Genomic DNA, 144,179 nt, shown 5'->3' with positions numbered 1-144,179 from the left:
CTTACCCATGTCTGTTTTACTTTGTTTTGTCTTATCTACTTCTAAGCTAAATACTGAAGCTGAGTGGAAGGCAAACCTGTAAAAAGTTGTAAAACGGGCCTTACCAATCCATAAATGCTGCTTTAATAGCTCTCTATTAGTATGCTTGCAAATTGTTGGTGCTAAATACTTTCATTCTTGGCAATAATTTGCAGAAACTGATATGGACATAGACAGGTAAAGGTTTGTTTTCAGTATGTATTGGAAAACTCGTGCCATGCTAGTGGAAAACTGTACCAATAGGAAGTTCCCAGATGAGGAGCAGGAAACAGTTTGCTGGTAGGAAGTCCTCAGATGAGGAGCATTGCAGGACATGGATGAGCATGGTGAAGAGTATCATAGTCCTCCAGCAAATCCTGAAGAGTGAGTCTTGAACTGCTATAACCTATAAATCACTTCCTTGTTTCTTCCGTGTCTCAGCAGCTGAGCAGGTCACAGCTGATAAGACATTCTGGTCCCTGCATGATTCACTCTTCCTCCTGTTTCCTCAATTAACCCTTCATTTCTTTGATCTCTCAAGCAGGCAAAAAACAGTGAGCACTGCTCATCTACACAAACATCTGGTCAGTGCTAATTTTGGCATATCTGGTGTACCATATGTAGTGTTATTAAATGAAGATGTGTCTGAAAAAGGAAAATGCACCAGTTTGTTTTAAATCCAATTTAAATCTAATTTATACTGTCATGAGGCACTGTATAAACACTATTTCAATTTGACAGTGGTGATGGGTTAGCTTCAGTATAAACTGACCCTAATCTTTGGAGACTAACTGATATAAAGCAGCACCAGCATAGTTATTTGTATCAATTAAGAAACAATTAAAGGTAAACAGGGGAAAAATTCTCTTACAATTGGTACCTATCAGTTTGAACTTCCTATCTGACTGAGTCTTGGCAATAAAAAAATTGCCAGTGAATAAAATCAGACAAAATAACTGGAGTTATGGAGTCTATAGATAGTTCACTGCTCAGAGGACAAGACTGCTCACCACTACTTTGGCCATAACAATAAAATTTTTAATAACAGAAAGAGTGATCTGACAATGGATGCATCTGAGGAGATGTGCACTTATTGGCATGGAGATGAGGTCCTTGGCAGTTTTATTTGTCTTTATTTCCTCTGTACAGAAATTACCAGCAGGTTGTGGATCAGCAATCTCATTATTGCAAAGTCATGAATGTTCCTTCTTTCCTCATCCGTTGTTAGGGGGGATATATCACAGGTGCAATGTACCACAACATTCCTTTGCAGCAAAACAAACCTGGGTGTCCAAGAATAGAAACAAAGATGAGCAAAGGTTTCTTGTTACTTCTCTTAAATCTGGTAAAAAAAGTAATAATTTAGAACTTTTTATACATTGATGATTTTTTTCCTAGGAATGCCACCCCCGAGGGAAAAAAAAAAAAAAATTAGTCGTTATCTCTCCCAAATACCAAAATATCCATTCTACAGCACTGACTTAATATTACATTCTTGAAACCACATAAATTTGCCATTTTAGGGCCTGTACTTTATTGGTAGTTTTAAAGGATTTGTAATATTTTATCCAGGTGAAAATACTGAATTATATACAGTATGTATACTATGCATATTTTATTCTTTTGCATGTAACACTGCCTTTAGTGAAGGAAACAAACTCTTCTGTGCACCTTTCTGCCATCATTTTTCCTGGAAACATCAGTGTTAATGTGCTGGCTGAACACTCACATCTCTGTTAATACTCCTGTTTCCTTGCCTCACCCCAATCAGTAAACAGATTTCTTTAGGAATACCGTATTCATGCAGGTGGTGTCTGGTAGAGCAAAGCATTTGAAGGGCAGGATGAAACATGTTTCTTGTCACTGGAGGGATTAGGGAGCAAGCTAAAATAATAAAGGAGAAAGTCATTGTTAAATATGTATTCCCCATTAAATTGCCCATGGCATTTTATTTGCTTTTAATCAGTTTTGGCTCATGATATATGCAATATCAGGGTTAAGTAACAGACATCTTGGAAGGCAGTCTGACAGCTGGCATTGCCACAATCTATCTTACTTGACCTTACAACCCTTTTATATTTCCAGGTTTGAGTGTACACCCCAAAAGCAGACTATCTGAATCAAGAAAAGGGTCTACTTAATGCACCATCGTGTTCTCTTCAGTCTGTTCCTGGGTTTCTGTGCAGGTCTGTGTGTCTCTAGACACATCTATCAGAAGGCCATTGATTGTCTGATCAGGTGTGTGGGAAGTGCTTCAGTGCTTGACCAGCGAAAGACTGTTGGGACCAATGTTCTCTAAAGAGAAGAGCTACGTGGTGAGTCACACCTGCTGAGTACTCATAGGATATTACAGTAATAGTCAATGTCCATTAGGCTACAGCTAAGAAAAAGAGAAAGAGTAAGTATAATGGCATAAGACTAATAGAAGTGTTGCCCTCTAAAATGATCAAGAGTGACAACAGATCGGTGTGCTTTAGCAAGATCATAGCTCAGATGTTTTGACTAGCTGTGTTTTACATGTAGCCAGATTCTAAATCTCACCTGATTCTTTCATATCTCCAGCCCCAAGTGTGGTCTCTCACTCTGTCCAGTGTCACAAATTCCAAAGCCTCCTAATAGGCAGCCATGTCTGTATTTTAGGTTTTCCTGCCTGAGGAGAGAAGGCAAATCAAAAAAATGCATTGAGCTGATGAGAGAGGCAGAGGGAGAAAGCTAGTTCAGGGCCTAGGTATGACTTCTTTAATTCTAAGATTTAGATGGCTTCTATCAAATGTCTTTTTTCTTCTTTTCTTCAATCGGTGGTTAACTTAAACCCAACCCAACAGCTGGCTTAGCACCTCAGCTAAGCCATACCAGCTGAAGATATGGAAAAGCAACATTCCAAATGATTCCCGAACAACTTAGTTTCACTGCAGTTTACTTAAATAGTCAAACCTATTTTGAGAGCACTGAGTAGTTATTTCTGCTACTGTATTTATGTCAAAAGTTTTAACAGTTCCAAATATATCTTGAGTTTCTCAAGAGACCTAGACTTTAATAGCAAAATATAGTTGAAACCAAAGACTTTAGTTCCAACATAAAGAGAAAATAACAGAATTAAATCTCATATATTTTTTCAGCTCAAGCACTTAATGCTCTGTCATGGACAAGATGAGAACTTGAGGTTACTCTGTCATACATAACCTGATAGTCTAGTTCTCCACTACTTTATTCTTCATGGACTTCCTAAATTAAAGCAGGATTTAAGACAGTTTATGAAGTGTCCCTTGATTCAGCTTTTTAGGTGGCAATGATTAAATATAATAAGATGTTAGTGTGCAGCATTCACAATATTGTGAACTGCATTTTTGTACCATAAGATGGACACATGAAGCTACATCTGCCTACCTTCTGTTCCAGGTGTGAGAAAGAAGTAGCTGCAGATTTCTTTTACAAAAAGCTAAGGAGACAAATGTTTCCAGATTTAGCACTTGAAAAGAAGAAATAATAACTTTTCCATTAGTAGAATCCACCCAATGAAGTTGCTGCATTTTGGACAACTGACAGAGTCTCTACACTGTCTTAAGTTCAAGAAGTTTGCGAAGATCAATAAAGACTTATACCAAAACAGGACATTTTTCAAGAGATCAGAAACACATTGAGTCATGTTTCTTGGTGCTTTATTAGAAGAAAAATATTGTATTGCATTGCATCTGAAGACAAGGCCAATATAATTTTAAGGTGTTACTTGTTATTACTCTTTTTGAAGTCTGTTACAGAGTTCAGTGTGCATACAGTACCTCTGTCCCTGATGACTCTTGAAGCAGTACGGACAGCCAGCTGACAACAATCTCTCAAAAAATAAGAACATTGGAATGGGTTTCCCAGGGAGATGGTAGAGTCACCGTGTCTAGAAATGTTTAAGAAATGACTGGACGTGGCACTTAGTGCTATGGTTTATGTGGCATGGTGGTGTTTGGTCAAAGGTTGGACTCAATGATCTTGGAGGTCTTTTCCAACCTTAATGATTATATTATTCTGTGCTTTCCAGGGATGATGATTCTACCACTTCCCTGAGCAGCCCATTCCAATGCCTCCCTATCTTTTCAGTGAAGAATTTTTTGCTAATATCCAATCCAAACATCCCCTAATGCAACTTAAAACCATTTCCCCTAGCTATATCACTTGCTACCTGAGAGAAGAGACTGACCCTGTCTTGCTGCAACTTCCTTTTAGGGGGATGATCACTGCCCTGTTTTCTGTCTATTTAATGCCATAGCACCATGACAGATAAAATGCTGACACATATGGATTACTTTGCTAGATTGCTTCTGGGATATGTTCAAATGTGAGGATTATAGGCCATAAAAACTTGGTTTTATCCATGATGTAACACCAAGGGATGATACTGAACACTTAATTTAGGAGTAGGGAACAACCTACGGAGCATCCTGAGAGAGGAACTTTATCAGTGTGTCTGCAAATGCTTTCCTCAGCCCTATTTTCTTTTATCATGCATGTTCAGTGGCCCCTTTCTTCAATGCCACCCCATCATGGCAACATTCCATCACCCAATCTCAATGCATCCATCAATATCTTCTAGCATGTACACTGATATGATAGGATATATGATGTCCCCACATAGCTTTCCAAAAGTTAGGCATTTTGTCTGGAAGCCATTTTAAGAGAACCTCTTCAGAGCTGTATTCATCACATCTCTCCTGCCTAACACAGTTCCTTGGTTTATGTAATGTCCTTGGAGTAGGAAGGAAAAGCTGTGAAAGAAGCTGTTGCAAAGAGAGTCTTTGAAGTGCACTTCTAGCAGTACTTTTCCCATTAATAGATATGTAAAATAAAAGCAAAGAACTTTTATTTGTGTTTCATACAAATCATGGGGTTGCAAATTAATTGGATTCCTAGTTTTTCTGAGAGAAAGAAGTAGAAAATACCCCCAAATTAAAAAAAAATCCAAAATAAACAACCAAGCAAAACAAACAAACAAAAAAAAACCTCCCAGCTTTGGTATTTTTTCTTCCATCCATAACAATAGTTGCAAAGTATTTGCTTCCACAAATCTGCTTGAGGGGATTTGTCCTTATGTGAGAAGTAACTATGTTAGTAATTAGGAGCATTTGCTATTTATAATATAAAAACCTCTTTTCATAAAAAAAAATTATTTCTCCAGACCCAGTGCTGTCATATGATCAGATGATGATGACATATGCATGATCTCATGAATATGTATGCCAGCCTCCAAATTAATGTTGAGGTTCCTGAACCTAGTCCTCCTTCTGACCTTCATGTGTTCTTGATTCAACCTCAGATTGCAAAGGCAGAATATCATTGGTAAGTATTTTAAAGCTTTTTCCAGCCTGGGGTTTGGAGAAATTTGATGGTATATTGCAGTCATTCCTCTTCTGTCTCTGATAAGAAGTGGTAGAAGGATGTTGACATTCAAAACATTATCAATGGGTAGCTAAGTTGGTGCTCACTGAGAAGGATAAGGAAAATTGTTCCTCAGAACATTTTTAGTTAAGGTTCCAAAAGTACCAGCAGATGACACTACATCTGTTATATCTTCTTCCCATGTTTGAGAGCATCTCCCACCACATTAGCTGGAAGTTTCATTCTGAGGCAAATAACAACAAATATAGATATTTTCCCTCACCTCCCAAGTCTTTATGAACTGGAGAATAAAGAAATAACATTTAAAAGATACCAATATATTTTACAGCTTATATTTGCCAAATCTAAACTGTGCATATGTTTACTATTAATATTCATGTATATGATGCAGAAGAAAATTATTTTTATAAATTTTGGGTAAATAGCTAAAAATGTGTGTGCTGAAAACAATGTGAGACTAGAATCTAATGAAATACATTTCTCTGATGGGAGAAACATATAGGACAAAATGCATTACATGGCCTATATGGCCATTTTCACAAAGAGCATAACAAAGGAAACAAGCTGTAAATGACTAAGTAGGAAGCAGCATATTTTCATGATGCTGCTTGCAATTATGGAATACTTATAGGTCATTCATAACAAAGAAATGTCATGTGTGCTTTGTTAGTCCTTTTATAAAAGTAATTCAATCATTTGCATATATGTATATTTAACATGTTGAATTAGTTTTCCTGGCTTTGAAATATTTCTATATATATATTAATAGCATTGTTCTCAACATCACATGCTTAAAACATATAGAATTAGGGTCTAAGGGCTGTGAATCATAATTAAAAATAATATTTAAGTCCTATTGCAGATTTTGGTTTATCAAGGCAATCATTTTCAATGGCTGCATTTTGGCCAAAAATTGTCACTTTTTTTACTTTTGTAGCATTTATACTAAAGTAAATTCCAATGAATTTATCTCTGTGTTGAAGCTGATGGAATTGAACGAGCACAATGTTCAGACATTCATTTTAGAGTCAAATATCAGGGAATCTGTTGTGAAAGTCCCCAAGAAGCTCTGTTAGGAGTCAGTAGCCACATTAAGGGAGAACCTGAGGAAAGGAACACTTAGTTCATAGTTACACACTGAAAAATTTACCAGTTAAACTACCATATAGATGTGGAAAGGCAGCTCGAGACATGCCTTAAAGGAAGCGTTCAAGAGAAACTAGTCAGCACCAGCTTTCAGGAGAAGGCTGTGGTTTCAACCAGACAGAGCACCCATCTTGGAGCTTCTTCTGAGCTTTTATATTAGCTGGCTATAGGTGGCTTTCCATCAAACTGGGTTCCTGCAGACAGCTCCCATGTATCATGCAACCTGATATGTACCAAAAAGTCACTGAAGAGTGTGGCTGTCTCAAATCCTGAGACATAAAAGATTTCCTTAGCAAGACAGTTATAGATGTTCCAGAAACGCCACCAGATCCATGAGTCAGAATTGAGTATGATTATGGATCTTTTCCAATAGGCAATTTGGATGTGGCCATCCAGTTTGGAAGGCTAAGGTAATTTTATGTTATGAACATGTACTGTACTCTTCCAGTTGATTTCAATGCCACAGAGCTGTCCTGAGCTTTATTAAATTGCTAGCAGAGACATAAAAACCAATATATTGTATTTAGGGCTTACTGTGTTAATGTTCAATGTTTAGTATTAGTTCTTATTTTAGACAGAATCAAGCCTAAATAAAGGTGCCTTGTGCATAAAGTCTCTCTTTGCAGGTTTTGCTTCAGAAAAGCCATACTAAGTTTATTATGTTGCTTCCCCATCCATTACAAGGGACATTTTTAATTGACTTGGCAACACAATTGAGAAAAATTTCATGCCAGTGGGGCACACAATGATGTATTTTGTTTGGCTGGGGTATTTTTTAAAGCAATTCAAAGCAGAAAGTACTAAAATTCTCCTTTCTTTTTCATTAGGGGGAAGGAACATTTTTTTTAATTCTCTTTGTTGTCATTAGTGACAATTCCGACCTTGAAGTCAATGTCTTCCATAAGATTCTGATAGTGATTTCTTTTCCCTAGACCATGCAACCACTTCTTTAGACTGTACTTTTTTAATTGACTTGCTAAGCTTTTCTCCAAAAGCTTTTTTTCTCTTTTCTTCTCCATTTCTTTTGAAATTTAGAGAAGGCAATTTTGACTTAGTTCAGTCTGTTATAGATTTTGGAAATATTCCAGAGGCAAAGATAGGGCTAAAGCAAACTGGCAAAATCAATTATTTTAAAGTTTTAGCTTTTAGTTTAGACCATTTTGACAATAATGTTGAAAGGATGCTGCAAAATGTCACAGTCTGGTCAGGAAACTGCAGTATAATGTGTGGTGAATAAATAACACACCAAGTGACACTGATAAAAGAGTTCTGGGAAAAATAACACCCTCAAAATGTTTTCAAATTATTATACCCCAATTTCTGGTCCCACTTACATCAAACTAAGTCTGCTGCAATTTCACTGACAACATCAAGACTGGATTTTTTATTGCCACAAACAATTTTTTCGTGAAAGGTGAGCCTCATTGGAGTTATTCCAGCAAGAAATAGAGATAGCTCAAGCTTTTAGTGAAGGAAAGTAGCACAAGTATCATTATGTCTGCATTTCACCTAAACAGTGGGTGCATGGAACAATGTACTGGCTCATTTTCCCTTGAAGCAACCAGCAGCATTTCCTGGTCTAGGTGTCTGGGCTTCTTGCATGTGACAACCAGACAAAGAGGAATGAGGCCAAGGAAGTGGGCTGAGACATTTTGACATCCTCTGATACTGATATATATGCTAGTGCATATATTTACCTTTAAAATTCATAAAAAATGTATTTAAAATACATAAAAGTGCTTTAAAATACATAAAAATAATTCATCAGCTCAGACTAAGCACTATTTGTACATCATGCATGAAAAGAAAAGGATTGGTGGATGAGAAGCTCAACACAACCTGGCAATGTGCACTTGCAGCCCAGAAAGCCAGCAGTGTCCTGGGCTGCATCAAAAGAAATGTGGCCAACAGGGTGAGGGAGGGGATTATCCCCCTCTATTCTGCTCTCTTGGAGTGCTGCATCCAGCTCTGAAGCCCCCAGCATAGGGATATGGAACTGCTGGAGCAGGTGCAAAAGGCCATAAAGATGATCAGAGGGCTGGAGCACCTCTTCAATGAAGGCAGGCTGTGAGAGCTGGGATTGTTCAGCCTGGAGAAAACTCCAGGGAGACCTTATAACATCATTCCAGTACTTAAAGGAAGCCTACAAAGAGAGCTGGAGATGGACTTTTTACCAGGGCATGTAGTGATAAGACAAGGGTGAAAGACTTCAAGCTGAAAGACATTAGGTTTAGATTAGTCATTGGAAAAAAATTCTTTACTACAAGGGTGGTGAGGCACTGTAACAGGTTGCCCAAAGAAATGGTGGATGCTTCATCCCTGGAAGTGTCAGAACCAGGCTGGATGACGGGGCTTTGAGCAGCGTGGTCTAGTGGAAGGTGTTACTGCCCATGCAGGGAGCTTGGAACGAAATCTTTAATATCCCTTCCAACCCCAAATTTTCTGTGATTCTATGACTCTGCAATTCAATCCTTAATTTTGAGCATGCAGCACTGATCACTACGTTTTCTGCAACTTACATCACTGCTAATACCTTTCAGCTTCATGAGCTGATGTTTTGCAGCTGTAAAGCAGGTGCAATATTCTCCATCATTCAGCTGTTCACTGACACAACAGGGATATGCAGATAGTCCCATGTTTGTCCTCCTGGACGGGAGACAACTACCCTTCAAAGATGATGTTCAAAGACCATCCTATTGAGTAGTATTTGCAATAATTACATAAAATTACATTTTAACAGACTTTCTATAGAAGTTAGGGTAGAATTCCAGTTTACCTACCTTTCCCAAAAGATATTTTTCTCCTTACCTGTGACTTTTCTAAAAATTTCTTCAAACACCACCTTCCAATGAAAGGAGCCCTTCTTAAGAGTTCTCTGTTCCTTAATGCATGAATGTGCTCAGATATATACCGGACATTTGTAAAGCCAGGAATATAGAAACAAACTTGTTTGAGCTAATCCCAGGTGGAATGTTGTTTGTCATGAGAATAGAGTTTTGTCAAAGGTAAAACTTGAACCCACAAGATAAATTACTGAATATCCTTAATAACAAAATTCCATTTTGTTGAAGTTTAGGTTTACTTATCCTAGTCATGGCACCATTTATGTGGTGGTTTTACAATTGCTGAATTTGTTTGCTAACTAAGAGATAGGATTTTGGAATAAAAAGGCAAAAGCAGGCTCAACTTAGAAGCAAAACCAGATAGATTTTATTAACATATACTAAGAGAAGAAAATAAAGAAAGAAAAAAACACACAAAATAATTTCTAAACCCAACCCTTTCTTTCACTATGAACTGTTCATTTTCCACAAACAATTGTAAAAAGCCAAAACTCAGAACTCCAGGTCAGTAGTACTTATAAAACAGTCTTTCATTCAGTCTTTGAGAGAGAGAAGTCACTCCTGTGATTTGGTAACTTTCACACAAAAGCAGCCTGCCCAGAGAATTTGCATCTGTGGGACTTCCCATATCACGTAGCCTTTCCCATGACTACCTATGGACCACAGATTTTACAAATTGGGGTTTTACCTTTTAAAAATGAGCTGTTTCAAAAAAAAAAAAAAAAAAAACCCAAAAAAAAACAAAACAAAACAAAACAAAAAAACAGGGGAAAAAAAACAAAACAAAAAAAAAAAAAAAAAACAAAAAAAAAAAAACAAACCAAAAAAAAACAAACCCCCCAAAAAAAAAAAAAAAAAAAACACAAAACAAAACAAAAACCAAACAAACAAACAAAAAACACCCCAAAGGATCTTTTTCAACAGGGAACAGAGACGGTCTTCTCATCTTCACTGGCAGAGGGGCTTCTTCTCATACCTCTCATGGGGGCACAAAAATATTCACTCAGTTCATCACAGCTATCTTTGTTCAAATCCACAAATCATCTCCCCAATTTATATTGTCCACGATTTAAAAGATTACCCTGTTACTAAAACCCAGAGGAGATTTTCAGCCTAGAACCAAGGGAACTCGTCATCTCTATCACTTTCAAAAAGTCACTCTTCCTTTACTGACTTTGAGATCTCCATATTGTCCCTTTACGTGTCTCCAATTTGGCCTTTTCTCATCTCCGAGAAGGGTTAGAGTTTAAAGTCTCAGTCTGTGTCAGGAAGGAGTTCAAGCTTGCCCAGTTAAAGCTGGCGGTGGCCGGGTGATCTCTGCGGTGGTGGAGGAAAACGTTCCAAAGCCACGCTGGTGGGAGGGAGGCTGATGGACACCTTGTCTTCCATCCCTCGGTCTGATGGCTCCAGCCGCTCGCAGCTGCTCTGAAGGGCCCAGAGTAGAGTGGGGGAGAGGAATCCCATCCTTCTCCCGGGCCCCGATCCCGCCGCAGCCCCGAACAAGCCGGGCTCTCCTCAGCTGCCCACGTTACCTGCTCGCTGGACGGGGGAGAAAGACAAAGTCTCTAACCCAGCTTCAGCTTTTATATGGGTATTACCAAAAGTCGCCTTCTTTTTTTTCTGAATGGTCAGAACTGCATGTGAAATCTAAAACCTGGCGCTCCCATAGGTGCCTGTCCTTTCTATAGAATCCCAAGGTCTTAGCAGGGAGATACTGTTTCAACCCATGACACATTTATTACTTTGTAATAAACCTAATGTGATCATACTTTAATCCCTTTCTTAAGGTGTACATAAAACACTCAGTCTGTGCTGATGAGTTGCTTACTTATGTCTTGCAATAATAATAAATGCAGCTTCATTTTTGTGTGTTTGCCTCCTAAAAGGTTCCCTATCACTATACAGTTTCCTTCATTCTCAGAAGATGAAGCAAGCCTTTGATTTAAACTAGCTGAGGAAGCAATCCTAAGCCTAACACTTTTCGACATATAGGATAAACTTGCCTTTATATTACTAAGGAACAAAAAACTCCAATACTATAAAGTGCAGATGGCCAAAAATGGTAAAGGCGACAATTTCTGGCTCTGAAGAAGGCAGCAAATGCTGTTTTCTTGCCTTGTCTCCTCATTGTTCACAATCTCTGAGTTTGTTGTCTGTCGTCTTTCACAGGGCATGAGCTTGGCAGAGTCCAAATGCCACACATCACTATTTCTGCCAGGAGGAGAACTCTTGGGTCTCTGGGTGGACTCTAGAAAAATTGCTTTTTATTGTATTTTGATTCAACTGGCTCTGTGATGGAGTTCTGCTGCAATTGTTTGAACAGTTTTCTATGAAGATGGCATAAGGAATAAATGTTCACTGATTCCCTTGGGAATGAAAAGAATGCACCTGCCTGTTAAATGTCCCAGAGTTTAATTCAAAAGAGTCAAATTACTTGCCCAAGAGTACGTACCTTATCCTCAGAATTTAAAATACATAGTTCCTTAGATTGCCCAGGTTATGTATTTACTTTTGCTTGTTGTTCACTCTTTATTCTCACCGTCCAAATGAACTCCTGAAATAGGTTCAATATAGTAGCTCATTTTCTCTTCCTGGTAAGTGGTTTGGACAGCCTGTGCATAGATTAGCCTTCCAACACAATTGGGACTCAGCTTAAGATGACTGAACTCAGCTACATGGGGCTAAGGGAGCCTGTTGGATTATTTTGGGTGACTTCAGCCTTCACATGGCCATTTGATTAGCTCAAGCAGCACCAATATTTTCCTATTTAGTTTGTGGCTTGGCATTTTAATAGAACGATGAGCCAAATCCTTGACTAATCCTTAACTGGCACAGCCCCTTTGATTTTAGTAAAGTAATTGTAAAGTGAAACTTTTTCCAACATTTACCCTACCTTGAAACTGCCTGTGTAGCTCCAGATTGCATTTTCTCAGTCTAACAGTATTCCAGTCTAATAGATTTGAAAAAAGTAAGTGTTATTCTAGTGCTAAGCATGGAACTAATTTTTCAAGATGTTGTTTTGGTTTTGGTTGGTATTTTTTTTTTAATGAATGGCTATTTGGTTGTTAAGTGTTACAACTACATCTCTTCAACTTCTTGCTAGAATGGGCACAATTAATAGGCTTGCCAGACATTTAGACCTAGAAAAGAATAGCATTCTGTATTCAAAATAAAACACTGTTACCAGTGGCAACCTCATTGGCTGTTTTAGTAGACAGTCCAACTGCTACAAATCCACTCTCCTTCACACAGGAAAGGACTCCTCTTTGTCAGAACTATATAGGAGGGATGCTCAAGCTATACTTGCTTTGTGTAAAATTTCAGAGCCACAGCTTCTAACACAGGTTATTCTATAGTAAATTACTTTTAGAGCAAACCAGAAATAATCAGAACAAAGCAGGATAATAGCTGCTGTCATCTGCTTTCATGTCTCCAATGGGAACTAAATTCACTAAAATGAGCTGTAAGAAATAGCGGGGGTGGCTTTGTTCCTTTTCACCTGAGCCTGAATATCTGGCTGCATCCTTCAGCTGGGTTTAGGCAAATTAGCTCATTGAGGGCAACAGCCATCTTAACTCCAGGCTACTAAGAAAAAAATTAAATCTTTTTGTTTAGTGAAAATTGCAGAGGCCATTCACTGCCAGAACAATTCTGTGGGGACTAAAGGACTGGGAAATAGCTAAGAATTACTAAGAGGTAGGCATTGTCCAGTAGAGATCTCTTTATCCCCAAAATGACTCTGACATCAATTCTGAAGAATGGAATGCAGGATATCCTGAGTACAGCCCTGTGGGTTCACCCAGATGTTAACACAGGGGACAAAATACACTGGATGCCTGTGTCCATCCCACGTTTGTTAGTGCAAGCAGTGGAAACATGGAAAACAGCCACACTGTGAGCTGAGAGCCAGACTGAGACATCCAAAGGGTTGGGATAACACTAGGCCAGGAGTGCACAGCACCAGCAGCACCCTCTGAACTGGCCAGTAGCCAAACACTTGAGCAGGAGGCTGTAGGTATCAGGTCCTGAGCATCACCTGAAGCCAAGAAGACAGGCACTGCAGCTACACAGGGATCATAGGGACAGAAGCTGGAACAGCAGAATAATGAGCCCTGGGAAGTCAGAGAGTCACCATGTCATCACACATCTGCCCAGCCCTGTCTGTCATGGACTTGTACTTTGCTGCCAGCAGAGACTGTGGTGGGAAATTGTCCTTGGGCTCAAGAGACCAGTGGCTCCTGGAGACCTGAAACTGCTGGAGTTGCTTCTCCCTCAACACCCACCTCAGGTGCAGTAACCCTGAGGAGCCCCTGGTGTACACAGGACTTCAATACCTGCCCATGCTACATGCATCAGGCAGAATTGCTTGATGATTGTTGCCATTATGCTCCTTCCATCTTGGTTTGACTTGTGAGCCAAACTCTAGGACCACTTCCTGCAGTACATCATTCCATATTTTTTTTTTTCCTTTGTTCTTTGCCACTGGAAAGAATAGCTAGTTTCTCTTCAACAGAATTTTGCATTATTGTTGCACTCTACTTACAATTGTCTGTATTTATTGTTTGTGTTTAATCTTTCCTCTCCTTTGTCTTAGAAACACATGCCTGAGAGGTCATCATTTACTCCAGACAATGACAAAATATTTTATTAGGTTTTATTTTAGAATTATAGTGGGAAAATGGTGCTTCAGTCCACAGGGTTTAGAAACTCATAAACCAAGGATTATTTAGAGCAGTAGTTGACATGGCAAATTATTTACCTCTGAAAACTCCAGAATGGATGAGGGATTGTTTTTATCAGTTTATAGTAGGATAGCATCAATCAATGGGAAAAACTCACTTCATTGATGAGCAATTACTTAGCAGGTCTTCTACTAAAAGACAAAATGTTACAGAGTGAATGAGAAAAAATAATAGGAAATTTCTTCTCAGGGAGAAGCTTATTCATACTGTAAACATTTCAAGAAAAATAAAGCATAGGTAGGATGTTGATGTTGACTCATCTGCCATGGGAATAGCTGCCTTTGTTCGAGACAGCTGACCATCAAATATTGAACCACATAATAACCAGATTCAAAGTATTTTTTAAGTGTTCTGTACTTTTCCAACCACAGGTTGTTCACAATTTATACGAAAGAAGGACATTCACAGAAAGGGTGTGCTAGTGTTACATACTCCTGTGCTTGCAGATGTTGCTCAACCTGCAAACTTGATTTTGAATAAATTATTTTGAAGTAATCGGTTGCGTCCAATCAAGAATAAATCACTGGTTACATATTTAATTTTCCTGTCATAGTTCATCTTGGATTATAGATAATCCAAAGATTGATATACAGTCACATTTACACCTCAACAGAAGCAAAGACCACTTCACTGCATTTAACACAAGGGAGAAAAATCCAGTTGCTTTTGTGGAAATTTCACTTATAGTGTAAAAAAGACTCATGACACTTCTCACCCTAAGCCTCTACTACAGGGGAAAATTTTTGAATCTAGGAGGAGATTATTTTAAAAAAAATAAAAGTAGTTTTTATGCAGTGGATAGAAAAAAAATATAAATGAAAGATTGACAAAATGAAATGAGGAAATGGAAGCAAGAGAAATTCCAATTAGGAAAATATTTTTTGCAAAGAGCATGGTTAAATACAGGAACATATTGCCCAGAGATGTTGTAGAATCTCCATCCTTGGGGATTTCCAAAGCTGAGGTGGACAAGGGCCTGAGAATCCAGGTCTAACATTGAAGTTAACCATAAAATGAACAGGAAGTTGGACTAGGTGACCTCTAGAAATCCAACCAACCTGCAATAATTGATGGATGTTGTTGCTGAAAGGGGCTGAGGAATACAGACCATATCAGGAAATTCAAACAGGGATTGGGCAATTCCATTGCTACCCATAAGCAGGGAAGAAAGAGGATGTGCCCTCCAACATCCCCAATGATCATGGATGCTAGAGATGAACAAAACACAGTGGATAACACTATGTTTTAGTTACTAGATAACATGATTTCTCTCTAAGCAGCATCTCCTGTTGACATAGCCAAGGAAAAAATACTTGGCAATTGAACAGTTGGTCTGATCTACAGGACATATCATTTTATCATTTATTCATCTCACTTATTGGTCGGATACAGCACTACTGCTTCCCGCCTCCATTACATTTCCTGGATCCAGGATTTGAATTACAAATGATGTTCAGTGCCGAAGATGTGAAAATGGAGATACAGACCTTGGCATTCTGGAATTTACTGGAAGACAACTGAGCTCTGTATTTTGGGATTAAGCTAGTTTCTAATTTGCCAAGAGAATAGTTTTTGATCACACTTCAGAAAAGTCTGGGCTATACCACAGAAAAGAGGATAAAATCCAGTGTGTGTTTTAAACTTTAAAAAGGATTTTTTGTTCTTTGATAGATTGAGAAAAAAAAAATCAAATTAAAATCTCAGGTAGCAAAGAAATATCTAAAAGCATATCTCAGCATATATTTACTAAGAGAAGCCTGTAATCAAATGCTTGTACTTAAACTGGCAGTGGTAGTCAAGCTGACTGAAATATTCAGTAAGCCTGAAGTGCTCTCCCTAAGAAGCATTCTTAATTGAGTTGGGATCTAAAGCCTTTACTCTCTAAAAAGTTTGGTCATACCCAGGTTCCTCCTGGCCTGCTGGAGACATAGTGGTTATGCAAGCTATGAATGCCCCCTGAAACTTCTGTAGCATGCAATCTCAGTCTCTCTGGAGCAGTTCCATCTGTCTATAGCATAATGATTCACACATTACCCCTTAGTAAAGGGTAGAGAAAGTCAACACTCTGGGAATCTGCAATCCCCTTTCGTCGTCCACTATGCCAGAACCTTGACAACAGCTTTCATTATTGTGTTATAGTTTTAATGGATTATCCTTTTTATTGCTGGCTACAGTAGCAGCTCACAGAAATAAACCAAAATTATTCATTATATTAAAAATTTCTCTAATCTTCATTAATGTTGATCTCTTTAGTGTTATTTATTGAATGATAAAATTACCATTAGCAGATGGCAACTGAAGTATATAAAATGCAAATGCCTACAATATCAAGCAGGCATATTTTACAGACAAAATTTAATATAAGTGCACATCATGATTGGTCTTCTTTTGTGCAGAGAATGGAAGATAATGGGGATGCCTCTCTTAGATTAATTAATCTATTTATTCAACAAAACAAGCTGATGCCACTAGTTAGGTTAACAATATGGAAAGACACATGACATTGGAGCATATGGACTCCTGTTAAAATGAACTTTGTTGCTCTATTAATGGAACTTTTTCCTTGTGATTCTAAATTTTAATGGTTCAACACCGAAAGCATAAGGTATGTTAGAGAATAAGGTTGTAAATTGTTTCTCAGCCTTACTCAGAACCCTCAATAGTCCTTTTTTGCAGATGAGACTCAGAGCACTGAGACACAGACTCTAAATACCTGAATAATATAGAAAATGTTCTTTTCCTGGTTGCCAGGGTTCTCCACATTCCCCATGCAGTTTGTTTGAACTCGTACACCAAATTCCCATTGATTTCAGTTGGACTTAGACGAATATCAGATATTCAAACCTGTAGCCTTTGCAGACTGTAATATAAAGTTAATGGGAATCATACAGAGTATCCCCATTGTCTCATTTCCTGATTCAGCAGGATTAGTTCTTCCTTTATGCATCTAATTCAGCAGAAGCCATCTGAAAAGTCCTGAAAACATCAGGGTAACTGCACAGTGGGGACCCCCCCATGCACACATTCTTTCTTAATGTACCTGTGAGTGGAAAGGCTCCCTCATTATAGAGACAAATGAAAAGTGCCTTCTTCGGTGGGAGTAGCAGTAGCAAAACCAATTGCATTTGCTGCATTCTTTGTTTCCTTTCTAATCAGCCCATGATATGACAGCCTTTGCAAACCACAAAGCCAGCTGACACAGGGCACAAAATTATTCCTTCTTGCATGAATAGAAATTTCTGACGCAGCCTAGATGTTACAAGCTTGCATTTGCCTATTTTTACGTTGTTTGTGACAAATGAGAGACCAGCAGTAATGAGGAGATGCGGTATAAATGTAATGATAGAGTAACTGAACTCTTTGCAATGTCTGCATGTTACATGTTCATGAAAATGAACGTGTAGGTGAGGAAGGAAAGGGTTTAGTCAACTAACAGGACAGTAAGAAGAATCAAAACAAGTGTTCCCTAGGAGAAAAAAATATAAAGTGTTGCTGCGTATGGGGGATTTCTACAGTTTCAATGTCAGAGAGTTTTAATGTCACACATGGATCCCTTTACTTGAAGGATTTAATTTACATTTAAAAATAAAAAATCCTACTGTAATTGAACTTCTTTCAAAGTATAAACTATGGCTTCATGTGCCTGTGTGTGGAGACATGCCTGGCTGCTGACCATTTCCCTCCAGCTCTCCTTGTGTGGACTGAAACATTTGGAGTTCCAGGTCATAGCCCAGAGGCCACAGCATATAGAAAAGACAGGCAACATTGATTTTTTTTTTTTTTTCTCTGTAAATGTGTATGGGCAGGAAAGGACTATCAACTGTGGAGCAGTATAATTTCTGCTTTCCCCTCAAAGTCATAAATTTGTGACTTGAGCTGCTGGAAAACCAGGGAAGAGTTTTTTGTGCTAGTTGATTATAGAAAAGAGGTGCCATTACAGCTGAAAACTAGACTGAGGCTTGGTTCTGATGGAGAGTTGTATTAACATTAAGGTAACTCTTGAGAGAGTAAGGAATTATATTTATTTACTTACAGTTCTACAGATTTTGTTGTATAGCATAGAAGAGTAGCTTTATTTGTACCAGCTGAACAATAATTAACTAAATTTGACAAAATTGATTCAATTAAATCCCTTCTGTCCATTTAGCTGCAACTTATTTCACTTTCAAACAGTGGCTACTTTTTTTTTTTTTTTTTTTTTTTTTTTTTTTTTTTTTTTTTTTTTTTTTTTATTGAGCAAAACCCACCCTTGTCTCAGCAGATTCTACAGCTGTACCATACTTACAGGTAGGTAGGTACAGTAGGTTCCAGGAAACTCTGATTTCACTGGTTTCACTGTCTGTGTCTGCCTTGCTTGTCTCTGCCTTGCAGTTATTTCTGTTGAATAAATATGCATAATTTAAAAATATTTCCTATTAGATCTCTGGCAAACAGGCTCCTGAATGACTGAGCATTCACTCCAGCTGCTTAAGAGGAATAAAGGGCAGTACCTGAGTCCAAAGTTTCAGGATTGATCAACAAGTGCAGGGCAAGGCTGTATGTGCACAGTCTACTGCAAAACTGTGAGGGCCTACAAAATACAAAATCTAAATACTGTGCCAAGGAAAAAAGCATGAAACTGAAGCTTTTAAGGGCTTTGGTGGAGTGGCAATATTGGAGCCAATAATGTGTGTCACTTTGCTCTCTATCAACTGTACCACACTAAAAAGAAAACTGAGTGATAAATACTGTGTCAGGTAAAGCTTTGTGAGTTCATTCACTTCCTGAAAGAAGTGAAATTAAAACCAGATTCTAACAGCTAATCATACCATGCTGAACTGTACCATGAAGTCCTAAGAGTGGGACTGGGTCCCTGGAGAACTTTAAAAATGGTATTTCTAAAGTTGCTATCATAGATCTAGGGTACTGTAATAATGCACTGTGGTAAGATAGTGCTAAAGGCAATCCTGCCTCCAATATATTGCAGCTGTGTTAATTACCAAAGAGTGCAAGAGCCTTGCCCTCACAGCTGGGTGTGATAAAAGAGTGAGTTAGTTGGTAGAGAGTTAGTTAGAGTCTGCTGGCCATGCTATGAGGAGGAAGGATGTGAGGTTGTGTGAGGGATAGCTAAGGTAAGGCACTGTATGAGGGACAGACAGGTTTAGGTGGCTGTGTCAGGGACAGGAAGCAGTGAGCTGGGACTGCAGAAGGAAGAGAGAAGAAAGACAGAAAGAGCTGTGTGTAGCTGCCCATAGGAATGCTACATAGAAAAGGTATGAAAGACTTCTAGACATGGTGCTGATAGTTGAAGACCCCCGAGGTTTTTATTGAAGCACTCTGAGCGCATTGACCATCTTGACTACGGCAATGTGCAGGTCAGACATAAGCTTTATTAACTATGATCATAGTGAGCAAACATCTCCCCCTCTGTTCCCCTCTTCTCTGCAAAGTGATTATAGAGGCACAGCCCATGTACTGTCAAGGAAAAAATAAAAAAACTATAAATTAAAAGAAATAAGAAGGCAAGGAAAACCAATAATTTTAATATTAATTGAACTGGGCACCCATCCCTGGGAGAGTTTGACTCATTAAATATCTTACTAACTGCCACAAATCAAAAAAGAAATCAAAGCGTAAATAATGTGAAAATATGGAAAGCGGAGCCTATAGGACTGGCATAGCCTCTCAGTTTGTTTTTTATTGTCTTTACTCAGTATGAGGGGGTGGAAATAGTCACAAGCTGCTAGTATTTAGTCAACAGGAATGCTCTTTTATTTAGAATAAACTTCTTAGCCAGGTCAAATTTTTATTTAATAATAATTGCTCCATTTCTGTGTCACTGAATGTGGACAGGCAGAGAAAGCTCTAATGCCACTGAAAGTATTGCAGAGGACATCTTGGTCAAATCCTAAGAGTCCCAGATATCTTTTCCTGTTTAGGATAGTTTTATAGCTGTGTGACTTGTCCTGTGGCAAGTCAAGGTGAAGGAACACTGGGGAGGCACTGAGAAGGGAACAAAGTCAAGTCCCATTCCTGGTGATGATGTTGTCACTCATGCTCACCTACTTAGTGACAACTGTTTGGTACTGGGTATTCACTCCTTTTTCTCAGCCCTCTCTGTCTGGATATCATCATACTGGTAAGGATGCTGCAAACCCAATTCAGGCAGGTGACTGACATTTGTCATATATGATTCATTCTTCTCCATCCCAAAATAGTGATGTGCTGTGTTTGTGTGATATATAGTGCTATTTTGATTGGATTTGAGTTTATTTATTTATACAGAGAAGTAAGGCTGAGGAAATGAAAAATTTAAGGCTAAGAGTCGCCATGACTTGGAAGGGATCCTTCCACAGTTTTTGTACACCATGGCCTAGACCTCCATGACACAACGTGGGCAACTTGTCCTTCTGTGACCCTTGTTTTGATACTGGGTATTTTCTGGCCCATCATGTCTTCTGAATATAGTGCTTGACTGACAGTGAGAGTGGGGCTACTGCAGAGGTGCTCTGCTAAGAGCTCCCTGCAATGACCCATCTAGCAGGTATCATTTAAGTTGTGATGAAGGGTGATGGACAGGGCTGTGCCAAAGCAAAAGCTTTTTGTACTACTGCAGAGTGTGGGCATCAGATAATTTATGGTACAAGAATTAGAGATGGAATAAAATCATACTTAAATCCCCAAAGTCATTAAAATCCATTTTCTAGTCATGTTTATTTAAGGAAAGTCTCACTTCTACTTGAAATTGCTTTGCAAACTATATATCAGCAGTAAGTGAGGGAATATTCTGAGTAAAGTCTCTAAGATTTTGAAGGCTAGGATATCACAATTCTTCTAGTCAAAATGAGAAATCTGTATCTTGTATTGCAGAAATATTTTCCCATTGTGCTCCTTGAGGGGGAGCTCCAGTTGAATGAAAATGATGCAAGGTGAAATCCACTGAAAAAACCTCCCAGCCCTTCGAAGTAAAGGAATATTTTCTAAAGATGTTAATAAGCCAGTTGAAGGAATGAATCTCTCACTCATTTGTAACAGGCTTAAATTTTTAGGTGATAACACTGCTTTTCCAGATTTACCCCTTCAATTAGCACATAGTAAAGATTTGTAACCAAGATTTCTGTGGCATCTTTAGGGGAACACAACATTCTCCTGTACTCACAGCTCATGCTCCTTGTACACACAGAATTTCTCAGCCTTTCCCAGCCCAGAGTGCATGCACTACTATCCAGTGAGCCCCTAGATACTCTCTGGGGAATAAAAGTTTTCAGTAAGTTAAATATTTTTTAAAAATGTTTTATGACACACAAAGAAATGAATAAAATCTTTTATATTTTAGGATGAGTTCTTCATCCCAATCCTTCAGAAACAGGTAAAAAAGTGCCACAAATTCTGTATGTAGTACTAACCCCAGTTGTTTCCAATGTAGAATGAACTGCATTTTAAACTGCAGGTTTGGATGTTATCACAGTAAGGTGGAGTCTTCCAGCTGTAATTTTTGTTCCTGGAAGATGTTTCTCTTTTACTGAAACAGATTGTCTCCTTCCCCCTCTGTGCCACCCCTCCCACCTCCACCCCCTTGGGTTTGTTTTGTTTTTCTACTTAGAGATTCATTCTAAAATGGAATTATAATTGCAGTCTATGAGTGAACAGCTACATGATTAAAAACTTACTGCCTTTGAAATGCAAATAGATTGCCCTTGCAAGTGTGCCTGGGCATCAATTTTGCCTATTATGCTTAGGAACAGGCTAAGTTGCTAAACACTGAGACCTCAAGGATCTCTGTTGTTGTTATCCTGTATTTCAAAGTACCAAAAAATCCTAGTATTTGGATAAGAAAGCCATGAGCCAACATACCTTTGACTTGCCTCTATATCTTCTGCAATACAACAAAATCAGCAACCAAAATTAAATAATTTTATGGCTTTTGTTAGTCACATTATTTCTGTCATGTTGTTTTAGGCAGGCCTTAGGCATCAATGATCTTCAATACAGCTGGAAAAAAAAGAATGATTTATTTCTGTAAGATATAACTATTTCTAAAGAAGATTGACTAGTATGCTGTATTTTATCTGTTTTCATTTGCTTTCCATATACAAACATAAAGAAGTTGTGCAGTGATAAGGCAGTCATTAGTCTAAATATGAACTTTACCACAATTCTTCCATTGTGCAGCACGTAGACAATGCAGGCCCAGTTCCCTGTGATTGAGGGAAGTTTTCTCTCAAAGGGCAGAGATAGGTTATAGGGCTGAAATGGGCCAGGCTTGCAGGATGGCTTGGCATTGTAAATGTTGCCTCTTAGGCAAGTGTGCAAAAAATGAGGAGCCAAAGAAAAGGAAGATGCATATTGGCCCACTCACTGATCGAAAGTTACTCACCTGTAGCTGGGATGGTAGTTCACTCCAAGGCATCACCTCCTGCCAACTACTGCTCAGCAGGAGCAGAAGCTACTGACTGGGGCAGAGTTTATCATCTACTGTTGTAGAGGTGGCAATGGTTGATATTGAGGTCCTGCGAGTGCTTTGAATGCAGCCATTTCCTTTCAGAAAGTGACTCCTGGTGACAGTCAATGTTGTCAGCTGTACCTCTGCATACGCTCTGAGTGTGGTGGATATTGGCAGTGTTAACAAGAAGAGGGGCAGAGCAACATTAATTGAAATTAAGACCTTGGAGACAAATTTTCATAGATTTTATAGGTCCATCCTGTTCTGTAACTGTCTCAGCTCGTTGTTTTGTGTTGAGTAAGAACAGAACAAGGTTTCTAGGCCTTTCTTGTGACTCAGTAAAGTGTTGATGCTCACAATCTGGTACAAATGTGAATGACTTGTGCTGAATGAAGGTAGCCTTATTGCTGCTTATCGCAGCTTTCAGTACAGGATGCCTCCCCCAAGGGATTCTTGGTTTTTCATCTCCAAAACATCTCCTTTCATAAGCTCTGCCATCTGTTTTATATTAAGCTACCCTTAATTATGATGATGCCTATGGTATTACCTGTGATCATGGTCAACAGACATTCTCATTCCTGGAATGTGAGAGAAGACTGAGACCTCTCTGCTTCATCTTTCAGGGAACATAAAGTGGCCAAGTTACAGCTAGCAATAAAGGCTGAGTGTTTTTATTTGTATATAGGACATATGTCTTATCTTAAGCATATTGTAGCTTTTCTGTATGCTTCATACCCTGGTATTAGATGTGTACCAATATATACCGGTAAAGAAGGTGTCTGGAGACTGCTTGTTGCTTCCTTGCTGTAAGGAGTTCTAGCAACATGGACCATGATGAGGCAGTTCTCCAGACAAAGACCTGCCCCTGATTAGATTATTGATAGAGTAATATAATTAGATAGAGTAGCCATGGTGCTAAGCAGGTTTCTTTTCTTGTAACAAATTCTTGATACACCTATTATTATATCAATACCCTTATTTAAATAAAGTATTGTGGAACCCCAGTCTTGCTCTTTAGACTTCTAGAATTGGAATAAAAAACAATATAAATATATAATGGTTTAGCATTTCCTTAAACTGCATTTAAGAAGTACTTAGTCTGTATTGGCTGTTTTTCACCTTTTTCTGATACATCTTTTTCTGTTTTCTGCCCTTTATGTCCCACAAGGATGGGATGTTGTAAAGATGCTTGTAAAGAATATATTCTGCTGAGGCTACTGCTCTTCTGCATTCATCAGTACTTCCTGGCATCAGTTGTTTCCCTGACAAACAACTAAGAAATGATGAATTGCATGGCCAGCTTCCTTGGTAACTAATGTCTTAAGTGGATGCATGATGCATCTCTTGAAGACTTCATTATCAGATGCCTAAACTTATTGTGTTCCTCATCCATGAACCAATGAGACTCCTCAGTTGACTACTGGGCTGTAAAAAATGCCAAGTTAGTCTCCAGCCTCAAATTCCTGTATGTATTTTGTGCAGATTATTGGAAAATTAACATGAGCTCTATTGGAAGCATTCAGTTTTGATGAAAGGTCTTGACAACCATGCCCTTGGGAGCAGTTATACTGGGCCTGCTTGGGGCATTTATTTCCACAACTGTATCAGAATGAAAAAGTTTCCTTACAACTCTCCCTAAGTAAAAACATGAAATGATTCTGTGATGACAGCATTACATACAGTTCTTGCAATGTGAAGTTGGATCTAGTCTGGTCCTGCTGGCCTTCAGGGAAGGCTGGAGGATAGAATAGCATATTAATGCTAAGCACTCACACTGGTAGGTCTGGCTGCAGCATTCAGAAGTCTCTGAGCTTGTATAGTCTTTGTCCTACAGTATATATGTAACATGGACAAGATTTTCACTTCATTTCCTTGGTTCTGTATAATTACACCTTTATAACCCCACCAGTGAGACCTTTGTGCACCTTCAGTCCCAAAGTGCTAGACGTACTTGGGATCTGGCCCTGCCTCCTTGCATTTCACCAACTATGATGCAAAATGTCCCTGTGAACAGTTCCCACTTCGCAGTTAGTAAAAATCTCTGGACTGAATTCTGGTATGTATAATACAATAATAGTAAAAATTGAGAAACAATAAACCCAGAAACTGGGGAATCTAGAATCATTTGCAAACAAGCATAAGTTAAACAGAAACAAAAGGCAGTAAACACAGCTGAATTTTTCCTTATCCCTGTAGATGTACGATTCATTAGGCATACTGTCCAAATAAATTTTAAGCATGTAAATAGGAAAAATGTAAATATATCTTTTTATTTTGAACATGAATCTATATTGCTTCTGTGGATCAGTAGTTTCTTCATGAAAGTATGCACTGGTAACATTGCAAAAGACTTCTTAAAAGATTTGAAACATTTTTCTTTGTCTTATGACCACTGCCAATCTTCAGATTTAGCTATTAGCAGGATGCTCGAAGATCAGAGAATCATATAATCACTTAGGTTGGAAAACACTCAGATAATTGAGTCCAATTTATGATTGAATACAACCACATCAACTAGACCATGGCACCAAGTGCCACATCCAGTCTTTCCTTAAACACCTCTAGGGACAGTGACTCTGCTCGCTGGCAGCCCATTCCAAAGTCTACTCACCTTTTCTATGAAGAAAGTCTTCATAGAAATGTCCAGCTTTTCCTGATGCAGCTTGAGGCAATGTCCTCTTGCCCTGTCACTTGCTACCTGGGAGAAGATACCCACCTCCAACTGGCTACAGCCTTCTTTCAGATAGTTTTAGAGAGTGATAAGTTCACCCCTGAGCCTACTTTTCTCCAGGCTAAAAAGCCACATCTCCTTCAGCTGCTTCTCACAGGACTTGTGCTCCAGACCTTTCACCAGCTCATTGCCCTTCTCTGGATTCACTTCAGCACCTCCATATCCTTCTTGTAGTGAGGCCCCCAGAGCTGAACACAAGATTCAAGGTGTGGCCTCACTAGTGTCGAGTAGAGGGGGAAAATCACTTCCCTAGTCCTGCTGATGACATTTCTTGACACAGATGCCATTGGCTTTCTTGGCCATGTGAGCCAACACTGTTGGCTCATGTTCAGCCACCATTCCCAAGTTTTTTTCTACAGAGCAGCTTTCCAGCCACTCTTCCCTCAGCCTGTAGAACTGCCTGGGGTTGTGTAGGACCCAGAAATTTGTCTTGTGGAACCTCATGCTATCGGTCTCAACCTATCAATCCAGTCTGTCAATGTCTCTCTGCGCAGCCTTCCCACCATCCAGCATCCCAGCCCAAGTTGGTGTCATCTGAGAATTTGCTAATGGTAGACTCAATTGCCTCATCCAGATCATCAATAAACATTTTGAAGAGGACTGGCCTGATCCCTAGGAGATACCACTGGCATGGATGTGACTGGATACCAACTGGATGCAGCACTCTTTATTATCCACATCGGTGATGGATCATTATCTCTTCCCTTTTTGTAAAATATAAATTCTCCTGTGTATTTCTTTTTGCGCTGACACTTTCTGGCCTAATGTGACATTTTGCCATTCCAGCCACATGTCTGTTTGACCTTCTGAACTTCTCAGTTTATATTTCACCAGCTGGTGAAATTCATTTACACAAACAAGCTTTCTGATACTGCTTTATCAGCCAGTTTCTTGAAGAAAAAGAAAAATTATCTATAGATTCACACAGAAATGAATACATGCAAACACACACACAATTTAATTGAGGAGGCAAGGCATACTTCACTGTGAGTTCATTTAACACACTCTCACTGCTTCTATGAGTAGCTCAAGATTTTGATACAGGCAGTGGTTTGAATTTCAGGGACTGCACATCTAAGTTGTTTTGCACATAATTACCTAATGCAGCAAGGGTGCAGAACAGGTGCCTTCTCTCATTTGGCATCTGCTATCTTATCAGACTGAAGCTCAGCTACTGAAGCTGGAAGACATTTTGGATTTTGGTAAAAGTCCAGCAACTCTAAATGTCAAGGGGAAAAAAAGCAAACAAAAATATTTATGAAATTGTTTTTCTGTAACATTAACACAGATTTTTGTAGCCGTCAAGTTCTCTAATTACATGTACAAACATTTATTTGCTCCTTCCTGCTGTACGTTGTCAGGCTAAGATGTTAATGAATTCACCTGGTATAACCTCTACACAGCACAGAAACTTGATTCCCACTTTGTTGAGAGGAAACTGACACATAAGTGACCTGCCAAAGGTCGTACAGGGAGAGTGAAGCAGATCCAGAAATTCAACCCATAGTGCCTGAATTTTCAGAGAGCTTTAGTAGTAGGATGAGCTTTTCTTTTTTTCAGATCATGTATGTTTTTTAAAAGTCAGTAATTTCTAGTTGGAATGCCTAGGGTTTGAAACATAAATCTGTATTTGTGAGTTCTTTCATAAATATTTGCTTTTCAGCTAGAAAAAGCAAATCTGCTGACTTGCTCCTTCTTTTGAGATTTTTGTTGACGTTTTCTCTACATTTTAAAATACATTCTTGAAAGTGGCAATGCCACTTGTAAAAATAATCTTCCTATGTTTTAATTTGCAATTGATAAGCTGGCATGAATATCAGTTTCTTGGAACAGTTAGTTTTTTAACCTTAAATAAGTGAACACATATTGATATTGATATTCATAGAAGTATTATTGTTGTCAAAATCTTATAGTATATAAATACCAGAAAAATTTCTTCCACTTTTCTTACAACTCATTACTCTTTACAACCATTGTGAAACTGCGTTATGCAGTCACTGAAGTTTTATTATGCTATCTGTATCCTTTTGATCTACTGAAGATTAATGGAAGTCAGCTGCCTTATTACCTTTCTAAGTGAGACATGATTATGCTTCATTCAGGAAGGTTGACTACCTTTTAATCAAGACATTTTCCTTTTTTTAAAAGTGTTCCCATCTGATCTTTAAAAAATGGTATCTAATGTTTTACTGAAAAAGAAGATAGGCTAATTGTTCTATAATGTCTGTAATACTCATAGGATTTTGTCTTAATTATGACATCAAACTGGTCCATTCTCAGTCATCAGAAGTCTCAGCTGAATGTTGATTCAGTGATCTCTTTTTGAAAACTACCACTAAAATTTTCACTGGGTAGTGACTACTGTTACCCTTAGAAACCTTGGCTGTGAAAGAACACACCCTTATTCCTGGCTCATTTTACTGTAATAGAATGTTTGAGGTTCTGAAGTGCTATTCTGTATGAACAGGAGACCTTGTCACATGAATCAGCTGAAAAGCAAAGGATTTGAAAGTGGTACAAAGACTAGATCAGCCTCTCTCCTCTTGTCCTGCTTTGTCCTGCAGTTATTGTAACTTATTGTAGCAAAATTCACCCTACTCTCTGCTATTTGGTGCTATTCACAGCTGCCAACAGAGCTGTCAATCAAACCATTTTGTTGTGCACTCTGGGATAATTTTGGAGGCTTCTTCATGAAACAGGTGAGCTTGTTCTCCTAGAGCACGTGCACTTTTATTTTTTTCCTAGAAATTTCAATCCAGTACAAACAATTTTGACTCATCCATGATATAAGGATCTTGGCTGTTGGGTTGGAGGTTCCAGATATTCAGTGTCTCAAGTGAAGCTGTTGAGCCTAAGCCAGCTGAGCTGCCAGAAGTTTGGAAATCCTAGCCTTGTCAGCCTAACTGCTGTGCATAATGGAATAGCTCATATGCTGAAGACATTTGCAAAAGAACAGAAATATAGTAACCCCCAGACAGCTATGAAACCTATCCTGCATCCTTATAATTCATCCTGCAGATGATACAGAAGGGACTTGCTCAGTATCATATAACAAAGTTGGAAGGAGGGATGGTGAAACTGAAGGAGACATAATCTAAATGATCTTGACACTGATGGAGCAATTCTGCATAGAAGCTGATCCTGATCTCTTTTTTTGTGTCAAGTTCAATAAACCAGTGATGTGTTTTTGGTCAAAGTGACAACAAAATACAATCACTGGGTAGCAGTAGCTGACTTTCTGATTATTTATTCTCTCACCAATTTTTATGTTTTCTGGAAATGGCTGGGGAAAGACTTTATGATCATCAGAGTTGATAAAATATTAAATATCTTTGAGCCATTGAAATTTCTCTTTTAAAAATGAATTTAATTATTAAATATTTGTGTATTTAAGATACTGTATTAAAAAAATGCGCCACAGAACTTATGTGCAATTTGATGAGCTTTACAGTAGAAATGCCCTTGGAGAAAATGATGAGCTGTGGTGCGACTCATAATATATACGTATAGATTGTCATTTTAGTTGTGACTCTGGCCCTTGAGTGGAAAATGGACACCTCTGCTTCTAAGTGATGTGCAAAGAGGTCTCTCCACCAGCTCGGTTGGATAAACGAGCTCTTACAGTCTCATTATTATCACTCTTATTGTTTTTGTTGTTTTTATTCTTAGAATTGCAGTTGCATTAGCTCTTCAGAATTAGGACTGCATGCCTTTGTAACAGCTTAAAGTGACCTAGATATGAACCCACCTTAGCAGCACTGTCAAAGCAGAGAAGCAAGAGACAAAGGCTGTTCCAGAGAGACCTGTGTTCAGCTTGGCCATGATTACCTTTTCTATGGAACTCTGACCGTGGAGACCAAGAGTCCGGATTCCAAACAGGAAATTCAAGCCTAAGTATCCAGCTGCTGTGGAAGGTGCTTTTTTGGTCTCTCTGTTGGAGGTAGGCTGAGGCAGGATTGTTTGGAAATTGCTTGGAACAGGGTACAAAACCCAGCTCTTACAGCAGATCAAAGGAGCAGATCCTTTGAAATGATCCTCTATGACTTAGAGAGGGAAAATTGAAAAAAAAGTCCAGTATTAAACCAAACAAGCCCACTTCAGGTAAGTTATTTTTATTTACTTATCATGTTATTTTCTCTGTTGTTTCATTTCTCCCATATACCTGTAAAAGCCTTTTTTGATTCCTCTTAAATGCTTTGTCTGCCATTAATTAGTTTTGCTTATTTCCAGTTCATGCATTATACTGTCACATATGAAAATTGATTTATTTTATTGTCTCTTCCTATATTTAATATATTTTTTTCATCTTTACAGCCATAGGCTTTTATTCCTATTTCTTGCCAAATACATCCGTGCTTACTTCTATGTATTCTTTCCTCTCAAAAAAACTAGTGTCTTTTTTTCTATTACTTTTATTTTTCTCCAATTTTCCTCTTTTTTTTTTATTTTAAAGTGGCTTTTATTCTGAGAGACAGAAGTTGTTATTCCTTACAAAAGATGAGCTACAGGATTATAGCAATGATTCATTTGGAGAATTCAAGTTGGTTAGCTCTGCACATAAAATTTCTCACCCACAACTTTTGCAGCCTCCCTTGCCTCCTGCAGTCTGACAAGTTCCCTGTGTTGGAGAAATAACATAATCCTTGCCTGAAAGGCATGCATTAACTGTACCTGAGTAAAATTCATATAGGTCAGAAATCACAGCTTGGCCATCCCTGCTTTATAGTAGCTCAAAATGAGTGGGGACATCTTCCTTCACTTGAAACTTTGAGCTGACAACCGGAATAAGCTCCTTTTTAAGTGGTTAATTTCTCCTATGCTTTGATTAGGAAGGTGATAAACTTTGTCAGTCATGCTCATAGCACCTTTGGCTTGACGTACAGAGCTGCCTTTTCTACTCCTCTGGAAATTTGGTAACTCATCCAGCAAGAAACCGAGCAAAAGGGCAAGATTTCTCCCATGTGAGCAGTCTTAGCAAGTCCATAACTACTGCTTTACCCAGTGCACGAAAGTCACAGAGTCCCTTCTGTAATGCAAAGCCACAAAAATATATGTGAACAAACTCTTATCAAAGCAAGGGATTTTTTTAAACAGCCTTAATTTGAGACAGAAAAGACCCATGCCAGTGTCCGTCTCCCAGATGTATATGAAAGACTTAGAATAAGGCTTGCTCTGCATGTACATATACAGAAATGTTATGTAGTAAATGAGCAATGTGCCTTATATCCCTGAGAGCAGTCCCTCAGTGTGGTAAGACACATAGAGATAGTGCTAAAGGCAATCCTGCCTCCAATATATTGCAGCTGTGTTAATTACCAAAGAGTGGGAACAACCTTGCCCTCACAGCTGGGTGTGATAAAACAGTGAGTTAGTTGATAGAGAGTTAGTTGGAGTCTGCTGGCCATGCTGTGAGGAGGAAGGGACAGGAGGTTGTGTGAGGGACAGACAGGGTTAGGTGGCTGTGCTAGAGACAGGAAGAAGTGAGCTGGGACTGCAGAAGGAAGAGAGAAGGAGAGAAAGAGCCAGAGCTGTGGAGAGCTGCCCATAGGATTGCTACATGGAAAAGGTACAAAAGACTTCTAGGTAATATGGTGCTGATACTTGAGGACTTCTGAAGTTTTTATTGAAGTACTCTGGGTGCATGGTCATCTTGACTATGATGCCCCAGGAATCACAGTTCTTTTGGTGCAAGTCAGTACCATCTACAATCATCTACACAGAGACACTGGATTAGTCGTTATTCTGGATTTGTCTTTCCTTTCTGTAGAGATTACGGGGAGCCTAATGGTTTGGGACCAACAGTGGAAAGGTGATGGGATAGATTAGGTAGAGGAGGAGAATGGTTGCACATGTGCTCCCACAGGTGCTGTCAGTCCCCCAGGGAGGTTTCTATAGATTACTGTCAATATTCAGGGTGTGGCAGCTCAACACCAAAGGACTTTTCCCAATCTGGGTGCAAGGAGAAAATTTGCTGAGATACACTGGATATGCTAGGACCCAAATCAGTACAGAAAAATTATATTTGCTACACAGCCTTGGCCTGCTGTTCAGGATAAGTTATTTTGAACAATGGCTTCAGCTGCTGTCATGGTTCCCTCTTTTCCACACCTGAAGCTTTTCTCAGGAAATAGGATCACAAAATTTGCTTTAATGGAGCTATTTCCCACTGATTTGGCTATACATGTGGCAGATGTGGTCTCTTAAATTAAAGGCAGTGGAGTTATATATTTGTGAGGTCTGATTCTGCCCTGGGTTTGACTTTCATTCATGTGGGAGAAAATTAGCTCCTTCTAGGTTCTCAGAATGTGCTTACAAAAAGCTGCAGCAGAAAACTGGAATTAATTGAATACTGAGTGCTACTAACCTTCAGCTTGATTACACACAAAGCTGTACAAGTTAAAAGGACATCAGAGCTGTTGAATTGTAACTATTAAAGTAACATAAAGGAAATTATATGAGATCACCAGTGTTACTCAAATGAAATCTAATGCTGTTTTCATAACGTATTATTAGATGTGACGATTGCTTGGTGGCTAATAGAGCAATTCCAGCACCCAAGCTCTTGACCAAACTAGTTAGAGTGCTAAGTTTCTTTATTCCCTGTGAATACCTACAATGCAATTACACCCTGTAATTCACTATTCAGGGATGAAATATTTCAGAGGACCTGGTCTCATCTCTGTACAAGAAACAGCGGCAGTGTTGGTTTCCCTGTGCAGGCTTAGATGGGTTTAAGTTGGCTGGTAACTTGCAGACCTAGAGCATGGTTTCACATTGAAAGTGAAACAAAGAAATTTGTTCAAAGAATATCCTGGTTATAGTGCAAGCAGCAACAGCCTTTAGGTGTAACTCACTCCAGTTTTGGGGTTGAACAAGAAAGCTGTTAGGAAGAGTCTTGTAGGCTTACACTTAGGAACATCCAGAAGAGAAGGTACCTACCATTTTAATCTACTCCGGTGATTATTTTTACTATTTTATGCAACATTAAAATGCATTGCCACTACTTTTTTTGATCAAATAACTTTGTATTTTGTGCCGTTGTTATTCTAATCCACTAAAATGGATTAAAAATTGAAATCTGAATTGTTTATGTAGCTCCAAGCCTTGAGAAAATGTCTTCATAGTTATATTCTGGATTTCTTTTAATATCTAAGTCTCAAAAGTAAAAATGAACATGTCAGCTGTGAAATACTCAGCTTCAATCTTAAAAGCATAATATATAATTGACAACATTTTAAAATAAAGCCTGTGTGGCTTTGCAAAGGAAATTTTGCTGGATCTTGAATATAAATGAACCTGTATATCTAGCCCTGCTTGTTTCCCTTTTGTTATCAGTGGATAGGATGGCAGGCCACTGTGCCAGGGCAGACCACTTGTATAAAGTTAACAACTTTAGAGCCCAGGACAGAAATATAACCAGACTTTTCACCTAATCAGCAATGAGTGGAAGTTTCTTCTCCAGTTAATTCTCCTGGCACTTCAGAGCAAATTGATTGAAATGTGCCTGAAGGTGTAACAGGAGCTGCCTGTATGGGATATGCATTGCTGATTACTACTGATGGAAATGATAATTACTTGTGGCTACCTCTTGGAAGACTAGCCTTACCATTCGCTCAAAAAAACAAAACAAAACAAAAAAAACCCAAAAAAACAAAAAACCAACAAAACAAAAAACAAACAAAACAAAACAAACCAAAACAAACAAACTAAACCCCCCCAAAAAACCCAAACAAAAAAACCCCACATTATTTTTTCCTTCATCTCCTTGGTGGAGGCTGGCCATTTCAATGCATACTCAATGTGGAGTTTTTAAGACAAATAATGGTTTCACTTGAGCAACCTTATAGATTTGGGCTGCATCTTTTCAAGACACTGTGCTGCTACACAGACATCCAAAGTAAAAAGTTTTTTTCTGTTCCTATAAAGCTGTATTACTAGTGGAGCTTTACTGAGGAGCTTGCAACAACTGGAGCAATTTTCTGAATATGAAGTTAATAAGAGTGTTGCTTTTAGTTCCACCTCTTATGAAATGCATATACTTTATTTTTCATATAGTAGGGAATTGTAAATTAATTCTTATGTCTCCATGGGTTTGAAATGGAAACGAAGCCTTCACAGTTCAATGAAGTGGAAAGTCTTTCATCAGAAGAAAATCAGCCTAGGAACTGGATGGCAAAGACCTCATACATTACAAAACAATTGTTTGCAATTAAGGCCAGGAGTAAGATGTGCATGATTCTGTCATGTTTCCTTTTGTCTATTTAATCAGCCTGAGGCATAACATCAGATAGCTTGAAGTAGCATTGTTTCCTTGTCATATCCTATGTTTTGTTGTATATTATGTGTACTGTATCAAAGGACTACAATCTGTTCAAAATATAGATGTTTCATTTCCTCATCAATAATCAGGACACTTTCACAGAAGCATTAACTTTCTAAAGTAGTGAACACTGCTGCTGGGGAGAAATTATTTTGGAGGTTGTAAGAGAATCATGTAGGAATCATAAGAACATCAGCAGAGTTAAATTCCTTGTACCACAGCCCTTCTCTGTGATCACAGTGACAAAGACAATGACAGCCTGTGCTGATATTTCTCTTCCTGTCTCACAAGGCATACATTTCAGGGAGAGCTGTGGATCACTGTGCACCATGAGAAAAAAACTTGGAAACTAATAAGAACTTGAGTGGAGTCAAAGCTGAACTGGAAGTAAGCTAGACATAGACTAAAAAGAGTCCAGTAGCTTGGTCACCATCAGCTCCTAAAGTCGTGCCATGCTACTGCCAGTTTTAATAAGAATCTCAGAACAGCAGGTAATCTTATTTACCATATGCTAAGCACGGTGCAGCAGATGGACGATGGAATTCTAGTCTTTTCTGTGCTTTCCTTGCACTTGTCAATTCAAGCCCTGGGAAAAAGGCTGGTATCCAGATTGATAACACATGGATGTTCTCTAAGGGCTTGACTCTTTCATCAGTGCACTATTGCAAGGAGGGCTGAAAAATCTTTTCTCTATAAATACAAATACAGTTAGGGGTAGTTGGTGGTTCTGAAGATGCTTCATTATCTCTGTATCAAAGTTGTCAGAAGGTAAGTCAGTCTTTGAAGAACAGATTAGCCAGAGTTGATCAGTTGGTAAAAGAGTGCTATAGAATATCATATGTAAAGTATCTCCTCAAAGAAACTCATAATCAAGGGAAAAATCAATTTATAGGCACCAATGTTGGTTAGCTTGGGCACATCCTTGTTTTACTATGACACATGAGCCTTCAGTAACAAAATTAAGTCTTTATAATGCAATCTGAAACTCACTGGATCTATATTATTGAGGTGGTTTTTTTTTTTTGGTTTTTTTTTTTTTTTTTTTTTTTTTTTTTTTTTTTTTTTTCCTGTGAAGTAAATTTTACATGGTAGACTCTAAAATAAATAGAAAACTAACAGCAGTGTAGCTAAGTAGACAGTTGGTGTCCTTGTAATTGAAGAGTACAATAAGAAAAAATGTCTGAGATTACTATTAAAATAACTTTTAAAAATATACTTGAGGTCCTTCTTTCTGTAAACAAGCTCTTTCAAAAGTGAAATTTATTATTATTTAGTCTGCTTCTACAGTCTTTTACAAATCTGAGGACCAAGCCTCCTCAGGGATCTTCAATAAGTATAAAGTAGTATGGCAAGTATTTTTTCAAGAAACAAATTAGACAATCCACAACATTTTCAAGGTGAGTTAGGAAGGAAGATAAAACTTCAGTTACAATATACTTATTATCAGATTTTAAAGGTACTTCCCAAATTTCTCTGATTCACTTTGCACATCTATTCTAGCAAAATGGTAACATAAGAGAGCTTAGACGACTGCTTGGGAGCACCTCTTCAGTGAGTTCAAGGTGTTTCTGGCTAAGTACAAAGAAGAGGGAGGTGCTCAGTGCTGTTACATCTGAAGCCTGTCCGCTCCTACTGGAGATGTTCAACAGCTGCCAACCACTGGAGCATGGAAATGTCTTCATGTTTTCTTTGTTTGTAATGTCCTGCACAAAGCATTAATTACTGGCCACTTCTAGTGACAGAACCTGATTTGAAAATATGTTTGCTCTGATCCAGAACAGTTTTGGTGACATTACTCATATTTTTAAACAGGTTAGTCTTCTGCCTGCCTAGTGAACTAAAATAGTTCCGGCGGGTAATCATGAGTCAGTGCAAAGGAGTGGGAAAAAGCACATTGTATGAAGATGGAGACTGGGTCCTTGGCAGGCATGAGCTGAGTTGACTTAAACTGCCATGGGATTGTAGACTCCTTCTATACACCTGGTTTCTAAATTTTTTTTTACACAAGAAAAGAAATAGCATTTTATCCCATTTAAAATGAAAGCAAAGACACCACTCCCTGTAGCATTCAACTCCTGACCTCCCTTTCATGAAGAAGGGTCCTTTGCGAACTTCCTGGTCCCTGTAGTCTTCTCAGTCTGTACTAAAACTAGCAGCAGAGATCTGTAAGACTGTCATTACCAGAAGATCTCTCCTATCACAGGGTTCCAGTAAGTTTCCCAGGCTTCCAGCATGAGTTAGATCATAAGAACTAAATGGTATAGTGGGATTTTTCAGGGTCACAGCATAGTTGAGATTGGAAGGGAAATCCAACCAGACACACCCAAAACCAGTTGCCCAGGACGGTGTGCAAATGGCTTTTTAATATCTCCAGTGATAGAAAATCTGCAACCTCTCTGGGCATCTCATGCCAGTGCTTTACCTGCACAGTAAAAAAATGTTTCCTGATGTTTAAATGGTGGTCCTGTGTTTTTCCCTTGTGGTCATTGCCTTTTAAAAAATTTGGACTATTATAATGAAACGTGTTGCTAAAAATGGTATGTCTCTTTTATTCTTAGAGACTATGGAAAAAAGGGAAAAATCCATTAACATAGGGTATATGTATTTCCATCATATCTTTTCCACTTTCCTGAACAAAATACAATATAGCATGTTAATGGTAAACATATCTCTGATCTCCAAATATCAGTCCTTTTTTTACCTATGTACTACTTTCTGAAAATACAATTTCAAATTCATCTCTGATAATCCTTTATACTGCAAATTGTTTTCCTATGTATTTTAAATAGCAGCTGGGACAATCTGATAACAATACACAGAAATATTAGCTGTTTTAATCCAAACATTTACCGGAGCTGTAAGCCTGTAATTTTAGAGTACAGAAAATAGGAAAGATGCAATGTCTTTAGAGAACTTAAATGCCAGAAGTTAACAGCTGCAACTTCATATAGCTGTGCATCACTCTGAAATCATAATCTCAAGCTAAGAATGCTCTTCCCAGTCTGAACACTCATGACCAATTTGAATATAAATAATTCAACTCAGAATTTGGGAAGCAAAGCAAAGAGGTTGAAGTGACTTATTCAGAAATTTCTCCTGAAGAGGAAAATACCAAAAGATCAGGACTTCACAGACTGGTTATGAACACTGTGAGGTGAAATCCCCGTTAACCTAGGAGAATGCTTTGGGTGATGTGTTGTATCTATGCATTATGAATCAGTTTCGAAATTTTCTCTTTGCTGGGTTAAGTCAAATAGGCTTGATGACATTGCATTGAAGGCTTAGTGAAAATGAATCAGTCTCCTGCTCTTTTAGTCTTCTTAATACACGTTATAATGTCTTTGAGCTCTCTTTTCTCCCCTGCTGTTCCTGACTATTCTTCTGTGCATTTTTGAACCAGATTTGCCTAAGATATAGACTAAATTTATCCACGTCTCTCCAAAATTGCAAATGATAAGCTGGAGTTAAGCCAGCTGAGTTTAACAGGAATGTGCGTAGTCGTGCCTGGTAGATCACAGTCTCTGTGCCTCTTCTGATCAATGCAGAAAGATAGTAATTTCAAATGCATATTTTGTGCTTGGATGTAACTTTGACCTAACTTATTTGTCTCTTTCATTGAAAATACATCTCAGCCTTCAGTCAGTTTGTAGCCAGGGCTGTATGAAGTATCACCCAAAAAACCACCCAAAGCTGCCTGGAATCTGCCCACCTGAAGACCATGAAAAAGTTCAATTGGATAAAAAACTCCCCATTGAACACTATTAGATAAGTTAAATATCTGTCTTTTTGTCTGGAAGTGGGCAAGATAAATAGCTCTTATAGAGGAAAACAGTGAGTTGTATCGTAGCTACTGCAGAGAATTTCACATATGCTCCGCCCTGTTGAGCTGGCACGGCTCCGATGCCGCATGAAGAAAGGGCACACTGCTCACAGAGTTAGCACATATGATTAAAGATACAGCAAGACAAGAAGCAGTCTCTCAGAAGAGTTTTAAAAACCACTTATTTAGAAAAACCAATGCTTCCAAATCACTGAACAAATAAACAGCCCATGGGGAACACTTGATCTTACTATAATCTGAACTAGCAGCCACTCTGCTGCCATAGCCCTGAATATTCAGATGTCCTGGACACCTTCCAAAATTTCTGTCTCTGTCAATCTCTAGATGGTGGTTTTAAAATTGTTGAGATTTTTCTTTTTACTTCACTTCTTTATCTTTTTCTCTTCTTGTTTTAAAATACTTTTTCATTTGCTTTCATTGTTTTTTCTTATGAATTTTTAAGAGCCATGCAACATATAGTGCATGAAAATAATTATTCCCTGAACTAATTTCTTGTCATTTATTGACAAGAAACATGAGCTATATGTTTATCCCAGTAATCAGAATATTGTGGTTGTTTTCTTCAGAGCAGATGCATGCATTACCAGATGAAAGCGAAGGTATCACAACTGTTTTCTGATTTCTGAAGTATCAGCACCTTTTGGTGATGAAATCACCAAAAACCTTTCTTCTAGTTTTGTTCATCTGTCTGGTTTTTTTTTTTTTTTTTTTTTTTGTTTTAATGAGGTGTCTGCTTTTTCAATAGACCTGGTTACAGTAGGTTTTACAGTCATGCTTTAGCCTCACGGGCAACTGAATTAATTTTAGGAAAGCGCCACAACAGAACAGCACTGATGTTCTTTGAGGTGAGCATTACAAGAGATTTCTTGAAGGATGAGCTTTTTAATAAACACTGTTTCATCACATGTATCAGTTTTCTCAACTGTCTATGAACCAAGCTTACCTGAGCAAATCTCTCTCACACATACACATCATCTTGTCTAAGGTAAGAGACCATACTGACATACATCAAGCAAAGGTGAAAAGCCATTGCACATATAGGTAATTTTAATCCATTCCATTTTTAAATACCACGATAAATTTAATTTTCACAATAAATTAAATAGCCATATTCAGTTTACAAAATAGAATTACTTAGTGTGAAACCAGTATTTACAAACATTGTACACTATGTACACCATGTTTAGCTTTGTCGACACACAAGTATAGAAGAAAAAATTATTTGACCTTTTCTTGACACATGATTGACATGCTACAAGTGACACTATGGTCCATACAATAAAACAATAGTGCAAACTCACCACAGGAACTCTAAAACAAAGTAGCTTGTATGAGATAAGATATTAATTTAAAATAATAAGAAAATAGTACTATTCACTCTCATTGTAAAAATTCAGCACTGTGTTTAAAGTGTCAGTATTCCTTTAGTAATACACATACCAAATATAGCCTCGAGATTATGCTTTCTCACAGCTTTACAGACATTTGACAAGAATTTTTATGGCATAAACTAATGTTCTGCTTAGATCAATAAGTATGTCACAGAAACACTTCACTAAGCGAGAGGAACACTGACCCTTTTAACAGTGTCTGACTTTGTTTCCCTAAATACCTCCTTTCCCTTTATCATTATATCTTAAAAGATGCAACTATATTGACAGTAAATTTATGTTAGTTTACTACTCTGTAGAAAAAATCGATCCCACCGTATATTTGGTCACACACTGCATTATGTACACGTATGCATGAAAAAAGTTACTTTGCTAGCCGTATCTATGAAAAGTGCATATTTCAGCAGAGACATCCCACTGCATGCCTCAGGTGCAACAGAAAGTGTTGTATGAAGTTTAGTTTAGGGCCAGTTAAATGTCCTCCCTGTGATCTGGTAAAATTTTTGATTAAAAGGATGGAAGAACTTGCGCAATTTGGTAATGACAGAGGTATCCACCTCTGGATGGATGCGTCCCTTGCTACCCGCCAGGCACTTGTTAAAGACAATGTTAAATCGCAAGCAGTAAAACCCTCTGGTGGCATTGAAGTATAAATTGTACTGACTTATCCTCGGAGGAAGATTTAGGAACTTCTCAACCAGCTGGAGTTCTGGCAATGGTTCTGTGATGAGACGGTCTCCGTCCACGATGTGAAACTGCTCGATTGGGAAGTATTTTAACCACCTCTCCAGATGTTTTGTGTAGATGCTGGTTCTCACTGCCTTGTACTTAGTGTTCACTTCGCAGGTATTAGGATCAATAGCCAGCTTCTCAAATTTGTAGTAAGTTTTGTTCTTTCTTTCCTTGCCTTCCAGCACCTGAGTGTAATCAGAAATAGCTCTTGTGGTAGGTTCCCTGACAATGATCAATAATTTGATAGATGAGTTCATTTTGTAAATCCTTTCAGGTACTTCCTCGGTGATAAAATACGCAGGGCTTTTCTCAATTGTTATTTGATGAGGGTAAGAAAAAGGCATTTTTTTCCGGTACCACTCAATCCCCTTGGCATAGTTTTCATCGTTGTCAAAGAAGTGAATCTCTTGAGAAGCTTTGACCACTGCAGGGTGAAGGTTCAGCATCTCCAGTAGTGCGCGGGTGCCTCCTTTCCGCACCCCAATGATAATGGCCTTGGGAAGCTGCTGAACCAGATTGTGCAGTCGGATTTGTTCCTTGGTGGCATTGCCCTTTCGAAATTCGTGGAGCAGGCCTCGCTTGAACTGCAGGGCTCGCAATGGGATTTCGTCCTGGCCACGGGGTCCAAAACGGCCATCAATAGGGCAGAGGGGCTGCAGTCTGCAAATAAAATAAGAGGGACTTGTAAAAAGAGGGTATCTCTCAAGACAAGTTTTATGTATAAGGGAATCATGCTCTTGGGAACATTTTCGAATGTAATGTAATGTGCCCATCTTTCAACTTTTATTTTATTCTGCAGTGGTTAAATAATTTGCAATTTTTAAATTATTTAATTTGGTTTTTTTGCTCTGATTTAGCTGGGAAATTCCTTACTTGACTCGTCTGCCCTTTACCACCATAGGAACTATGATTACTGTTCTTGGGTCTTCTTAAACTTCATCTATACTTCCACATTTCCCATTATTTTGTGATGGGTTTGGCAGTTTTTAAAGCATCCTAAGATGAATTATATCTGGACACTTTGATCTGAAAATCCAGTCCACTTAAGTAATCTCTTTCCCACACTTTTCTTATTCTAGCCTGAAGTCTTTCCTGTGCTTTCCATTGTGTTGATCCAGAGATGGCTTTTTTAGTGACGAGGAGGAAAAGGGATGAAAATCGGCTTTCTAAGCATCACCTTTCAATATTTCTCCTCCTCGTTACAATATGCCCAATGTTTCTCTGCCACTCAGAACCAGAAAATCCAAGGTTCTGATTCAGATAAGATTAGCAAGGTGCAAAAAGAATAGCAAGAAGAGTTTTTAAAAATGCATTTATCTCATTGTTACATCAACGATTTTCTTATAATCACTCTTGTATCCTCCCACTGAACCTTATTTTGTCTTTTATTATTTCTTCTTTTGCAACTGCAATTTTTTACTATTCTTTTATATTCGGCTACAATTATTTCCCCTTTTTTCCACTTTCTAACTCTTCGTTCTGTATCTGATACCACTGGTTCAGCAGTGGTTCAGTAAGAAAAATGTTAAAACTTTACTTCTACGGAACCTTGAATAAACTCTCATCTCAACTCTCAAATCAACACTTTGGACATTATACAGGCCAATATTTCACTGAAAATTAAATTGGTGGGTACAGAGAGCTTCCAAGGTCCTACAAAAATATTATAACTAATTTTTTGGAGCCATAGTCTCCAAATTTAAGGATATGTAAGAACAAAGGTTGCCTAGGCAATTTTAGTGTGAGCTTGCTGTGCACATATATTATGATACAGTTTTTAAATTACACAGCCGCACGCTATTATTTTTCTTGGGACCTCTGCCTTAGCCAGTATACCAGATGGGAAATGCTCATTAATAGCTGTTTACATATTCAGTATTTATTCTAGTTTCTCAGCATGAGGTCCCTCACTCATTTACTATATATTATTCAAACCCTGCTTTCAGGACATAATTATTTATTTCTTTGTGGGTTTTCCATCCATCACTGCTTGTTGGGGTCTCTAATTTGACACTTATTCTAGGACAATGGATGGCTGGGACAAAGTAAGTTTGATCCCCTTGGCTGACCTGTTAGCTGTTTCCTTGATTATCCAGATATTGAAAGATATAGCCTGTCCAGACAGAGCTGAAGAAACAATCCATTGCTGGGTTCGCGAGCTCTAGCTAAGTCCTGCAGACTAATTAAAAAGTGTGATGAAAAGTGAGTTCCTGTTATTTTTTTCCAAAGTTTCTAGCTTCTTCTATCCCTTTGCTCTCTGCCATCTACTGAAAATCCTGACTTGATTCAAAGACTGAATCATTGAAATGCTGATGCAAACCTGCCCATACTGGGGAAAAATAAAAAAAAAAAAGGAAGAAATGTCTTAACAATGCTACAGTTTGGTCAGACTATGGTGTGACTGGTGAGAGTCTTAATGCATCAGCAAGGTGGCAGTTAAAAGCATAAGAAACAGAAGCTGCAATTGCTGTCTCTGTTCTCTTCCCTCTCCTTCTGTGTGTTTGTTATTTGTTTTCAAGCAAAGAGGTTTCCACAACAGCAGTTCCAGACCCATCTCAACTAATTTTATCTCTTGCTCGAAAAGACAGCTAGCACTGCCTTCAGTGTAACACAACAGCTTGTCAAACAGGGTGGTTTCCTTTGAAAATAAATAGTCAAGATATCCTCTAGCCTAAGGGAAAGGATTGAATGTTGTTAGAAGTCCTTCCTCATCCTTTATATTTCAGTTTTTTTTTTTTTTTTTTTTTTTTTTTGTTTTGTTTTGTTTTGTTTTTTACTCTTCCTTCTGTCCGCCCCCCCCCCCGCCCCAAGTAGAATTTAGAGATTCTACTCTCTCTAAACAATAAAAAAGTAACTTTTAAAAGATCTTGGCAGTGGTGAGTAAAGGGCAGATCCTCATAGCTTAATCCAAGATGTAACTATTTAATCTTATGTTGGAACATGCTAATATTGCCTGATGTAATTTCCCATTAAATAACAGTTCTTTGCTAGGAAAGAGTATGTGGCACTTATTATATCACTGAGTTGCTCTAACAAAACAGGCAATTTCTCAAGCTGCTGCATTAAAATTCCACAATTATTCTTGAGAAAACCTGCCATAAAGCAATTTATCTGTGAGAACTGTATTTCTGAAAAGTTTCAAAACAGCTGAAGTGGGTCTGGGCAATCTTAATGAGCTGTCTCAACTGACCCAGAATACTTGTGAATTTTCTTCCAATAGCGGTGTCACAGCAGCAAAAGATGAGCCTGGTTTCATCAGGAATAGTCTGTAGCATGGAAATCAGGTATGGAGGCTCCTGGTACTGCCAGTCGGAGAGTCAGGTAACTCAAAAACTAATCCAGATATTCTCAAAATTGCCACAGAACGTATTTGAGCTTCCACATGTGAAGCAGATCCATGTACTCAGGAGCTGAAGGAAGGTGGCCTCCCCCGGAGGGAAGTGCTCATCTTATCAGATTTTATGACTCAATGAATCAGATAAACTAGTGGTAATTTCCCTTTAGGCCTAAGGAAACTCAAGACACTGCCATTGGAGAGCCTAATCTGAGGCTATTAAACATGAGCCATCCCCGGCTCTCTTGTTCAAATTAGATCAGCATAAATTAAGCATAAATGAACCTGGATTTCTTCCTGAACAATTAGCTATTCCAAAATCTGTTGAAGCCACTCAGCATCCTTGTACTGAGAGATTCAACAAAGATGAAGCAGAAGAATATTTCCAGTTAACTCATCTGTGTCTTGTCCTTTCTAGTAGTTCTTTCTCTCTCTATTTTATAACAAGTCCATCCACAGGACTGGTTTTTAGCAGTGTGGTATGCTTCACACTGAGCAAAGCAAGAGAACAAACTTGAATTTTACTGCCATTGGAAACACTATGTATGAAACCAGCAGAATTCATTGTAGCAGGAGGTCAGCAAGTCAAATACTGTGGCGAGATAATTTTATAGCCATCAGTAAATTCTGTAGATGTGCAAGCACAGATAATAGGAGAAGGTTAATTAGATTTCATGCCTCCGAGCATAAAATATACTTTTGCAGGGACCAGTAAGATTTTCTGCCTCCATTTAGAGAATTACATTAGTCTCAGTGAAATTTCTACTTCTGAAGTATCAGAGACGGTTTGACCACCAGGGGAAAGAAGATATAAGTTCCAGGGCTTAATTTGCAATGCAGTGGGTCCTAGCCGAGTACATGGTCTCCTTCTTCTGGGGTGGATTTGAGGAGCTGAAGAAGGCACCCGATGACAACCAATGGAGCTCACTGTTGCCTGGTAATGGACAGTAGATAGCTAAGTTTTCACATTCCAAGCACTGTATAGTCACACAGCATTGTGTGACAATTTTGAAACCAACTAATAATATTGCATCATTTAAAAGAAGATCAAGACTATAGCATTAACACTTGCAAACAGTCTACCAGCTTTTAGAAATCTTGTAGGGTTTTTTTTATTCATTCTTTTGAAACGTCTTTCTTTTTCCTTTTTTTTTTTTTTTTTTCTGTTGTAGTTTTTTTGGATGTTTGTTTGTTTGTTTGTTTTTAATATGTTGTGCCTTTGTGTAGCACCCACCACAGCAATCCCAGGCCATTTCAAAGCTGACAGGAACAGCAGTGTAAGTGCAGGTAGCACTACTGTTGCACTGTCAAAAACCAGTCAAAATTCAGCCCGGTCAGAAGTGCCAAACACTCTTTGATTTTCTCTGCTGTGTTTTCAACTACTCTCCAAGAAATCATTTGCAGAGAAAACCTACTTATTTAGCACATTCAGCTACAGAAAATACCAGCTAATTAACATAGTTAAGATTCTCAAACCCTGAAGCAATCTTTCAAATGAAATAGTATTCAAAACTTGACGAGCTGCTCTGCAGGCTCATACTTAATTTTAACTACCACTGTAGCACATTAATTGCTTGCTCACAAATTTAGAAAAGGAGATGTATAAATACATCATAACTGTTTTGCTGAAACTAGAGGTCAACACATAGATGTACACAGGCAAAGTGAGCTACTGTAATGACATTTTTACTGGATGTTGGTTTATTTCTTCCCTGAAAACAAGTGCCAGTGTGCTCAGAATACAAATGGACAGACAGAAAAACTTTGACAGGGATGAGTGTGACTATTTTCCTACTCTCTTCTCCAAAGGATAGGAATAAATAATGAAAACCACTATTAAAATAGCCAGACTTTCTGTCTTCCTATATGAGTAGACTCTAAGAAAAAAATGAAAGCAAACCAGAAAACAGGGAATGAAAGAAAGCAGACCCTTGCAGCAAAAACTCTGACAATCTTAGCCCATTCTAAATAAGAGAGCAGCTACTTAATTACTTACCTATCCAAACTCCCAACTCTGGCAACTAGATATAGGAGACTTCCAATAGCAAGGCTGCCTAGCACAAAGAGCTTCTGTCTCAGCAACGCCTGCTGTTTGAATAGCATGGCCCTCCATCAATCTTCAGGACTTCTTCAGTCTGTAGAGACAAGAACACATAAAACACTCATCAGAAGTAATATGCAAGGTAATGTTTAATCAGGTGTTGCAGCTGATTAAGCCACACTTGCAAAATCTTTGCAAAACTGCAAGGTAGTTAAACTTCTTTTTTTTTTTTTTTTTTTTTTTTTTTTTTTTTTTTTTTTTTTTTTTTTTTTCTACTGCTTTTCAGTGCCAAATGGCAATGTATCTGGGGTAGGATGATAATTCTGGAAGTGACAGTTCAGCTGCATCCACCATTACGAGGGCTGTTGGATAGTCACAATGTAGGTCTTGGCTGTAGAAGCTCTTATTGTAGTAGGATATCTTGTTAGGTAAAAATGTTTAGATTTCAAGCCTTTTGTAATCAGATAGAGTTAGATTTCAACAGAGATTTAAATGCCTTGATGTCAAGTAAGGCTCCAGTAACCAGGAGTTAGGCATGCAGGTCCTGTGTACAGTTTATGGAGGCATGTTTAGTCTGTCTCTATGACTGTTAGAGTGTATGCTGGAGAAAAATCTAAAAAAGATGTCTTGATCCTTGCCAACAAGTCAATTATGACAGACCTGAGAAGCAGGTACCTGAGGTGGGCACAATAATGATTTTTCAGCATCAGTGTATTCTATCAACTGTGTCTGTGCTGGGCACCAGTCTGGTCTGTTCTGTGGAGAACCACTTCAGCTCGTCAGCTGCATGACACCAGCCTTGACTGTCACCTCTAGACCTGATGGGACACAAACTGTCACCCTTGCAACAAGCATGCCTACATCCCCAGTTTTTAGCAATACCAAAACATACATTTAAATTTCTTTTCCTCATGTATTCAGAAATCATCTTAATCCCATAGTTGAGGATTGCTTTAAATACTATAGATATGAGGCAGTCAGGACTAAAAAGACATGACCTTATGCCAAGAGGATTTAACCAGGAGGTTCCTAGGCAAGGTAGAAAGAAGTGCTGAGTAAAACTGTTTGTCTTTAGTTTGACTCTTCTGCAAACATTCCATTTGTGTTCTGGACTGCAGATCTCTTTAGTAGACTCAGACTTGGATTCCTAATATATTCTTATATGAACCCAGGAGAAAGAGCAGCTCCTCCTTTCAGAGCACAGTCAAAGATTACATGGTTCTTTGTTCTGTACCAATTCTGAGCTTTCTTGTAGATATACAGGAGAATTAAGTTCCAATCCATTCACTGGCTCAGGAGGGGTAAAGCCATACCATCTACCTACCCACCTAAAAAAATGCTTTCATCACCAAATGGATTCTCTTGATACAAAAATCATAAATATAAGCTGTAGTCACCTGAAATACTGATCCAAAGTCTCATTCCTTCTCTCAGTGATTGTTTACTGTATTATGGAGTAGCTTGAACAGAAACATTTTTTTCCAAAATTTGGCTGGACTTACTTTGAACAATTTTTGACGTCAAGTTTCTTAAGTTTTACTAGAGCAAAGCTACTTTTGCAGCACACTTTCTTCTTTTCCAGTCTCAGAGTTTACATAAAACAAGACTAGGACAGAGGCGGACTTGTTGGTGAGAGTTCAAGGTTTGACTGGCCACTGCTAAACACAGCCTGAAAACATTTCTTTGTCCTGCCCATGCTGTTAAATTTTTGGCCCAGAAAGCTCTCTTAAGAATCCAAGATACAATCAGGGAGATAATACAAGCTGGAAACCATTCCCACCTGGCAGTACTCATGTAGCCTGCCTGCCCCAGTCCTGGCTGGGTTTAAAGTGCAGATGCAGGTCATTCCAAACTGGTTTTCTTCAAGTGTGGTTGAATAGCCATTCTGAAGCATATTTAATTAACTGCTATAGAGAAAGCTTCCTAATTTCAGTCCACCATCTCTTGATAAAAGAGCCATGCAATGCTGAAGGTCTGAGTATGACTTGGTCTCTGAAACACTTCCGGTGCAATAATAATAACTCCTTATACAGCCAGGTCACAGCTCAGGATCACCTATCATGCAGGATAACTAACCATATGGAATATATTGCTTTTTATGTAGAAAAAAGCAACTCTATAATAAGAATTCTTATCTAAGATCTTTACTGCAACAAGAATAATACAAAGCACAGAGTAAAAGGAGTTTGCAATGTAAATACAGGGACAGAAGAAGTATTACCATCCTTTAAAAAATAAATGAGGAGCAGAGGTACAGAGAGATTAAATGATTTGCTCAAGGTCACAGAGAAAACCTGTAGCACCAGCGAGATTCAGTCTGAAAAAATTTCCTCTCTAGTGCTTTAACTACATGGTAAACTTTAGCCTTTTTATAATATACTCTTTTTTCCATAAAAATCATGTATAAAAAAGAGGAATCCTAGACACTGAGTAAGGCAGAAAACATGTAGCCAAAGCTGAACTATTAAAAAAAATGCACAGATGCTACACTTCTGTGTCAATATATTACAGGTAATTACTCTTTAACTATTTAATTTAAAAATATGAAAGAGAAGGATATGAAGAAGAGGATGAATTTTCATAAGTATCAGATTTTAAATCTTTCAGTGCTGCACCTGCTAAGTGAAAGTTTTACTTCAGTGCTACAACAGTTGGTTCTGAATTTTGTCTCTCAGAAAACATATATATATATGCAGCCCTCTATACATTAAACTGTAGAGCATTTCATGTGTTCTCCTTTATACAGGCCCTTGGACCCCACTTCAGTCCTGCCTGCAAGCCTTACTGAGGCTGTGGAGGTCATCAGGCCACAACAAAATCAAATTAATGACAAGCTGTTTTCTGAAATAGATTACACAAGGCCTCATGACCTCAATATTCATGTTTGAAATAAGAATCAACACAGAAAGCAACCTACCAAACAAATCACAAATCAAGCACAAACAAAGCAAATCAAGCAAATCAACCAAGCAAAAAAAGCCTAAACCCAACTAGTTCCAGTTTTGTTTGCATGTACCTGCAAGTGCAGAAAATCTTTCCGCGGAATGACAAGTATTAAGCACGCACTAGAAATGTAAAGATGACTTTATTTATTTGTTTGTTTCATTTTTGTTTTCACTTTTAGCATCTAATTTAAAGGCTATGGAAGGAGTTTTATTCCAGAGAGGTGATCTCAATAAAACTTTTACTAGATGCTAATTTTTTCCTGAAAAAAACAGAAAAATCTTGACTCCAGAAAAGGCTACAAGTTGCAATGGATGTACTGAGACAGCTCTATGTGCCAGAGGACTGAAAAACATTTCTATTTAAGACACAGAGTTAATACAACCAGAATGTGATTAAGGTGAAGGTCCCTAAGGCAAAAATGTTGCTGGAGACTAACATGGAAACACTTAAATGAAATGGAAAGAAGAAAGGAAAAGAAAGGAATTAAAATTCTGGGATGTATTATCAGGTGCACAAAGTTTTCTGTAAGGAACCCGTACTTTTAAACTTTACAAGAAGCTGGAAGGCAAGATAAAATGTAATCCAAAGTGACAAGATTTTAGCAGTTATTTGAGGCAAATAAGGGTGTTTTTAAAAAAATTTTGTTCTCTTTTAGGGACAAGAGCTGAACTGTCACAAAAGCTGCTGACCAGTGGGAGGAAGGTTGGGAGAAAGCTGCAGGCAGAACTTTCCCAGGAGCTGAATGTTGAATGTGGAATCTCCCACCCAAAGAGATGACAGCACACTGCTGCACAGCTCCATTGGGCTTGCATTAGAAATATCTGTCTTGGACAATTTAGTTAAATATGCATAAAAGAAAGCTCTTTCCTGGCTATCTGAGGGAGTCATAATGCACAAAGAGCAGCACAAATCACTGATTGCATGATTTCTAGAAATGTGTGCAACATCACGTAAATTTAAAAATGTGATTTGCAAATAATGTGTAAATTAAAAGTAAAATGTGCTTTGTGATTTCAGATGTATGTCTGATCTGAATTGTTAGACTGACATGGTACAATTCAATAAAGAAACACGAGAAAGTAGCCTTACCAGTATTGATGTGAGTGCCTCATTCAAACCCTTTCCCTACATTCCCATTTTGCTGGTGAGAGGACTAGGGTTATTGACTGAGTTGCCAAGAGAAGACAGTACAGCTATGTAGAACTCTGATGATCATATCAACTGAAAAATAGATGGACTGTTCCTGACAAGATGAAGGGATCATGGATAAAGGTAGATAGTGGGTATGCCGGACAAATAATGTAAATTTTTTTGTGAACTGTTGTAAAAGTTACATTTTTGTTTGAAGTCAAATGAATAGGAGAAAACAGAAAAAGAAGCATACCAGTAATGATGGCATTACTGATAAAAATCTGAATTGTGCAGAAGCACAGAAAAAAGAATCTGCTGCTATAATCACCTATTCCAAATAAACAGAAGATCCCCAGGAACTTGTTTGCAAATGATCAAAGGGAAAACTTTGGACACATGGAGCAGAGATGAGAAGATGCTATAGATAAATGAATAGCATGTGGTTGATTATGGATGGAAGTATAAGAAATAACAACAACATCCTTTCTTTTGGCAAACAGGCTGAAGAAATACAGTCCTGGTAGAGTTATGTGATTAATCAAAATGAAGTACAAACAAACCAAAGACAAATATACATAAAGGAGGCTGGAAAAATAATAAATAGGAGGTGTTTTTTATTAGACTTTATTGTTTGGTGTTTCTTTTTTTAAAATTATTTTTTCACACCAGCAGGGGTCATCTGTTGACCAACAAATATTTGTTGTCATACACTGCAGAAAGATCCTCGAGTTTATACAGGATTTAAATACAGTGATAGGAAACAAGTCAGGGAACTTATCACCAGACATGTTTGCATTGTCTCTTTAATGTTAGCTACAGTTTCTTCCGTTTTTCACTATCATTATAATTCATGCAAATCAAGCACCTAGACTCTTCCTGGGGTATGAAATCTCATGGTGTTTGCAAAAGGAGGGAATTTATGCCTCAAATTGTGTGCATTCTCATCAGCTCATGATCTTAGTCATGGTCTGCCTGGAATAGCCAGTCATGTTACTTCTCCTGCTTCTCCTACAGGTCCCCCCCCTCCCTTTTTTCTGTCTCACTGCTGAGGAATGTCTGGGCTAGTGGCAAAGAAAAGATACAGTGCTGCTGTATTTTCTCCCCAGTAGTCTGTGCTTCGGTGGCTTCCTTAATTGCAACAGACCTAGTCCACCACGTGAACAGTATTAAAGAGCTAGAATGATCATGATAAAGCAGAACATGATTTTTCATTAGAGAGGGGATATTTCATTCCTAATAGTATTGAATAGTCTAAGAAGAGACAAAAATTCTTCCCTTTTTTGACACAGTAAAATGAAATGGATAATGGGAACTGAAAGATTTGAAAATACCATAATTTTTAGGGAAAGATAAAGTGCTGACCCTGCAAAAAAGAACTTGGAATTTTTTTTTCCTTAATGGTTCATATTTCAATATAAAAAAGAAATTTAATTCTCATGAGTAATTACAGTTCTCAATTTTTTCTCTATAGCATAAGTCTGAGATGAGATTAAATAAGATTCATGCACATTTCCTCAACTCAGGTTTCAAAGGAAGAAGGAAACGTAACATGGAAGAAGTTCACAGGTTCATGTAAGTGTCTCTATGTACTAGACCTGTCCTTTTCTCCTCATGACTCATATTGACTGAAAGAGTGGAGAAGAAAACATCAGCAAAGCTGATGGAAAACAATAAATAATGCAGATAAACTCCAACATAAAGATTTCCTATAGTGTTATGCCACAGCCATGACAATGACCTAAAAATACCTTTTTTTTTTTTTTTTTTTTTTTTTTTTTTTTTTTTTTTTTTTTTTGTCCACTATTGCAGAGTTTTGAGATTTAGGACTGTCTTTAAGCTGCTCTTGAAACCAGTTTTGTGTAAAGGAGTGGTGAAGGCCTTTCTCCAGAAAAGCTGCTAGACTCTGTGGCCACCCACAAAATCAGCATCTGTATGTGGATACTAGATAAGAAAACATATGTTCATTTCTCAGAAGTTAGCACACTATCAGTGCTGAGAGAGTATTTGTGACTCATAATCCCCCATCGGGGCTGGTTTGAGTGGTATAGCCAGATATCAATGTTCTCTGAGTCTACAGAGTGGTAATGACTATTTATTTAATCCACTGCCCACGGGACATTTCACTCCAGAAACATGGAAGACTCTTCTACCCATAACTGTGCTATCTCTAGGAAGCTGCTGTGTCAAGTGACAACAGTACAGAAGGCCATAACCATCTCTTTATCACCTTCCTTTCTCAGCCTGACCCTTCCTCTTTTTCTTTTTTCGACATTGAGCAATATGGTGTTGGGAAGAGAGAAACAACTCAAAAGCTTGCTACTGACTTTTGTGGTGCCCCGTGCCAAACAGACCCGCTGCCAGATTGTCAGAGCAGTGAGGAATCTCAGGCGCTTTGATGCCCCTGAGGTCTCGGGCACATCTGCTTAGGAAAAGCTGCCTTATTGCATCTGAGCCGGCGGGGCAGGCGGCCCGTTCTGCTGAATGACGACTGGGTTGCCGTGATCCGTGCTTAGCTACAGTGCTCCAGGAACATTTCCAAGCACATAGATCTTAATAGGACTTCATTAGTTCAAAATACAGATGCCTGTCTCCTTGCCAGCATCCCGAGTATATTACCCTGTACTGCTCTTCAATAGAGCACGAGATTAATCTGGTAGGGTTGGCCCTTTTCTGCGGATTAATGGTACTTCCCCAGCTACTTCCCTCCTCTTCTTCTGAAATAATCACCTTCCTGAAATCATCACCTTCCTTGTCTGATCCATTTTTCAGAAATGCTGGAGCTGCTGACACTAACATAGAAAACCTGTGGAAATGCAGTTATAGTTATAGAGAGATTATAATAGATACTAATTTTACAGTCTTTAGAAGACAATACCAGCCTTATTTCTTCAAGCTGGCACTAAAACAACTGCAACCAAAAATAACAATAATACAGGAAAAAGGAAGTTGAGGAAAATATTCAGTGACATGGAGGTGGAAAGCAATGACTGCAAAAGTCAAAAGAGAAATCACAAAGAGAGGCCAGTAGTAGAATCATGTTAGGAATAAGCAGTTTGCTTTTCAGCTCTGGGAAAGATTTACAGAAGAAGATTATGACTCTTCTGAGAAAAAGGTAAGTATCTAGATATCCAGAGCTTTCTTATTTTGTCCTTCATTTATGGTCCAGTCTTTGTCATGAAGAGTTTTGCTGCATTAAGTAGTATAAGGAGGCAGAGACGTATTCCTTAATATGATTTAGTGTGAAATAAAATTACCTTTTGTCACATACTAGTAATTTTGAAATGTTCTTTTCCACTGCTTAGAATCATGTCAACAGACTATCACTCCTTTTTACTCTCTTGGAAAAATTACCCTTTCCCAAATAATATCACATCTGAAATAAGACATATAAATGGCTCTTTGAAGGTTTCTTAATTAATTGAAACTGGCAGATAATTTAAATTAAATTTCTCTCAGATAAGACAAAATCTATGTGGCCTTCTGCAGCTTCTTGCAGCTCTGTTTCCTGATGAATTCCCTTCAGAAAAATAGCAAAACTGAACTAAATTCAGAACATTACTAGGAGTCAAAAGAATTGATGGGGAAACTAACAGCAAAATTTTAACTAAGCTGCAAATATATTTCGATGGTACACTGCATTTACAGTAAATCCCTCTCAGTAGATTTTTGCTCCTGGCTTTTACTCCCCACTGAGAAAAAATACCTTTGTGTGAGAGTACCACCCTTCCCTCTATGCATCTCTCTCGCCCTACATATCTTTACATAGTTCACTTACTCATCTCTTCTCTCTTATCCAAACTCATATTCTGAACTATCCCATTACTGATGAATAGACATCACACTGTCTAATATAGAGCACATACATTTGTTCTGGTCTGTAGCATCTTTGTCTTTTACTCAGACTCTTAATCTGAAACATGATCAACTCAGACTGTCTCTGTAATCTCATATGCAAGCTAAATTTCATAACTTCTTTATCATAAATGTCCCAAAGATTCAGTCTATTACACCCCTGTATAAGTCTAAGATTTTTCCATGTGCTTCCTTCACCATTTTATCCCAGCTACTGCAGTGGTCTTTTCTCTGCCCTTGAACAGTGTAACTGTGCTCCATTCATATCCATTCTGAACAGTGCTGCAAAGGCCATTCTTCCACTCCAGCTCTGCATACATCACTTCTGTCTAGGCATACTTTTACCACCTTCCCATTTTTCTCTGTTATACCTTTCTGTATACTTCTCTGTCTGGATATCCCATGGGGCTTCTGCTGGGAGAAGAGGGAGAAATGGAATTTAAAAACTTGATACCAGAGATCATTAAGTTATTTTTCAGAATGTGAAGTTGCAGTGCTTCCCCTGTAATCCTGACCACACCACTTCCCTTAGAAATGCTGCGAATTTTAATGTGGAAATCTAAGTGAAAACATTAATGACGGTTTAGAGAAGAACTAGTTAGAGTGCCTCAGTGAGAGAGTTGACCTATTAACAGCTTTCTCTGAAAATGAAAGAGTTGGGATTTTCTGCTGTGCACGTGTTCTAAGGGCCAACATTACACTGCTGTATTGACCTGAGTGACAGATCACAACCCCCATTTGGGCAGAAAAGAAAGGGGAAGCAAGAAGACACAGCTGTTACAACGTGTTACAGAGCTGTCCAGTGCTGGAGAGCTCCCCATAAATGAGCTCTCTAGTTGCTATTCAGTCCTTTGTTCTGGCACAGCCCATTCACTCATTTTCCTCCCCTTGGGCAGCCTGTAGCTGTAGCTTGGGTCTCTGTTCACTCTCTTACATGTACTCAGACTGGCAAATATGCCTGTTTCATGGTTTTAAACTTTGAAAAAAAAGAACATAAAAAGTCAACTGAAACATCCTTGCACATATTTGACTGATAGATCTTGGAGTCAAGCAAATGCCAGCAGAGAGGTGTGTGCTCCTGATCTTCCCTGGAATTCACACCTTGAAAATTATTGAAGGGCTGCTCCTCAGCTGGCATGAGATGCCTTCTTTCTCTGTCACTTTCTGAGCAACTTCTAAGAGAATGTTTTTCAGCATACTATTCATGATCCTTATACTGATTTCATGCTAATGCAGCTTGATTGTCCTGGTGAACTTAATCTAACTTGGGCTTAATGGAATAGAAAGCATCCAATCCTTTCTTTGTGGGTGTTTGTGACTTAGTATCACTTTCTTAGAGATGTATTTTTTAAAATTAATTCAATTTTTTTTCCCCCTGACCCATCATAACCACATGGACTATCCATATTTTTGGATACAGCCATATTTTGCCTGCATGTTAAAATATGTTAGAAATGCTGCCACTAAAAGAGGCTGTCATTGTTCACCACATAGCTACTGATGAACCAGTGAAAGAGATGGAAGGCATGGATCTAACTAGATGGAAAACTCGTATAGTTTATCCAGGAGCTTGGAATAACTGTCCTATGCAGTTTGCATTTGTAATGGTAATTAGTCAAGATATCTCTGGTTTGGCTTTGCTCCTGATGCTCATTTACAGAACCTACAACCTGATACCTTTTGAGATCAATGGATGGCTGCCTTGACTAAACCCTGACTATTAAGTCCAAATAAGGAAAACCATAAAATAAACTGCACATTTCAAAAATATCTTTGTTGGGTGAGAATTAACCCCAGAATATCTCAGCATTTTGTTTACTTGGCTGTGAAACATACAAAACACTTCCTCATGCTCTAAAGGACCTTATATTTAAAGCAACTGCCATATAAGCATACAATAAAGTTAAACTAGTTCTGTTCATCCATGAAAATTGTTCCTAAAGGGTCCTGCTTACCAATTGTATAGCTATCAGAGTGAGTGACATCTTTTGAATGTCTCAACAGATGGAAGAGTTGATCTAATAATGAAGAAAACAATACTCACAAATAATTTATTTATAATTTGGTGGAGGAAAAGAAGAGTGAATAATTTATTTGGTCAATATTATTCAATCATCAATAGAACTGGTAGAATAATTTATAAATTTACTTATGAATAATTTATTCATCAATTGATGGCAGGAGAAAATTAATGAAGTAAACAATATTCACATAACACTCAACAGGCTTTCAGAAGCAGGCAGGACAGGCAGGGAGGAACTGGGAGAATGGATCCCTTTTGTCAGGCTCAGAGCACAGGGGATCACCAAAAGGCAGCTACCCCTCAGTGACCTTATTTCTCATTTCTCCACCCAGTACAAGATCTGCAGAGGTGCCCTGAGAGCTCTATGTGGTTTCTTTACATGTTTGGTGGTGGTGGGAAGCCATGTGGAAATTCCTGCTCTGGTGCCACCGGCTTCTGCTGTGACAACTCAGACACTGCTTGCCCTGACGTATGGCAGCTTAGGCTGGGGGCCCTCTCAGCCTCCCAGCAGCTTGAAACTTGTCATGTAGCTGAGAAATATGCTGGGCTCTGCCTGTGTACTCAGAGTAGGAGACACAGGTTTTCCCCCAGGAAGCCATGGGACACTGTCCTTTTTTTTAGTTAAAAAATTAGAACTCCAAGGAGTCTTATAGAGAAAAAATAATGGTTGTGCAACTGAATTGTGCTGTGCCAGAAAATATGTTACAAATTGCTGACATGCAATTGAAAACAAGTTGAAAACAACCCTTTTGCCCACCATGTCTCTTCAGAATGCAACTTCACATGGCTGCTTCCATCAAAATCATTTCAAGGCAAATCTTACCTGAATGTAATTTTTAGATTTCTTTAACTTAGAAATGTCTTTCCAATGTGGTTGTGGGTGGGAGAGGTTTTGTTCTATGTAATTCATCCAGAAACACCCCACTGCCTTCTGACAGCATTCACTAGATTGCTCTGAGTTTGCTCTGCTGCCATTGAATGAATCCCTAAGAAATCCAGTCTGAACATTAACCAAAAGCCACAATAGAATAATTTTAATACAAATCACCTGGAAATGGCTTTTTGTGTTATAATCTCACATTGCAATGGCTGTCATAAAAATATAAATATAAAGTAGACATAAGGATGTGAGTAGAAGACTTTTTTTCTGTTCTCAATGTACTAAGTTTAATGGCAGATATATGTGCAGTTTGGGATGAGAACAGATGCCCTTTATGAATAGACTAAGTGGAGGAATCAGCTGGTTTATGTTCTCCTCTCAACTCTCACCAGGATTTTTCCACTCTGGTCCTTTGTTAGCTATAAACTGTAAGCATTGAAAATCAAAAAATGAGGGAAAGTTTATGAATTATACACAGTCAAAGAGTTTATTAGCGCTCCATGCTCATTCTCTTGGGAGACACTAGAGGAAAAGCTTTGAGCAATTTCCAAATTTTCAAATGTGTTCTCTATGTCTTTATCTCATTCAGTTTTTGATATGGTGCATAAATTATTTATTGGGACTACCATTATTTTGTTAGCTTGTGTTGTCCTCTGGCACCATATCTGCAGAATGATATTCATTTTGCATTTGCAATGACTAAACTTAAAAGAAATCAGTTCTTCCTCTATTTAGCTCCCATTCTGCAAAATTATGTGAGAAGGACTGAGATGTGAATAAAATTTCATTTTGACCTTGAATCTTAATTACTGTTTTCATCCTGCCATTTCACAAAAGGATGTAAATAAAGTTAACTTAAGAAATATTTCTGTTTTCTTCTTTGTCTGTCTCTCTCTGTGTCTCTCAAAGAAGAAGGAATAGGAAATAAATTCTTCAACATCATAAATTCACCATTACAGCTCAGTGAATTATGTGCTTTGCTGGTCAAATTCAGAGGAGGATTTTTTAAAATATATTTTAAGTCTATTACCTTCATATTAATTTTTGAGGCTGTCTCATAACTTCCTAGTTGCGATAACATCTGCATGGAACACCTTCTCAATTACTTCCCGTTACTGTGTGTGAAACAGAGAGAAGTCCTTTTCCACACCCAAATGTACAATATGTTCTTAAGCAAAGGTTTGTTTTGATTGTCTTCCTCCTTTGTTATTCCCATAACACACTTGCATTCTTTCCTGCCATCTCTCACCCTGCTCTGCTGATATAAGTACCAGGTAGCAGGCTACCAGGAAGGTTTCCTTTAACAATTTATATAGGTAGCTTTACAGGCAAAAGAACGTGATAACGCACTTGAGCCAGATCATAGCTTAGCCTGGTGGAAAACTTTATCCTCACTGTTTTGTACAAGAGCAGACTCAATGACACCAGTCCAAAATAATTTTACCTCTGCTGGAAAGCACCACTGCAGTGTGTGCCTTTCCTGCCCCTCCTCAGGGCTCCTTGACTGAAGCCCTCTTGCAAAAAAAGAGGATGTTCTACTGGGAGTGGGCTCGTGGTCATTTCTGTCCAGCTGTGGTTCAACTTATGCAAAGAAAACCTGATGATATGTGGTGAATAGTCCCAGTCTGTGAGGTGATAACCACACTGAACAGCTGCCTGGGAGACACTGATGGAGCTGCCTGTGCTCCAGGGCAGTGGCACATGCCCACCTGAGGCCCCTGTCAGGATGGAGGATGGATGGCAGTGCCACAACTCTTTCTCTTGTGCTGACAGCCACTCAGGCAAACAATTTGCCTCCTGGCATCTCTGCAACAAGCCCCAACAGGCCCCTTTGTGTTTCTGCAAACACAAGATCATAGCCTAGAATAAGGGAACAATATTAAAGTATTAGCTAACTTTATTTTGCTAATGTCAGCTATGGATTAATTCACTGATGTCTTTCAAATTTCTGTCCTATCTGCAGGTTCACTTTAATCCTTCAGTCTTTGAAGATGCTTCTCTCATGACTCTATGAACATTCCTGCTGCTAACTAACCATCTTATTTGTTTCTAAATATATTTGTGGGGTTTGTGTGCATTAATATACTAATTACTTTCTTGAGCAATTCTCATTCTTGAGAATGGTAGGCACTTTTCTGTGTTTGATTAAATTTAATGTATTAAGTAGTTCTGTGGTAGAGATCTCAGCTAAGAATCCAAGCAAGTGTGATGATATCAGTGTCCATGTTGTTCTTATCAACAGAACCAGACTTTTCAAGTGTGCACAATGAGATGAAGCACCTCTTACCTCCAAATTAATGGCCCTAATGCTGCCTATTTTATAGTTGCCTAACAAACTGTGTGTGTAGATGTCTTTATGTTGTATTAGGTGAGGTAAGGAAGTCCCTAAATTCTGTTTTATAAAACACATATATGTAGTAGGTAAAAAAAGGTACCATGGAATTGAAGTTTAATATATGCAGAGAACCTTGTTTTCCATTTTGTCCTTTGTCTTTGTGTTTGTAAAAGTTTTTGTTTTTGTTTTTGTTTTTGTTTTTGTTTTTTTTTTTTTTTTTTTTTTTTTTTTTTTTTTTTTTTTTTTTTTTTTTTTTTTTTTGTCTCTGACAGGTGCTTTTTCAGTGCCCTCACCAGATGAGTCTACCTGCAGAAAACAGGCCAAAGCAATATCAGCAGCAGCAGCAGATTTATGAAACTACCCCATATCAGAGGAACCATTCCCATGGTCCTGCTGTGACTCCTGGAGCAAGTCATGTAGGAAAGTACAGGTGTCCTGCTGATTCTCTTCTGTGGGGTCACTGCTCCCTGCTTCTCCCCAGCTTCCTCTTGATAGGAAGTCTGTCCTATGGAGAAGATGTGAGACTCCTGCCCAATCCACCCACACACCTGGGCCACCAGGGACAAGCTATACAGCTGGTAAGACCCAGTGAGAGGGTGTTTCCCTGCACCTGCCCACCCTGAGATCCCTAGGGGCTCCCTGTGCTATTTATATCTGCAGGTCATGGATTTCTGCATGGACTCTTAGGCTAGTACTACATAAAAGCTGGCACTAAGCCTCATTCTGCCTAACTTACCCCAAAAGGTGCCATTCCACAGCAGTTTATACAGTGCCCAGCTTCAGGCTTTATTCACACTGCTGTTTGAAGAACAGGGGTGATTAAAAAGATACCAGCACTCCACGTACATTCACACTCCTTATCCTAAATACTCACAGCTCTAGCAAGGTCTGTTGAAGAAACTAGTAGGAATTTGTTTGCACCCTTTGATGCACCAGACAAAAAAAAAAAAAAAAAAAAAAGGAAAAAAAATCCCTTTTATCTTTAGGAACGCTAATGGTTTTTGTCCATCTCTGAAAATAACAAGTATTTGTTTGAAATTAAGTCTGTAAGCTGAATATTAGTGAAATACTAAAAAATAACTAGTGTTTAGTCTGCAGTGTAAATGTAGAATGAAGAAAAATTAAGCCATCCCTACAGTTGTCTCTGGTCAGTGAGAGATGGCTCTGCACAGAGCTGAGTATCCTGCTCCTTTCAAAGTCACTGAAGGGGCCAGCCCTGGCACAGGGAACCTGTGTAAATGTTATATCTGTTATTGCAGTCTCTGTAAAGATATAAATGTTACACAACAAGAACAGCTGCTGGGCTTATCCCTTGAACAAACAGAAGATAATGCAATTGAGTTTGCTTTTGGCCAAGGAAGGTCTGGCTTAATGCTTTAGATAGAAATGTGGTTCACATGTGTGACACCAGTTTAACACCTGGAATTCTAGAGCAGGCTCTAGCCACTATCTTGCTGAGTTCCTCCACATTTCCCTGCAGTGCCCCAGCATCCAAGCCTTGATAGCTGCAATGCTGTGAGAATGCTGCAGCCTCTCCTGCTTGTAAATGTTTCTCAGGTTGCAACTTTGAAAAGAAATTCGTTCCACTGACAACTTCTTCCTTTGTTCAGGATAACCATTTTCTTCCCAAAGCCTTCCCTTGCCAGCTAACAGGAGTAATGGAGCTGAGACCTCTGCTGTGACTCAAAGTGCTTTGAGCTGTACCAACCATCTGCCTTATAGGAAGGCAGATCTGTTTCAAATTCCCATAGAAGAACAATACTATTATTACTGCTAATTAATAGTAGGCAAGGACACAAACCCATTCCAGATCAAATTAAGTTCCAATCAAAAAAGTCAGCTGTGATTTCTAATTGATTGCATTTTAAAATCAATCAGTTGGGTTGTATATGGTTTTTTCACAAGATTCAGCAGCTTACTGATGCTTGTCTTTTTAAGGGGACTGAGATTCAAGTGGAAGTGAGAAGGTTTCTTTTTTTTAAAGTGGAATTGACTTTTTAATTGGAAGATCTATTTTAATTAAAATTTTACAGTGAGATTTGTCAAGCTCACGTTCCGCTGGAAGTTTATTATGAAGCTATGTGGAAAGAAAGATGCTCTATGCATTTATTCTCTCCCAAAAGGCCAGATGAAGTTAAAATGAACCTCTGTGCCTGCTAGCACATACAGACCCCATGGGCCTCTTAAATTCCTGCTCAGCCAAGGCTGCTTCACACCAAGAAAAGAAAATATCATCACCTCTCTTCATGATGGCAGATTAAGTTTTCCCTGGTTCCCTCTCTTCGAGAATAAGGCTCCAACATAACATTTATGGGTGCTAAAGAGCTGAGAGGGTTGGTGAAGTTTTAAACCAATAACATCAGCACTCCAGCCAAATGGGGCATGATACAGTTGAGTTTGTTCATCCCCTTCTATTCTGTGTGTTATATTAATAGTTGAATTTAGTGCTTCTGGCTTTCCTCTCACCCAGCTTTCAGGGAATTGTTGTTGAATAGCAGTTACCTTCAATTGGCCATGAACATTCAGAATTAGGAAGAGGAGGATTTTGTGGAGCACCTTGATTCAGACTGACATTTAAACTCTTGGGAAGTTAAAATAGTGTAACTAACGATATTGGAGTTAAATCTTTGATGCTACAAAAGTCTAAGTCTCCAAATTCCTGGACTCTGGGTAGATTATGACTGTATTTCAATAAGATGTTAGTAAGGGAAGAATATAATGTGGACTAAGCACTCTGTATTATGAAGGATGAATGAAGGAATCCCAAATGATCATGGATCAGAGAAAGCCAATACCATGTGACATACAACAGCAATGCAGGTAAGCATGTTGCTGAGTGAACCTTCAGAAAAATAGGTCAGTGTTGAGACAATCATTTGTCAATATGGAATAACAATAAAAATGATGGGGTTCAGTATCAGAACACAAAGATTTTGGTTAAATGCACATTATGTAAGTAAAGAAGCTCCAAACAAACAAGTCTGCATTTCACTGAGACTGAGAAATCAAATTTATATCTTGGGCAGAACCAATATCAAACCCTTTGGGACTTAGCTAATGGAAAGAGTGTCTCACAATGGTATGTGCAACAACAGAGAGGTCACATTACCTGGGACCCTGGAAAGATGTCTCTGTCTACAATGTACATTATATTTTCCTATCATTATTCTTCACATTGCCAAAACACAGTTAAAGTTGCTGAAGCATGAACATACATCTCCTTCTTGCTATCTCCTTCTAAATAGGAGAAAGGATAGAAACTGGCTTTAGTGTGTTGTGTTCCAGTGTTCCTAAACTGGTGACCTCTCTCTGCTGTGAATTGAAAGCCATGCTCCCAAGGGACATTACAATGCAGACACCCTGAGACCCACCTTCAGTACAGCTCTGAGACTCACCCTCCAGAATGTGATTTTCCTCTCTGAAGAACATACCTGTCAGTCAATAACTGCTCTTCTCAATCCTTGCTTTTAGAAGTGGAAAACTCATTATATTCTTCTAGCACTCTCTCTGTTTTCTTTAACTAAATCATATTTGCCACTGTAAAAGACCTTATTGATTAATTTAATAGATCTTTTGCTCTTTCTACAGATTAACGTCTTACTTTTTGTCTTACTTTTTTGATGCAATCTTCACTTCAGTCTATTTAAGCACTCAGAAAGCTTTATAGCATTTTTAAACTCTTCATTCTTTTGTCTCTTAGGTATCACCCTGGGCAGGGGTGAAATCACATAAGCACGCAGCAACTACCAGTCACAAACAGGGCCCTTCCCCCCTAGAGTGGTGTCTGGTGCAAAGATGACAAGTGCCAAAAGCACTTGCCACTCAGAAAGCTGACATCAGGATTGCTGGGCTAAAAGTTGACTCCAGACCCCAGCAGGGATGAATAGGAATACATAAAATTTTCTTCTTTTTATAGCAGAAAAATTTCTGACTCCTCTTCTCAGCTCTCATCTCTACTTTGACTAGAGCCTTGGGAAGTCAGTTTGGGTGTGAAGATGCAATAAAACCTGAGGGCTTCAGCAGAGGCAAGAGGAAGACAACTAATATACCAGTATGATAATGTGGTGAGTACAGTGTCGGGGTAGGAAAAGCAGGATGCTGTGCTTAATGATACAAGTATATCTTCAGTCAGTGCCCTAAAAGTCAAAACCCTCAATAAACAATTTCATAGAGACAGAAATCTTGCTTCAGAGGCACATTCTGGAAAGTCAGTTTCCTCCAGATATTAGTCTCAAACCATGACCTCGCAGTGTGCACTGTTCCCATTGAACTGAATATTTAAGCTTTCTCACAAATTTCTCATCTGCATAGAGCAATTTGTTTGTTGATGTTTAGACATGATTGACATAATTCGACAATCTGGCTTATTAGCCAGCTTTGTAACTATGTAAAACGCTGACAATGATTATCCCAGTTGACTGAGGACATGCTTCCTGTGACACAGTAAACAAATGTAGCAAAGGAGGCTTTTTTCCAAATGATTGCTCCAACCCCCTAATGAGACTGCTAACTTATTTCATCAGGGTTGCACTACACCAAGCGTCTTAATGAATCCTCAAGTCACAAAGCTCTGTTTCCTGAGCCTGAGGTACAGCAGCTAGAATTGTATGCCCATGGACTTTTCTCCTGTCTTTAGCTGTGTGCTGCATTATAATGAACCTATTTATTATACTGCCTGCAAAAAGACATTTCTTTGGGAAATAATAATAATAAAAAAAAGTATTTCGGAGACTTAGTTTCAAAACCTACCAAACTCCTTAGAGGAGTGCTTCTTCCTATAAATCAGTGCCTCTTAATGGAAAGAACATGATGAAAGAATGAGTAATGGTAGGTTAAAAAAAATTGATAAATCAACCTGATCATTAACCTGCTTGCACAGTAAATTCTCTGTGCTCTGAAGGCCAGGATTTAAGACAGTTCCTCTAAATCAAAGGATTCTTATGAATCCTGTTCTGCAGCTCCTTTTTATAAGTTATGTTTGGGTACTCAATGACCATGTGTAGGGAATATTTCTCAGGTATTCATAAATATCAGCACTGATTTATTTGGAGAAAATAACACATGGTGTTCCCAGGGGGAAAAATCATTACTTTAGTTTTGGTGCATCTAATTACAATAAGTCTATCATCCTCACCATCTCCCCTGACTATCCAGGGAATTGGCAGAGTTTAACAATGAAGAAGAGAGTGCTCCAGTGTCCAATTAAGGTTCTCTTTGAGGATTAATAAATCATGTCTCATCAGCCCCACTGACCCAGAGGTGTTAATCTTCACCTTATCACTCTAATCTTAAAGCAAAATTCTGCAGATCAAGAGCAGCAGAATGGTTGAGTTAATTGTTCCATTAGGCTGATGAAGTCTTTATACCCGTACCCAATAATACACTACTCCTTAAGCGTGTTTAGAAGCTCTGTTACAGAGCAGAAAACAACCAGCCAAAAAATCTGCCACAGCTATTTGGAATAGGTGACCAGTAGCTTGAGCTCCATAGTCAGCTCTTCTGCTATAACTGAGCTGCAATCACATACTGGAACAAGGCACTGAGAAATGAGAAACAGCCAAGTGAGATTTTAGCACATCTAAATGCAGCTGCAAAAGGAAACAAATCATGTAGTCAATAATGGAAAGAAGACTTAACAGTTATCTGCCCTGTAAACAACATCCTTGATTAGAAGACATAAAAAATACTGTTTTATTTAAGGGCAAGGATCCAGATATTTCACTGCAAAGAGTTTTTCTCACTGACAAGTCTACAGTAATCATGGAGAGTGTGGGAAATTGAGTTAAAATGTGCTCCTAAGCACTACAATAAATTAGAAATTGCATTTTAACTTGTTTCCAGCCTACATTTATTTGCTCTTGTTTCTAAGTAATCAGGCAGGTTAAATTCTTTTGTCACGAACACTCACAAAAAGTACTGAGCTTACATTAAAAATACATTTCATAAACCATTACTTTTCAAACAGTTCCTTCTCCTGATCTGAGTTAGGCAGGAAAGGAAATGTCAATTGATATCAGGGTCACATACCTCTGTAACACTGAACAAAGAGGGGGAGAGATGGGATCAAAGCCAAAATAATTTAATAGGGTGGGGAGAGGAAAAAAGAAGGAGTGCTGGATTTCTAAAGGCATTTGAATTCACACAATATTTGCTTCCATATATCTGTCTCCTCTTCTAAACAAAACACAAGACTTTCCTTCCCCTCTCCCCACTCTGTCCTGAAGCAGTGGGACCAAGACTCTTCTCTCTTCCAGGTACATGACTATGGAGTTTGTGCTAAATTCAAGAGGACAGAAGCATCTCCTTGAAAGTGTTAAAGAATGTTAAAATGTTGGGTTAGAGAGAGGAAAATGAGTAGTGTTCTTTTCCCCTCTTTCTCTTTTCTCCAAAATGCGAGTCACGTATGTTATTTTCTGAAACTCATGCAAAGACTCTTCTTTTACACTCTGAATTTACCCCTAAATGTATCATCTGAAGAAACAAAGAAAACATTAAATAGCAGGTTTATTTATATTGTTTGTCACAGAGATTTCTCAGAGGAAATGGACAGCTACCACTTCATCCATACTATTATTTCCTCTTTTTTTGCATATTGGAGATATTTCAAAAAGATTGATCCAAAAATAAAAACAGATAAGCTATTTTCAGGTCTACCCTCTGTATCCTGTGCTGAGAAATGGAACGTATCATTATACTGACTTCAAAGCATCTAATTTGTAAAAAAGACAAGTGACTTACACATAAAATTGTGCATCTTATAAAGCCCCTAGATGGGATCATTTAAATGATTAATTTAACCAATAGTTTTGAGATAAACTGATTTGCCTCTTTTCCCCTACTTATCATTCTCTATCCCGTTAAACAATTTAGTGTTTAACAAAATACTACCAGACACAGAGCATTCCCAAGGTCACTCTACTAACCCTCCTTCAGGACTCCCATTGAAATCCTCCTCTAGTATAAGACTATGAACAAAACAAAATTAATCTCCCTTGCCCTCCAGCCTAAGAGGATTCAAGCTCATATATCTCATCTCCCAAGAGAATTGCAACCTCTTCATCTGTGTGCTGGCGTCTTTATGTATGCATATGCCAGTACCCAGAAAAGAGAGATGGACAGAGCACTTTGTGCTGCTCCTGAGAAAGCCCTTTTGTTTTACATTAAATAATTAAGGATTCCTTGGACCAGAGAGCAGGAGAGAGCACGACCATAGGGCAGCATTTAGGGCACTCAGCTGGGAAAGAGGACTGTTTTCTCCTCTTTGCTTCAAAGACTACTTTCCACTTAAACCAGTGACTCCTGTGAGTTCTTCCCTCTGCCCTGCCTGGTGAAGTGTGTGAGCCCTCACCTTCCAGGTGACTGGTTAGGTGAACTAGCAGGACTCTCAGGAAAAGAGATCTTCTCTTGTTTGCTACAGCTTGTGTCTGCACAAGCTTGGGGCAGCTTCTGGTACTGAGTGTCTGTTAGATCATCATGTGGTCAGGTCACTGTCTTGACAAATATGCCAAAAAGCCAAATAGCTTCTCAGAAAGCTCAGGCAGAACTCAGCTACAATGCTTGCTTTGATGCTGTACTAGTGTTAGACTGGGTTCTCTTCCCATGGGTTGGAGGAGATGCCAGAACTGTGACAAATGCTTGTCTTTGGGCAGGCTTAAAGAAAAGTGATGGCACCTCAGATGAGTCCTAGCACAAACCAAATAACCCCAGTTCCTAATGCTGAATTCTCAAACGAGGAAACTCTCTACCCATTTTTCTAGTCATGCTGGTTCAGAGAGGTGTCTTCAGAACATGTCTAAGGCTGTGGGTAATTACTGCCAAAAAGTAGGTCACTCAGCTATGTTATCAAGATTCCTTGCTCCAGAACAAATAATTAATGACAAGCCTCTCTTCACACCAGGTGAATGAATGAAAGAAATATCAAGGAAAAATGTGAAATACCATTGTGTCTGATTCATAAAATACAGAAAGAAAGCTTGACACCAACCTGTAAGGCAGGGTTTACAGTCAAGGATGTCAAGAGAAAGAAGATGTTTGTCTGGCCAGAAGCAGATGCTTCTTTTCCATTAATTTTATTCCTTATTAGTTCAGGTGGTTTCTGCACAATTCTGCACAAGGTGGAGCACCACATCAGGGAGTTGGGGGTCCAGGAGATCACAGCTAAATCCTCTGTATGACGGTGCCTATCTGCCAAATGCTGGAGCACCTAAGAGAATCTAACTCACAACCCCTCTCCTGTTTAACTCCTCAGATGTACAGAAGTAAGCATTTCCAAAGTCAGCTGAAGACACTAGTATTCAGTTGTTGTGCCCGGAACAGAAAAGTATGTGACAGCACTGGAAGTTGTGATGTTGACAAAATAAAATATTTTTTCACAGAGAACATTATTGTGAGACAAGTAAAATGTTTGGAAAGTAGTTAACACCAGATAGCTCCCATTCATACATTTTTAAAACAGATTGATAAAATGCATCCATTTTGTGAGTCTTTTGCCTTTCATATTTCTTGTTAGTTTCTTCTATTATGGAATTCCACTGAGTGACTATCCCTGCACATTACGTACAAAACATAGCAGAGCAGTGGAATAGTTTTATATCTTCTTCTGTCTCCATCTGCCTGAATTTTAATAATAATAAATCTGAATGGTTATAACAGAAAATTGCAAGCAAGCTGCCTGACAAAGCAGGCAGAATGCATCAACAACATCAGTATTGCCTTACTTTCCAGATTTGTGACAAATTACATCTAGTTTATACAGAAGATATTATTACCCTGGTATTTCTTCAAAAAACAAACAAAAAATTTACTACATTATGATTCTTATTCTGTTTGGCAACAAAATGTTTAAAAAAATGAAAAAGCAAATAAAAGGATCAAAAACCTGTCTGAGATGATGAAAAATAAAATGTGAGCCATGTGTATATTTCTCACTGAACAACTTTCAGTTCATCAGCCCAGGCATCCATTTATAACATTTATAACAGTTTCAGCCCAAAATCAATTTGCTGAAGTCTTAAAAATGAACTTCTATTTTAATCAGCTGAACCTCATGAAATTGATAGGAGCATTTCCACACACTTAATATGTTTGGAGTTGCACTTTTGATTTGCCACCAGTTAGTTTGGGGCACCTTTTTCTGCCAGTAGCTGGAAGACTGCCATTTTGCCTCTGTGATACTTAATCTGTTTTTTCTCCAAGTTAGAATTTATTTTCTCTCTTCATTCACTTTTAGTTTGAAATAGCTCTTTTGTCACTCCAGGAAGACTATAGTTGAGGTGATGATTTCTTGTGGGTAGATATAGAGACAGGAGAAATGTTTATCTTTCATGGAAAGAGGCAAGTAGAGATGGATGAATGAAGAGAAGAAAGCCACTACCATAAATGAGGCATGTTTCTTCTGCTCAGGAAGAAAAGCTAGGACCTATGTAAGTATCCAAAACCCTTAAAAGTGCTAATAAAGTAAAAAAACATCTCACTAGTCTGACTCCACACTAAATATGAGCCTCCCTTGTGGATAGCTGTTCATTCTGAGAAGACTAGAGCTGCAATGGGCTGTCTGCCACATCCTGTTGTCACCTCTAATTGAGATGTAAGCAATTAGTTGCCAGATTCTGTGGCACAGATTGAAAAAAGATTATCTTGGCTACAGAGAAGAAGCTTTTGTTAAAGACCTGGAAGAATATTACTTGCTAAGAGTTAAGAAGGTAGAAATTTTGCTTAAAAGAGGCTGATTGTGGTTTCTAATTTAATAGAAAAAGATACAGCATTGATTTTGAGCACAGCAGTTATTACAGTTTGCATCTGATTCTTCAGAGGAGAAAACATAAGCAACTGTTGGCTGTATTTTCTTAAAGTGCTTTATATATCCCTCACTAAGCATGGTGTGAAGTCAACAAATAATATATTTGGATTACTCTTCAGGGATCACCCATTTCCCTTCTACTAGCCTTCACTTCAAAGAGAGACTCCGGTAGGTCTTCTGTCTGCAAACACCCTATTTCTAGAGGGAAACTCTTGCTAGGTTTCCTTCAGCTGAGTGCACACCCCTCTAGGGACAACAGGATTCCCTTTCTACCCTTTCCTTGTCCTTGCCTCTCGCTGAGTATAATTTATATTGCTACACAAATCTATTGCAAGCAAAGATTTAAAAACAAAAAATTGGTCTGCTATGCAAGTATTAGACTGCAAGCTCAGCCTGGCAAATTTATCTTCTCTAAGATTTGATTTCTTCTCTGTCATTCCTTTTTCTTCACCTAACAATTTTCTCAAAAAAACAAGTTTTGTCAACATAGCTGCTCTCAGCATGCTGTCTATATTACCTCAGTAAAAGAAGTAAATTTGATGTCTGGACATATGTAGTCTTGTGGAAAAGGATCTTACTTCACTTACTGACAAGCCTAGTGGTATAGCTAACAGCATTTCCCAAGTGGGGTGGCCTTGTTTAAAAAAAAAAAGAGAAGAAGAAAAAGAAAAAAAAAATCAATATTGACTCTTGACACATTTTCATTTACATCACTGCATGGCTTTCAGACTGGGCACAAATCAATAAGCAGCTTTTAACACTGCTCAACTAGTTTGTTCTATGTAAAAGAAGAGAGATTTGCCTCAAGTGGCTTGTTTTTTCCCTTTGGGCTCCAGGCAGACTCTCCACCATTAACAGTGTGTGATTCTCCGAAATGAAGTTGGGTTTATTTGACTGCTCTTTCTGTGACTGATCAGAGGAGCTTGAACTGTAATATTAATCACACAACATTTTCTTCATCACTACTTACAGTCAATTGACTTTGTACTTAGTGAAAGCGTCTCAAGCAGCCAACTCAATGTACCAGAGGGCAAGAAGTCAATAGGAGGAAGAAAGATTTAGTTTCAAAACACACAGAACACAGCCTATGGAGCCACTGACACACACATACCAGGCACTTTATCACACCACAGGTGTGATGGTATCACATGTTTTTATTTCTGTGATGAAGGCATCTTTTGTTCAGTAGCCCCCCTCAGCTAACTGCAGCTTTTCCTTCAATCTCCGGGTTATGTGGAAGGTGTAGGGACCAAATAGTTCCTCCAAATTGCACTGGGTCCAGCAATTATTTAGTTTCAATTTAATTCTATATATTTCACCAGAGAACTGACCCATGAAGTAGGCACCTTCTGCCTCAGATAAACTGATGACTATTACTCAGATGCTAGTCATATGTCATGCTAATAGTACTGTCCATATGCTTAACAAATACCAATTTGCCTAAGGCACCATTAATGCCATTTTAATTGGCACTTGCTTACAGTGGGCCTTCTAAAACCACATCATCACATATTGATTTTTGAATATAGAAGAGAGGGAGTACAGATGCTCAGGAAGTACAACATTATCAGTTTTTTTCCTGGAGTCTCAGCACACCACCTCAGAGAATTCTTAGCTCATGAAGCCCCCACAGAAGTTTTCACACCAAAGAAGTGTACACAACATTGAAAACAAGAGCCTGGAGGTTCATTTATTGGATGTGATTCCTTAGAAATGTTCTTTGCCAGAAGCAGACTCTGTGTGAAGTCCAACATGCCATAAAATGGGCAATCATGTCTTTTCTATGGCACATTTTAGACATGCATGATCAGAGTCCTCCCACTTGTGTAAAGCATCTCATTGACTGCCTTCATTGCTTTCATGGGAATTATCCCCAAATAAAATGGATTCCTCAGTAGTGTGGAACTGATGTAACACTGAGCAAAATATTGTCTCCTCTTTGAGCTTTTCTGGATTAGATCTCTAATTTTCTACGCACATAATATTAAAATAATGTATAGTAAATGAGTATATGCTCATACTAAACATGTTTGCTATAACTTTATTAAGCAAAAACATTGGTTTCTTTTTTATAACTGAATTAAAGTTTATTCATGACTGTTTTTGGTGGATAAAATTACTATCATTTGGATGAAACACACTGAGAATATTTTAGACAGATTTTGCTGGTTATTAATTTTTCAAAATTTCCATAGATTGGCCCACACCTGTATGAAACAGCTGTCATATTAGACACGCAAATCAATTTTGATTTAAACAACTAAGTTTTCTTGACACTTGCCTCTTACTAGTTTAGAGTTACAGGACAATATGTGTTTCCCAGTGGAAAAAAGTACAGTCATAGTCAGAATAAAGGACTTTCAAGGACACTCACAGAGATCAGTCAAACAAGACAAGACTTTAAAATTGTATTCTTAGTCTGTTGGGATGGGATTCAAATCAAATCAGTAAGCAAAAAAGTAAAATTAACTCTCTATTCAAATCCATCCAAACATTAATCTGGAAATCAATTCTATATACTACCAATTTTGCACAACTCTCTAGCCCCCAGCTTCTGATGCAAATACAGCAACCACTTGTTCTCAACTTTATCCCCTGCCATTTGTGAAATATTAGGCAAAGCTAAATTAATTGCTCAATTAAGAAGCATAAAATTGTATTTCTTGTGGAACGGATGCATTTCATTACGGCTCGTACTCCATGTACCAGTACCAGATACATAAGGCTTTTATCACTACTCACCAAAAAGCACATTAAATGCCAAGTCCACAAGCATGCTCCAGCTGATTTATACTGCTCCACCAGCAGGAATTGAGGGAAATTACCCTGTATGGTGTGATGGACTGTCACCCAGAATCTCTGAATTTAGGCGGTGCACAGGCAGAGCAGCCAGCTCTGTGGAGCAGCAGGAGGGTGAAGGATGAGGGCAGGACTGCTGGGAAGTCAGCTCTGCCCCTATCAAATGACAAACAGTGGGCATACTAGAAAAGCTGCCCAGCTGCTCCTACACCTCTTCTAAAATTCGCTGGCTACTTAGCTGAAAAATGTGAGCAGAACCTTTGTCCCCAAACTTGTAGCAGATATAAAATTTCACACCTACCATAAGAACATTTGCAGCTCTTGATTTCTTTTGTAGAACTCTGATACTAGGTACTTTCAAAATTTATTCTGAATACCTACTACATTAAGTAAAAATGGGCACTATATAGCAGTTGATATAAGAAAATCTGAGGTCTAAGAGGAAAGGCCACTTGAATAACCTTAAATCTGATCTTCCTGTCAGTTAAATAGGCTCATCCTAACTACTGGGACTATCACTGAAGATCTTTCACCAGGATAAAGGGCCTCACTATTATCATCTCCCCATTGTATAGAGACACAGGTGGAAGGGAGATGGAGTTGAAGCATCTTGAGTTCATCCATCAGACCAGTGACCAAGAGATCACAGAGCCAGCCATGCCTCATTTTCCGCAAGATCTGTGAGAAAATCCCTAACTCTGGAGCTGAAGGATCAATGGGGAGAGCTGAGGGAAGTGATGGATCCATGGAACTGGGTGTAGAGGATAGTGAGAAACTAGCGTTGCCTTTGTGAATCTTGCAGCTCTGTTGGATTAAGAAGAGCATGACAGACGGTGTTTCAGCTCTGACTGTTCCAATTTAGCTGTATAGTCTGGCAGAGATAATGTCAGTGGCCTTGGGGTGAAAATAAATTGTTCTAAACCTCCTGTAACAGAGCCTAGCACTCCCTCCCAGAGACCACACCACTGAAGTGCAGCATACGTTTAAGTGGACAGTCAGAGTTCAAACATATGCAGTCACGCTGGTATTTCACAAAGGATTCCATTTGGAATGAAAAAGAACATGAGTATAAGGCCATGGGAATTTTTCACCATCTGTGATAATAACTCAGAAAAAGCTTGGCACACGATCTGCGAAAGATAATTCTCTTTTGAGGATGCAATTCCAGGATTTAAATCTAGGATTCAAATATTACCTTTTTTTAACACCTTATGATCATTCATGGAGGCAAATGATTTCTGTACATGGTACAGCTTCTTGAATGAATTGCTAATTGGTGTAAAACATTTGCAACAATGTATTTGGTCTAATATTTGCAAAAGACCAGACACAATTCCATACTTAGGCTGATTTCCAATGCAATAATTCCACTATAGATTGTCCAGTTCTTTCATATCACATTTTCTGAAATAGAGACTAAGAGCTGATATGACACAAAAGAAATTTTATCAATTGGTTTTCTGAGTATTTTTTTACATCTGTTTTTTTTACATCTATTTTTTACACAGGCACAAAAGTTTCATAGCTGTTGAGCAACATCCTCTGCAGATGCACATGAATTAGAATTATCAAAATTACATTGTAAAAAATCCTAAAAATTGCCATTAGGAACAGGGATATTATCAGACTAAGCCAAACTGGCAGCTTGCCTAGGCAGTGGTTGTCTTTCTGTGGTCAGGGTAGAGCTGTGCTCTGGGCAGGTTGGAAAGTTCAGCCCAAGTTTGGACCAGTGTCCGAAGTGCCCAATAAAACCTGCCCCTGGTGCATCTTTCTCCCTGATGCCTTTGTACCTTCATAACGTGTGCCTGACCCAGTGCTAACTCTGCTGCCTCTGGGCACACGGGGTCAGACCCCTTTTCTCAGGATTGTTCTTTCCCCCTATACTGAGAGAATCTGAGCAAGTTACTCCTAAAAATTTCCATGGGAGACCAAAATCTGGCAGCTCTTTCATTCTCCCTACTTCTCCCTCTCCCTGGAACTGAATGGCAAAAAATTATTAAGAAACAATATGATGAAATATTATCAAAATGTTCATTTGTTGATGAACTTACTTAATGGGGAAATTAGTTCCTGACCCTCTCAGTCAGTTATTGGGTTGTGTTCAGGATATGGTATTTTTCTGCTTTCATTATTTAAAATTTTAGTGTCAAATTTAATCCTATTCGGTTTGTGTCCTCAATCATTTCTTTTGACAGCAAGATCCATTGGCTAATCATTTATTCCTGAGTTGGTTGGGGCTTGCAACACACTGGTTATTAATCAGATTGGATTTTATATTCATTAATGGGGAAATGCAACTGAAAAAACATTCCCCTGCCTCAAGCAGACTAATTCCAGCACAAATGTGGATGTGGATTGAAATGAAACCCCCACAGAGCTGAGAAATTCTGGCCTCAGTGGAACATCAGAGAACCCGGGACAAAATCCTGCTCATGACTCATTCTCTGCTTTGGCTTTGTCTGAAGTTCAGAACTGCAACAACTCTGATCCTGAGGCCATAGAATGGAGGAGCAATCAAGATGCAGCTAGCAGAAAAGTATTTGGAGAATGTCTTCTTTTCCATTCTTTACATTCATTAAACAAATCTCATATTTCAAATTTTGTGTTATATTGGTGTAAGAAACTGGAATGCTTTGTGTGAAGCCACGGGCACTTTAGGGAACATTGGACATTTGACCACTTTGTTGGCCTGGGTGTCTAGTTCTCATTACTGGTGTCTGCCACTTCTTCCTCCCCAGCCAGTCTGGCACAGCACCAGTGTGCAAGTGGCTGCCTATTTATATTTACAATCCTGGCCCAGGCACACAGTGACAAGGAGGGCTACATGACTGTTACAGGCAGGGACATAAATAGGTAAGGACATGCAAAGGTACCAATGAACGTTGCACATCCTTTGTTTGCTGTGATGTCTAAGTCCTTTGATCGCAAGTAAAACTTATGAAGCAAAATAAGGATAACAAACATCCTAACATATATACCCAGCAATGTAAATTCTTATAAGGGAAACATATTTGTTTAAACCTACTTTAATGCAGAAACCTACTTTTATGGAGAAAGAGAGTTTTTAAAAGACACAATTAACTGAATTCTGTATTGGTTTGCAACAATTAAAAGTCTAATGCTGATGAACATGTCTCTGTAGTATAGTGACAAAATTACAATGGCATCTCTTCAGAGTCCAGGAACTAATATCAATAGCTTTATTTCTTTTATGCTTCTCAGGAGTATGAGATTAGGAGAACAATTTTCCTGCCACAAAGAGTACTAAGAATTACTGAGCACAATATTGCATCTTCATGCTGCTAAAAAACATTTTAAATAGCCCTCTGGAGACACAATTCAAGGGAGATGGATTTTCCACTAAAAGGTGCACATGCTTGCTTGTTTTACATAAGCGTTTCTCCTAGTATATCCCATAGCAGTCACATGCACAACCACCTGTGTCCCTGGAGGCAGAATTCCTTCATGTTAAAGGCTGATATTCCACCATGTGATAACATTACAAGGCAGAATGCACGTGGTGCCAAGAGGTCTTAAAGCCATGAAGTGACATTGTTATTGCAGTATCCAACACTACATTGGGACTGGTAAATTAAGAAGTCCATAACCTGCTCTATAGCCTGCTCTCTGGCCTTAAAAGAAGTTTGCAACCTGAAGGCTAAATATCCTTTAAAACAGGGTGACCACAGCTATTTTACTTACAACCTGCTGAACAGTGCTGGAACATTGCCTTAGGGAATTCTAGGTGGCATGACCCTAAAAGCAAGTCAGGGAGAATGCTCTATGTTAGTGAACAACCACAGAACATTGTTTTAGCCTCTATCCTGGCGCTGACTTACCAGTGTGGGTGCAGCCCTTGGTACTTGTGATCCTGACAGAGGATTTAAAATCAGCTAAGCACCCTAGACCTGTACTGAGATCAGATTATCTAGGGGATGGGACAGGTGGAAGCAAGAAAAAGAAGTGGCCTTTTCATCAAAATCTCTACTAATTTCTTGTCTGGAGAAGTTGCATAATGAAAACCAGGTACTACAACACTTATCACTTTTTGAAATTGATTTAGTGAAAGATTCATATTGGGTTGCCTGGCACTAACTTTTACAGACTGTCACTTGGTGTATGGGCATCAGGTATTTATATTCATCATATGAGCATAAATATACATAAAACAGATAATTTTGAAAAAAAAAAAAGGCTGCGATTTTGCAGTACTACTGCAAAACTGAAATAATTTTTTTCCTGTCTTTAGCAGGCCTAGGAACAACTTGTTGAGGACTATCAAATATATTCCTATAGGAAATAGATTTGAAAAAGTCCAGGATTATTTTAATTCAATTGAATCATACTCTAGAAAGGAAATATTAAAGTGACATATTGTGGTTTTTTCCGCACAGACTTTCTCCTAACAAACACTTTTGGATGAACGGTCCAATTTAGTTTCAAAAATCTCTGATCAGGAGATTTGCCCAACTATTCCAGAGGAAGGTGCACTCATGTAAGAATTACCTGTTGTTCGGTTCTTGCTGCTGTCTCAATCCAGAGATGGATAATTTTAAAAGTAAGATGTATGCAAAACAGTTGTTTTACTAGGTATACCGTAGTTCTTGTACAATTTCTGTTGTATCTGCTATTGTCACTGTTCATGAAGCTGCTGACCATCTCAGCCAAATATTATTTTTGTCATCAATATTATGATTAGCTATTTACAGAGTTGTGTGAACGTAGCTTTTTTTTAGAAAGTATAGAATCAAGGAATCACAGAGTTATTGAAAAATTTATGTTGGAAGAGACTGAGGATCATGGAGTCCAGCTGTCAGTGCAGCACTGCCATGTCCACCACTAAGCCATGTCTCTAAGTGCCATGTCTACACATCTTTTAGATACTGACTCTGCAGCTCTCTGGGAAGCCTCTTCCAATGCTTGACAGCCCTTCTCACAAAGGATTTTCCATAATATCCAGTCTAAACCTCCCCTGGCACAATTTAATGTCATTTTCTCTTGTCCTAAGAAGGTATGATCCTTGTCTGTAGAATGATATTAAGTGAAGGATCATTCCCCTCCACATTGACAGTAAACCTTGCAAACTGATCTTATTGTGGTGAAATTACCAGACTACCAGAATTATGTAGAAGAGACTGGGGAGTGTGGGGCTGTCAGAGGCTGCTGAGTGAAGGCTGGTTCCGTGGGTGCCCAGAAGTACTCCAGCTGCAGGGCCAGGGCACTGCCAGCACTGCCACAGCAGGAATCCCCATTTCACTCCACCAGAGCTTGGGTACTGGAGGCAGAAAAAGCAGCTCCACCAGAAGCACCCTGTGCTCTGTATTTTCCTGTTTTGCTTTTCCCTTGCTCCACAAGGGTGCTCCTTTCTTTCACCTGTCACAAGGACAACTCCTCCAAGCAGGCTTACCATGTTATTTTTCTACATCAGTACCTGAATTTTCTGTTTTCCCACCAACCCCCTGAAACTAGGCTCAGAATTTGGAAATTTGCTCTGAAGAAATCAGGTGTCCAGTTTCTATCATCCTTTCTTTAAGGTGCTGTCACTCTCCATGAGAGAAAATGATCCCCCATCCTGCCATTAGTAGGAACTCAGTGAGTTCCATGCTTGCCTTGTAGCACACCTTAAACAAAACTGAAATACACAGGCAGAATATAGCCCACAGCTTCAAATTTTTGGATGACAGCCATTTTCTAGGGAAAATATTTTGGTAAATTAGTGTGTGGTGGGAGGGTGATATTAGGATTTGTAATGAATCAGATTCCCAGATTTGTCTCTCAAAAGTAGGGAGGTGACAGAGGACATGATATATTTACATATATACACAAGTGTATGAAGGAAGGTCTGTATCTATTTTTAAAATGTTTGCTTGAAAAATTGTATCTGCTTCTATTGAATTCTGGAGACACCTTATTCCTATCAAGATCTGTTGCAAAAGTATCATTCAATATGGACATCTAACATTTTTATCTGGTAGCAGTACTTAGGAATGTAAGAAAAAGCTCCTGTATTTGGGTTTATGTGAAAATTTCTGCTGAATCCCTGCTCAAATATTTCAACATGTGCTATTTTCCTCTTAATCTCTCATGTCACTTAAAACAATAAACCATTAAAAAATATATATGTAATAAGAAAGAAAGTCATAGAGTTAGCTTCTGCTAACACAATTAAAAGACAGGTATTTTTTATTCTCCTATCAGTCATGACATATTCACTGCTTACCTTTTATCTCTGACCTTCCCCAATAATTGTTTTGCCCTGTAATTCCTGATACAACATGGGCTTACACTAGTTGAATATCTAAATCGCAGTAAAACATTTACATGCTGTAGGCTCTACCTTCCTAAAATACCAAATGTCACTACTTGAAATGACAATTGATGTGCAGACAAGAGAGGGGAAAAAGGTGTTTTAATTACAGGAAAAGGACACCTTATTCTGATCTAGAATAGCTGTGACCATTTGAGTAGAACAGAGTAATTGGATAAAACACAGTTAGGAAATAATGTCCTTCTTTCAAAAATTTTGCATTAAAAATAGTCTTCAAGTTTTAGCTCCATTTGAATTACACCTGCTGGCTATACAAGCATAAAATTGCTGTTTGTCTCAGTAAGAGCTGATTTTTTCTCTCTATCCCACCTTCATCTTTTTACAGTGCATATTCAGTGACTAATTTCTTTTATAATCCTAATTTCCTAGATCCATGTGATGAAAGAGGAGAAACAGAATGAAAAAAACTCCACACTACTCAATGCATCAGCAGCCAATTGACCAGCTTTAATGGCCATGGAGAACAGCTTGCAAACAGTATTGATGTGCTGTCCAAAAGATAAGCTCAAATCTGATAGAAAGCCAATTTTTTTTCAATATTTTTTAGCAAATCAAGGGTTTTGTGACCTAACTAGATATTCTGGCTGACCATGTTGAGTCCAAGCAAATCCAGTATCAGAAGGCTGCTATTGAGCCAGGTAGGACTGCGAAAGGCTTGTGATGGTGTTTTAAATCTTCTTCCTAGGTGCTGGAGCCCAAGGTTACCTCTCCAGTCTGAGAGACTGCAGGATGGGGGATAGAGCAGATCTTTGGAAGGCATCCCACAAAATACAGACATGCAGAGCACTGGGGTCATGACAATGCTGAGCAGCAGCACTTTAGCTTCTATGTAACATCAGTCAGCTTGATGCCCTGGGCTTGTTGTTACATCTTTTGAGGATGACTCAGGGAAACATAAGTTCCCTCTTAGTTTTCTGCTGCCAGATCTGCAGTTTTAAGTAAATAAATGGGTAACAGCACCATCATCAGCTTGTTAATGCAAATTCTATCCTCTAGCCCCTCTGGTATTACTTTTGACCATTATATACTCAGGCTGAAAAAAAAAAAAAAAAGAAAAAAAAAAAGAAGGAAAAAAAAAAGAAGAAGTACAGAGCATAAATAATAAGATAAAAAGGGGAATAATAGAATAGGATGGATGTTAGGAGAGAAGTGTGGTCACTGAATTTAGGATACTTCATTAGGACTCAGTATGTCCATGTGAGTTTCCCTTTCTCCTAATGACTATTTGCTGACAGCAAAGTTTAAGAATATCTGTGGCCCAGTTCCATGTTTGAAAATATGTTCTTTCTTCATTTAATCTAATTAGATTCAAACTGTTCAAGTTAGGAGCTTTCTCTAGCTATGTACAGTGATTAACATGAAAAGATGTGTTGTACTGAGTTCAGTGGCTACATATGCACTAGTAAATTAAATAGTGACATGTATAATTTTAATGAAGTTATCTCTACAGAATCACAGAATCACTAGGTTGGAAAAGACCTTCAAGATCATGGAGTCCAACCCAGCCCTAACATCTCAACTAAACCATGGCACTAAGTGCCACATCCAGTCTTTTTTAAACCCATCCAGGGATGGTGACTCCACCACCTCCCCAGGCAGACCATTCCAATACTTTATCACCCTTTCTGTAAAAAAACTTTTTCCTAATATCCAACTTATATTTCCCTTGGCACAGCTCAAGACTGTGTCCTCTCGTTCTATCAGTCGCTGCCTGGAGAAAGAAACCAGCCCCCAGTTGTCTGCAGCCACCTTTCAGGAACTTGCAGAATGATAAGGTCACCTCTGAGTCTCCTTTTCTCCAGGCTAAGCAACCCCAGCTCCCTCAGTCATTCCTCACAGGGCTTGTTTTCTTCCAATAGTGGTCACACGTGCAGACTTTATTTAAGCCTTTAAATAATGCTTAACATAAAATCATATTGTCACAATCTACAGAAATCATATATAAAATGGAGTATTGTCATAAGGCTGTATAGTATATTTACATTTTTGTTCACTTTAGCTATATTTTTGTTACACTTTTGTTATATTTTTTGGTATATAACTGCATATTTTATATGTATATAGGTATAGAATTATATATTAAATTAAGAATATGAAACAATACACCTTACATACAACCTCTTTTTTTCTGTCTCAAGATGCAAAACTAGCTCTTTAGGCCTTAGCTTTTAAGATTTATAAAACAGTGCCAGTTAATATCACTCCAGACTGTAAACCAGAATAGTTAGCTGCAAGTTATAACTTCTACATATGTTACTTTCATATGTATAGTTTGATTGGAATTGTATTTTGCTGTTAAATATTTATTAATCCAGTGAATATTTTTCTGTCAATAAGATAGGGCTGGACATGAAAGGAATATGTTTCTCCTTTTTGCTACATAAGTCTTTGACTTACACACAATTGCAAGAATTCTCTGACGTAAATAAATCCGGAGTAGTTTCAAGGAAGACACTGTAAGAACTCCACATCGAACTTTGTGCAGTCATTTGGGGAAAGAATTGAAATTATTTTCTGCCCCCTAAAAGCAGCTTCTGGTACTTCTATCTACTTCTGGAAAAGACTGTGTAGTGGTATGGATTTGATTAGCTCATCTCTTTTCTTTTGAGTCAGGGACAGGGGAAATAATGAATGACTAATCACTTCAGGTTACTGTTTTTTACATTGAGGCTATTACAGAACCAATTAAAAAAGTCATACAGAAAGCTATAGAGATGTGATTAGGTTATAATGCTAATGCAGGGAATTCTGTATAGATAGTTATTCTGCAGTACAGATAATTCCAACAAAGACTAATCAGACGATGTATCAAACACCTAACAATCACAATTTTGTCTGAATTCCTTTTAAATGTTCATTTTAAAAGCTGCAGATATATCGTGACTTTTTAAACAAATATGCTGGGCTCTTTCCTTCCTTGCCTTGCACAACATTGCCACGCAGTTTTCACAGAAGCTCAGTTCCCACTGCATTCCAACACTAATCACAGCTGGGGTGTAATTCAAAGCAGCTTTGGACCTTCTTTAAATTCCAGCAGCTGGTAACAGTTTTCTAGGGACTAATCCAGAACTGCAGGCAGCAGAACACAGGCCATAGCTCAGCTGCTGAAGGGGATCACACCTCTGCATCCGGGGCTGCTGAGTGAGAGGCCAGCAGTAATAACACACTTGCAACAGCCCAGGTGCAAAGGGAGGATGACAGACTGTAAATCGAGATAGTGCTATACCATCCTCGGTGCCTGATTTCTAGGAATGGAGGGAGGGCTGGAACGAACTTGTTTATACTGTTATTATCAAATATGGCTACTGTGTTAACATCATATTTTGAAATGCAGAAGACAAGTGCTGGTTATGTGTGAGTGACTCCTCCTGACCTCCTGCACTGTATCTCCTTCTCTCCTCCCTTGTCACTTCTCTCTTCTGAGTGTGCTCCTCTGAAGCTGTGCTCAGAATAGGTCCTGCATGTCCCTGCCAGCAACTCATATCTTATCTCAGAACACATGACTCAGTACTATGTCTCCTTCTCTTCTTCATTATTTATACTGTGTGCCCTACACAAAGTCGTGCTACTCAGTTCTGAAAACCTCAGTGCAATTCAATTCACATCAAATCAGCCAGTTTGTCAGCTTCTCCATCACCTAAAAGCTCTATATTCACTGACCGACCTCCTTGAGCATATCTGCTACCTTCCTGCCTTCTGTCACATAAAAAACCCCAACATTGCTACCATGGTACTTTCAAGGAATTGACTGATTTGAGATATAAATTGTCTATCGTTTTCCCTTTCTTCAGTGTCTGCTGACTGTTTAGCTGTCTCTTCTTAACACGCTTGTTCCTCAGGGCAGAAACACTGCTCAGAAAGCATTTGGCATGCATGGAGAAGTGCTTAACTAATGATTACTACATTATGTGGCTGCACAAAGCCAACATTTTTAGTTCCTGTTTTATTCCAAAATGTGTTTTTAGATCAGTCCTTGAAAGATTTCAAATAATAACATTTTCCCAACAAACAATGCTCTGTGAAATAAAATCTTTCAAAGAAATGCTTTTAAGAACTGCTTGTTCGGATCTATTAATCAGCAGACATGTCCTATGTAAAGACAATTTGAAAAGCTTCTCAGAACCATCCAAGCCCCTCTGAGCTCAACAAGGCTGCCACATCCTGCTTCTTGAAGTGTCCAACTGGAAATCCTTTCCTGGCTGAGCACAAGCTGTAGTCTGAATGGTTTCTGAGGGAGATATGAGTTGCAGCATGAAGTACAGTAACAACTTAATAAACACATAGAAAATTGCAGTCTTCTATCTTTCTGAGGTCATCTAAAAAGATAAATTCTAAATATAATTAAGCCTTGATTTGACCTGTTTCATGGACTTTATCTTTCAGTTGCTTTTTCATTCTTAATTAGTGTTTAGCATTTATGCAAGTCTGTGTGATTTAAGATGCCGTGTGATATATGTGAGCTCAACAGAGTCCTCAGCTGAAGGACAAGTATTTTAGTGAATGCAAGACCTGACCCAAAGGCTATTTGCAGCAGTTTGTCATTTAGTACAGGGAAGGTTAGGTAGGTTACAGTGATATATGATCTCTCATGCTCTGGACCTAACAGCGCAGTTGAGCTGCTCCTATGACTTTCATTAGCTGTGTGCAGCTCTTTTCATATACAGGGTAAACTGAAAATGTGACAACCCTTCTCCCTGTGACTGAAAGAAAAAGAAAACTGAAAGAAAAGTGAAAACTTCTGAGAAGTTTGGTCAGTCCATCAAACTCTGTGTTCTGTCCATGTAAGCCTGAATGCAAATTTCTGCTGAGTTTATTTTGCACTCATTCATCCACCAAGGGGGAGAGAGGGGAAATCTTGGCGAGTGCTCCATGTGGAGCTCTGCCAACACACGCGGAATTAAACAGTCATGCTGGTGCAGGAGCAGCCCAGGGAATGCCAGGGAAAAACAGCACCTGCAAGTGTTCTGCAAATGGCATGGGGCTGTAGAAGGGGTGGAGAAAGGATGAAAATGGGAAAAATATGATGAAAAATGGCTAGCAGCCACGGGCAGGCAAGACATCGGGGCAAGCTTTTCTGCTTAAGGGGACAAGTTACTGGAACAATTCATCTCTTCCTTTCATGCATACATAAGAATTAGAGCTGTTAAAATTTCAAGGAGTGAGAAATGGACATTTTTTTCCTAAACAAAGAGTATTTTGAAAAATGCTGCTTTGTTTCACATTATTACCATTTTCCCTCTCAACATTTTCCATCAGAAAACTGACTAAAAAAATGTAGAAAGAAAACCTGGAAGACAACTATTTTTCTCTAGCCAGCTGGACAGGTACCAGCAAAAGCAAATAAACAATCATTTCAAGAGGCTGTTCATAATGTAGTTTATAATCACATTTTCATCAATAATGCTCCTGGTTTATATTGAAAATCTTTTCAGTTGAAAAATTTCCAGCAAACTCTAAATATAATGTTGAGTGCCTGACTCTCCCTGTAGGCTGGTGAAATTGTTCTGTGGAACTCAAGTTGCCTTGCATAAAACTAAGCTGGATGTCTGTTGTGTGCTACTGCATCAGCTTGGGGGTTAATATATGAAATTCCTCATTAGTGGCAGGCCTTTTAAAAATTCTTCCAATGTATGACAACAAGAGAAATAAATGTTCAGGTATGGATATGAGCAAAAAAGGAAGCAAATGTACAGTAATTTTTCTCTAATGGCAATTTTATAATTCCTCCTCACCTCCATGTAACAGCTGAAGAGGGAGACCAGTTTTCAGGAAAAAGCAAACTCAGTCTCAAAGGTAGAAAAATTCTAAGAGCTATAAATTAAGAAAATCAATAACTGGTTTACAGAAAGTCAAGATGTGTGCAAACAAAATTTCTGTCCTTGCTTTCCATTCAGTCCATAGAAGGAACAGGCTGCCCTTTCTGACCCTTGCCTAGCTAATGTCCACTTCCACAGCAGGGTTGGGAGGAATTAAGGAGGAAAGCCATAAGACTTCTCCCATCCACACCATAACATCCTCACCAAGGCAAGACTGAGAGTAGCATGTTGGCAACAAATGGTGAGAGATCCGTTTCTCTCCTAATTTAATGCACAGGTAGCTGATATCATCTGATATTACCATCAATATGGATCTATCTGGTGAAGTTCTGGATGGCATCCACAGGACAGCACTGATTGTTTCATTCAAGCAAGTCATGTCAGTGAGAGCATGAGTCAGGCATGCTGAGGATGTGCCAGCTTTCAGCCTCTTCCTGCTGCATGATATCAGTTTGGTTATGGAGCAGTGTTTAGAATCCCTTTAGTCCTGGGTAGCTCTTTTCTATAATGATTTTACTAAAGTGACTGAAATAAGCTGCTCTTGCTTCTTATTCCTGTTAGGCTGATTGTCACTAGTTGTGTGTGACCTTGCAGCATGCAATCCCTCCTTTGCTCGAAGATGCTGACTCAGTGCCAAGTACAGGATGAGTCAAATGCATTATTGCAGTTGCCTTAACTTCTGTAGCTTTGGAAAGCAGCTATTCCACAGTGCCTTCCACCCACTCACAGCAGACATCTGCATTTCTTCTATATATAGACCAGAAAGAAAGCCTTTGAAGGAAGGAAAAGCACTGGCACAGTGAGCAGCTGCAGGAACTCACGCTGGGAAGCTCCCCTTTACATCATTGGCTATTCCCAATCTCTGCAGGGAGTCCTTGGCTGCACTTGTCTGATATCAGAGGGGATGGTAGCAGCACTGGTTGCACCTCTGTTTTTCCAAGATGTTGACACTTGTGGCCAGCAGTGCCTGAGGGGTACTGCCTTTCACTTGTCTTGCATCAAGGTAAAGTTTTTGGTTTTGTGCTTTTTTTTTTTTTTTTTTTTTTTTTTTTTTTTAATTTTTTAAAATATTTTTAACCCTGATGTTGAAGTACATTAACCAACATGATTTCTAGATTCCTTCCCTGGCTCTGGTGATTCTGTAATTGTTACTGGAGATATACGATGCCCTGCATTTAAAGGGAGGACATATACTTTTCATTCACATCAGGCAAGCTTAGCTCCTATAAAAACTCTAGTGTGGGACTTTCCATGAAACAAAGTCCCTTGTATACTGGATCAGAATCTCAGACAAGAAACAGCAGTGGGTAGAGCAACCTATAGCTGTGGTTATCTGCATCATTTCATGCAGTGTGCCACTCATGATCACAGACTGCCTTGGTGCAGCAGTGAAGTGTGGAAGTCTTCCCACAGAGTGCTGCGGTGCTGCAAGACCAAGGAGAACCTTTTCCACTTCCACAGCATTCTTCTGGGGGGTCCAAGATTCTTTGTTAACAGAAAAGCAATTGCAGTCATGGAAATCTGGACTATAACTGTGATGTTTCTTATTAGATTCCTTGCAAAAAGAGGTTGTGTGGAGATTTAAAGGACTTTTACTGGTCTACCAAAGGAAGATTAAAAAAACCCCACGTGATAGACAAAGCACTTCTTTAAGAATGTTGCCATCAACCCAAACCAGTGAAAACCACTTTTGAAATGTCTAAAAATTAATGTCTCTGTTTTACTGCACCAGTCCTCCACATTGCTGTTAACATACAAAAATTCTCTGAATTTCCTTTACCAATTTGTGACATTTTTACTATTTTCATGATATATTTGTTATTTTTAACCTAAATCTTCAAGACAGCTTTGCTGAGAAAATTCTAGCATACAGAACCACTTCATGAAATTAGAATGGCCGTCAGGAAATAACAAATCTACAAGGCTTTAAATAATATATGAAACTCTGTTTCAAACTGCCTTTTACAGTGGAATGATAAGACAGATCATTTGGGGATTTAAGCCTCTAAATAATTTTCAAAATTTCAGCTTATGAAAAACATGCAAATCTAAAATACGTCATCTGAGGGGGATTTTTGTTCACCAGAAAAAAGCGATTTGTTGTTTGCCAGAACAAAAATTATCCTAAGATAGTTACCAGGAAAAAAAATAAATCTGAATTAATCAGAGAAATTAATCCAGCAAATTTTATTGGCATAAAATGTCACACCTGTGAAACTGCTCTCTCTCATGACACCCAAGAGTGAAGCCTGGTGTCTCTGTCCTGTGTCGTGTCACACAGACCTGCAGATGTCACCTGGGAGGTCTGTTGCAGGTGGCTCTGCTGTGTGCTGTGGAAGGGGAGAAGGTGGTGGTGCTCTAGCACAGACCAGGGGTGTCTTTTGAGGAAACACACTGTCCATGTCAGGACGAGGGACCTGGTCCTCTATTCCCCACCTGCTGATGTGGGTTTTCACAATAAGTGGTCCAAGGTGGTGTTGGGGATAAGAGGCTGGATTGGTTTTGTTCCTTTCTTCTGTTTTGGGGAGTGGAGGACTGTGCAGCAGGATCCAAAGGACCTGAAGGCAGCCCTCAGCAGCTGGGACAACTGCTGGTGAAAGTAAAGCTATCTCAAGTTGCACAGCCAGCCTGTTGCCAAATGTGCTGACAAAGGAGTTTTCAGCTTTCCCTGACAGCTGTTTTCCAGGGTGCCAACCCTGAGACAAACTTTTTATCCCCAGGGAGCCAGACCTCTTGTCCATAGGGATTCCTCCCATTGGTCCCATCTCTGCCTGGCCATCCTGTTTGTTACTGTTCACTTGTAGAAGGGGCTGAGAGTCATTAGCTCCCTTTGAACTCGCTATGAATAAAAATAATTTAGCATCACAAGCCTGAGATGATTTTGAGTGAAATCCTGGCATATTTCAGGCAATTAAATGAATGGCTTGTTATTGGGTCTTTTGTCCAGTTGATGCATAATTTTACCACCTGAACAGGATCCTTCTTTGTTCTTGCCTCTTTAGGCACATCCCCTGCTCCATCGGAAAGGAAGGACTTAGAGGTGAGGTAGAAGTTGCTGATCCAGCTAAAAATTTCTTGATGTTTCCTAACAACAGAGGATGCTTTTTGTGGCTTCAAATTCTCCTAGATTTTGAAATAAGCAGGCTTGAGATTTCTGTCTGGTGTCTTTCTCAGCCTCAGTTTTGGGCATGGAATTTTTATAATCAAAATAATTCTGCTGTTTCATAAAATGAGAACCATCATTGAACTGAGCCTCAAAATAGAATAAAATTGGAAAAAAATGGGGAAGTTATGATACAAAGAAATGGGCTGAAGTATAGGAGCCAGCAAAGAGAGTAAATGAAAAAGTGAGTATGAAAGAAATATGTATGCCCAGATACAGAGCAGAGGATCTGAATTGAGTGCTAGCATGCTCATAAAGTGAAAATAAATTGTGTTGCCAGTTTTCTAGTATGTGCCTAGGAGTTATTTCATGCAGTCTTTTATCAAATTCACGCAAGGTGACTTGCAGACACAAAGGGGTAGGCAATAAAGGAGCATTGTCTCATCATCATCTCTTCCTGGTTGCGTTTGAGGGAATATTAAATAATTGTTTCTTTTGCTAGCAAAACACATCTCTGCTCTAAATATATTCAATTTTTAAAGTCTGTTAAAGGGACAATGGCTATGTGCTTTTTGAAAGTAAAAATCATTTTAGGTGTGCAAGCTATTCACTTGGATTTAGCATGACTTTAGGTATATCTTGGGGTCAACTCTAATATGCAGACTGCCTACAAGATTTGAAAAAGAGGGAACAATCACATGGAAGAGTGAAAAATTCTCTTGAAAAGCACTGAAGAGAGATTGATTTCTTTTTTCTGACTGAAAAAACTTATTAGTTTTTTATTGTTTGCCATCTCAAATATTAAACTCAAAATTTTAATCTGAAAGCTCTTACCAAATTTTATTCCGCAATAGAATCTTGAATACTGTCAATGGCTGTTTTTAGATTAGATTTTTTTAAAAAAATCTCTTTCCTCCTTATCCCCTTTACTACTATATTTTATGTGTCCTCTACATATTAATAGATCTTTGTACTTGTAAGGATAGAGAAAGCTGAGTCCCTTCCCTCATTACTGAGGAAATTCCTCTTGTTTATCTTTATCATATTTTACTTACATTGGAAGATTTTCATGACTTCACCCCTTAGCACAAAGTCCTTTCTATTAGCCCGAATCAGAATATTTTCTTTTTTTTTTTTCTTTTAATCCCTCATGGCATTGAGCAAAGTCATTTCACTCAATGTAGGATTTCTGAGAAAGAAAATTATCCAAATATTTGCTTTCAAGAAAAAGCTTTTTATAAGAAGGAAGGTTATCTGAAAGGGTATCTGGAAGGATTGCTGTGAAAGCACCTGTAAAAACACCTGTGAAAGCATAGTAATTAAGTGATGATTGTTAACTATGCTGTTAATGTGCTCTCTTTGTGGGTAGCACATCGACACATCTAAAATAAGAAACTCTTTTCCCTTACCTCTCATTTTTTCCGTGTTAGTCAGACAACCTACAAATATAAATTTGCTTCTCTTGACACCACTCTCAGTATTTCTATTGATATGAAGGTACATTGAAGAGATTAGAAGAAACACAGGGTCATAGAAATTGCCAAGGTAGATTGAATCAGAGGTCTGTGTAATTCATTGTCAGCAAAAGGTATTACATAATCTACAACCTTTAGGTAACTTTTCTTCCGTGGAAAGTTGATGTCTGAAATCTAGACTGTAAAACAAATTGGATGAGAGCTGTGACCTCTTTTGTTGAAATGCTAGCCACCATATACAATATTTTTGGGAGGATATCTTAATGCACAAATTTTTAAATATGAAAGCCTCTTGAAAGAAAGTATCACTTTTTAAAACTCAAACTCACACATATCATGGTTCATGCTATCAAGAAAATGGCAGCTCTTTTCACTGGCATCTAGTGCTAGTTGTGTTTCATATTTTGCATGAAAAATTACATGAAAAAATACAGTTTTCAGTTCTTAGCAACTCAGTATTTCTAACAGGAAAAAATATGTAGAAGCCTTTAAAAAAGGCTGTTCCTAATTGTAAGGTCCATTACAGTTTTAAAAGCTTGAAACATTTTTCCTTTCATGACTTTTGCAGATATTGCCTCTTGCACCTACAAAGTGGAGTATACAGTACAATCTTGTGATTCGTTGGAGAGAAGGATAAACTGACCCAGAGGATATGATACAACACACCTGGGACAAAAAGCTGTTCCCTAAATGTAAAAAATTTCAAAGAAATTGGATCAGCGCAGTCTTCACCATGCTTTCCATGTTCACTTCCAGATACAGAGAGATTTATTTGAAAAAAATAATTAAATATTTCATTTTGTTCATTCATAGTTGGTTTGGGTTTTTTTTAATACATCACTTCAAATATCTTTGTAAAAAAGGTAACAAAATTCAATAAGGTTTTGATATTTAAGCCTAAATATGACTTCTACTACTTCCTTTTTGATTCAGGCACACAGCCTTTCCACCTACTAGAAGCAAATATTCTAATAACAAAAATTGCCATTTTCTATACCCAAATTATTTTCTCTTTGTAGCTATCACTAACTCCTCTACCTTCTGCCAAGTTTGGTTAAATTAAATTAAGGCATAAGAGCCTGACAGACAAATATGGACAGCATATTTAAGTAAATCACCTTGTCTTCAGAAAGGAAGAGATTGAAAAAGCAGATTTCATTCATCTTAAGAAGTAACTCACATAGCCTGTTGTGTTTGGTATCAGTTCTTATTCAGGAGACATATTCATACAGGACAGCATTTTAATGAAGAGTACCTCCCAAATTTTGCATGCCAATAACACTAAAAAAATGTCTCAAGTTTTTGAGTTTGGTGGATCCCCGAGAAAGAGGTGATTTTCATCTGCTGGCTAGGCATATTTGTCACATTTCAGGCAAGAGTATCTGATCCCGTTTTAGTTATCTATTTATTTGCTTGCCAGAAAGAACAGATGATGTTAATCACAGCAATAATGGAAGAGAGCATCCAAAAAGTCCACATGGCTTTTGATAAAAGCGCGTTGGATAGTGTTTTAACTTCAAGGGTTTTGTTGTTGTCACAGATCCCACAGGGATGCCCCTAATACAGCTGTGCTTTTCCACCATGTATTGCATATGGTACACTAACGCTCCTGCTTTTTTTTTTTTTTTTTTTTTTTTTTTTTTTTTTTTTAATATATATTTTTCTATTTTTGTTCAAATGGGTTACTAGAAATAGTTTTGCACAACCTCCAAAATGTGCCACCCCATCCAGAATGTGTCAAATGCCTTGCTCAGACGAGCTTTGCTGGCAGTACTGACAGGGCTCTCAGAGCACTAACATTTTCACAGTGAGTGCAGCAAGTGGAGTCCAGCTTCACTGGAGAGGGGGACTGTGGTCACCTGGAAGGAGTGGCATAAGGCAGGCTGGGGTGACTGAAGGGAGTCACCCCTGAATGCCCACAATTGCCACTGAAAGAAATTAACATTGGTTTAATCCCAAATTAATAATGTGAAGAATATCACCTGCCTAGGGTGAGGGAACAGGTGAGGATATGTCAGAGAAAGGAAACTCTGAGGATTTGAAATTCACACAGAAACCCATCACAGAGAGGGGAGAAGATAGAACACTGTAAAGCTGCAGCTCAATTACTGCATCAAAATTCCATCTCTTTCTAAAGAAGAGGTTTAATAAACAGTCAATCTCTCTGAGGAATCTTTATTCTGATTTGTCATTACACACAGACAAAACTGACTTGGAAACTGTGTTGAATTGTGAAGTTGAAGAGTGAAACTGTTAGTATCACAAAAATTTCACATTAGTCCAGAAAACCCCCTAATTAAGAAGAGTTGCAGAAGGAATTTTTGATCAAGCTAGTCTACTGGAAGCTGTACATGCCCATAGCAGGGGTGTTGGAACCAGATGATCTTTAAGGTCCCTTCCAAACCATTCTATGGTTCTATGCATTTCATGGTACCAAATGACAGGTAAATGAGATGGCAGACAAAATTCAGTTGTTAAAAAGGCAAACTAATATGTTTGTATTATGTATGTAGTTTACACTAAGGCATAGTCATGAAAATCAGCTCTTGCTCCACAAAAGAAATGGATGCAAACAGCTGTGTGCCAAATGTTGGCACTATCTTAGTGCTCAGGGCAGTTGAAATAACAAAGCAATGGCAGGAAAAAAGAGATAATAACAGACGTAACTGTGTGGCACTGTGTGTTTTCCTAGTATATCTACATCTTAAATTCTGTAAATAGTTCTTGCTGTGCCACTTCAAATGAGACCAAGTAGAATTACAAGTTTTTCAGAGAAGCTGAGCAATGCCCTTCCTGTGAGAGGTAATTACATAAACTGGAACTCTTCAGGTTGAAAAAGTAACATTGTAGAAGGAAAATATGATTTAAGTCTATAAAATTGTGAATTGCATGTAGATGCTGAACATGAGACTGATTATTCATTGTTTTTCAGGATGTAAGAACTAGGAAGAACCAAATGAGGTTATTATTACACAGTTTAAAAAAACACAAAAGGAAGTACTATTTCAAATAAGGCATAATTCAGTTGTGGAACTCTGCGAATGTCAAAAGTATAAATGGATTCAAAGGCAGATTGAAGACTTTCAATGAAAAATCCATCAAAAGCTATTAAACAGAGTGAAGTGATTACAACATACAGCTCACAAAATCTCTGAAATGCAAATTCTTGAGAGTAGCAAAGGGTATAAGTTAAAGTATCATTTTGTATTTGCCTTGTTTCCATGACTTCTTCCATAAGCACACTTTATATATTCTTGTCAGAAATGGGATACTGGAGTAAATGCACTTCTGAGCTGATCCTGCACAGCTGTTCTGTGTGTAGAATATAACTCAGATTTCACTTTAGCCAACAGGGTAATTTCATTGATTTTAATGGGAGCTGAATTAGGCCATCTGAGAGAATGAGCCTCCCAAACCCATGTTTTGCTAAGGATATGAAAACTCAGCTTGTTAGCTTGATAAACCCAAATTCAAAGCAAACAACAGTTGCCCAAACCACAGAGTGTGTGGAATTCAGCTGCCAAGAGAGACCACTGTAGGGATTTATTTTAAAACTCTTTGCAAAATCTCCAAGTTTATGATTGATCTATTCTTGAATTTAAGTGACTGGTCAGCTGACTGCTTTTGGTCTCTTGAGTGGTAGCTGGTCATCTGAGCTTGTAAAATGCATGGTCAATTCAAGGTCAGCCCGTAGTTTTATGAAATTAGGATCATAATAGATATGGCCAAACTACAAACATGTCACCTCCTTTTTCCCAAATTATTTGCTTTCCTGAGACACTCATTAGTAAGTGCACAATTAGATCAATATTATTTGATTTTCTTTACTTTTAGAGAAAGGACTCTTTTAGAAAACAAGTCATGTATCTGCAGACAGAATATGTCTTTAAAAAAGAAAGAAAATAAAACCAGACCAGAATAATTATTTTAAGAGTGAAACCCACAAAGTTATTGCTTCAGTCATACTACCATGAATGTTTGCTGCTTCAGACAAATTAGATATCAATGATATACTAGCACAGACAAACATATAATTTTCTGATACCAATATTTCTTATTTGAAAGAACAATATTTTCAATTTCCAGGAAATGTTGCTTTGCAAATGTAAGCATGTTCAAAAGACATCTCTCATCCAAGGGCTGTAACATTGCACCATTGCATGAGATTCACTGTATACTACGTGGGGAGCAGGAAAAAATTCCTTCCACTGCAGTGCCCTAAAATGTGAAGAGCAATACAGGTACCTAGCATAGGCATTTAGCACCAATTTAGGTGCTCTATGGTAATTCAAGATATATGCATGATGCTAACAGCTTTGACACAGGAATGATGGAGGACTCCCACTTTACAGAGCTGCTCTACTCTGGGGCTCCACAAAATACACTAAGGCCATGTATTTAGATATTTGATTACTTCCCTAGAAGGCTCTCTCAGTGGAGAGTAACAGGTATGTTCCAAAGGTAGTTCATCTCAGCCTGTGGCATCATTTTCACACAGGTCATGCTGCCACTTGTGGAAGGTTGCCCTTCTCTGTAGAGAGAAAATTTTAATGGGCAACTGACTAATTCAGGCTTGACGCCCAGTTCTTCTTCAGCCAGTTCCAAGAGAGGTCAGTCCTAAAGGGGGACCATTACACTATTACAAAGCAAATACTAGTGATGTAACAGAGTTTTGTTTCCTGAGCTCACAACAGGGTCTAAGGACTTCATGTGAAATATTTCTCTTTTTTGATGAGGAAATGAAGTAAGGGGACTGAAGTGGCTTAACACAGCCCACTTGATAGGCTATCAGCAGAGCTAGCAATGCAGTCTGCTTTAGAACAGCTAAATAGGGTATATAAAATCTACTTTAGCCTAATGGTGAATGGTTAGTAACCTGGCTCAAAACAGAGATGAAGCTAATTAGATTTGTTTCATGTTTCATGGTTAGTCAAATATTAACTATAATGGATATAGGTGAATGAATTAACATTAAGACTCACAAAGATGTTTATTACAGACAAACTGAATGGGAAATTGAATGGGAAATAAGAGCAGTGGGTTTTACCTTTATTGTCTGGACTTTCTGGGGACGTGTCAATATAAGCCACCTACACCACATATCATAATGAAGAGAGAAAATTCATTACTGTCAGAAGGGATTTTATTAACTTTACTTCAGTCTTGCAACACTCAGTAGAATATCTTTATAAGGAGGTATGGCAGGTTTTCTGCACTCTGGGAACACCTTGATGGCCCAAGTACAAAGGAAACTATTTTTTTTTTTAATTACATCCTATTAAAATAAGTGAGATAAGTATGAATTAGAAGAGTATTTCTACATTTCTCTGAGTAAGAAAAATATATTCTTCAGTTTTACACTGATTAATGGTCTTTGTTTTGAACTTTTATATTTTAGTACATAGTAGGAAAGATATTTAAAAAAATCTATTTTTTAGAAGAAAAGAAAGAGAAAGACACGTTGGAAAATGTAATTTTTTTAAACAGTGGATGCACATACAAACCCATACTGTATCTGTAACAGAAAAAATATTTACTATGCATAGAAGTTTCAATATGAATATGCATGGAAGTGATACATACAAGAGAAAAGTGTTAATACTTCCATCTGAAGTTCCAAGAGGTGTCAATATGATATCTAAATGCAGTATGGACAATATTTTTACCAATTTGGGGTTCACTAAATGTATTCTTTGAATAGATTCATACATTGCTCAAAAAAGGACAGTATAATCTAATTTCTCATATGTATATGTATGTTTTTATTTACTTATACTCACATGTGCAAAGTTGTATCTTACGTATCATCAAAGAAAATTATGTAGCAAAATTAAAACTCATGAAAAGGAAAGCACGTGGCTTTTATTTTCCTATTCCCTTTTATCTTAAAAAAAATCCTGTCTATAAACTTAATAATTTTGAATAAAATAGCCAGTCAATACAGAATACTTTAGATTAAAAAAAATTGAAAAACTTCTGCAGAAACCAAACTATGTCCTATATTCTGTAAACTTAATTAAAACTAAAACCAACAACAATTTCACCAGTTCTAAAAGCTGAGTTGAAATATGACCTGACACATTCCTTTCAAACTTAAAACCTGAAGGCTAGAATCACTCCAGAGTTCCCAATAGGCTGGGAAAATCTGAACAGCAAAAGTGTTGGCTGTCCTTTACTTCTTGAGTTTTCCAGCTGTTGAGCTCTTCTGGATCCATCTGTCCTTCTTGGCAAATGTTTGGCATTTAGATGCCTCCCTGGGTGATAGATCACACATGGATTCTTATGCATCTGGAGTCTCCCTGAAATGGTAATGCAGTGTCTCTATATTTTAAAAATAATTTTATGTTTATACATTCATATTTGTACAAATACACAGTTCTTAAACTCAGTTTTTCTGCAAACCCAGAAGCCCATATGACTGCACACCAATAATGGACTTTGGCAGCTCTGAAGACAGAGTGGAGCTCCTGTGCTGTTCTGATACATCAATATGCAAGAACTCAATTGACAGCTGGATTAGTGCACAGCATGCATTTTCTTCTTTCTGAGTATATTTTTTTTTAAATTCAAGGGTAAATGTCAAAACAATGCTGTAAAACCAATTAAGGAGAAAGAAAACAAGATTAGAGGTGCTACTTGAATTATTTATTGTTGTTCACTGTTGCCAAGTCTTTAAATAAGTACTTAATAGACCTTACTGTAACTCTCTGAGCAATACAGTAATTTATTTAATGCACAGTTCAGCAGTTTCTTAACATTCAACTAAAATAGTCCATATAGCATGTTGTGAGCCTTTGTGAAGCCTCCTAAACTTGGACTGTTCACCATTTATGAGAATCTTCTTGCAGAGCTACATTTATTAATCTCATTCAATAATCTGATATATTAAACAAGTATTGATCTCTGTGTAGGGAAATATCAAGATTTATTGACCAGAAAGAATAATTCTGACCAATTTAAAGCCAACTTCAATATTTATTTTGATGGGAGATAAATCTCATTATTCAGTAAAATAAGAAGCTGCTATGTATATATGGTTATTTATTATTGGTGTTTTAACCAGAAATATCTGGAAATCACTCCTCTATGGGTTTGAATTTCAGGTATATGCCCTTTTCATTGATATTAATACGATAAAGTGGGAAAAAATATTGACAGGACTGGGGAAAAACATCTTTCCTAACCCTTACCTACCAGCATTTCCAGGGAATAGAGTCAGAAAGTATTTAGTTTTAAAAATGAGCAGACAAGTCACCATAGCTACAGATTTACTGATTTGTGGTCTGCTAAAACCAGGAATCTTGAAGTGCAGACACAGCTCAGTACTGTTCAGCAGCCTCCTGAGAGTCTTCACAAAAGCTGCCCGTGAATCTTGTGGGCGTGAAGGCGGCAGCACACGCATGAGCTCCTGAACGAAGCTGGGGAACACACCTCCTTATGGGACACATGGGATACACAATTTCACACAAACAGTGCCACCAGCTTGTCCCAGCTACAACAGAAGCCATGCCTGTTCTCCTGCAATAGAACCTGTTTTTATTCATGAAACCATTCCATTTGTAAACTATTGCTTATATATGACCTGTGGCTAAGATGTGATCGAGAAATCCAAACATTACATATTACAGACTTAAATTATTTCTCCACATCACGCAGAAGTTAAATTCATCAGGGCTTTACCCTCCACACTGCCATGGAAGTCGGCCTGTGGAAATGGAGAATGCAATATCTGTGAGGACCCCAGGTTGTATGGTAGGTTTCCTTATTCACAGCCAACAGAAGGTGGTAAAGGGGAAGAAGTTCTGGGTTTGAGGGAAGATTATTTCTGATGCCATTATCTGACTATTTGAGCTGTAGGTGTCTTACTCTCTAAACATTTGGGCTGAGATCCAAATCTTTATCTGTACGTGTGCCTGCTTGAAAAATAGTGTCAGACACTCATTAGCAGTAACCTACTACTTTTGAAATTGACACCATTTACCTACAGGAAATTGTCTTTTTGAAATAGTACTTTGTACTGAACCATTCTGAGATAATTGTTCCAATTAAAAAATACATGGGGCATTGCTGTGCATCTCAGGATGGAAACTTTATTGTGCTGTGAAAGAAGTCAATAGGAGTTCAAAGTATTCAGCCACCTGCAGAACTGATGATAGAGAGCCAAAAAATTTGTTATTCATGCTGGAAAAAGAAAGTGTTCTACAAGCAGATACGGTGTTGAAAAGAATGAGGGTTTTAGCTTTGTTTCTTCTCCTTCCCACCCCATCTTCTCCTCTCCCAGCTCCTAAAACAAAACAAAGAAAAAAAAAAAAAACAAAAAACAAAAACAAAAATAAAAACCCCAAAAAACTAAAAGAAACAATGAATTTCTTATGTCTTTGAGTATTGCTGAGCTCTACATAAATAGGAATATGCTCGCTGTAGGGAAACAGTGAGATTCAACTATTTCCATTAAAATGCTAATTACAGTTCTTTTATAGATCAGTTGGAGAGGATTTGGGGAACAAAAATAGCACCCAGAGATTATCACTGAAAGAAAAAAAAAATCAAAGAAGAAAACATGACATTAAAAAAAAACTTGCTTCTAAATTTAGAAGCCCACTAAAGTGAGCCTGATCATTTATTCTCCCTGGAGCTGCTCCATATATTAAACTGATACTGAGAAATCATGAATTCTTATACTTAAAAGCACAGCTCACAATTTGGATTTTTGTAGTTCCATAGATCTTGTGTTCTGTCCAAGCTGTCACTGACAACTGGAGAGAAAGTCCTTCAGTGCTTACTACATGGAAATAAATATTGTGGGGAAACAGCATTAAGAAAGACAATCATAAAATTACCTGTTATTAAAAACAGAGCAAATTTTTTTAGAGGGAATATATTACTCAGCTGTAAAATAATATGTTTGCCATTCGCTCTAATGTTTCAACATTATGATTCAATCTTCTAAAAAGCTGACATTGAAAATAACGGTGTAATAAACCAATTTATCATAATGTGTAAAAGAAACTACTGGAATAAATTGGAATAACCTTTGAAAAACTAGCAGCTTTTAAAAGTATTAATTTCTACTCCAGATAATTGGAAAAGACACCTGGGTGGCCAAGCAATATTTTTTATGGGATTGCCCTGTCAGGGACTCAGATTGTCTTCAGAGTCAGGAGCGATCGTTTAGCACTAAGTGACAGTGAATCTTGCAAATGGGTCTTCCTGGATGCTGTTTGCCATAAATTACCAAACTGAACTCCCCTTCAAGGTCAACCATAAAAGAAGGCAGATATCAAATGGCCTTCACAGAAACCCAAAGTAGTCTTCAGGCTTCATGTAAGCAGGTGCTGGTTTTGTTGGATCCTATAAAAGTGACTTAATAGACACACAACATAAATTATTATCAAACTTTGAAGATATTCTTGGGAACTAAATAGCAGAAGAACATAACTGGAAGTTGTAGTTCATAGGAGTAAGGGCTAGCACAAGTTTCTCCCCATTACAGAGCACTATGTGCAATGAAACTAAATTAATAACATGAGAATCAAAGATACCAATATGTTTCAAAGCACACATGCAAAACAGCTTCTTAAAGAAAAGTAAGACATCCTAAGTCTATCAACTTCTTTTACCTTTTGCCTTTCACAAAATCTCTTGTCATTTCTTTCTCAAGACCACCTGTGTTTACACAAGCATTGTTAGTTCCAGTGTTTTTGCTTTGAAGTCATAGTTTTGGGTTAACTAAAGTTTAGTCAGTAAGGTTTATAAAAGCAGCCACTAGTGGCATAAAACTGTGCTACAAAAGTGATTTTAGGTTTGTTTTTTTTTTTTTTCTCTGAGAGAGAAGGAATAGTTACAAACAATTTGATATCTTGAAATGACAGGAAGTCCTTTATTGTCTTTATTGTCACCTCTTTGGATGACTATATGGAAGCTGTGCTCCAATGGTAACAAATATTAATTCACATTAAAAAAAATGTAGGCAAGATTTATGACTTGGCCTCTTTTGCGGTATCTGCATTTAAGCAGAGCTCCCTGTCACTTCCCAATGGAAAGTCTGAACCAATGGTGTGTCACGGAGCACTATCTTCAATGCTGCTTACTTGAACTTCTGTTGCCATAAAGGCAGAGAAGTCATCCTCAATACCCCATGTTTTGGAAAGGCAGGGAAGGCAGGAGGGTGTGAGGAGGCTCATGAGTGGCACAGTGCAGGCAGCACCTACTGCAGGGACACTAGCAAGCCCATGGATGCCATGGTGCCAGAGGGAGCACCAAGGATCATAGGATTGTAAAATTGTTTAGGTAGGAAAACACCTCTAGGATTGCTGAGTCCAACCATTAACCCAGCACTGACACGTTTACCACTAAAGCATATATCCAAGTGCCACATCCGCACAACTTTTGAACATTTTCAGGGGTGGTTATTCCACCACTTCCCTAGAAAGCCTGTTCAAATGACTGACCACCCTTTTGGTGAAGCAATGGTTCCTAGTATCCAACCTAAACCTTTCCTGGTGCAACTTGAGGTCATTTCCTCTGTCCTGTTCCTGACCCCAGCCCTCTACAACTTCTTTTCAGGAAGGTCGGTCTCCCCTGAGCCTCCTTTTCTCCAGGCTGAACAGCCCTTGCTCCCTCAGCTGCTCCTCATAAGACTTGTGCTCCCAACCCTTCACTAGCTTCATTGCCCTTCTCCAGACGTGCTCCAGCACATGAAGGATGCTTCAACTCTTGATACGTTTTGCTTCATGTCATGCACAGGGATGTCACAATCCCATTATACCCTTCACACTGTCCCTTTTCTACTTCACTGAAATGTATCCTCATGATAATATGCTTTTAAACAATTCTGTATTGGTGTGCTGTAGCCTACTGGAAATCTTTCCGAAGCTGCAGCAGTGCACAGAGCAAAGCTTCAGCTCATGCAAACTGCTGACATATTTTTCAGAAGCCTCTCAAAATGAGAAATTTCTCTTTGCATACGTTATACTCTTTAACCTTAAAGCAGCAACAGACCTTATGTTAAAAATAATTAGAAATAAAGGTTTGAGGATTTATGGAGTGAACTCCAGCTTAACTATGCTACCTCAGCCAAATATTCCCAACAGCATTCTTGTCATAACTGTGTCATATTGTGTAGTATGAACACAGAGATTCTTTAAATTAAACTTTTGATAGTTTTACAATAGTTCTGTAAGAGCCCATGAAAGGATAGAAACTTTACTGGACAAAGCAAAGTCTTTTGAACTCCTGTGGTTGCCCATATGAATTAGATGACTTAGAAAGTTTCATACTGTGTACGTACCTTTCTTTGCTCTGCAGTGCTGCTTTCCTCCTTCCCTCCCTGTACAGTGAGCCAGTCCTCCTTGTCCTACGATAATACTTTTGTGTCTGCTATGACCTCTGGAACTGAATAGCTGTTTCATATAATTGCAAAGCTACCCACTCTTTCCCACTAGCTTCACCTCGATCCTGAGAAATGAAACAAAGAGAGAGTCTCCTCACAGCCGCTCTTCAGTGAGCTCAGATGTCTGAGGCACAGCCAAAACTAGGTCAAACAGCCTGTTTCCACATCACATACTGACCTCTTAACAATTTTGCTCTGTGATATTCCTAGTGGGTCTTAGCACAGACATTTGCAAGAAATGAGAGGAATAAAATCCTCTCCAACACTTCCTCTAATTTTAAAATAAATTGGTGACATAGTTTGAAGTTCAGTCTAAAGATGTGCTAATTATACAGGGAAAAATCTAATTAACGGAATCAGGAAACCCATAGCAACTATTGTCACATTCTTGTATGACAGAAGCATCAATCTGGCAGTCACTGACTGGAGCTTACGCTCAATAACTGCCTGAACTCAGATCCTTTTTCATCAAGACCTGCAAAGATAAAATGAGATACCAGCTATGACAACAGTTCAGCTTCACAGGCCATATTGCATGAAGCAGCATTTCCTTCTCTCCTCTCATTTTTTTAATCTAAAAAATAAATAAATATATAAGAAATCTCCCAAACAACATACACTTAGCGTACTTGTAGGTTGAAAGTGTTGAAATGTTATGAAAATTCACATTCCCTGAGAGTGAAAGGGGATGAATTCATAATATAATGGAATATTTTTTTTCTTTCTGCAGCATTTAATATATTACACTGAAAAAGCATGGAATTCCTGGTAGAAGATAATGGGACATTAAAAGACAGAGTGAGAAAATTCCAGGAAAACAAAATCCAATTTTTACATAGGAGAGATGAAATTGGACCACTGATAAAAATGATCAATGCTGTAATTTATCTCTCTCAGCAGTCACTACTCTGACTACAGGACGAAGTTAAAATATTATGGACATTTTGAAGGCTCTTCCCACTCCAAAAGTATCTCTAAAAATACAAGGGAAATTGCTAGTCTCAGAGGGAGGGAAAGACGCACAACTTGCAAACTGTAATAATTTAAATAAGTTTGGTACATATGTCTTCCCAAGTTTAAAATTTTCAAATCTAAAAGGTTCATCCAAACAATCCCTGGCATAGTTAGCATTCCTGATTAAAGACTAGAGGAGTCTTTTAGGGAGTGCGAGATTGCTTTTAACCAGCTGATATAGCTAGAAGGAGTTTTCAGGATTAAAAGAAATTCAATGCATTTTAAGGTGTGAGAAGAATGATACGGGGAGAACATAAACTTCCTGCAAGGCTGATGTATGCATATCTGACACCCATAAATTATTGAGCTAATGTGCAAGATACACATAAAGAAGAGACTATCAATGAAGCAGTAAATTCTTAGCATTGTTCGACACAAGAACCAACAAAAATCTGAATCTGGAATGCTGTAACATCCCCAGTGGAAGGGCAAGATCTGAAATAAAGGCCAGTCTGTAGCAAGGAGCCCACAACATGTTAAGTATATATAAGGATATAGCATGTTAAGTATATATAAGGATATAGCATGCAAATGAAGATTGGGAAAAATTTTGAAATAAAATCAATGAAAATGAGACTGGCTAGACAAGATTTTTCAGGATTGATAAAATGGTAAGGGAAATACTTGCTGCAAAAGGAGATAAACTCTGTTGAGTTTTGACTGAGCAGCCACATCCTTCCACAAAAAATGACACGTATAACATAAATTTGATCAGCAACATTGCACTTGGTGTTACTCTTCAAAAGACACCCACACTTTCTAAGAAGCTGAAGTGATATATCCTGGTTACTCATCTATGAGTAAGGAAAATAAGGATTATAGATCCATTTCTGAGTGTGTCTAGAGCATAAACTCATTAAACAGGGGATGTCAGAGATGGATTTATGTGTTCTATTTCTATTAAGACATAGTAAGCAAAACAGCACAGTAAAAGAACACAAGTATACATTCCATAGATTAGGGCAGTTTTTTGATGATGTATTACAGATGACACAATCACAGACTTGGTAGAAGACACTATCACTGTCACAGACTATGACTACAGATTCAGTAGCACTTGTTGAACTTTAAATACCTCATGTATTACTCAACTAAATTTCTTTTAACTGAGGAGATACTAACTTACATGTGCTAGCAGAAAGTAAGGTTGCTTGTCTGCCATGAAAAATAATTTTCCACAGTAAGGGAGTCTGAGCTATTTGTAAGGAACAAATATGTATGACTTAATTTTATAGGTGAAAGATATGGTACCATGATCACTAGAATTATAAATCATTATTGCCATCCTTTCCTTCACTATTTTGGCTTGATCTGTATGAAAAAAAAAATCAGAATGAGTATATAGGTTGTCTTTGTTGATTATAGAATCCTCTTCTTTGTCATTTTGTCAAGCCAACACTTTTATATGACAAAAGACAGCATCAGTTTCTTTGGGTTTTATATTATAGATGAACAACTCCCTTTGGATTGTATTGGATTATCAACTATTCTCTAGAACCTGGGTTCTGAGAAGCATGAAACCCTCTCACAGTAATTTTTAAGGCAAATGATGACTTGCTGCCAAATCTCTGGTGCACAGAGTAGTGACCACACTAACGTCTTGTCCTTCCAAGACATTGTTTCAGGAGCCACTTCTCACTATAAACTCCAACAACAATAAGTTCCTCTTATTTACAACCCAGTGAGTAAATACATGGATATTAATGAAATGTTTGCTTTAAAATAGTGACTTCCATAGCAACGTAGAAAGAAAAAAAACCCTGTAAATCCTTCCTTAATTAGATATATAAAACCTGATCCTTGCTGTATGGGCTTGAGCCCAACCTAACAATGGAGGACAAGATCAAATAATTTATTAATTGGGATCTATTCCCTGATTTCAGGGCAGGTTCTTGCCGGTCATTAGCAAACCTACAAGTTATCATTTGAGTCATCAGCTAGAGAAAAGTTCATATCCAAGGAAGTCCATTCCCCCACTGGCAGAGATTACAATGATATTATTTTCTTCAAGGTAACAAGGACATTACTCAGTATAGGCAGGATTCCTCAGTCCTTAATAAAGACTTAACTCTTAATCCCTTGTAAAAGAGCTGTTAGGTTTCTCCAGTAATACTAACTATTGTATCATATCTCTCAGGATTATTTTTTTTCACCTGGGAATCTCCCAGAGATAATTTTTGTAGTGTTTTATGCAACACATAAAATTCATTCAGCATTTACCACATTTACTTGTGATTTTTTTTTCCAATAGGAAGACATAATAATGAATCTCAACACAACATTGGAACATATGCAGCAGATGACTTTCAAAGGAACTAAAAGCTCATTAAAAGATTGGAAATAAAGATCAGCTGTAGTAATGTTTGTTTTCCTCTAACCAATACAGGGGAGAGAGGGGAAGGTGAGAGACAACTTTAAGATTTTAAGGACTTCAGTTTTTAAGCAGCTAAGTTGTCCTTTTAAAGGTGTCATCACATGTATGTTCTGCTTTACTGTATTTTGTGAGACATCTTCTCTTCTTGTTGCCCTGGTATGTTTTGGGAAAAAATTTTAGAATGTGTTCTGTAGAGAAAGGTCTCCTGTTTGTGACATTTCTCAGTGCCTTGGCATTTTCATTTTGGTTAGAACTGTTCTTGCCTGTACTGATGAAATAGAGGGTAATGCATCACAGGGAGACAAGAGCTGTGGGGATTTAAAAGAAATATGTGTGTCTGCATACAGGAAAGTCAAGTGAAGAAATACAAAGCCAGTTCCATATCTTCCCCATATTGCCAGTGAACAGCCAACAGGGGCAGCCACCTTCTTTCATCCTGTTGTTAGACAGATCCAGCATGTTCCCACACATGAGGTGGAAGAGACAGCACAGCTTTTTATCTCAAGAGGGGCCCACATTTCTGAGCATAACATCTTTAAATGTCCATAAGTATCTCAGAGACTGTGATGAGTGGTTTCTTCTCAATCATCATTTTCTAGGATGTGAAGACAGGCTGAGTATTGTCCTTCAGTGTTTCTCACAAAAAAAATGTAACATTTGGAATCTGAAGGAGCCAAATGACAGGCATGAAGGAAGAAGTTTTAGCCAAGGTGTGGACACATCAGCTCTGAATCACTCCCAGGGCACAATGAAACTCAACAGAAGAAGTCAAAAACTGATATAAAGGGCCACTGGGAGTAATAGTCAGAGTACTCTGTGAACCACTGTGAGAAATACCCACAGATCTTCCAGAGCATCACAGAGTTATGGAGGTGCATCTCCACAGCACCAACCACTCCCACTATGGAAAAGTCTTCAGACCTTCACAGTGAAAAATTTGTCGCATCCCAATAAGGCAGTATTTTTTTTTTTTCTGTTCTGATTTTTGTTGAGAAAGATTGAGATTCAATTTGGATTTGTAGAAAAAAAAATCTGTTGAACTGTCCTTCCATTCAGGATTAACATTACTATTACAAGTATTTTACTAATAAACCTGTAATTAATTTAAAGCAGCTGCAGCCCAGAGAACTGGTTTTAGACACTACCCTCAAAGTGTTGACAAGAAAATGTTCAGAGCTTTCTTGGCCCCAAGGGAACAGCCTAGGGCCAATCAACATGTTTTTGCTTTTTTATAATGAACACCTGGAAATCAAACCCCTCTTTTCTGTGGCTGGCGTGCTACAGATACTTCTCTGGTACCCATAATAGGCTGGGCACTGTTTGAGCAATACCTGAGCTGCCTTGTGGAGCATTCAGGAAGATCCTGAGAAAGCAGGAGAGAAATGCCTCCAAGCAGTAGTGGGATCCTTGGGCAGACATTTGGTCTTTTACCTGTGCTTCATTGACCCAGGTTTCATCAAGAGTCTGCATAGTGTAGTTTTAGATGTAGACAGCTGTGTGAGTTTGTTGGACCACTGCCTGAATATTCCCTAACACTACCCTGTGATAAACTGGGATATGATCTACACCCAAAGGTAATTTTGTTTGGCAAAGGCTTGACATAAAATAGCAAGGACATATTTAATGAAGAGATAAAATTACACAGTGCAAGCAATGAGCAGAACACCAGGTTTCTTTCACTTTTCTGCAAGGGCTGAGGGAAGGAATAACAAGCATAAGCATTTTCAGAGGGTGGATTTGAACGGAATGGTGCAGATATTGGACTGCCAGTGATAGGCAAGTTGCAGGATCCCAGAAAAGGAAACAACTGGGAAGGGAACAATAGTTCCAATCATAGAAATAGAAATAACACACCAATTTTTTAAAATACTCCATAGTTTACACAGGTAAGCTGTTCCTTAATTTTCTGTAACGAAAACCTGTAAATGTTTTGCATGAAAACCTGATTCAGTTGCAAGGAAAAAATAGCAGGAATTTTTTCATTTTTTTCTATTTTGGAAGGAGGACCTATGTACAAGACCACTGTCTTGTACAGTTTCTAACATCATTAGTAGTTCTCATATTTTATATATGTATATATAAAGATAAAGTAATTTACACTGTCATTGAGCTGAAGCCATTAGATCAATATTAGCTTGAGAGGTCCCATAATTCTTGCAGTTGTAACATTTAAATGGCATTGCTGAATATAAAGTATCAAATGTAGACGATTTGAGTATTAATTCCTCATTATTTTGGAAAGGATGATTAACTTCATTGAACCTTCACCTGAATTTCTTTGGCAGGACATTAAAAATTGATCTCTATTTTCTTATTTTTCTTTAAGAGTCCAGGTACAAATAATGAGCATTGAAACCTTGATGCTTTTTACTTATTTATAAAGACAAAGATGGCTGTTTTGTGATAATGTGAAATAATAAGGAATTTTATGTATTCTAATTTGAACTGCTGGTATCATTGCTGCTAATGAAGTCTCTTCAGTTCACAGAAGATGGTATGCTATTTCAACAAGACCAGCAAAATATGTAAATCAGCATGTGTGAAACAAAAAGGGAAAAATAAATCCTAGTGCTGTCATATTTCCTTTTGAAGTTCTGCAACAAATTAGAAATAATTCCAAGGAAAGGGTTATCTTTTACTAGATGACACTTTTATGAAATTGTTTTAGCTTTTCTCTTTAGTGCAGGAAAGAAATCATTACAAATAGGATACAAGTGACCTACAGATGATAAATCTCCTCCTAGATATTTCTTTGTGTTTGGCTCACTGGGCATTATATATAATAAATACATTAATTTTAAATATGTTTACTTATATTTAATTTTGAAATAATTACTACAACAATATGTAAGCCTTGATCTTATTGCCACAACCATTTCACATTCATAATTTATGAAACAGCTTATAAAGCATATTAAAGCTTTGATGATCAAAAGGCCTAGATGTAATCTGGCCTCTTTGTTGTTTTTGGCTGGTGATTGTCTACAGTAATCTCTTTATATTTGATACCATCATGGTCCTCTAAGATACTGACACACAGCAACATTAGACAACTACAATGACTGTGGGATGGAAATTTCCATTTGCTTCAAAAAATATTCATCAACTCTGCAATGACAAAAACCATAATCATTGTAATTAGGTTGTTCAATATACAACAAATTCTGATTCATCATTCTTAGCTTTAGTATTTTCTCCAGTTCCCCCTACTCTAACTCAAATACTTTTTTTTTGTTTGTTTGAAATTAAAAAATTATTTGAAGAATTTAGTTCTCAAATGCCACAGTCAGAAGGTCATGGTAATGGTGGTGGCACAAGGAGTGAGACAGAACAGAAATTTTACTTCCAGGGAAGCAGAGTGCCCAGAGGAGGCCAGGAGGCATGCCCTGGGCAGCAGAATCTCCTGCCTCTGCCATCATCACATGCACCTGGGCTGGCAGGCATATTTTCAAATGTGTAGAATTAAAAAAAAAACCAAAACAAAAAAACTCAACAAAATGAACAAAATAACCCACCACAAACCTAACAGGAAAAAAACATCCCTCGGATTAAATGACCCAACAACCTCAGCATAAGTTTTAATTCTCTATTTCTTGTTTAGCACATTGAAACAGAGTTAACAGTAGCGAGTGTTCGTATTAGATAAGGGGAATTGCTGCTCATATAATTATACTGTTTTTGTAGCTGAGCCTGGCAGTGAGAGGGAGCAAGACATCACATCACACTGTCAGGACAGTTGGTGCCTTTGACTAGAATCCATTTTCCAGTGATCAGAGATGCAGTTTTTATAACTACTTCTGTGCAAACTCAAACATCAATGAAACAAACATCTTTCAGAAGATGAGTTCCTTTTAAACCTTTTTTGCAATGCTGATGTTTTTAATGTGTTTTTAAAAAACTGCAACAAAGACAAGTGTGCAGATCAAAAAGTGTGTACAAATAGAATCCTTAATCTGTATCTGTAATAGGAACTGAGCTCTCTGAGAATTGGAGGGATATATTTTTTTAATGACTCAGACAAATCCTTTCCTAAATATATTCATTAATTTGGGGTTCTTTTACTTTTTCCTCACCTAGCATAACCTCTTCAGAAATCTTGATGTTTAGAGTCATGTTCAAAAGCTGTTCACAGTAAGTCATCGGGGCACTCAAGGAAGTGTTGTTGTTTCAAACCTCTCCTCACTCCCCATGCAAACCCCACTGCTGAGGACTCGTGCATGCCATCTGCTGGCACTTTCTAAACCTCTTACAAGCACATTCCTCTCCCTTGTTCTTCCCAGTGACACAAAGCACCCCCAGAACAACAGAGGTCAGGCACAAGTTGTTACCGGTGTCCCTTAAAGGCAGCATCTCCCCAGCGGGATGCCCAGACACTGAGCTAACCACATTTACCAAGCACTTACAAAAGATTTCTTTGACTGAATATTTTTACTCTTTGAACCATATGTTTTTTAATAATGCTGGAATAACTACTTCTCGCTTAACTTTTACTTAGGAAAAGCATTTTAAGAAATACTAGTTAGCATTCGTGAGAAATATTTTATTTCCATGTGATTCATACATCCCTCTGTGTGGGGTTTTGATATAAAAATGGTTAGGATTCATGCCAGTGTCCCTGCTTATAGCAGGGCACTTGGAACTGGTTGGTATTTAAGGGTTGCTCCATCTCAACCCAAATTATTCTATGATTTTATGATTTATAAAATCTTTTGACAGTAAAAAAATGTTGAAAAAGGCATGTCCATAATGTAAAACTGCACGTAGTTCCTTTCAAGACTACATTTTAGGTCTTTTCAATCACTTTATTAATATGGCAGTTATTTGCAATTTTAACCATATGCACTTGCTGTTACAGTTTTTGTGAATATGTTAATAAGTACATGTCTGTGCATGAATATGGAAATGCATGAAATTATATAAAGATAGATGTGGATGTTTGTGTGTCCATGTGTTTCTGTAAGGCAAGTAAACCAACTATGACTAAAAAATTTTGAGCATCACTGGAATTTCCTAGTGTTGAAAAGGATGAGCATACATACATGCATACATACACACTCATATAATACCCCTTCATGTGTGTCCTGTAGAAGAGCAGGTAAACTGAACTACTTCCTTCTGTTTCACCTTACCCAACCAGTATTCTTCAGGAAAAGATTGAAATTCACCAAAGTTCTTGTTCTGTAATGATAATAATCACTGGCAGGGAAATTGTTAAGTGGCTGAAATGGTAATTTAAGAGAAGCCCTGTATAGCAAAGTTTCACTTGGAAAATGTAATGTGATCAGATCAACAAAATAATCGAGGTCTTCCATCCTGTTTGCACAAAATGACTGCTGTGACTAAGGGGTGGAGATGGAGACTTGTGCTCTCAGCTCCTACACACATGTGCCAATCTTATATGAACCATTTATTACATATTAATTTCTGGCTCATCAGCAGATAAATGTTACCAAAACAGGGATGAAGAAAGGTCATGGCTAACTTGAGGTGAGTTAAAGCAGTAAAAGCTCTGAATATCCTCACTGACTTTATCGAACCAGTTCTTCTTTCTGTCTCTTTGAAGGAGAAAATGTGCTTATTTTCTTTTTTTGGAAGGTGTTGATGATGTAGCTAGTTCTAAGGAAAAAGAAAATAAACAGGCAAGCAAACATGTAAGAGTAATTTTGTGTAAAGAAACATTGCAACACTCTGACCAGTGCAAGGATGCCTGAATCACATTTCTTGAAACACAAGACATGGCTTACTTGAGTCAGTCAGTCAATCTACCTATAAGAATATCAGTCTGTGGAAATTCAGAACTTAAATGACAAGCATTCCAGTTTAGAAAATGTAATAGTGGTAAAAAAGAGTAAAAAAACCCAAAACAACAAAAATTCTTAAAATGCTAGCATATGAGAAATAAATTATAAATCCTATAACACACACACTGAAAAATACAGGGAAAGCATAAATCTTCTAATCTCTGCCCCTCACTCTTCCTCCCACACTATTGCAACAATGAAAGTCTTACTTTTTGGATTTTCTTGTCTTATTTAGGTTATCTCTGAAATGGAAAACCAGCACACATTGAACTTACGTTGGTTTCTGAAAATGACTGTATTATATGTTTTTAGGAATTGGTAGGATAATCTTATGAAACATTAGAGTTAAGCCTCTTATTAAGATCATATTTAGAAAAATGTCACAGTGACACATTTTTGGGAATCCTAATTATGAGAAAAGATACTTGTAGATGACATTGTTTTTCACAGAGAAATAGAAGAAGTAACATAAAATATTTTTTTCTGCTGCTTACATAAAGCATTTGGTACAATTATAATGGTGTTCAAGGATTAATATTGGAATGTTAGAATAATAACATTTAAAATAATTACTTTTGTTCCTTTAATCTTCTAGTTTCATTGTTCTTTCATCTTCTGCTTAAATCCAAATGGCTGCATTTGAAAACTTTTAAAAACATTTCACCAGAAAAGCTCACAGATATATATTATCTCACTTTCATTTCTATCCTGAGGCTATCATGTTTGACAGTGACAGAAAATAGTTTCAAGGACAATAACAGAGATGGAATAAATTAAATGAAACTATAAACTACTTAGTTGCAGAAATAATTTGCTCTTGTTCTAAAACTTAAATCTGGAATAAATATTTTAGACTGGAAAAATAAAAAGCCTTTAAAAAGGAGCAAGCTTTAAAAAAGCTGCTACTATTTAATTTATGACAGCAGTGTTCTGAAGGAACATTCCTAACATTATCTAATTACCACTTTCTCTGCAAACTATAAAATTTGGGTGAAAAGTTGATTACATATATATTCTGAAAGTATTCAATCATCAGCAATGTCTTGCTAATCAGGCATAAATCTGAGGGATTGGTTAAAATATGGTGGTTGTTTTCTCAGTGCTGAAGTACAGCAGATGATCCCCCAGTCACTACTTTTACAGGGGCCAAAGCTACTTCTACAAAGCTACTTCGATGTGGAGCTGAGGGCAGCAGACTTTTGCCTTGATACCTGCAGGTCTTTTTCACACCTTTTTCCTCTGCCCTTCATAGCACACCCTTGGTATCACTTTTGCTTCAGCAAAACAGAAGGAAACACTGAGCATATGGCATAGGTGCAAAATCTCAGCCACAGCCCTGGATTAGGGATCTGTCTCATGGGATGGAGAGGTACCTCCATGACCCTGGGACTGAGAAACCAAAGCTGAGAAAATGATTTCGAAGTTAATGAGGTCCATACCAATAACCAGCGTGTATCAATTAGGCCTGATCTTGCTAACAAGTTTCAAAGATACTGCTTCATTGTGGTTTTAAAGGTAGATTCTAATTTTAATGTTTTTAAGAGTCTCCTGACTGTATTGTGACAGAAAAGTAATAGTGTTTGGTGGTTCTTCCTGAATAGAGGAAATTTTAAAATTCCCTTAGGCCAAAATCCTTTGGTGCCTCTGCAGAAGCATAAAAAATGGATAAAGAATTTTAAAAACTGAAATAAATGACAAGTGATTAAAGGCTTTCTGCACCTCAGAAGTGGCAATATGAATGTGGACATCCATTAAAAAAAAATAATTGGTGTGGAAGTCCCCATGACTACTTTCTGAAATCCATTCAGCATCCTTTGTTTCTAGTTTTCATAACTAGACTGATTTAACCCAGGGTGTCCATTTTGCTTTAGCTCTTCTGAAAGTCTGTACCATAATTAATATTTTGCATAGTAACAGCAAACATGGCTGTTTATTACTTTAAAAAGAAACGTAAATATTTATAACCTAATATACCAAATTTGATTAATGATGTCAGGTACCTAAGCTTACACACTTACAGAAATCTGATATTAAATGCTGATTTAATACTTTGTGTTTCCTTTCTATGCATATCAAATGGACCACTCAGTGTGAATTACTGACTGCTTTCCAGAGTGTAAAGCTATATGTCTTTCAATTTTGATTAATATACATAAAGGTAGCAGTATGCAATTCTGTTCAGAGTGGCTATGCTTGCAATGCCTAGATTAAATAATTTTGAAGATGTTATGAGTTAAAAAAAAAAGACAATAAACCCAAGACAAAACAAACCCAGAACAGTGTTACAGCATTTTAGAAATAGTTATTAATTTCTTTATGTGTTTATATTTATTGTGGTTTCAATAAAAACACCAAGTAGAAAAGGTAAAGACTTGTATTCATGGAGAGGTTTATTTTGGGAAATCATGCCATATTTTTTAACTACTGTATGATGACGGTGTCTCTGTAATAATTACATAAATGAATCCTGCTTTATATCACACTGTATTCCCACAATGCCTTGCCTTTTCCTCAAGTGCCATACCCTTTCTAGTTTTCTTAATACTTTCCCAGTCGCAGTGCACTAAAAAGCTTTTAAATAATTTATGCAAACCTTTTTTTCTTTTGTCTTTTTTTTATAAATTAATCACCTATAGAATTGCATATTCTCTAGATACTATGAGATGAGGATTGCCCCCATTTTATATAAATTGCTTTTTTGTTACTATTACAAGTCTTATAGGCTCAGCTCCTTGCTAACATGCCTCACAATAAAACTGAGTTTGCTCAGGTCACACTAGAGACTAACACTTGCCCAAGGATATTTCTGTGCTTATTGCCTTTTTTTCCCTGAGAAATCCTCCTCACTGAGAAATAATAACATGGTTAAATTTGCATCCAGTTCACCTGGGTTTGTAGTCAGGAGGCTTTTCTAATGTACCTCCTTCTCTTGCCTTTGCATGGCCTGCAACTTTCACTTTCTAATTTTTTTTTTGCTGACTGACAGCTCAGCAGTGGAGGAAAAAGAGGAAGCCTTTCTCCCTTTCATCCATCCATGAATTCATCATTGCCTTCAAACTTACTACCTTCTATGTCCTTCTGTAATTTTGGTTATGGTTGTCCTTCCTGAGCAATGACAAAGGTTGAAAAGAAGTCACTAGCAGGGGAAAGGCTGGGTCAGACACTGCTCTGGTTGGTACCTGCCTCCTTGGCTGCTTGTTGGAAGCTGGCAGCAGGATCTGGGAGGCTGATATTTCCTTTTCTAAACCTGAGGTATCTCTGTGGTTTGCCAACAACATCAGAAGGAAAGGTACAGAATGTCACCTAAAATGAAGAGTATATTCATTCCTCCACATACCACTGCATACAAAAGCATGTTTCCTATTTTGCTCTTGTTTTTATTGACACAATAGGGGCTACAATTCTTGTAGAAACCAGACCTTTTGATTTTACTGACTTCTTACTCTGTTTTCCAATCAGTGTCCTGATATTTCTAAGCAGTATCCTTCAATTCTGGAACAATATCATTACAGTGACAATTCTAATGTCATGCTAAATATGGAGTGTATGCTTTTTTCCATCTTCCCCCTATTTGCAAAATGGAATATAGATAAAAAATACAAACTCTTACTTTTAATATATATAACACTGAAATTCCCACCTCTCACCCTCCTTGATACATGAAGTAAGCTTTAGTCTCTTTCTTAACCAACATGTACCACAAGTAGAAAATAGTCAAGTGAGAAAAAAAAAATCTCATTGCTCAAATAAGCAAGATATGTATATTCATATATTCACAAAGAAATTCAGCAATGTTTTTAAAATGAGAGAGTTTTGGAGATTTTCCAGCTTTCTTCTGGCAGTTTCAGTAGGGGATATTTCAAACTACTGTTTCTTCATCACAAATGCAGTGTCACTATTAAGCAGCACCCAAGAAGATAACTGAAGTGTTGGGTCTTGCTTGGTTCATTGTTTGATGATCACATCATAGGAATGCAAACAATTTTTGCACCTAGTAATGATGTAAAGCAGATTTCCAAAAAATAAATCAACCATGCATTTTGCTACGCTAAATACTTAAATTGTACTGAGAAAACTTGTTTTGTGGACTGAAGTCAACACATTAGATACAGCTTGTCAGCAACCATATCAGCTTCCCAATCAACACTACTTTGAGTTGAGAGTAAAGCTAACCAATGCAGACAACAGGGCACACGCAGAAAGGCGCTGGGTAATACTGGGAAAGGAGGCATTACACGCTCGAATGAAGAAAAAGAAAAGGAAAGAAAAGGCAGACAAGTCTCTTCATACATCCTTTCACTCACACATTGAAAGTGTGAAAAGGATATCCAAGAATCATTTGCCACATGCTCTGAAGAGCAACTTTAAAAAAAATTGTCATATTTTTTGTCACATTCAAGAATTTTACAAGTATGAGAGAAAAAGCTGAAATCGGACAGCGGTACACAACAGATGGGCTGAATTTCACTTTCTACCTCTAATAGGAATGACAGCTTCCTTAAATGAAGACTTTCTCTTGTGACATCCTTTTCAAAGCTCAAAAAATGTGTCTTAACAATGCCTGTGTGAGATGAAAGTACCGCTAGTGTCCCCCTACAAGACAGGGAACTGACCACAGGTGTTCAAGATGAATTGTCAAATATAACAGTGAAATTGAAAGCCACTCTGAGAAACCTTTAACCTGACCCCCTTCCAATGGCATGCTTAGAGGAGAGACTACCCAGGGCCTTCAACTGCAGTTGTGAGTTGTTCACGCTTTCTGCCAATAGGCCCCAAAGACTTCCTTTTGCTCAGCCAAATGGAATGAATTGGGAGTAAAATGCACTTAGGGGACAACTGTGAAAAAGTTTTAGTCACCTGCCCACCACTACCAGGAAGCCTGTGGCAGAGACCAAAAGAGTTTTCTCTCTAGGTATGTCTTCTTTGGGATAGAGTTGATGCAATTTCAGAAGTCACCTTCCCTTGCTGCAAAATCCACAGCCACCTTGTTCTAATGCCCTCAGCAAGAGATTGAGTCAGCTTCAGCACAAAGCCAGTGGGCTTGTTTTAAGCTGTTAAGAGTGAACACAACTCAGCTGTGAAGGAAGAAACCTTCAGCTAAAGCACAGTAATGAACAGCTGGTGGGCAGTAACTGCTCAAATTACTATATCCACTTTTGAAGTCTCAGGTGTTTTAATTTTTTCTTTCTGCATTTTTCTCCCTTAACTGACATAACTTCCATTTTTACTACACAAGACAGACATCTTACAGAGATTAGCATATTTCTTCTGTGTATTGCTGTTTTGTTCTCAGTGCATAGTCCTTCCTCGTGCAGTGAACGAAGCAGAGGTCTGAAAAAAACTATATGTAATCATGAACTAAATACTGTTACATAACACATGCAAATAAGAAAAGTGAATGTTTAAATAGACTACCCTAGTCCCTGGGTGCATACCTTGGTAGCATTTCAGGACAAAAAGCTGTAATTTCTCTATGCACCCTTGCTTTTTATGGCACAGACCCCAGGCTAGGTAAAAAGCGTGCTGCAGTGTTCTCCCCTCTCTGTGGGAGTGCTGAGAGCTGCACAGGAGCACACAGCAGCATCTCTAGGCCACTGCAGACAAGGACCAGCTTTCCATGTGGCATTGGTCTTTTCTCCTTGCTCTACGCATGCAGCTGAAACCAGACCTTTCTGAAGGTCCCACCAGGGAAGAAGTAGGTGGAATGAATGTTTCAAGTAAAAAGAAATGCTGAAATAAAAAGTGCCAGTTTTAGTTTTTGCTGATTGTTCTGCTACTGACCCATACACCTGCCTCCAGCAAGTCCTTGCCTCATTCTGACAATGCTCATGGGCCTTACTAATTCTGCACTTTTTAAAATCTACCCCTTTCACTCTCCCCAGCCTGTCATGCCCCAGATTTATTCCTCGTAAAAGCTTATTTGTGTGCTCTACAAATGTTCAAAATTATGCTTCACCATCTGCAGTAAACAATAGGAAGAATGACCGGCAAGCAGATACTCACTGTATTTCTTTCATGTAATTTAATCACAGTCCTTTTGTGCCTTGAAAAATTCACATTAATAACACATCTGTAGAGTCACAGAAGTACATTTGAAAGTGCCAATTCACTTTTATTTGCACACTGAAGTGGAAAAGCAAAAGTCCAGAGGCAGTAGAATGAGGAATACCGAAATATTGTTTGCAATGAAATGTTTTTGTTGTCTGTCCTTGTCGTTTCAAAAGGCTAAAATTATTATTTTTATTCTCCCAAACAGCAACCCTATGGATTTGCTTGTATCTTGAATTGCGAGCTTCCTATTTATGGCTTTTCCCAAGTTCTGTCATTTGCCTTGCTTGCAGTGTTTGACTGTGGAATCTGCAACAAGCTTCCTCTGTGGAGCAATTGCAAGAGTTGCTAAATACTATGAACACGATCCCACAACACATCTGGCAGTGCACTACAGTACATAAGCTTGTTACCTCTTTGTATGGGGTAAGGTCCTGAGGAAATAATCTAAAAATTGCCAAAAGAATATCTACTGATGATGTCTGGAAACAAAATATCCTCTAATGAAACTGGGAGAACTGAGAAATGCTGAATGGAAGAATAGCTCTTCACACACTAAGTGATTCCAGCAGCTGAGGTGTTAAGAAACTCATCAAATATCACGGACTGAAGACAACATTGTGGGGATGGCAGAAGTGAGCAATGACTGAGTGGGAATGACTTGTGTTTGCAAGCCTTGCTGCTTGTTAGTGGTGTACTTACTCATACAAAGCTTCTCTTAGGTATTCTTTGCTACTTTCATTCCTTTTAACCTGCATAAACACATTTATTATGAAAGGCATAAACAAAACAAAACAACAAAAAAAAAAGAATTCACACAAAAGCTGTGTGAAGCTCCTGAAATCTGGCTATGGGACTATTCATCACCTTCCTATGCTCATCACAAAGACACTATCTGTTAATAGCAGGGAACATGAGAATGAGAGAAACAAAATAAAATAACACCCCCCCCAAAACAAAAACAAAAACAAAAACAAAAACAACAAACAAAAAAACCCAAACAAAAACCCAAACAGACTCCTTTATGAAAGAATGTATGTTTTCTCTTGCCTCACTACTTTACCTGTTGTGATAAAGTGAGGCTTTTGAGTAAGTTTGAATAGTGTCATAGCAGTGATTATCAGAACAGTCTCATGTGTAATTTTAACCAAATAGTCTTCAGAAATTCTTAAGTCCATTTTGTCAATTCAATGGGAACTTTAATTGACTATTAAAATACAAAATTATACAATAAAGACATTACTGAACTGCTGCAGAAATACCAGCAAATGTGCTGTCTATGGAAAAGTGATTCTCTTCTGTAGGTTTATCAGAATTGCTACAACAGCAGAAATAGCCTGGAGCAGCAGTAATTGAGGATACAGAAGAGCTTTCCACTCATGCTTTACCCCCAAACATAAGCAAAGCAAAGCAAAAGTCCAATCATTAAAGCATTAATTTTACATGACTCCTCCTTCTCATTACTTCATATGCAGTAGGTTATATTTCACTGTGTGATATAGAATGATGGGAGGCACATGTGTACAACAAAGGGTAAGAATTACATGACTAAGTGAAATCTCCATGACGACAATGCACAGAATCCAGCTCTTTCAGCATATTTGCCCTCTTTTTGTTTTCCAGAGCAAACCTGCCAGTAACTGCACCAATTTAAGACATGAGAATTTTTGCATCCTTGGTTTCATGAGTTCACAGGGGTGGGCTAAACTCAAATTTCTCCACAGTCCTGTCTCAGCTGATGGTTTCGTCCTTAGCAAGTTCCTCTGAACAACACTAAATGTGCCTCACTACAGCCCGTGAGCTCTCCCTCATTCATGGCTCAGGTGATGTGACAGTGCACCAGGCATCAATGTCAGTGACAATGTGTACCAAAGTTAGCTCACGGGTGAGGCCAGTGAAGCTTGTTACAGCTCTGCTGTCCTCAGGGAGAGGTGAACGCCACAGTGTGGACCAGTGTAAGTTTTAAACAGACAACTTATACTCTGAAGAAATGATGCATTCACAGGAATGGTAATATCACCACATCATAGCAATCATGTGAAATCGCATTTCTGGAAATCAAGTAAATGAAACCGAGCTTGTATTGAATCTGTGTAGAGAAGTGAGTGACCTTCCATCTAATCCTGAGTTTCTCATTAAGCAGCCAACAGTTGAGAAGAAAGTCTGGTAGATTGACAATGAGCAGCATGAAGACGATACACAGACCAAAAGCAGTATGAATATTACACCACTGCTGGTCTCAAAGGGCTTTATTAAAAACAAAAGCATATAAAGTAGCTCCTGAACAGGATGATTTTTAATTGTGTCCTCCTGGGAAATCTGTACAATACAGACTTGCTTGCTACCCTTGTAATCTAGAGGGACCTGACAAGCCCTCAACAACTTCCCTTTGGTCTAAAATGAGTTACTGCTGAGTTGCTGGACTCTAGTTAATCTTAGTGGTGAATAATGTTTACTTGGTTCTAAAAAATGAAATTTTATTGACATATTTTTTATACTAATATAAAAAGTAGCCAAATACATAAAGGGTTCAATGCAACATCTTTAGCTCCACTTTCTTATTAGCCCAAATCTCTGAGCATACACAAACAGCAGTGTAAAAGCAGCAAATAGCATCAATTAAGAAGATACCTGCAACATGCCCAAGTGCCATGGTATCAGTGACCAGCCTGCATTTCCTTGCAGTTCTTATAAAGACGGATTACCTCTTTTCTTTGGTCTTCAGGCAGTGCAAGGCTTCTTGAGCTGGATCTAGAGCAGATAGCTGGGCCCAGCACTACAATGCCACATTTTATACCCCTCCATCATCTGCACACTGTGTTCTGTATGCAGCATAGACAGTGCATTAGGAAGGCTGGGAAGAGGAAAGTCTATAATAACTACAGTGGCTGAATAATATGGGGGAAAAACCCCATACCGCAAAAGAGAAACCCTCTGCAGTTAACCAAGCTAAATACCAGAAAGCACCAATGGAAAGGATGTGATATTAATTTTGATCCTTCCTCTGTGTCATTTCAGAATGTTTTCCTGGGCTAGCAAGGGTGCTTCCTTCCCACTGGGATTTACAGGCTAACGTCTTTAGCAAGATCAATTATTTATCACAAAAGATAACCAGAGGAGAAAGAGCAGAGCCCTATTCTACTATCCCTGGCTTATTTCACAGCTTTATAGCTAGAGCCAGATAAAAACCATGCACCAGACAGGCAGGACTCTTTCTCTGGTGATGAGGCACCCACTCGGAAAGAGACAAACCAGGCTCCAGTGTCTACTTGGCAGAAAAGGGGACAAAGCACTCCAGCAGGGAAGACCGGCATTCTTCAGTTTCTGTTACTGAAACCTCTGTGCCAAGAGGTCTCTGCCTGAGAGCCTGTAACTGGACAGCTTTTACCAAAATTGGGTCAGCTCCTTTCACAGGCACCAGCTGAGGATCTGTCCTCCCAATTATTTATATTTGCTGTGATATGGTAACGATATGGTACATTCCCCAACCATCCCATTGCCTTACATTGATCTCTCAGATGTTGTGAAAGATGATGAAAGTAGCAAGATGAAAGAAAAAGGAAAAGAGCAAAACAAGCTCACATTAAATATTCATAACTGGTAGTAATTACAAACAGAAAGTAGGAAATAAAGCAGTAGTGATTATGCAGTGTCCAAATCATCTATCTACAACTCCCTCCAGGAATTTTTCTCCATAGATTTCTGTTGCTAGAGTTGGAAAGTGACCCAATACTTTTGGCCTGTGTCTTTGGTCAAATTTTGCTACCTTGTTTACCTGATACATAAACATAGACCAGGGTTAGTTGAGAGTAAAATTAAGGCTCTACACTTTATTTCTGATTTCCACTAAAACCTATGATGAACCTCTGTCTTCAGTAAAAACAAAATGGCATTTCTACTGTGCAAAACTTTAGATTTCAACTGCTAAACTCTTGTGTTGTCACTTCAGATGTTAAATACTGTGAAAAGAACTGACCTCTAATTCTTAAAATTTCTTACTTTTAAAGTTTTTTTTTAATATGACTTCTGCTTATTTTTATAACTGAGGAAATTCTGATTTCCATTATTAAGCCCATTAACCAAAATATTTTTAAAAACTACATGTATAAAAGGTTCCTTTTCAAACGTAAGATGAGAACAAACTAGGAGCTTTATCATGAAGTTTCTCTTTCATGTAAAAATTGATGAACATGCTGATTTTCTTGAAATGATCATTTTTGCAGCTACATAAAATCCTAAGTTTATTCCATTATCTCTGTACTTCTATGGTCTAAAAGCTGTTGGTGTTGCTTAATCAATGTTAAATACCAACGCATGTAGAAGAACCATGAATTATGTCCTAGGATGTTCTTATGGGTTATGACATGCTGGATTTGAATCTCGTCAGTGCTAGAGAACATGATGTTCTGTCAGATCAAGGGTGAAAAAGTGTGCTGAACTTTTAGTTACTAGTTGTTACTGTCAAACCAGAGAAGTCACAGATAATTCAATCTGTTCCTACTTGGCTTAATTTTAATGTTCCTATGAAGTAGCCTTTGCCTGTGGTATGGAACTTCAGTTCATAGAAAAAACCCAAGAATTCTAGGGTGAACTTCTCAGTTTTTTCCCTTTTAGCACTCTGCTCAGCTTTGGACACCACAGTAGCCTTGTTAGGTTTCTAAGGCACCCTAATTACACACATCTGAGATTGCAGAATGCTTCAATTTAAGACAGCATACAAGCAAGTGCTGTGCTTTCACAAATATTCAGAAATATCATCTGCCAGGATCAAGAGAAATTGAATGGATATCTACTGGGTTTTATCTGCAGCTTCGATGCATAATTTTTCATTTTCTTTAGACGGGTTTGATACAAAGAGAGAACATGGCTAGAGTCCCACAGAGGTGTTTTGACATTAGGCTTAATAAAGCATGAAGAAGTCATTAATAAATAATGTTTTGCTGGTTAACAAGTAAAGCTGAATGCATTCACGAGACCCAGAAGTAGATCACATCATGCATGCAGCTAAAGAACCTGTTAAAATGACTGCAATAGTCCCATTTTTTCCATTGTGTTTGGCACAGCCCAACACAACACTACACAAATAAACAAGCACTGCCGCATATACACATGCACCTTCAGTTACAGTGTTACCTGTCAATTCTTATTTGCACTCAGTGGGATTGAGGGGTTTGTAAACAAGCATTCATGAAAGTGACAAAGAGCTATTTATATATTGTTAAGCTTTGCAGAGATCAAGCATTGCTGTCTGGAGTTTCAAAGGAAAAGACCTCTTGTATTCATTGAGTTATGCATCATCCCATTCCTGTGTCAAAGCTACAAGCTTAATACATTTTACTGCAGACACGTTTGAGCTACAGCTTTCAAGGCTGTGTCAATATTTCCATATGTCCTTATTTTCCAAGGTTAAACATTCTGGCAAGTTTTGAATCAGGGTCTGAGGAAAGTATCTGTGTGCTTGGGGTCAGATACACAGCTCCCATCCCCTTTGGCTACAACCAGGTTTCATGTGGAATCTGGATTGGGAATGTGGCAGCATTAGGGTCTGGATTCAGCCTCCATCATGATGACTTTCTCAGCTAAATGCCTAAGTTGGGAGCTGAAGTCACCTTAAACTCTCCCTGTAATCAGTGCCAAGAGACAAGTGTTTCCAGAATGTGATTCAGATCTGGGCTTCTGATTACAGAATCAGCTTCAAATGAGCAAGTTCTCAATTTAGAGACTTCTGCTACATGCTTATGCTTGTAGGCAGGAAAACTCCTCAGTCCCTCCAATGAGGCCAAGGAACAGATTGTACAATTCAAGTTTGGGCCTGTGAGATTTACGCAGTTTGTGAGGAAAAAAAAAAAATTTGGAAAAATGTTTCCTTATTTATTTTTAGTTTGAGATATAGTCATATTCTAAATAAAGAGTCATGATATTCAGAAACAGGGACAAAGATTCCAAATGCATGTCTTCAAGTCTCCAGCACGGTTTGTAGAAGCACAAAAATGCTTCAATTCTCAATGTTAGTTGACTACCATTTGTAGGTAGTGCAACTATCTTGGAATGAACACTGATTAAAAAAAAAAAAAAAAAAAAAAAGAATATTTGATGTCATCTATTTACTGAAAATCCAACTTCCAACATATTTAGTGTGCTTATGAAAACTAGATTATTTTTCACACCTGATTGAGCTGCCAGGTTCCAAGAGTTACTGAGAATAAGAGGATTGGAGGAAGCTATAATAACTTCTGAAAATGACTTAAAATCTCTGATACACGTGGGGAAAGGAATAGCTATTTAGGTCGGGCAATTTTTCCAGTTGTTTGGAGGGTTTTTTAAAGAGATGGTATGAAGAAAATAAACTTCAGATCCATGCCATTTTTAGAACATGAAATTGAAAAGTACCAAATCTTTTAATCTGAGTCACAAATGGAGTGATTTTCCTTTGACATTTCGAATTTTGCCAAAGTAGAAAAGCCTTTTCTTCTAAACATCCACAGATTTAAGATGTTCAGGGATCTGAAATATTAAATAAGCATTTTTGATATGGAATACTAAGTGGGAGTGGATAAAATACATGGCCCATTTATTTTCCATGTTTTTCTTTCATTTACCACTGAACATAATTTCTACCCATGATAACGTAAGAATGCAAATGCATGAGGGCAAGTCAGTGAAAACAGAAGTATTTTAGTGAATATATGTTCTATATATGGCTTCACAATCTCTGCTGACTTGGTGTTGGGAAGCAGACTTGGGTGTGGATTACCTCTGAAAACGAGACATAAATTTCAGAATTCAGTCTCCATTCAACTTTTTCCCTAACCAAAGCCTAAGTACTCAAACCAAGAAAAACTTGCCCATGCTCTCAGGTGAGACTCACAAGATTATTACGAAACTCTCACTGCCCAAACAATGCAGAACACAGGTTTTTGGAGATACTTGTCTTGTGAAATTTGAATTGCCAGTGGAATTCAAGAATTAGCTGGATACACAATACAGCCAGTGTAGCAATGCTTCTGGGTTGGGTGATGACAGGATTTGAAGTGACAAACTTTCTTGAAAGCTAAGATGTGAATCTTCAAATGGTGGCTTGTCTCTTCAGATTCTGCTTGCATTATACTTCAGGTATTTACATCCTTCTAGGACTATGCCAATAATCCTGAAGCATATATAAGAACACTGACTTTTGTTCTTAAAGAGATAATTTAGGAATAACTTAGTGTTACAAAACGTTGGATAACAAAATTACTATTACTAATGGATAGAAAGATCTATCCATTGTACGAATTTGTATAGTTTTAGACTGCTCCACTCCATCCACAAGATGTCAAAACAGAAAACATCCAAGCTTTGTTTATGGTAAACCTTTTGACTTTATGAAGGTGTAGCCGATGCTACGGACCAACAGATATTCACGTAGAAATATGTATATATTGGAACCACACAATTCATACAGCCGTAAAAGGAAGGGCTTTATGAAAAGAAAATACCATTACTACCTCATTTCCATACACATTAACCTGCAAGGAGGAAAAATCGGAGAATAGCATTTGTGCTACAAAACATAAAAATTAGCTAGAACAGCTGGAAAGTTAGCTTAGTAAGTAAATCAAAAACAATAAGGAAAATAAAGTTATTTAGTTTTTTTTTTTTTTTTTCCCCTTTTGTATCAGTAAGTTAAAAGAAACTTGCAATTAAATTTTCATAAATGATGTGTACATAGTTGTGGTATATTTGAAACATTAAGAGGTGTTTGAAGCAAAAGCTGTTAAAGCAGGAATCACTTTATCAAGACCATTGAGACAGTAGTTTTCTTGATCTTCATCAAGATACCAGCATACTAATAAAGGAGAGAAAATGCCACCCTCTAGAACGATGACGAAGGATACAGAAAGCATTTGGCAAGCTTTAATATACATATCTTGCAACTGGGTTGGTAACTCTCTTTTAGGGAAGGAAGGACTTAAGCTTTCAAGTAACAGTTCAAAATATAGAAAAAAAGCCCCAAACAAATCAACCAACAAGCATAAAGTCCCCAGGGAACCCAGTATTTCTATGGCAGTATTTCCTGTGAGTCTCCTAGCAGATCAAAGCCTGCCAACTTTCATTATATCCCCTCGAGAGCAAAATGTTCACACTGCAGTTTCTGATTTGCAAAGGCTCCAGGAGACAGAGGCTGATCAGGAAACTGTTTTGGAGTGTTCACTGCCCTGTCTCTGCTGGGTCTTCTTGCAGCGACAGGGCATTTTGGGAGGGACAACACCACTAGCCTATGACATGGATTGGCTCACTGTTCATTTCTTAGAGGAGCTGGGTTTGCAAATTGTCATGGAAAAGAAATTCCCAGATTTCTAGTGGAGTCCTGTGTGCCCTCTTACCTGGTCAGACTGCAGTCAGGATTTATGATTATACCTTATGATTTGAACAATGAAACAGGGGAAATTCTGTGTTTCCATGCCTTCTCTAACAAGCTCTGTCTTTTAAGTCCCCCTCTAGGAATATACATACAATTTAGCAAAACAAATGCTTTATTCATGATGGCAATAAATGCAGCATGGTTGTGCACATACCAGTTGAATAGTAGCTTTGCATTTTTTATTTTATTCCTCCCAATAACTACATGTTCCTACAAGTGTCTCACAGGCATGCACACAGTTTTCTACACAGCTTTAAATGGACAATATTTTAAAGAGTTTTCATAAAGTGAATGAAGCTGTGATAAGCAGCACAGCTGGCGAGTCAACAAGAGACTACAAGGAAGGCATCACCAGGAGGAAAATGTTCTAGGAATGTATTTTCCTTATGAGGCCCAAAGATTAACCAATCAAGATTGATGCTCCAGTTCATATATGCAAAACATACATGGAAAATTAACAGGATGCCTCGAGGACTCTCAAATACATGTTTGCTTTTGAGACAGAAATTTCTGATAAGTATCCCCCAAAAACCAAAACTATGCAATCACCAGAAAGAAAGGCAAAAAGCTGAAGATCTGTATTGTTATTTTACTCTTGCTCACTCCTGAATGTGAACGGGAAGAAATAAAAGGGAAATATTTAGAGGAGTAGATCTTGCTGGGTCATGTTGTGACCTCAGAAAATCTAGGGGACTAAACGTAGGTGACTGCTTATACCAACAAACTTCTCAGGAAAAGGACCCCAGGATGCCTTTTTCTGCTCCCTGCTGAGGAAACTGAGTAAAATAAAAGATAATGCTTCCAGGTAGAAGGTTTAAGGTTTTTACAGTGAATAACAATAGTTTCACAGTTTCTTCTCCTCCATAAAGATACTCATAACTTTTCATCAGTGCTTGGGACCAGGTTCAAAGACCTGTTCCACCCTGAAATTGGGTTCCAGCTTCCCCAAGAGTATTGTGTGTGCCTTCTCCAATTGTATATTTTCATGGGACATTACTTGCTTATAATTTTCACGTATACTTTCACCTCTATTTGTCAGGTATTGGCTACTGTAGGAGCTGTTGTATCCTGAAACATCCCTGATGAAGGATGTTTGTATGAATTCCCAGAGTTTAAATCACCTGTCTTTAATCTTTTTCCCACCAAGAGTAGAAGTCTTAATTTTAGCAGACATACAGAACCTCTGGAAGTCAAATTCTTTGCCGAAAGGCCTCTGCATTATGCACAGACCCAAAAATCTCACTGCATAACCAGAAGAGAATCAATAAACCTCTCTCAGGAACCCTCTTTGCTCAGAAGGCTTCAGATTGTTTCTTGTAGAAGCTGTTCATTTGCAGAAAATGAAAAAGCAATTGTGGATATCAAGTGATCCAAAATGGCTGTACCTTTGAGAACAAGATTAGTGCTTTCTATCCTGATGCAAATAGGAGCCTTGGAGGCACTGCACTGCAGGAGCAACGTTCTCTTACTGTGAAGAGTCCAACAGCCCTGGATACACTGAGTTGTATCTACCCCTCAGAAATGAAGCAGAGATCTTTGTGGCTAGGCCTTTTCCTTGGAGGCGTGCAAGCATTTTCTTGATTTTGTTGTTTTTGCTGGCTCATATTGTAAGCAAAGTGAAAACTAACACAGACTGAAAAACCCTTGCTGCAGATGCTTTTAACTGGACTGTGAAGAGGTCTTGGTTCATTCTCTGGGGCCACAGCTGAGCAATGTGCTTATCCTGCCTTTTTCCAGGGATATGAACGGCCTCATCGCAAACTAATGCTTAAGGCATGAACATAGGAATCTTGCTCAACTGGCTGTCTGCATCATTTCTGTCTTTCAACCAGTATTGTCTGGATCCCACCCAAATTCATTCTCAGCCAGATGCTCTTCTCCAGGAGCCATTTTCCTCTAGGCACTGCAACATCTTTATGATGGCTCTGGTTACATCTATAGAAAATGAGATATACACTTGGGTGTCATCTGCAAAGCCTGTAGCAGCTTAGCCCCTCTCTGGAGTTTTCTGGAAGTATTGGAAAGGGATGTAGGGAAAGGATTTATAGTCCTACAGTCAGGCAGCAGGTGCAGGATATTGGGAAAAAAAGCAAATGATGTTACCAGTTATTCTGGGGTCCTATGGAAACCAGACTTTGTGTTTGCAAGGTAGGCAAGATTGGGGTGTATTCACTTAGCATTTAAAGGAGGAAGAGGGATAAGTAATTCCTTAGCCCTGTCTGAAATTAAAAAGTCCTTGCAAATTAATACAGCTACACCAAGCTAGATATTACTGTAACACTAACAAATGGAAACATGGTGCACAATATAAAACTCCCTGCATAAAATAGAATGAAGAATATTGTTTCTTACTGCAATACATTTTGGACACTGTGTATTTTACATTTAATTTTACAGTGCAAAGGATATTACTGAAAGAACAGCTTTAGTTGATAATTTTCTTGTTTGGTAGAGCTGATATATTAAAAGGTTGATGTGCTAAATTTACATTTTTCTAGACTGATTATTTATTACTCCAATCTGTCTTTCCTTGTTCTTCACCCCTTTAAAAAGAAATGTTATAAAATAGGGCTTCTTTTTGACAATTTTAGCCAGAAAACCTTACTTTGCCTGCTGATTTTCATGCTCTACAAGCTTTGCCATCATAAACCACTTTGCATGTATTAAGGAGTATTATATTAGATGAGGCAATTTAAGTGTATCCCATTTCACTTGGTGAAACTAAGCAGCTTTGCATTATAACTAAGTTGAGCTAATGAGAATACGTTTAAAGCATGTGTTACCTGAAACTGAAGTTAGCTAGTCATTCAATACTGCAACCTGTGGGTTTGCAAAACGATGGCAGGAATCCTGCTGTGAGGGAGATAGGAAAATTATTATAATCTGCATTCCTAAATTGAATGAGTATTTTGCTCAGCAGAGGCCTCTTGACTGTAAATAGTCTGAAATTACATCCTGCTGTTTAAAATGCCTTTTTTTCCAAGTAAGTAAAAATGCCCACATTTTCTTAAATCAAATATTTTTCAAATCTTACATGTATTAAATTATTGAGAGAGAGAAAGTCATAAATCCTTTACTACCTCTTGCAAAAAACTGTTTGATATTCATGTTTTTAATAGAAGGGACAAAGTGTCAAGAATTTATGAGTTTATGCTTTAATTATATAATTATTATATTATTAAAGCTTATCATCATATCTCTCTCATCTTTTTTTACTGAAAAAGATCCATGTTTACAAGATTTTTAATCTGTATGGGAGAAAATTGTATGACAGATATCAGAATTAGATAATAGATGTGATGTCAAACGTGCTGCTAAGGTAAATTCATCTTGAAACTTTCCAGAAAAGACTATACAAAAGAGAGCAAAAGACCATGAGTTCACAAGAAGACACAGGGGATAAACTTCTGCCGCAAGAGTAGCATGGTAAACATAACTTCATTCATGTGAGTTCTTTATCTCATTAAAGCTAGACATGACCCAAAAGAAAAAAAAAAAAAAAAAGAAAGAAAAAGGCCCTGGGGATAAGGATTAGAGGCCATTGTAGTTGTTTGAGCAATCATTTTCTACTGTGTGAAAGCAATACATACTGTAAATACTTTTCATTACATCCTCCCTAAGAGCTCAAAATGGAAAAGGAAGTGTCTCAGCTTATCCTCCTCAAATTCTCTGTCCTTCAAGCAGTGACCAGCAAAGACATTTACGATAAAAGGTGTCTGTGCTTCCACTGGAATCATTGGAGCCTTGGCTTTGCAGCACTTGGCAATGTGCATTTTTTCTAAGTTGAACAAACCAGGACTAATTCTCTTGCCCAGAGTGTGGGTGACTCTGTCTCTCTACCCAAAAAAAGGTGTCTGTATTCTTATCTGCTTCTTGGAAACTGTCCCTTGCCTGCCAGCTCCCTGAAATCTACCGTGCACTGAATGGGACTGTGGGGCAAAACTGAGGAAATACGTGAACAGACGGGATGGATGAGCAGGAGCCAGGGATGAAACTCATGCCTAAGCCTTGTTTCGTTGTTATTGATAGATATATGTAGCTTTATGTTTTCTGATAAGAAGTATGGGTTGAGAAGAAGATGAGGTCACTGTTGTGTGAAAGGTGGTTCTCAGGTGGACCAACGAGAGAGGCAAAGGTGATGAAAAGGGTATAGACATATCTTAAACACAACCTGTTTCTCTGGATCTTAAGGGACCTTATGCTGAGTATCAGTCTTGTTGCTTTAGATTAGGATTCACAGCTCTGACCTACTTCTGAAATGGCGAATACAATCACTTCTGGGAGTTTTTTTGTCACAAAATATATTTGACAGAAGACATTTTTATTTCCACACATTAAACCTCCTAGGACATGGAAGGGCAGAATTCAGTCTTTCCTGTGTCAGGGTACTCTCCTCCCAACCTCTGGGAGGAAGTTGCACCCTCCAGGATGTAGTTTGTATGCTGCAAGATTAACACAAAATCTCCAGGATCAGTTTTAAATCTCAGGTTATGCCAAGTGTTCCCAGTTCACAAGCTGCATGGTGGGTTTTTTTTTCGTTTGTTTGTTTTGTTTTGTTTTTTTCTTTTTCCCCTTCATTAAATGCATAATACAGGTACTCAATTCAGTATAACCATCATTTATTCACTTACATCAGGGTCATTTCTTACTTCTGCTACCTGAGCTTTTGCAGACCTTGTGTATAAATCTAGCTGCACATGTTTGATAAAATTCAGCCAGTAACAAAAATTAACCATGGAAAATTTGGAGAGGTGGAACTCCACTGGTTTTGCAGCCAGTCAGATAATTTAGCTTATTCATTTTGATTTGCACTGTTTAAATGAACGTGTCTATTACCTGTCAAAGACAGTTTGTTCTCCAATCTATCAAATAATGTTTGTAACATTTTTTTATATCGTTAACCACAAAATCCACAAAAATGAAAATGAAAGGAATTTTTTTTTACATCATTTTACATCCAAATTTATATATTGGTATTAATGAATGTATGCTTTAGTAGCAATACTGGAAACAAAGTGAAAGATATGGAGGATACTTAAACTCACAAGTACAACAAATCCAAGTTGCACCTAAATTGGGGCAATTCTGGATATGAGTACTGGGAGACAAACTCATTGAGAGCAGCCCTGTGGAAAAAGACTTGGGAGTTCTCATGCAGGAAAAACTGGGGCTGAGCCAAAAGTGTGCTCTCACTGCCTGAAGGCCAAACTTATCTTGGACTACTTCAAAACAGAAATGTCCAGCAGGTCGAGGAAGGTGGTTCTCCTCCTCAGCTCTGCCCTTGTGAGACCCCACCTGAGTGCTGCATCCAGGTCCAGAGTCCTCAGCACAAGAAAGATACGGACCTGTTGGAGCAGGTCCAGAGAGCCACAAAGGCAATCAGAGGGATAGAGCACAGCCCCCATGAAGACAGGCTAAGAGAAGTGGTGTTTTTCAGCCTGGAGAAGAGAAGGCTTCTGGGAGACCTTATAGCAGCTTTCTATTTAAGAGGGTTTATAAAAAGGAGGAAGATGGACTTTTTATACTGGCAGATAGTGACAGGACAAGGGGCAATGGCTTTAATCTAAAAGAGGTTTAGATTAAAAGTTGGGAAGAAATTCTTTATTCAGAGAGAGGTGAAGTAGTGGCAGAGCTTGCCCAGAGAAGTTGTGGATGCCCTGGAAATGTTCAAGGCCAGGCTGCATTAGACTTGGGCAACCTGGTCTAGGGGAATGTGCCCCTGCCCATGGCAGGGGGGTTGTAACTAGATGGTCTATAAGATCCCTTCCAACCTAAACCACTCTATGATCCTATCTTCTAGCATTATCTGTCCTAAAACAGAAAAGTTCTATCAACAACTATGCTGAGCTAGCCAAAACCATAATCCTATCCTTCATGTTTATTTATCAGTCCACATACAGACATATTTCATGAACCTCCCAAGTACAAACATATAGTGCAGGAAGATGGACTTTATAATGCATTTGACACTTTAACTCTGCAACCATGAGACCAACTCATGGTCTACACACACACACACACACACACACACACACACACACACACACACAGGTATAAAAGATGCAATATTATTTAAAAAGTCCACATATTAAAGCTTCAACATATGCTCTTATATGAATCTTACTTTCTTGGAAAATATTTAGGTATCTCATTGAGGGCACCTCACAGAACCAACACAGTTCTCTCCATACAGAAAACTTTGCACAATCTTGCAACTCTTCTATCCTTCTGCTTTTAAATGGAGTCTGTATTTTTTGTATTAATGTTTTTGTTCCTACTGAAGTCTGTTGAAAAGATTCTCCACAACTTCAACAGAACTTATTTTTGTTTGTTTGTTTGTTTTGGTCTTTTCTCCTCCTATCTGGAGTAGATATTTGGTGCCAATAGGCAAACAATTATTTTTGATATAGGATGATTTTTTTATATTTTGTTTATTTTATACAGGGAGCTGGTGTTTAGAATACAAACTCAAATGCTAGTTAGAGTAGCAGACAGAAGATTGATTAGAAAGCTATTCAGATGATAGCACTAGAATCCCTCCATAAAAATGAAAAAGCAGAACTCAATTCATATACTTCTAATTAAATCAAGTTTGAGGTCCATCTACTTTAGCTAATAGGTTTTCTGAAATTATTTCAATAGATTTTAATAGATTTAATAGGAGATGCTTAATAAGAAATAGTAGTATTTGTAAAACTATTTTTTTCTTAAATGTCCATATTAAATAAAATGAAGTTGACAGAGTGAAACTGAACTTTTCCCCCTCTTCCCCCAAACCCACATACACCATTAATCCTGAAGAATACTCTGCAAAAGATGAAAAACAGATGGCAATCACAGAATAAAATCAAGGTTACATGATTGTTCACTTTTCTTCTCTACTGCTCATAGCATTATCCACATCATTATAAACATAGTGGTTTTTTATAATGTTATGATTAGTGCTAAAAATCCTGATGTATCTTTATGATCTTGCTACTTTCCTTGTCAGTTATGTGTCTGAGAGATGACTTGATGAGCACATATGCCCACACACATTCTACCACCTTTCTGAGCATATATCTGCTTACAAAATTATTTCTTCTATGTTTTCAATCATACTGTGGAAAAATTATGTCAGTGAATTGTTCTGGTCAAGGTTGATTTTCTGGGGTGTCAAAGTAGTGTCAGAATAATATCAGCAGATTATATAATATTTTAAGAGAAATCAAAAGGTAGAAAAAGCAATTTATCAAAATCTCACAGTTTCCAGAAAATGAATAGCTGCCATTAAGAAGAAATTAATTTCTTCCAACATGCTATGAATGTCTTTGGCATTCCCCTGAAGCCTACATGCCATCTAGAACAATCAAGTACACAATCGAAGAAACACTCTGATCCCCACTGACTGTAAACAAGAACCACCTCGTGAACAAAGTAGAATATTGTCCCCTTTTTACTGGTTATAAATCAAGTGAGATTGATTGAAATGCATTGAACACAAGTTTAGAAGAAATGCTACAAAAATGGCTAATGGCAATCAAGCTCAGAGCATGGGTAGAGCTTTCTCTTGGTGGCTAGCTAGTCATTTAGTAGCTTTCAGATTGCCTGAGCTCACAAAGCACATTTATTATGAGGTAATTAAAAGTATGATCTCAGCTATATATGTGTTGTGTTAATCACCGTTTTATTAATCTGTGTCCCTGTTCAAGCAGCAAACTGAAACATTGTCCCAGGTACTAAAGATTAAACAAAACAACTTCCTGAAACCTGAGGCTTTTAAGGAAGACACTAACCTTTGTGTCCTTGGGCACATCCAGAAAGTCCAGTGCATCTACGTTTGATAAAGAACATTCCAGAAGGATTTAACTTATCTGTTCCAGTGTTCAGTCCCAAGAAGTCTTTAGTGGTTACTGAAAAGACCATTCAGGGAATAAAGCATCTCCAGGTATGCAAATGGAAAGACCAGACATCTCTGCTGATATGGTGTATAACTCGCTGAGCCTGTACAAAAAGAGAAGACACTTGCTGCTTATTTGAAAAAAAAATTAAACAACCCAACAAGCCAAACCAAAGAACTGAAAGAACCCAAAAACTCAGTTTCTCTGTATAAGAATGAATTTTTTTGCACTAGGGCCCCAGAGGTAGTACATGTCAGCTCATGTTTCTGGAAGTACTGTGTCAGTGTCTTGTAAACATTGGCAGCCTGGAATCTGGAGCACAGGTTAGAGAGGAAATGGAAGGGGGAAGGAAAATCACAACAAATGCATTTCACAATACTAAACTCCAAACAAAAGTCATTCCTAATGACAGAAAATGGCTAATTACACTTATTTTAAGTGGGCTACAGGAAAAGCAATGTTACATATTTACTGGAAAGAGGTAATATATTGCACATGCTACTGCTACTCTGCTATGTTTCACCCTTGACATTGGCCAGAAATGTATTTTACAGCCATTTTGTAAATCACCGAAAAAACTCGTTTTATACTGAGAACAATGCCAAACACATCTGGAGAAAATGGCAACAGCATTTAGTGGGAATTATTTAGCTGATTGTGCGTCTTCTCTATTTTCTGGGGTTTTTTTAGGGTTTCTTTTTAGTAATCTAACTATGCCTCCATATTGAAGAAGTGGGTCACAGAGACAAACGTGAATATATTTAATTCCAAAACCCCTACTACAATTTCTAGCTTCAGGCTGCATCATTCTACTTTCATTCAAAGTAAATCAAGTCCCAAGGAATTTGGAGTATAGTTAAGCTCTCAAAACCATCAATGCCAATGTGACCTGCCAAAAGACATTAACTCTGCAATTATTCTGTTAACTGGGAAAAAAATACTTGTGAGTGGAGGATCAACGTTAAATCAAAGGGTTTCTACAAAAAATATTGCAAAGAATGACCTGTTTGAGCACCTTTGCAGTATGGTTGGGGTCTAAACAGTGCAGATGCCTTTGCACACTTGAAACTAAATTTTGCACCAATGAAAGAACGTAGAAATGTACAAGAATCTTGTAAAAGTCTAGGAGAATAGCAGCCATCCTTTGTTTGCAATGTTCAACACACGATTTCCATCTACATTACATAAACCACTTACTTGGCCCAAGAGCAGTTTACTTCTGACTGCTGTTGCCTGTAGGATACATGATTTGCAATGCTGAGTGTTTTGTTTTTCCATCACAAACATTTATTCATTAATAATTTATCAGATAAATGGCTTCTAATTGAGCAATTTAAAAAATGTAGGCAAATCAATGGCAAAAGACACCAAGCAGCATATTATAATGATATAATAATTCGAGCTCATACATTAGACTGAATTGATAGTGTCCCAAAAGCCCTCTTTTGATAGCTCAGTTTCAGAGAGTAAATGTTCAGCTCAAATAACTAATAAAACATCTCAACTACTGCTCTGAGAAACCATGCCAGTATCATACACAGTATCTTTGAGAGCTAATAAGTTGGCTCTGGAAAGCAAACAAACAAACAAACCCTAGAAAACTCCTCTGTGAACCTACAAGCTCTCCCTGGGGGCAGATTAACAGTCACATGGAGAAGACAATGAACTTGTCTCTCAGTTGTGGGAATGAGATTTTGAAAATCATAATGGTCTGATTCTTTGATGGCAGTGATACTTAGAGCTACAGATTGTAGCATTAGATCCGAACAGAGCTTGTTATCACTTGTATGTGTGACACAGACAGTGAGGGAAGCAGATGTGATAAATCTCTTAAGAGAGAACTCTCAAGGGCTCCTAATGTATCATGAATAAGTCCTGCTCTGAGTTACAGGATTTTCAGCTGAGTTGTTCATAAGGAAAATAAAATGCATTCTAAGGGCTGTGCTTTGGCAATCATCACCACCTTTGAGGTTTCAGAGAAAAGTAGGGAGATTTGAAAACACTTTGGGCTGGATATAAATATTTTCCCTCTTTCCTAGGTGTATTGCATGAATTAAATGACTTAAATTTTTCCAGGGCAGTAGTCAAGCTCCCTAAGAATAATGTTGTTAAAAGTCCTATCATTTTAGAGGCATTCTGTGTTTGCAGAAAGGACTGGTTTCCCATCAGGCTTGAGGAGACTAGTCAATAATGTGCTGACAGTATGTAGACTTATTTATAAAATGGATACTGTTCCGTTTAAATGAACACATATATTCTACTAAGAATAAATTGTTTTCAAACTTAGATGGAATTCATCTTCCATTATTTGATGAAAACTCATTAATTATATACAATAAGCTTCAGGAATGACAGATCTACCAATAAAAGCCACAATTCAATGTGTGAACATCAATATATTTAATTATATATAAATGATCACAAATATCATCAGTTTATTTATTGTAAACAGTTTAAACAAATACATATGAAGTGAAAAATCAAATTAAATGGTGTTACATAATTTTTTTTCTGATTTGATTTTTAATTTAACTTTCTGTTTATACTAATGAGAACACTTGAGCATCTTGTTCAGTGACTATCTATTTTCAATGTGTGTTTATCTACTCTACCTAAGACTAGAGTCTTTGTCCAAACCAAAAATAAGAGTTGATGAAGATTATGTTTGTTTATTTTAAATAATGGACTTAAATTGGTTTACAGGTTTCCTTTTCTGAATCTGTTAGCTACAGGGGATATTTGGAAAAGGAACCAACCTGCAAGAAATATTATAAAAACAGATGACAAGAATCTCCCAGTCCTGTAAGGAAGAATTAATAAAAAAATCAATTATTTTGTTTTGTTTATTTTTAATGTGTTGTTGGTGTTTGTTTGTTTGTTTTGTTTTTTTCTAGTCTAGAAAATAGCAAACAGTTAAACACTTGGACATTGTAAGTGGCCTTCTCTTTATACACATGAAAGTTACTCTTCCTCAAACAATACACAAATTCTGGTCATGTGCCCACACCATGGCCATTTCAATAAAAAAGTAAAATGAGTAAGATTAAACCATGAGAGCTAAGTCATATTTAGTACTTCTATAGAGTTAGACAGAAGCCAATAGCTCACAAAGTGTCAAGGCTACTCTGGAAGGTTCAAATCGCCATCAGAGTTGGTCCCTACAAAAATAATAGAATTTGCCATAATATCATGAAAATAGATACAGAGAGGCATAATTGTGAGACTGAGGACAAAGAAAAAAAGAAAATAAAATAAGTTATCAGTCACTTACACATATTTTCATTTTCAGGCTTCCCCTGACTTCTCTCTGTTCCATAAAAATAATTTTCAGAAAACTCCCAAGTTTCTGAGCCTATGGCATCTGTCCAACCCTGATAATCAGACTGCCCCAACCTCTAGGAAGCCAGAGCTTCTAGTGTTTGTTTCTCTGGGATAAATCTTTCTGACAGACAGCCTTAGGGCAGTAGTGTTGGGAAGCCCTCCAGCACAGTCCTTCAGAGATGACCGCACATAGTCCAGGAGCTCATGATGGAATCTGGGTGGAATTTCTACAGATTGCTTTTTCCACCTGCTGCATAAATATGAAGTGTACTCATCCTCAGAGAAACAAGCCGCCATTCTTGCAAATTTTGACATGCCATGTATTACCTTTTCAGCTGTTATTCAAAATGTTTTAAAGATGTGTGAAGCCATGGCAAGTCACAATGGCCACCACACCACTGCATTCGTCATCTGCTTTTCGGCTCCAAACTAGTTCCAGTTCTGGTTGCATGATAGAATGAATTTCAGGCAGCTCAATGATTTGCCACCAAAAAGCTGAATATTACCATCCTGCATTTTTGAAAAGATATATTTTTCCTTTTGGACCCAAATTTCATTGTGATAAAACATGGCTGAGAATATTTGTATCAAGGTAACAAAAGTTGGTAAGTACTGTGCTAGTGAGTCCACATTTCAAAATAAGCACAAGTTGCCTCCTTTTCCTCGATTTAACTATCAAGCAAAAGGTGATATCAGCATTCCACACTGAGTAGTGTGTTACTATCGTGCAAACCTAGTGCAGTGAGTCTACACTAAGATATTTAAAACAAGTAAAAAAAAATCAGACTAAAATTACATTAAAAAAGGTGTGAAATGTGCAGAAAATCTTTTAAGGCAGTAGCCTTAAATAACGAGGCTGTGTTTCAATAAATATTTAATAAGAGAAACTAGAATAAAATAATCATGAACAAATATTCTCAAAGTACCCTAGAACAGGGGTATGTACAGCACACAAAATCTCATTTATACATGAGTACTGTTTAAAGTACCACAAAAGGGTATGTATTTTCCTATAACCCACTGTATTTCATATGTACAATAAATATGTACAATATACACCTTATGTGAGTTCTTGTGCACGAGCTCTGTGACAATTATTCAGTACAAATTGCTACCTGTGACAAGAGTAGCTGCTTTACTGATGTAAATCCAGCACATTAGCACAACTGTAAGGACAGCTACAGCAGCAGAAACTCTGTCGCATGATCTACAGAAATAGGTCAGCTTTATGAGGAAATCACTTGTTCTTGGAGGAAATAAATAATGAATTTCCACTTGGGGAGAGACCCCCTTGCAGGCACAAGGCCAATGTGAATTTTCTTAGCAGGAAACCTGTTTTCTCTGCAAGTCAGAAAAAGGAACAGCCAGTGCCCCAGCATTGCTGCCTGGGAGCAGAGAGATGCCTTTCATCACACTTACATGAGGCACAGTGCAAAAGGGTACAAGGAGAGGATGGAGCTATGACAGCACTCATATCACAGCCCTGGCAGCAGGGGTATACCATGCTCACTGGGAAGGGAAGGCTACAACACATAGTGACCCTCAACAGCTTTGTGTGACAGTGAGAAAATGACAAGGGCCAGTGGGACTCACACATGCTCATCAGCACATTACAAACTGACAACCCTGTCCAAGGATTTAATGAATGCGGTTAAGGTACCCATATCTAAAAAGAAGACATTTGTTATGAATTTATTTTTCATAATATATGTATTTTTATGTTCAAAGATATTTAAATACATGTATTCATAGCAGCAATTATTTTTGGGCAAAAGGAAGTGGGTAAAACCAGCATTTATTATGATAACTGCTATGGATTTTTTTACCTTCGAAATCTGTGTATGTATTAATAACAGCTGCTTCATCTCTTCACAGCTGCTGACTATATCTTACCATGCAATGGTAAGATATAATCTGTAAGTGAAAAGCTGAAACACCATCATAAGGGATTCTTCTCTCCTATGTCATAGGTACTGTCTTTCCTAATCCATGGGGTCACAAGCAAGCTCTTCTTCATTTTAGTGTTAGGCAGTGGGAGGATAGCTATATTTTTGGTTGTGCTTCCAGCCCTCTGAACGGCAGCTTCCTAATATTCCAGTTATCCAGGTCTTTAAAAGAGGCAAGAAAATACACAGGAATACCCATTACTGCAGCCTGTCAGATACAGTGAGAAGATGAGGGAGCTAGGTTTGTTCAGCCTAAGAAGGGAAGGCTAATGAGAGACCTGGTTGTGGTCTGCAGCCACCTGAGAGGAGGGTGTGGAGAGGAGAGAAACATTTCCAAAAAGACTTTCCTCAAAAAATCCACAGTGGGAGGGTGAGAAGCACTGGGATGACACTGAGGTACCTGCTGTGTGAGTGGCCTGTTTGCATTGAGAGGCTGGACCTGAGGCACCCTGAGGCTTCTTGCCTCCAGGTGACTCTACTAAGCAGGAGACCTGGCTCTCCGGACAGATCAAACGCTGCTTCCCACAAAAACGTTAGGCATTGCTCAGAGGAAAGAGCTTATATTTCTGAGTGAAAACTACACAGCAGTACTCTGAATCCCAAATCAGATTTTATGCACGAGACCCAAAGAGCCTCAGCCTCGTCAGCTTTCCAGAGGAAGTACAGTCCCACGCAAACGTAACTTCACAGACCTGAGCTGACTTACAAAGATGCACAGACTGTAGAGAGCAGTAAATACAATCTGAATGCAAATATCACTATGACTTATCTTTTCAGTACGTTTGCAGATTAAAGTAAGTTCTTTTGGAAATGAAGTACAGGCCAATTGTAAAATCAGTTAGATGTCTCCCCTTGATCACTTTCACTCCTGAAACTGATGAGCATATAGATTAGATGAATTAATACTTTTCAGTTCTAATTTCTCTGACTGGACAGCTTATATATTTAATCTGTCTTTATAGGAGCTTCACATTTTCTCAATGTATGTTTCCAGGCAGGCATTGAAAACAATATAATGCTACACTGAACCTCCTGGTATCTGATTCAACCCCCTCCTCAAAGGCAGCATCCTTTAATCTCAGCACCTTGCTTCTGAACCCCTTCTCTCTCCTGGCTGCTGCAGCAGCAGCCTCATGTGACACCTGCAGCTGGTGAGGAAATATGAGTTTTCCACAGGCACACAGAGGGACAGCTGCCAGGTGCACAGGCAGCACTTTGGGTATGGATTCATTGTGTATCTCTCTGTGCAGGCTAAAAAAGCAGTCTATCACTACCCAGCCAGTTGTTTAAGCAGTGTAAATGGCTACTTTTTCAGAAATTGGTTCTATACTTGAGTGAAGATGCTGTCAGCCATGAAGAATCTGAAAATTTGCCTGTGCTAACAAAATTAATTTGCCATTTCCTGGTTTCTGTCATAAAAACACAGAAAGAGTTGCTCTGCACCATGTAACAGCTGTATTTGAGATAGAGCAGCAGTCTTTATTTCCAATTTGCTTTTATGCCGGTCCCCATCCTGCCCAAATCCTGACAACCATTATCATATTAACAGCAGATTTGAAATATGTTTTTCCTTCACAGAGCAGAGATATTCAGTCCAGTCTCAGATGACATGGTTAAAGTTTCACAGTGTTCTCCTGTCACACGTCAGATTAATTAATTCAGCCCTGATTAATTTAAACTAGAAGTTTCTTTTATTCAACCTTCTAAAATACCAAATTCCACTGATTTCCTGCAGAGATACACAGGCACAACAATTCCCATTGCAATCTTTCATTATTCTTTACAGAGATACTGTGCCATATTCCATATTCCCACTAGAATTGCACTGATGTGGCTGTACTGACATTGGTAAAATTATTCTTGATTTACTTTGGCACAAAAGAGATCAGCATCATGTCTACTGGGATAAGATAGTTCCTCCCCATGGTCATATTTACTTTACTTAAGACTACCAAAAAAAGAGTATTGCTAAGACAGTTTCAATATACCATCCTTTCTCATACGAAAAAAGAGGAAAATATAATTACAGCCTGCTCTAAGGTGAACTGATGCTTTTTGTGATTACCTGGAAGAATGAGAACAGTATCAATCCAGCAAAATATCTCTGATGTTCAGATTCACATGTACTCACAATATTCTTTATCCAATACTACTTAAGAAATAATCAGGCATGAAAAAAAATCTTTCCTCAAAAAAAGGGAGGAAGCTTTCATTAAAAATTTAGAAAGCAACTGAAATGAAAATAGCTTAAGCTCATGTTATTTCTATGCACAAGTGTTTAACAACTTTAGCAAAAACCAGTAGATCCTCTAGAAGGCACTACTATCAAGAATCGCTGCCTTTGGCATGTGGAGTAACATCAACTAAACAAATAGGAAGGCTGGGGAAAACAACCAAAAAAGAGGCATTTGATTAATGAAGATTGTCAAGGATAGGCAAGCAAGTGACAGAAGCTGCTTCACTGAGAAAGGAAGACGAATGCTTCAAAAGACTTTCTTTTCACATTGGTGAATAACTTCCACTATTTCTATTTAACGTATCAAGATTAGTGCTATCTGAAAAATTTATTGGCTTTTTAGAAGCCAATTAGCATTAGTGAATAAGCACTTTACTTCTCATGCATATCAGTTTTGGAAATTAAGTGTACATCCTCAGGGTGCTCAGGCACCAGAGTGGGAAGAATAACACAAGACCTTGAAACGAGTAGAAAATGCTCAATATGTAAACATATTGAAACAATGCTACTGGTCATAATGTTAATGGTAAGGCTTTGGGGAAGAGTGACAGAGCTTCTGTGGATGCACAGAAAGTTTGTTTAGCCACAAATCTTGGGCAATACACCTTCTCTTGCGGCACTAGTTTTCAGCCCTAGCATCTCCTAATCAATCTATGAAACCGTGAGTTACATGATGCAGCCAAAAAGCCTTAAAGGCTTAAACCTCCTGGGCCCTTCTCGTCAGGACTTCCACTCACATACTTTGTATAGAGAGCTTGCAAAATGGAGTTCAAAAAGTTAAGGACAGGCTCTGTAAGCTCTTCATCCTGACATAACAAGCTGGACATGAAGAGCATTGATTTAGCTTCAGGTGTGTATTATTCAATCCATGATCTTTAAAGACATGCAGAATAAATTTTTTCTTGGGAGTTCCCACAGTGCTGTAACACAGAAATCTTTTGCAGCTGAAAAACTTATTTAGAATTAAAATATAAATAGAGGATTTCCCCCCTCCTCTGGTAACAGAGCTATTATTTTCCTTTCTTTTATGGTGACCCTCCCTGTGCAATTAAGGCATGCATTCTAGGTTTTACTTTTCCTATAACTTGAGGTTTAGTTTAATTCATTCCTTAATGAAAATGGAGGTTCTTACATGCTCCCTTGACTCTGGGCTTTACAAAACTGCAACGAAATATCATTGTGCCTAAAGAACACTGGCAACACTGAAAAAACTGCAAAACAAAACATTCATCAGCAAAACACCACCTTTCAAAGCAGGTGTTTATGAAGAGGGAGCTCTCATGCTATCTTACAATTCCCCTTTTACTTAATTTTGCATAACAGCTATGGTTAAGTGGCAGACTGGATCTGGCACAGCATGTAACCCAAAAAGATCATCAATGGGCATTCTCTGAAACCTAAGGTGCTCTCAGGATACAGCAGCAGAGACTGAAATGGATGTCAGAGGCAGTTGTGTGCCAGGAAATGGAAATAGTTGTGTGGGTCTACCAAAATGCTGATGTCAGCTCAGCACCTTACACCTGCTTGGGCTCAGGCTGAAGTGACTTCTGATGTTTATAAATCTTTCACTTCTACCTCTGGTTTTCTTAAGAGATCAGCATCAAGGCAATGAAAAAGGCACCAGGCAGAGCTGAATTAAACATACAGATATATTTTCAGGCAAGTTCTCTGTCCTCTGCCCTAACAGGTATGATTTCAGTACAGGTAGGGACTGATGCATGTTTTAGGAATGGGTTTAATCTATCAAGTTTATTCCATTTAGAGGCACAATTTTCATGGCTACAAAGAAAGAATCATTCCTAAATCAATATCTGAGAAGATCTGTGTCCAGTAAGTGCTTACTCCTTTTTTCATACTCTTCTCTGGAGACCTGTGAGACAGATGGTTCAAAGGACCTAACCCTCATTTCTCCAGAACAGAAGGCTTTACCCTTGGGCTTATTGCTGTCACAGCATGCATATGACCTCCACTTCTCTTTTTCTGAATCTGAGCTTGCCCACCAGTTCTAGGTCCTGTGGTGACTCATATGGACAATGATTATTTGCCATCAAATGAGATTAAAATTATACATAGCCAAAAACAAACAAAAACACCAACCAAAAAAAGATGCAAAATTTAATCTTATCATTTTGGGGAAAAATTTTATACTTTTCAAACTATCTTTGCTGAAAGTCAAAAGAAAAATCCTATTTGCAAATATGTATATGCAAATGAACTATATCTCTAAAATGAGAACTTGCATAGACAAACTTTCAGGTTCAAGAACCCAGGTGTAGCAGCTGTGGTCACTTAATTTCTACAGACACATTCCTGATGAAACAGATTAATTTTAAAATGTGCAATATGGACAGAGATGCAGCAATTCACACTGCATTTCAAACAATTCCTGCTCAGCATTGCTAATTAGGAAATCCCTCAAAACAAGAAATATGATACCTCATAGCGCTGTCAAAAGTCTGAAAACCAGCAAATTCCAAGCACTCCAAAGATAAAGTCTCAAGAACTCCCAGTGCAACAAATCTGTTCCATATGAAAGCTTTATAGATCTTGTCCAAAGCTTCAAGAAATGCAAATATCATCACTGCATATAGGCTCTGAGCTGATGTCATTTGCCATACCTCCCATGGAAGTCAATGATGATACATTGATTTCCACTAATGAGAGTCTGACCAAAAAAAAAAGCTGCATCCATTCATCTAAGAAATGCTTTTTTTCTCCCCACTTTCAAACTTTGTTTAGATTTCTTCAGGGGAGCAGAAGTGCTGAATTAGCATTAAATATATTCAGCATCCTCACCCAGAGCCAACCACACTGTGAGTGCAAGGAGGGCATAAGAAATTCACTGCTGTGATTCAGTCTTAGTATAAGATTGAGACAATCACTGTCATAGAGATGAAGAAGAGGCAACACATAAGGTAGTCTGGAAAAGTTTTCAGTTGTTTAGAAAACCCATGGCAGCAACTGGGAAACAAGTTATGTAGTTTTAGGGCTTCAGATACAAGTAAAGGTACAACATTTAGGAAGAAAGAATAGTAGAAAGGAGTTTTGTTGGGTAATCCCTCAAAAAATTTTAAAGAAGAAAACTTCTGAGAAGCAAGATAGATTAGAATAATATAAATAATTTAAAATATATCCTGTGGTTTTAGCAGTATTTTTTAGTCCTATCAAAGTACTATGCTTTTTCTGATAAAGTCTAAGAATGGAAGTATAACTTTTCTTAAGAAGAGTGATGAGTGACCCAGTTTTAGAGGTTGCATTCATACTGTTATCCTCTGGGTTTTATGTTTAAAAGATTATCTTGACATTAGTAAAGAAGCTTTACTGTATTTTTCCCAGTTAAGTTTTGGACTCTACGTTTACAGGGAAAGCTAAGCTGATAAGAGAGAAGAAAAAATGTTTCAAACAAGAGTTCCATTTAAAAAAACCCAAACCCTTTTAAAGATACACCATTCTAACATTTCCTTTTGGGTTTCATTTCCTTCCCCAAAGTGCCCCCTCCCCAAAACACTTGTTGGATGACTTATTTGATACTATCCCCTGTCTAGAACTCAAAAGTCATGCACAGTGAGGCTCCTTAGGTTGCAGCAATTTTAAATAGGACACTTATTCTCCCCACAGAAGAGAGCAAAGCCCCAGGCACCCAGTGTACTTTCCTGCCACTTGTCAGAAGTACTCTCTTTGTTTGGTTTAGAAGCTGGGAATATACCAAAGATGAGAGTCAGGGCCATGACTATTTGAAGAAACCATTTTATTCTTGCACCTCGATAGAACTGGAACCCACATCATGGTCAGGTCATTATTGAATGCTTTCATTAAAATATACTTTTGACAGTGTCACAGATACAAAACTCTTGTTATGCAAGAAAGTAACATATGAAAGTAATTTATGCAAGAAAAATAATTTACCTATCCAGGCAACAGTTAAAAACATACCCATTTTGCTCACATTCTTTTCTTTCTCAATGAATAGTACAATGAGGGTCTGTATTTGAACTTTTCAGTGACCAAAATCTAGCTGGGAATGACATTTGGATGAGATATTGGTTGCCAGGCCAGATAAACAGATTCACCCTCATTTCAGTGTTTCAAAGGTTGTTTGCAAATTAAATACCTTTTATTCAGGGATGACATATTCCAAAGCTGTTCTGGAGGGCTTACTGCAGTGGTTACAACCTGCACAGGTTGACCTGAAATGTACCACAACCAGCTTGATTTAAGGCCAGAAGGAAACTTGTACCCTTCACTTCCCTGTGAGAGCAACTCAGACATGTAATGTTATTATAATATCTTTATATTTTGAAATGCAAAAAGGCAACCATATAATCATCACGTTCCATTCTGCATAATTACAGTAATTTTGTAACATATCCAGAATGTAAACACAAAGGAAATGTAATTGCAGTTTTCCCCAACAGCTGGTAAAACCACTGTTTTAAACTTAAACCTACAAAACCACTGTCATTCCTTATGCTAGTGATGCCTGGAACAGCAGAAAACAATCTTTAAACTTGGTTGTTTTATAAAATATATTGATTAAATAGTTAACTGAAGTTAGAAATTTCAAACAGCAGAACATCCCAAGTGATATAAGAAGAGTTTTTCATATTGTCAGCGGAACAAAGGAGCAAAGAGCACTTGCACAAAGTGGTTTTGATATCAATAGGCTGAATTGTCACAGCTATGAATCATCATAAAAAACTGCTGTAACAAGTAATACAAGACTTTGTAAGACATTCTTTAATGAATCATAGGTTCAAAAAAATCCCAAAACTAAACCCCAAACCATTTAACTTCTTTTATCTTTTTTTCCCCCGATCAGAATAATATTACACAACACAGAAAACTAATTTTCACATTCTAATGCCCTATTGTACATGCCCTCAAAAGAAATATAATTGTTCACTTCTTCTTTAAGGCATCTATGAATATTTGAGAAAATATCAAGAGTAAAAACACCCCAGCATTTTTTATTGATTAAAAGATTAGCATGCACTGAATTGATATTATCTTTTTTTTTTTTTTTTTTTTTTTTTTTTTTTTTTTTTTTTTTTTTTTTAATTTTTTTTGGTAGTTTCATAGTATCACTTGCATTGTATCTACCTTTTTGTTATTTTCTCAGAACATGCTTTCATATCTCCATAAGGGGGATAAGAATTAGGGAAACAATATTCTAGTTATTTCAGCTTTTTTCGTGAGGAAGAAAACAGACACTTTTGTGTGGGAAAGGTAGGCTGCAGGGATGCAGCACACCAAGCTTCCCATGGAGAAGGAAATGCGACTGGTGCAGATAAATCAGACAAATGACATGCTCTGTACCCATATGCAATCTTCTGCTTTGCCCAGCACTCAGGCTGCACCAAACAGAAAACTGATTTATACATACATTTAAAAGGAGATGAGGTTCCAAAGTGGCTGGGTGGCATGAAACAGAGCTGCACGATGGCACAGACATGAAATTGTTGGAGCAGGGGAGCACAGCTGATTTAGCAGGTGCATCTATAGCTCTGTATAAGACACCAAGGATTTCCTCCTCATTGTCCCAAGGGAAACCACAGTTCCAAGACCAGCTGCTAGAAACATGCAGATTTGCAAGTTCGGTTTTTCTAATATGACAATTGCATAAGGGACAGAACTGAATGATGAAACTAAGCAATGAAATTTTTTCCATTATTGAATTTTTCTTCTTTGAATAAACTGGGATCTATTTTCTCATAAAAAGAGTAGAAGCTTTGTGGCAGTAAATATTATATAAGACAAAACTATTTCTTATTCATGGATCTGCTGGGAGTTTTTGCATGATCTTGGTTAGCTCTACAAAGCAAGCATTTAAACAGCCAATACAAATTTCATGAGACCAGTTGACAAATAACTACTTCTTTTCTTTGTTCTGGACCACTTTATCAAAAATTCATAGAAAAGAATCCATAACCCAATGGTTTTTAAAGTCAGAAGACAACATTATAGGTTTTCAATGCGGCCTGAAAACATATTAAGATGAATTCTTCAAAGAATTTCTATGGAGCTTGGAATATGATAAGTGTAAAACCTCAAAATCTATGATGACAGTTAATCATCTAACACAAGGGAGTCCATTTCCTACATAAGGCACCTGCTTGAACTGAGCTGCCTTACCAAGCTTTAAGCTTAAAGCTTAAAGATTAATTTAAAAAAATACCTCAGTGAAAGATGGTTTTGACATATCTTAGCATCCCTCCAGTCTTCTTATGCTATACTTGGCAAGTGTTATTGCATATTTAGAAAACAATAAATACAATATAGAAAGCAAGCTCTGAAGGGATACAAGCATACTTTTGGGGTGTTTTGCATCTC

The 144,179-nt window shown here is 38.0% G+C and overlaps 1 protein-coding gene across 2 annotated transcripts; it reads right to left on the bottom strand.

Annotated features, from left to right (window-relative positions):
• Window positions 1-38,647: 38,647 nt before the first annotated feature.
• HS3ST5 (heparan sulfate-glucosamine 3-sulfotransferase 5) lies at window positions 38,648-130,315 on the bottom strand. 2 transcript variants are annotated; one of them, XM_083857843.1, is made up of 3 exons: window positions 130,242-130,315; window positions 44,902-45,040; window positions 38,648-40,231 (listed from the first exon to the last, which is right to left on the bottom strand). In XM_083857843.1, exons 2-3 carry the CDS (start codon window positions 45,006-45,008, stop codon window positions 39,301-39,303), a joined length of 1,038 nt encoding a protein of 345 aa, XP_083713969.1. In that variant the 5' UTR covers window positions 45,009-45,040; window positions 130,242-130,315; the 3' UTR covers window positions 38,648-39,300. The 2 variants fall into 2 exon arrangements, with proteins under 2 accessions (XP_083713969.1, XP_083713968.1); XM_083857842.1 differs by lacking the exon at window positions 130,242-130,315 and adding an exon at window positions 70,655-70,750.
• Window positions 130,316-144,179: the final 13,864 nt, after the last annotated feature.

The sequence above is a fragment of the Zosterops lateralis genome, assembly GCF_965231275.1.
Source record: "Zosterops lateralis genome assembly, chromosome: 3".
Lineage (NCBI taxonomy): Eukaryota > Metazoa > Chordata > Aves > Passeriformes > Zosteropidae > Zosterops > Zosterops lateralis.
Note: the sequence above shows the minus strand (reverse complement) of the source record. Positions and strands in the feature narration are given on the sequence as shown.

What these genes read in the sequence shown, in the direction of transcription:
- HS3ST5 (XM_083857843.1), bottom strand. Translation starts at nt 45,008, where the DNA reads ATGCTATTCAAACAGCAGGCGTTGCTGAGACAGAAGCTCTTTGTGCTA. An exon ending in AGAGTTGGGAGTTTGGATAG is followed by an intron (nt 40,232 to 44,901) that starts GTAAGTAATTAA and finishes TTTTATTTGCAG; the next exon opens with ACTGCAGCCCCTCTGCCCTA.